General features: G+C 42.1%; 8 protein-coding genes and 2 non-coding genes across 13 annotated transcripts; 1 reads left to right on the forward strand and 9 right to left on the reverse strand.

Annotated features, from left to right (window-relative positions):
- Nucleotides 1-1,024: 1,024 nt before the first annotated feature.
- tktb (transketolase b) lies at nt 1,025-8,520 on the reverse strand. The gene is made up of 14 exons (XM_085393557.1): nt 8,271-8,520; nt 6,265-6,382; nt 6,063-6,176; nt 5,831-5,928; nt 5,326-5,517; nt 5,054-5,181; nt 4,776-4,972; nt 3,335-3,499; nt 2,894-3,050; nt 2,682-2,812; nt 2,515-2,598; nt 2,318-2,414; nt 2,059-2,178; nt 1,025-1,833 (listed from the first exon to the last, which is right to left on the reverse strand). Exons 1-14 carry the CDS (start codon nt 8,375-8,377, stop codon nt 1,661-1,663), a joined length of 1,881 nt encoding a protein of 626 aa, XP_085249683.1. The 5' UTR covers nt 8,378-8,520; the 3' UTR covers nt 1,025-1,660.
- Nucleotides 8,521-9,193: 673 nt separating this feature from the next.
- On the reverse strand, nt 9,194-13,986 carry lrrc23 (leucine rich repeat containing 23). The gene is made up of 8 exons (XM_085392896.1): nt 13,489-13,986; nt 11,769-11,878; nt 11,559-11,679; nt 11,321-11,462; nt 10,900-11,030; nt 10,632-10,768; nt 9,498-9,702; nt 9,194-9,418 (listed from the first exon to the last, which is right to left on the reverse strand). The coding sequence occupies exons 1-8, from the start codon at nt 13,567-13,569 to the stop codon at nt 9,386-9,388; spliced, it is 960 nt and encodes a 319-aa protein (XP_085249022.1). The 5' UTR covers nt 13,570-13,986; the 3' UTR covers nt 9,194-9,385.
- A 136-nt stretch (nt 13,987-14,122) lies between these two features.
- On the reverse strand, nt 14,123-25,196 carry rbm10 (RNA binding motif protein 10). Of its 2 annotated transcripts, none has more exons than XM_085392891.1 (23): nt 25,061-25,196; nt 24,501-24,554; nt 23,878-24,424; nt 23,627-23,785; nt 23,474-23,543; nt 22,006-22,079; nt 21,035-21,121; nt 20,851-20,911; nt 20,599-20,757; nt 18,805-18,965; nt 18,527-18,624; nt 17,820-17,907; nt 17,531-17,735; nt 17,302-17,411; nt 17,143-17,224; nt 16,894-16,985; nt 16,590-16,781; nt 16,227-16,418; nt 16,052-16,108; nt 15,781-15,972; nt 15,258-15,305; nt 15,122-15,177; nt 14,123-14,881 (listed from the first exon to the last, which is right to left on the reverse strand). In XM_085392891.1, exons 2-23 carry the CDS (start codon nt 24,515-24,517, stop codon nt 14,791-14,793), a joined length of 2,838 nt encoding a protein of 945 aa, XP_085249017.1. In that variant the 5' UTR covers nt 24,518-24,554; nt 25,061-25,196; the 3' UTR covers nt 14,123-14,790. The 2 variants fall into 2 exon arrangements, with proteins under 2 accessions (XP_085249017.1, XP_085249018.1); XM_085392892.1 differs by having other exon boundaries at nt 23,878-24,421; nt 25,061-25,195.
- Nucleotides 25,197-25,383: 187 nt separating this feature from the next.
- Nucleotides 25,384-28,859, reverse strand: LOC146644532 (rho-related GTP-binding protein RhoA-C-like). The gene is made up of 5 exons (XM_085392898.1): nt 28,788-28,859; nt 28,087-28,242; nt 27,526-27,646; nt 27,310-27,440; nt 25,384-27,212 (listed from the first exon to the last, which is right to left on the reverse strand). The coding sequence occupies exons 1-5, from the start codon at nt 28,857-28,859 to the stop codon at nt 27,039-27,041; spliced, it is 654 nt and encodes a 217-aa protein (XP_085249024.1). The 3' UTR covers nt 25,384-27,038.
- Nucleotides 28,860-30,372: 1,513 nt separating this feature from the next.
- On the reverse strand, nt 30,373-34,416 carry usp21 (ubiquitin specific peptidase 21). The gene is made up of 11 exons (XM_085392895.1): nt 34,261-34,416; nt 33,761-33,817; nt 33,550-33,667; nt 33,341-33,455; nt 33,052-33,171; nt 32,897-32,961; nt 32,627-32,814; nt 31,902-31,980; nt 31,694-31,801; nt 31,056-31,170; nt 30,373-30,905 (listed from the first exon to the last, which is right to left on the reverse strand). Exons 1-11 carry the CDS (start codon nt 34,414-34,416, stop codon nt 30,812-30,814), a joined length of 1,215 nt encoding a protein of 404 aa, XP_085249021.1. The 3' UTR covers nt 30,373-30,811.
- A 1,189-nt stretch (nt 34,417-35,605) lies between these two features.
- Nucleotides 35,606-40,818, reverse strand: arhgef3l (Rho guanine nucleotide exchange factor (GEF) 3, like). 2 transcript variants are annotated; one of them, XM_085392894.1, is made up of 13 exons: nt 40,455-40,818; nt 40,076-40,124; nt 39,895-39,942; nt 39,304-39,357; nt 39,058-39,165; nt 38,805-38,963; nt 38,327-38,389; nt 38,150-38,246; nt 37,637-37,713; nt 37,215-37,472; nt 36,377-36,547; nt 36,015-36,207; nt 35,606-35,853 (listed from the first exon to the last, which is right to left on the reverse strand). In XM_085392894.1, the coding sequence occupies exons 1-13, from the start codon at nt 40,490-40,492 to the stop codon at nt 35,606-35,608; spliced, it is 1,563 nt and encodes a 520-aa protein (XP_085249020.1). In that variant the 5' UTR covers nt 40,493-40,818. The 2 variants fall into 2 exon arrangements, with proteins under 2 accessions (XP_085249020.1, XP_085249019.1); XM_085392893.1 differs by having other exon boundaries at nt 39,895-39,945; nt 40,455-40,817.
- Nucleotides 40,819-41,165: 347 nt separating this feature from the next.
- Nucleotides 41,166-57,148, reverse strand: uba1 (ubiquitin-like modifier activating enzyme 1). Of its 2 annotated transcripts, none has more exons than XM_085392889.1 (26): nt 56,937-57,148; nt 53,716-53,832; nt 53,578-53,636; nt 53,304-53,472; nt 50,236-50,370; nt 50,046-50,152; nt 49,871-49,961; nt 49,609-49,741; nt 49,404-49,501; nt 49,092-49,238; nt 48,742-48,918; nt 48,418-48,525; nt 48,248-48,328; nt 47,400-47,552; nt 46,651-46,816; nt 46,356-46,552; nt 45,894-45,958; nt 45,295-45,490; nt 44,337-44,411; nt 44,064-44,253; nt 43,834-43,919; nt 43,378-43,470; nt 42,933-43,124; nt 42,527-42,628; nt 42,329-42,429; nt 41,166-42,240 (listed from the first exon to the last, which is right to left on the reverse strand). In XM_085392889.1, exons 2-26 carry the CDS (start codon nt 53,830-53,832, stop codon nt 42,105-42,107), a joined length of 3,174 nt encoding a protein of 1,057 aa, XP_085249015.1. In that variant the 5' UTR covers nt 56,937-57,148; the 3' UTR covers nt 41,166-42,104. The 2 variants fall into 2 exon arrangements, with proteins under 2 accessions (XP_085249015.1, XP_085249016.1); XM_085392890.1 differs by lacking the exon at nt 56,937-57,148 and adding an exon at nt 55,320-55,537.
- On the reverse strand, nt 42,721-42,842 carry LOC146644536 (small nucleolar RNA U6-53/MBII-28). The gene has a single exon (XR_014909202.1). It is a non-coding gene; the product is annotated as a small nucleolar RNA U6-53/MBII-28 (small nucleolar RNA).
- Nucleotides 57,149-57,589: 441 nt separating the features above from the next.
- On the reverse strand, nt 57,590-105,370 carry camkvl (CaM kinase-like vesicle-associated, like). Its single transcript, XM_085394113.1, has 11 exons — nt 105,158-105,370; nt 74,147-74,253; nt 72,992-73,123; nt 72,668-72,742; nt 70,643-70,781; nt 68,379-68,499; nt 66,725-66,800; nt 62,192-62,328; nt 61,858-61,936; nt 61,693-61,780; nt 57,590-60,154 (listed from the first exon to the last, which is right to left on the reverse strand). Exons 2-11 carry the CDS (start codon nt 74,239-74,241, stop codon nt 58,676-58,678), a joined length of 2,421 nt encoding a protein of 806 aa, XP_085250239.1. The 5' UTR covers nt 74,242-74,253; nt 105,158-105,370; the 3' UTR covers nt 57,590-58,675.
- Nucleotides 105,371-115,662: 10,292 nt separating this feature from the next.
- LOC146644538 (Nuclear RNase P) lies at nt 115,663-115,954 on the forward strand. Its single transcript, XR_014909194.1, has one exon.
- Nucleotides 115,955-120,117: the final 4,163 nt, after the last annotated feature.

Below are 120,117 nucleotides of genomic sequence, written 5' to 3' on the forward strand. Positions count from 1 at the left end.
GCAGAGGCGTCACGGTGTCATTATTTTACACGTGGTTGTTTTTCCTGTGTAATAATGTTCAACATTGCTATCGATATATATATATTTTTAATGCCTCTCTGTGCAAAATGGGTTCAAAAACAAACAGCTGTGGGATCCTGTTTGTCCGTGATGTAAACAGCCCAGCGATGCTCCCGACGAAGGAAAGACCAACCCTGCAGGGAGACCTACCTCCGCACCTGTGCAGGTGAAGCCAAAGGGCAGATTTGCTTCACCAGATTTTCTAGTCTTTGGCTTAGAATGAAGTTGGTTTGGAAACATATTCAGCGATGCTTCATCTCCTGCTTTGCGTTTGTGTGGGAGCCCCAGGCTAGCCCCATTCCGCCCCCCGCCCAGGAGGCCGCACACTTTGGGAAGGTCTTGTTTAGGGGAAATGAAAATGACACATGATATGCCAGATGTGTTCAGTTGGATTTAGGTGAGGCGAGTGTGGAGGCTTAGAGTATGAAGGAACCCAGGACCCACTGCACCAATGTAACAATAGGTTTAAGGATTTCATCTTGATAAGTAAAGGCAGTCAGGGTGCGGTTGCCGAGCCTGTAGGTGTGTGTGTGGAAATGCCTTCCTGGAAAACTACACCACAGAACTGGTCAAGCTTAAAATGATGTTACATGAACTTTGTCTCCTGGATTCTGCTCCATACTCTGTGGTAGAAAACACAGCAAACCTTCTAGCAATACCACATGTTGATGTGGCCTCCTGCAGGGGTCCAGATATCACTTCATGTGAGCCCTTCAGAATCCACTTCTGTAATTTATAGACTAACTTAAGTTTATTTAAAATGAAGCCATTCATATTTTCACCTTCACACTGAATAAATTATCATTTGATCCTTTATAAGTTCATTACTACACCAATTCATTTTTCAGGAAGAGTGTGTGTGTGTGTGTGTAACCAGTGGAAACTTTCATTGTTGACATTTACTTTGCGACTGCTGGTCCACACTTTGGCCTCGGCTTATATAAATAAGCACAGACAAACAGCATTGGGAGAATTATTTTTAATTCACACTACAGCAGTAATAGCATCTCTGTGACCTTAAGCGCTGGAAATGTTGTGCGACACCCATGTGGTCAGGAGACAGTGGGATGTTTAAAAACAGAATAGCCAAGCACTGAAGGCAGTTACTGAACACAATTACAAAAGTAATCTAGTAAATGATAATATGACGAGCAGTAACAGCGCTACCAGCTGAGAGGGAGGACAATAGGAATGCTTGCCAGGAATGTGTAAGCATTGATGGTCGGTGCCACAGATGTTGAAGCTCATCACTAGGACACATCGCTGTATGATGGGCTTTTCATCTATCAGCATAACACTTTAAGTACAGTATTCAGTGATGCTTTTAACTGTGCACCTTACAAGACTCTGAAAACATGTATAACAGCAAACGGCAGAACCCATCTGGAGGCAAGGATACTAAGAGGTGCACATAGGGGAGTACCATCAGCACTATAGGCTATGACCGCACTGCACTCATCTCCCTTCATCTCTGATATTAATACAGGGTTAGCACAACTCAAGTAGGAACTGAAAGTTAGGTTTTCCATGGTTGTGCCTGGCAGCTGCAAGTTTGTTGTGATTTAAAACAAAAACGAGAAGGGAAAATGAAGTGCAGTTCTTAGTTTGCGAAGGTCTGAGTCACAGCTTCGGCAATATACTTAGCACTGATGCCAAAGATGTCCAGAAGCTCTTGAGGCTTTCCACTGCGGGGAACACCAGCCACTGCCAGACGTGTCACAACAATACCAGGCTCACTTCCCACTGCTGACAGCACCGCTTCACCGAGACCACCTGGACAAAGGAGGACCGTCAAAAGGAATGAATGCATAAAAGTGATGTTGGCATTTCTTTTAAATTACAACACAGCAAATCATGATATGATGCTCCTTTATTCAAGTTGTGTTTTGTTTGTTAAAACCAAACCCATCTAACGTCTAGGAGCCATAATTGTTGCCTCCATAAGAAAATTCCTGCCCTTTCACAAACATGCTTTCTGTATGCACAGACTCAACCTACCCTCCTTGTAGTGGTCCTCCACAGTGATGATCTGTCCCCTTGTTGCTCGGGCACTGGCCAGAATAGTAGCAGCATCCAGGGGCTTGATGGTGAATGGGTCAATCACACGGATGTTCTTTCCTATAAGAATGCATAAGGAAATTTACAGGTTTATAGAGGCTATAGTGGTTCACTGGCCAGTTGAGGAGTCCCTGCATTAAGCCCTGTGTGTCCTCATAACAATACCAGCACGTGTCCACTAGAGGGCAGTGTGGGTTACCTTTAGCAGCCAGCGTATCAGCAGCAGCAAGGGCCTCGTGCAGAGTAACACCAGCTCCAATGACAGTCACCTGGTCATCATCAGACTGGCGAACCACCTGACCACAGAGATAGATGTATAAACATTTTTGGGGTGGGCATTCTGGTGTGAAGACTGACTGCATTAGATTTATAACGAAAAGAGATTAAAAAAGTTACCTTGGCTACACCCACTTCAAACTTCTCATCTGGGGAATAGATGACTGCAGTGGCTGGTCTACTTGTACGAATGAAACATATACCCTGAAAATGGAAAGTGCATTACAATATATTGAGTGCTCTCCAACAGGATGAAGACATCAAGCTACCACAAGGTGGCCACCAACCTTTGTGTTGGATGACAGTTCAACAGCTCTCTCTGTGGACACTGCGTCACTGGGGTAAAACACAGTGCATGTTGGGATGGCGCGGAACATGGCCAAGTCCTCAAGCGCCATCTGGGACGGACCGTCCTCACCTGAAGCCAGAATAAAATGAGTGGATGACAGACACTCACACCTGCACTGCTCACTAGAAATCCAGCAGATGAAAAGCTTACCGATGGAGACTCCGCAGTGAGACCCTACCAGGTTGACATTCGTCTGAGAGATGGCTCCCATACGAATCTGGTCGTAGGCCCTGGAGAAAAATGCTGCAAATGTGCTGGCAAATGCAACAGTGCGGTCACGGCTGGCACAGCCAATAGCCACTCCTACCTGCAGTAGTAAGGAGACATCAGCAACACTGTTTAGTTTAAAATGACAGTGGATGTGGTTAGTAAGGGTCTAAGCGCAAAGTCAGCTGGGCACAAATGAGAAGCAGCAGAGAGGACAGATTATCATGTGTGAATGTACAGTAACAGATTAGACCAAGTTGGAGCAGATTATAGTACTGAAGAGCAAACCAGGTACTAGTCTCTCATAACTGTGACAGGGTTCCAGGATCAATAGGTTGACTAATAGTTAGCATAAATCAGCCTGAGCACTGAAGGATCGTTTACCATATTCTGTTCAGCAATGAAACACTCGATGTAGCGATCAGGGAAGGCTTTCTTGAAGGTCTCTGAGAAAGTAGAGTTTTTGGTGTCTCCGTCGAGTGCCACCACTCTCTGGCTTGCCTGGCCCAGTTTTTTCAGTGCCACACCATATGCCTGCCTTGTTGCCATCTAACAGAAAATACAATGGGTTAAGCAACAAACAGCCTTGATTGCTATGCTTAGCTATATCCACTTTAACACATACATGTGAAAAAGAACCTTTACCAACATGATGAGCAGCACAATATTCTGCACAGTCACAATAATTCACACACATCAGTTTTGAAATCATGTTCATTTCAGACAGCGTCAGCCCCGCAGTTAGCAAAAGCTGCAAAAAGCAAACTACATCCGATGTTTCACAGGTTCATGTGTGGAAAGTCTGAGATTTACTTCCAGCTGAAGAAAGTTGTACTGCTGTAAAAACTGCTGCACCCTCTTTATATCATAGGAACAAAAACGTGAACGGTTTTCACAATCATTCAAAGACAAAATCATAATGACAGTTAAAATGTGCTTAATCTTCCAGCTCTGACAGGTATGGGGATATAAAACAGTGCAATAGAAAATAACACACTGGGATTCAGTCATGGAAGATTTTAAGCCCTGTACACACCGCCTGTACAAATACTGCATGTGTGCTTCAAAGGTATTTGAAGAGGTTAACATTGCACAATACTGCACATGATGCCATTACTAGATAACTGCAGAGTGGGGGTCATGTTAGCAGTGCTAGTAGCACCCGTCTTCTCGTATTCCAGGTTATTGTGGATATGCACGCTTTAGTTAAGCCATAATAATTTGACGCAGCCCAAATTCACCAGTTTCTTTCGAGGTTAAAATAGTGCCAAACTGTTCTAATTTCACAATTCTGGTTTACAACAGCTCAGTAACTCTCAGTCCCAAGGATTAAGCAAATTCTACATTAAATTGTGAAAAATTTGTTTAACCTTTTAGTTTCTGGTGTCCACTAACCAGGATGGCAAACTTTAAACTAGTTTTCTAATCAACTACATCCCTAGATAAGAAAAATTTGCTAGTGAATACTGATGTCCGTGTCTCCGCTGTATCTACAGGTAAACACTGCAAAGTTTCTCGATATCTTTAACCTAGCAGGAGTCTGCATGTGGCTGAGCAGACAAAAAGCAAAGGAAAGTGGATATTTATATTTAATTTATTATATAAAGACCCTTAAGTGTGGACAAGTGTTCCAGGTGGTGTTTTTGTGCCATATTAGTAATGAAACAAAGCCACCACTCGTGCTAAATAAGATTCATGCTGACAACTGTATCGGTAAACTTTAAACTGCTGACCACTCAGTGTTGAGTGACTTTGGACCCATTACTCCAAAAGATCCAATACTCAAAAACTAAAACTAGACACAAACAAGCAACTCTGAAGGTACCTTGTCTCCCTTCTTGTATTCTGGAGGTGAAGGCAGTGAGATGGGGCTAAGGTCAGCTGGCGCTGTGTCCTCATTGGGCAGATCAGGGCAGAGAGTTTTGTTGGGCACCTGGATCTGTGACTGCAGATCTTTCAGGATTTCATCCACCCGGTCCTTGGGGATCGGCTTTCCATGCCAGTTCTCCAAATCCTCAATACCTACAGTTAAGTGGCAAATAAGTCATGTTTAAAATTCAGAGAACAGTTCTAACTAGATACAAAAAAGTTATTCACACCAACCTTTGAGGCCTCTGCCCTTGAATGTCTTGGCAACAATGCAGGTCGGTTTGCCTTTGACCTGCTGAGCCTGCCAGAAAGCTTTGCACAGCTCCTCCACATCATGTCCATCCACAACATACGTGTTCCACCTGCACACATAGAATGTTATTAACATCTGAACATGTCTGTAGACCATCAAAAAGCAGATCGATACAGGGAAAGACAAATAATAAGGTCAAGTTTGGACAGTTTGTTTCTACAGGTTATGAGCTGAGATAAATGCACGTGCTGACCCAAAGGCTTCACAACGTTTGCGGTAGATCTCCATGTCGTGCTTCAGAGGCGCTGGCTCACTCTGACCAAGCCGATTAACATCCAGGATAGCCACCAGGTTGTCCAGCTGGTAGTGGGAACCAAAGGCCATGGCCTCCCAAACTGAGCCCTCTGAGCACTCGCCATCTCCCAGCATGCAGTACACACGATAACTACAACACAGTCAGTTAATAACAGACATGAGAATTTCCATAATATCTACTTAGAGAATTTTTCTGTTGCTGCAGTGCAACAGATTATAACAACAACAACAACAGTAACAGGATTTCACCACTGAAGAAGCTTCCTAGTTAGAGTAAATAAGACTACTTTTAAGTGGTCTTGAGCAAATGTGAGTATAAAGCATCCACTTTAGATTAACACCACACACTGACAACTGGGCAAAAATATTTCAGGTAACCCTGTGCAAGTTTTAAAGAAATGTTTGGTAGTCTTATGATTTGACACTGATACAAACACACTGACCTGGATTTGTCAAGGTATTTGCCGGTATAGGCCATCCCACATGCAGCCCCAAGACCCTGTCCCAGAGATCCAGTAGCTACATCAACAAAAGCCAATTTCTGTGTTTGAAAAGAAGAATTGGAAAGAAGGGAAGTTGTACACGATACAGAGAGTGGCTTGCACACAATTTTGTCTTTTTCTTCCAAAAAAATAAAAATAATGAACAGAATGGGTCTCAAGATTCCCGACTCACTGGTGTGGGGTGTCCCTCCAAGTCAGAATCAATCTTACGCAGGTTAACCAGCTCAGACTCTTTCACAAAACCTGCCTCTGCCCAGGCAGCGTACAGGACAGGTGCAGCATGACCCTGGCAATAAGAAGGAGAGTGTTAACAGATCTCAGGTTTGCTGACCAAATACAGAGCAATTAATCTCAATTAAAGGATATGCACCTACCTTTGAGAGAACAAAGCGGTCGTTACACTGATTGCGAGGATCATCCGCTTTGTAGCGCATGGCGTGGAAAAAGAGCACGGACATGAGCTCAGCTGCACTGCAACATGATGTGGGATGACTGGAGAGAGAGAACAACAGAAAGGCTACTGTGACAGTATAAATGCCGACGGGTTAGAAAGAAAAGAAACTCCACCCAAAGTGCATAAACATGCATGTGTTGCTGCACTTAAAAAAAAAAAAAAAGAACAAAAAAAAAAACAAAACAAAACAAAAACAAACGCTCAGTTTTAGTTTTACAAGACACAGCAAACATTTAATATGCCAAACGATGATGCTCTTTAGCACAAGTCATATATTGTTAATTGTTATTTATTTTAGACCATCACTGCCTCAGGAAGGCAGCCAGGTTACCACACTTCAGAGGAAAAAAAAATCTTGTGAAACTGTTAGTTGCTACACAGTCTCGAGTACTGTAACCATTTAGAAATTCCACATTGCCCAACACATCTCAGCTTCCCTATGCAGGTTAAATCGCATATCAACCATGCTTGGAACAAATTATCCAATCTGAACAAACATCAGCATAAACCTTTTAAAATAACTCAATGCTCCGTTTACCACGTGTTCTTCTGTTGAGAGACAACCTGCTGAGAAATGAAGGACAGTCAGAAAAACCACAAGGAAAAGAAAGAGGCACAAGTGTAACTTTGACTGTTGAGGAACAATGCTCCTCAAGAAGTCCTTTGTTTAAAAGGGATATAATCTTTATAAAGCCCTCATAGTACAGTTAGAATAAGCTCCTGCATTTCCTTGTCAAGAAACAAGAGGAAACAGGTTAGTCAACTGTACATTAAGGCTGCATTTGAGATTATGAAAAAGAAATAAAAATTGCACAATGCACACCAACTGGCTGAGGGATAATTGTAAGAATCAAGCACAAACTAAAGCATCTGGCCAGGTGGCTGACATATACTATAAATAAAGCTGAGGGTTTTTACTGCCTCTTTGATTCCAACATCCACTTTTCTGTCTCAGATGTGATGTTATGAAGCAGGATATGCGACTCTAAGCTTTAGTCTGCGTCACACAAGTCTAAACAAAGTGTTGTGTTGTATGCGAAATGTAGTAGGTGACTTGACTTGATTAGCGCCAACTCACAAACTACGGTTTCAGTTTTGGATATTGTAGCCCTTGTATAGATCCATTTGCTCTCCAAAGTGAATATTAACCGAGCAAAGGGCGCTCACACTAATCCCTATAAAGCTACACCCTCGTCAACTCCTACTTCCCGCTTGGACTCGAATCAACCTATTGAGTTACTTCCCGACAGCGACACGGAAGATATCAGCGATAGCTCAAAAAGAAAATTCTGGCATTCTGGGAACGCCAATATTTATGATGAAGTATTACCACAAACCCCTTCCCAATAGCCATTTCCCAGACTTACCATACTTAACGCAGATATCCTCAAGCTGGCGATTTAACAGACTAGGAGCCAGCAGCAAAACTCAGCCTCAACGCAACCAAGAGATCCATCCTTTCCTATCATGTAATTTCTGTTAGCTAGTAAACGCCTGTTGATGTTAATAACCACTTGACTTGAAGTGTTATACGCATGTATGCTAGGCTAGAGTGCCTAAGAGTCTAGCCACCAGTAAATAAGGCCGTCATTTACTTTGTAGAGAAAAAAACCAAACAAACACTGTTAGCATGTGGTAGCCTTAGCAATAGCTGTGGGCTCGGCTACCCTCAAGTCACAGCATAACTTATTAAAACGTTTCGCAGAGCAGTCGCACAACATCAGGTAGCAAACCTGCTGCTAGCGGCTTGCCGTGGCTCGGTAACCGCGTGAATTTAATCTGCAGCACGTGCACCCAGGCCCAGAGGTAGTGCACGCCTTCGCCCCAGTAACCTTATAGCACATACTATATATATGTGTGTGTTTTTAATTGTATACAGGATTTATTTAATATTCCAGCTAATGTTTGCAACTCTGAACAACTTACCCTGAGTTAGAGGCGCATGTTGCCTTGATGGAGTTGATCCTGAGCTTGTTAGCGACGTCCTTCAGTCCTTGCAGAGTCTTTTCATCGGGTTTGTGGTAGCTAGTCATGGTTTACGGACGTATGGTCGCCTGCTTCAGGTAGTAGTCGTGGTTAATTCAGTGCGACGGCTGCTTCCCCGGTGTCGTCGTGTCAACGCTGGGCCACTGAGCTGCTAGCTGCCCGGTGTTAAGTGCAGGAGAGGAGGGGGAGACGTCGCACAGGACGGGTTTTGTTTCCTCAAACAGCCACGCCCACCAAATCAAACCATTGGAGGGAGAGTGGTGGTTCAAGCCGCCCTCGTCAGTCCCTCTCAGCGTGTTCAAGATACAAATGTTGCTTCATGCCGATCTCGTTTCATTAAAATCAGTAAATTTCCAAAATAACAGTAACAAAAGCGTGGACCCCTATTCTACTACCCTTATGGAAAATACAGGTATCCACAAGTGGAGCTGCACTGCACTGATGTGCGAACAACTACCGCTTTCTTAACTTACTATAATATGAATGTTTTCTTCAAGTGGGACGTTAACGTCCTGGTTATATTTATGCAATGATGATGGTGTGTTTAAATGCCAGTCAAACAAACGCAGGATCTGATTCCGAAATCTGCTGATTAGCCACACAGGCCCATAATGTCACTGTCCCCTTAAAACTGTAGCTGGATGGCTGCCAACAAGGAAGCCGACGGCAGATTTTGCTCTCTCATCCTTACTCAGGGAAACACATGGAGTCTGTCTGTCTAACACCACCGTCTATGAACAATACAGGGTACTAAGGCACAAGGTACTAGCCAGAGTCACTTCAGCTTGCATCAGTTGTCATTTTTGCATTTAGACACATCAGAAATAAACATTTTCTAAAACTTTATTGTTAAATAGCTCAGCTGTAACAATGAGTGTATGGAAATGAAAAACACTTTTTGTGCAAAGTCATGGATGATTGAGCTACTCTATCAAACATAGAGTACTTCATACAGAGGTGTATGTGGTCATTCATCAACAGACAACAGGTCTGCCATTTAAAAAGAAAAAATGAAGTCAGTCCAACACTTCCCCATTCTGGCAAAATTACACATCTTATTGTGCATACATTTCCTCTTCTTGAAGTTCCTGAAATTACACAATGTCACTAAATCAAAAGGGTAAAAAATAAAACCAAAAATAAAAAAATATTTTGTTTTTTTGTTACCCTGATTCTTTCCCAGGCTTCAGCTCTCTCCTCAGGGAAGACAGGATTTTTGTCGAGTCTTTCCAGCTGTGGCACTACTATCAGCACATTTATCCGGTATTCGGAATTTTCCGCGACTGGGTTCCCAGAGAGAACCAACACGCGAAGGCTTTGTGACAGAAAGCCGATGTATCGTAGATCAGTCTCATCTATGATTGCATTGCCTCTAAGGGAGAAAGAAGACAAATTATGGGATTAATACCATGTTTTGTTTTTTACTGACTGGATTATTGGAAGCGTTATTATGACTGATCTTTATTGTTACATCACATTGCAGTCATGTGAAAAATAAAGTTATCCATAGGACTTTCTGCAGGGCTGTGAAAAACTAAGTACAACATAACTGCTTCCATTGGAATTAAGAAGGTAAGTAGCAGCCAAGAGCTACTACTCAAATTGCACTTGATTCACTGAGTTGATTAATTTGTGACAAAAAAGAATGATCAAGTACAGCTTAATTGGAAGAGTTGGCAAGAAAAAGTCTGTTCCTTCTAAAAAACAAAACAAAACTTGGCAACACAGCTTAGATTTGCAAAGCTGCATTGAACAAACCGGAAGACTTGTGAAACAATGTCCTTTGGAAAGACATGACAAAAGTGAAAATGTTTGCCTGTAATGCACAGCACTATTTGTGGTGAAAACCAAACATAACTTATTAGGACAAACACCTCGGGTCAACTGTCAATCATGGTGGTGGAGAATGATGATTTGGGCCTGTTTTGTAGCCATAGGACCTGGGCACCTTGCAATCATTGAGTGAAACACAAACTTTTTAGGACAACAGTCCCAAGCACAGCAGCAAATCTACAACAGAATGTCTGGAAAAGAAAATGTTTTGCCACAGTGTTGCAATGTCCCAGTCAAAGTCAAGACTTCAGTCTCAGTGAAATGTTTTGACAGAACCTTAAGAGAGATGTTCATAAACAAATGCCCCCAAACCCCAACGAACTGAAGCAATGTTGTAAAGAACCAAAATTCCTCCACAATGTAAGAGACTGATTAAGTCATACACAATTACTTCAAGTTACATCTAGTTAATTATGGTGTCTACTTAGTCTCTCACAGGACTGAAGTTTTCCATGTGACTGCATGCACCTGGCATTGAGGTACTGAAGACACTTCATGCTGGGACTGAGGCCGTCGAGCGACTCTAGCTGATTGTCTCGAAGGTGAAGTGTGGTGAGGCGCTCTAACTTCTCCAAACCCTCAAGACGTTTGATAGCATTTTGGGCCTAGACAGAAAGCAAGACTAGTCACAAGCAACCAGGTACCTGGTTTATTACATGGGGATTAGTGTAGTGGTGAAGGATTAACTTAATCAATCATGTCTGTGTTAATAACCAAACCAAGACACTTTGTGTACCAGATACAATTGCTGGAGATGTGGAAGGTTGATGCCATCAGTGGTTTCCAAGTGATTTCCCCTCAACTCTAGAGTTACCAGATTTGCAAAACTGCCGTACTGGAAACCATTAAGCCTCTGAATATGGTTACCTGCAAACAAGGTTTGTTGGCATCTTTAGTTAAGTCAAATATTGCTTTTAACAGTGATAACATGTGGAATAGTAAATTCCCATCTTTTTGCAGGAACAACTATTTATATCAAATAACAGTGACAATATCTTTCGCTTAACGTATTTTATTATACTTGCAAGAACTTCTGCGGCTTGGATAAGGGACCCAACTATTAACGGTTTCTTACTTGACTGACTTTGCCGTAGAGATCGCCAGATTAGCTGAATAAATTCATTCCACTTTACCTGACGTAAAACCAATAAACCAACCTGTAAGATTGAGGCTTTCCAAGGCAGGCCCAACTAGGCCATCTACATCAGTTAGCTGATTCATTGCTATACTCAGCCACTGCAGGTAGGTCAGTTGAGCAAACGGTTGCTCTTTGAAGCACATCACAGAATTATTGTCGACCTACAAAAGACGAATTACATTCAATAAACGTAATTAAAGAGATTCTTACTGCCACAAAGATGTCCTTAACTAAATGCATAAGGAATTTCTTCTTGCCTTGAGCCAAAGAAGCTGGGTCAGAGATGACAAAGGAGAAAGATCAGTAAGGTGGTTGTTGGATAAATCCAGAAAACGTATGTGAATATAACTGTTGATTGCAGCTATATCCTCCAGTCCTCTAAGGGTGAAGAAAACTGGTTTGAATCAGAAGAAACTTGTTCAAGTTAACAGAACAGTTTTGCTCTGCGGGCATCTTTCTCTAATTACCTTTTCTGAAGGTTCAGCTTGACAAATGCGTGTGCTAATCCATTTCCTGTTCGGCAAAGCAATGACAGCCCTTCACTTATGATTTCTTGAGTTAAATGTTGAACTTCAACCTGTACAAAAATGAGATATAAATGAAAGGCTAGTGGCTTCAACACAGAAACGACAAACGCACTACAACTTTATTTTATTCAAAACACAAAATGAATGACAGCTTAAATTGCACAATGATAAACCAATGACAGCAAGTTATCATGTAAGGTGAAGGTCAGGCTAGCCACTTTGTTCGGTACACCTGTTCAACTGCTCATTAGGGTAAGTATCTAATCAGCCAATCAAATGGCACCAACTCAATGTATTTAGGCATACATACAGAGTTAAGACAACCCAGTCAGTGGCTGAAACGACCCAGTGAAACTGAAACTGGGCAAAGGATTGGGGAAGAAAACTGACATTGAATGTGGCACGGTTCTTGGTGCCAGGCAGGCTGGTTTGAGTATTTTAGAAACTGCTGATCTACCAGGATTTTCCCACACAAATATTTCTAGGGTTTACAGAGAGTAGTCCAAAAAAGAGAAAATATCCAGTGAGCAAAAATTTCTTGTTGATCTCAGAGGTCAGAGAAGAATGGCCAGACTGCTTTGAGTTGGCAACGGTAACCCAAATAATCCCACATGACAACCAAAATATACAAAAGAGCATTTTTGAATGCATCACATGTTGAACCTTGAAGAGGATGGGCAACAGCAGCAGAAGACCACACTGAGCTCCACTCCTGTCACCTGCGAGTAAGAAACTGAATCTGAATTTAGATTCACAAAATTGGACAACAAAATATTGGAAAATGTTGAGTCTTGATTTCTGCAACAGCATTGAATGACAGGGTCAGAAACTGGTGTAACCAACATGAAAGCATGGATTCAGTCTCTCCTATCAACAGTCGTTGCTGACAATGGCTCTTTATGTACTCATCTTCTACTGGGTAGATGGCGTGCAATGTCACAAAGCTCATATAATTTGAGAGTGGTCCCTTGAAGATGAATCCAATAAAGCACCTTGGCGTGTATAATCATGGATGTGCAGCTGACAAATTTGCAACTGTGTGATGCTGTCACGTCAATATATCAACCAAAATCTGTGAGGAATGTTTCCGTGTTGAACCTATGCCACATAGAATTAACATTCAAAAGTCTTCTCTTACCCAAGATATATCTGGATAGTAATGGACCAACAAATTACTAGCCACTGATTTGACCGTTTTGCCAAGACAGTTTCCCGGACAAGCCTACCGTCAGAAAAAAAATAAAGATCTTCATTGATAAATGTTTTTATTCTAAGACTAGGCTTAATCCATGTTAGTAAAACCGCCAGCAGAGCAGGGCCACTCCCCAGGCTCAAACTGTCACTAATTAGTCAACAACTAGAATTTAAGCATGGAAGAGCTTCAAAACCACTTGTAGGAGCACTTTACAATAAGCTGCCTCTTTTGGAAACTAGTGACCTATTACTAATATGCCCAGAAAATACCCTGTGGAGGGGGTTGAATGGTGCACACACGAGTAAACAGACAAGCTCCAACTTTATCAAAGACATTACCTTGAGTCTGTTTGGGTAATCAGGGCGAGGCACGTGATTCATACCAAATTAACAGCAGAGATATCCGCTAACATGTACGAGTCAGCTGTAAATATGCTCGGCACATGCCCCCCATTTACTTTCATACCTTCTCATCTTCGGCTTCTTTAAGGTGTTCTTCTCCTCCTTCAACATCCGATAATACTGGGTCTTCGTCAAAGTCAGACATCCCGATTAGTAAGCCTTATAATTTGACTAGTTACAGACCAGCTGAAGAGCGGATTAGAGAACTGCAACAGGATTTCCAACCAGCTAACTTGCTTATTTTGTGACTGCTGCCCGACCAAGCTAGCTATCTGTTTACAGGGTTTAGCCTTGTACATTTATGTTAGAACTGCCAACACATGCAGACACTGTGAATGACATACTATGAATGTTACCTCCCAACGTAATATGAAGGAAAGACAGCTAAGTTTATTGGTTATTACAGGTAATCCAAGTGTTTTTTCTCCGATGGCTCTCAGCAAACCGACGACTGGATTTGTTGCTGATCACCATAGAAACCATTCCGCAGTAACCGGAGCACAATTAATTTAAGGAACACAAACGTAGTTTGCAACAGCGATACAGTTTCACCATTTCAGTGTTGCTTGACAAACCCGATGCCAACAGTCACATTACATTCCTCTTTTTGTGCGGATAAACAGCTTTGGAAATTTCAATGCAAAATGTTGCCATATTAGCTACAGTTTACTGACTAGCCCACACAATACACGAGTCAATATTGGTGAAAATGTATTATTTTGAATTCATTTACATGAGCTTGATGAAACACGGTCACATTACTGAACAAATACAGAAATAAAAAATACTTCTCTGAAAAGTTAGCGAATGTGAATCTACACCTGCTATATGATAAACTGAGACACTTTAACCCTATACACTAGTGTTAGCATGATCCTGTCCAATTCATGAGGCCACGAGTTTGTTAGCTTTCACTGTTGTATAAAAATGCTCTTTTTAAAATGTACACAGTTCAAGCCCAGATTAGTCATTCACTGAATGACAAGGCATATAGCATTAATTTAAAAAAAAAATCTATGGTGCATAGACAGTAATATTAAAAATCCCAATTTGCTGACATAAAGACCGCAAATGTTTTCCCGTCCACAAAACTTGTTTATCACACACACAGGCTCTGAAGGCAAGTGAGAACTCAAAACTGCATCATTCAGGAAGCAAGCAAAAAGGTGCAATCTGTGCAATATCCTGACATCTACTGCTACAGGATCAGTTCATAAGATTATTACCACTGAGCACTGCCATTGTTGAGGTAACTAATGTCAAATCAAAATAAGTTTTTTAAATATATTTATCTATATGATGTTAATGGTGAAGTGTTGCGTGCTGGGCTTCGTCTTTGTCCTTTGTGGGTCAGGAAGATTAATGGTCACTCCACTTGCATATTGCGCAACAGCAGTCCTCTTTTCACACCTCCCTGTAGCATTCTTGCACCGAGACTAGTGCCTGTGACCCCATCACTACAGGAAGAAAACAAAAAGTGTAAGGGGACACACAAGTACAAATAAGTTGTGTCACATACATCATAGTTAAGTTATACAGTTGCACCAACATCACCGCCACACAAAGCTGTAACTAGAATAAAACTAAAGCAAAAAAGGAACCAGTCCATGGCAGTGTCAATAGCAAGCTGTAACCCTGAATAAGTTGCAAAAAAAACATACAGCGTCTAGTTAGTGGCATCACTGCTGCTTCCTTACATGGGGTTAAACTTCCTCTTCTTAAGTTCAGGACCGTCAAGTCCACCTGCTAGTCTCTGCAAAAAGACAAGATAAAATTATTTTAAAAGAAACACGAATTTCAACATTATTCTGCAGATGTGGAGGACTGACCAACCTCTTTGCTTGCAGCTTCCTGCTGGGCTCGTCTCTGCTCCAGGTTTTGCTGAGGGCACAAAGAAGTGAAATTCAAGTCACAGCTGCAACAGGAATGCCAAACTGGATTTTACACTCGTATTGCGCACAAAGGTCTTATATGCAACGTTCAGTTTACACACCCTGTAAAACTGAATCTGAATGGACGGCTGTTAACAAGTAGATTAAGGTGACCTTGCTTCACTGGACCGATTAAAATAAATAAGATCTTCATTTATAGGCTCTGCTTTCAGGCTTTAGAAGCCAGAAACCAAATTCAACTTGCTTTAGTGCATAATAAGCACATGTATGCACCTGCATCTGCCCACTTTCAAATTCTCCAATTTCACAATTGTGCCTTTAATCACCAATAACAGCAGCTGGTGGTGTGCCTCAGTACTTGTGCACACGAGTGCAGAATGTATGGTGTTGCTCCTCAACAGAGCACTGATGCTACTTATCATTTGTAGAGTTTTTATGATGAAGTAAAACTTGATTTAAACCACCTTATGTAGTTCAGAAAGCTGCTGGTGCCTGATGAGGGCCTCCTTGCTTGGGAACTGCCTCCTACACAGCAGACAGGCCAGTTTAACCCAGTCTGTCAATCTTCCTTCCTTTTCATCCTTCTCGCCTCCTTCTTCTTCACTGTCAGTTTCTCCACTGTAGGCTGGGACCAGACCCTGCTGCCGAGGAGGCGACTGGGAACAATAAAAAGAAGAAAATAAAGAAAATGTACACCTCTAACACCTACAAAATCTCTCTCTCCCACTTCCTTACTTCTGCACTTTGGCGGATCTGATCCAAAAAAATCGGAGGCCGTTCAGACAGTGCCCCCTGGAAGACAGAAAAACATTGATTCAGTGATCTGTTCATATCTGCGTCTATGATTCAGAGACAGCCACTATCACAACCTCGTGCCCTGAGGGTTCAGACATTTACAGATAAAACACACCTTTTTCTCTAGAACAGCATAGCCTGCATCAGCACTCGCAGACTCTCTGTGATCATCTAGGCGACTGTGTCCAGGTGCCCGAGTATAACCAGGAGGTGCTGCTGAGCCGGTGGCAGGGGATGAAGACACAGAACGCATGTTCTCCTTTTGTCTGTTGAGACTTTTAGCCCAACGCTCCATGTCTTTGGCAATCTATTATAACAAACCTCAAGAAACTCAGTTAAAAATTACTTAACTACATATTTTAAGTGTCAAACTGAATGGGTGGCAAATTATGAAATCTAACTTCAATTAGCCATTAGCAGATATATTTGTTAAACCAGAAATGATAATGTCCAAAAGCTGACTTCTGTGTATCAGCACCTGTTGAGCTGTTTTATTCTTGGGTTTGTCTTTTTTCTCCTTGCTGCCAGAGGTAGCAAACAGTGATTCTGAAGGAGCTGCACCATCACTTGGAGGAGCACCTTCTGTGTTTGACTGACTGGCAGCAGGAATGTACGTATGTTTCTCTCCATCCCAGTACATGTACTGCTGAGTGTGAGAGTTGTAGTAGTACTGCAAAGACAAAGGGAAATGCAAAAACAGATTGAAATACCAAGGGGCATAAGCGAAACACACACACACACAAATGTCCTACAAAACATATAGATTGCTTTGGGCTGTTTACCTGTGAATTAGGGTCATAGTAGAGACCTGTAAATGGGTCATAATAGTAGCCAGAGCTTTCGTCATAGTGGTAAGTGGAGACATCTGGCACAGCTGTAGTATGAGACACATGGTATTTGCATCAGGGTCAGATTTTCAATATTTTTTCCTGAATGAAAGGTAAGCTTGCCAGTAGTCAGCAGCAATTATTTGCAATTATTAGCGAAGATGTAAATTCCCCAGAGGGAACACTAAATACATGAAGCCTTACGATACTGCTGGAGCTCATGTTCAGTGCCTGGGATTGCAGGCTGGCTGGGTGCAGCTGGTTGTGGTTTTCCCACTATTTCAACCTGTGAAGTGACAGAGATTTTAAAAACAGGAAAAACACAAGGAACAAATGGAAGAAGGAAAAGGCATCAAGTTCTACCTGTGTCCCCGGTGTGGTGGCAGCTGTGGTGATGAGAGGAGTCTGTGTATGAATGAGCGGCTGCTGCACAACCACTGATGCAGGTTTGGCTGCCTCAGATGAAATGACAGCTGCACATGGGCAAACAAGTGCAAATAAGTGGCTTCAGAGGAAGCTTAATGTAATTGTATGCAACTACATGATATACAGATATGTGTGTGTTATAAACTTATTGGCATGTCATACAAACCTGGGGCTGCTCCTCCTGCGTAGGCTCCATTCAGGGAAGCTACTCCACTTGTCAAAGCAGTAACCCTGTTATCTGCTTGGGGCTTGAAAGTTGTGCCATCTTGCCCTGCATACTCAAGCCCTTCCTGACTGTATGTCACTGCTGCCCCCTGCTGATACACACTTGTATCAACACTCTGGCCTCCACCTGGTCCATTTTGAGAGGTCTGAGAATTTAAAAGAATAAATACAGTGATCATGCAATCCGTATTAAGGATGTGGTATATATGCTGTAATACGTCAAACTTTACCTGAGTGACAGCCCACTGTGCAGCAGCTATAGCGGTGCTGGCCACTGTAGCAGCACTCACTCTGCTACCATCCGTTACAAACACATCCCTAACATAGACAAGAGACAGAGTGAGGGCTCTAATCAAAAAGCTTTTGGAGGGTTGTTACATTGAATAGCTTAATTTCAACCATCATTGCTCTTCTAATACATTCACAAAATGCTTTACAATTTTAATAATCACATGATCAACCTGCATTTCTTTGTAATGTGATCAGTCCATTTACTAGTCTAATTTCACACTCCAGTAAAATGCCTGACTCTTACATAGTACCTTGCTCTAGCACACAAAGCACGTTATACACCATGTCGTCGAAGGCCTCGAGGAAACGGTTGTTGTGATTTGGTGCTATATAAATAAATCAATTTAATTCATTCACCCATTCATGCAAACACCTTTTTCTAAGCTTTCTATCTTTCTAACCTTTACACACATTCACACCTCAACTGATGTATCAGGAGAGCAACTTAAAGTTCAGTATTTAACTAAGGATATTTTGGCATGCAGACTTGAGCAGCCAGGACCAACCCACCTATCTTCCGACTGGTAGCTGACCTGCTCTACCTGCTGAGCTACAGCCACCCACATCCACTGTGCAATTATAATATAGTAAAGCGTGGAGTCCCCGTATGTTCTTTGCAATTAAGTTTGGGTGTGTGAGCATTTACCGTTTGGAGCCTTTGGCAAATTCAACTACAATGACCTTCCCATCAATAGATAGAGGTGGCTGGAGAGCCTGCAAAATCTGGAGCAACTGAGATGCCTCCTGTTAAACACACACAGACCACTGGGTGGGTGAACGCATATTTAAGACAAAGCTCATTAAAAAAATAAAATAAGTAAGCTAAAACTAAAAAGGTTTTGCTTAGTTTACTTCAGATACAAGTCAGTAAAACAAAAACAACCCTGGCTTATGTGTGTATGTGTGTGTGAGCTTGTGTCTCACCACTATGGTAGATAGTTGTAGAAAGGCAAAGCCCCTGTTGAGGTGTGTGTGTTTGTCCTTGATTAGACGAACGTTGGAAGGGGAGAGGGTAGCAAACGGAGCCAAAGCAGACAAAATAGCTTCTACTGATGTATGTGGGCCAAGGTTCCTTAGTATCAAAGCTGTTGAGAGAGTGGATGAGGTATATTTAAGATGCATTATCGTTTAAATAAATAACAAATACTGGCAGCTGTCAGTGCTACCCCTTAGCTCCCAAGTAGATGCACATATGGTATAAATTTGAAACCTCCTACTTGAGTTACTGCATTCACCCTAACCCTCTGACTTTGAGGTTAAGGTCAGTGAAATTCAAACTAGTCGAGAGATTTTTAGTAGATGCAGCTATGGCATGAATTTCAAATCCATCACCTTGTTCGTGACTCATCGCATTTACAAACTTGGGTGTCCACACAACCCACCCAACCACATCTCAGGGTGACAAAAAGACAAAAACAGTCTTTTACAGCTAAAAATGAAACAATTTGTGACCCAAGTACACTGATGCACACAAAGCCTACAAGCTTTAGCTAAGTAAAGTGGCAAAAAAGAAATCATTAAAAACAATTTTTAGACATAAGGTTATCCCCCAAGTCTCTTAAAAGAAAATATTGCTATGATGAGGAACACGAGTATTTCCATTTATATGTTTCACAACAAACCTTCTTGGTCACTGTGGGTGTACCACAGGGTTCTATTTTAGGTCCTAATTATTTGCTTCCACTTGGTGACGTTTTATGACTTCATATCCCCTCTCACTGCTATACTGATGACAAAGATTTCCCAGGAGATCTCCTGACCCCTCTTAAACTGTTTCAGTGATGCCAGTTGTTGGATGGCACAAAATCTTCTACTTTATTGCTCAGTCCTACAAACAACCTTAACCAAACACCATTTACAGTTCCTTGGGTCCTGTATCTTTTGTGTGTGTGTGTGTGTGTGTGTGTGTGTGTGTGTGTGTGTGTGTGTGTGTGTGTGTGTGTGTGTGTGTGTGTGTGTGTAGCTTGTTGTCAGAAAATTGGGGCTGCAACTTCAGTCTTTTCTCGTGGGTTTTAAAAAGTCCAGTCTTGCTTCCTATAAATGAGAATTGCTGTACAAGTGTCATACCTGGCAAAAAAAATAATAATGTCATTAATTTATTCTAGTAAGGCTCAAGTTCCTTCTCTCTGGAATTAATGGAAAGTTACTCTCTCACCTCCAACTGGTTCAGAATACAGCAGTCTGGCTTTTTACTGAGCAGATGGCATCACATCACCCAAAAGCTGGCTTCTCTCCATTGGCTCCCTGCACTTTTTAGAACTGATTTTAAAGTGTATTCATCATGTCAAAGCATGTGGCGGTCTGGCACCAAGCTATATAGCAGAAATTTTAACCACTGAGGAACTAGTTTGCAGCCTGAGAGTCCTTCAGGCAGTTGTAGGTGCTTTTGGCATTAAAACCCTTCACTTTTTGAAGAATTACTTGGGAAGACCAGGGTCAGAATTTGTGACCATCTATGAACCAGCTTTTATCTGATGTCATTTGTGATGACTTTATACAATTATATTTGTTGTGTTTTTAATATGAGGTTTTCAGTTTTTAAGTAAAGTCCACATATTTTCTTTAATGTTTTAAAGTTTTCCCTCCCAGTACTCCATTTTGGTCTGTCAAAGCAATTTGTAAGCCTTAAATTAAAAGACGCTTTATTAACAGAGATGATTATCATCATCACCAATATTAGCATTATTATTTTCATTGTTATTAGAGGAGATGACTTACTGTCATTAGCAACATCTGCCTGTTGTGGAGCTTGGCCCGGTGTGACAGGAGGACCAGAAGAGTGGTAAGGTGCTGGCAAGGGCAACAAACCTTGGGCTCCCTCCTTTTGAAGACCAACAGGCAAGTCCTTCTGTACCTGGGGCAACTTCAGCTCAGCCTCTGGCAAAATACAACATGTTAGTATTACTGTTCAATAAGCAAGACCTCATGTTATAAAGGAGAGAAGAGGTGAAACATTCAGTGAAACCTTACCCGATTTAGGAACGTTGCATTTAAAGCACTTCTCTCTCCTCTTGAAGTTTTGTACACCACACTGTTGAATTGTTATACAACCTTGTTAACAATCTTCATAAATTAGCCAAATGAATGACTGGCTTTATATTATATAACACGCATTCAAATTGTACATCGTGGTAATTCATAGCAAGCACCGGACCTTGTTGCAGAGCCAGTCCTCATTGGCACGCGGTTTGGGGTCGCTGAAGTGCATCGACACTCTCTGCCCTAGAATCGACAGCACTCCCTGAAGGAAAAAGAAAGAGAGGGGGGAATAACAAAGAATGATTATCAGTGATAATTAGGCCACACATGCCATAGAAAGGCCTCATCTCACAAGAGATGAGAGAGAGTGAAAGGGAAAAGAGAGAGGGAGAGGAATAGAGAGAAAGACTACAACTGAGGCTGAAAGGAAGAGGACACCAGAGAATTGACCTTCAGCTTTAGGAAATTCGGACGGACGGTGAGATGGTATATATGTAGTCTGTGAGTGCCCATTTTTAAAGGACACAATGTGCTTTGTTCAATTGTGTCATCCCTCCCCCCTTAAGGGGAAACCTTTCCAAAGTTGTCCACACAACCCATCCCATTGTCACCACCTTTGTCCCCCAAAGAGACAATAGCTCTGTCCTAAAGATGTAATCATGGCAGATGTGAAAAGCTCAAAAACAAGAAAATGAAGCAATATATTGGTTCTGATTCAACATACAACAGACCATGTGAGACATTATATTCACACTGTCATACTATCCCAAAGGTGGTACTGTGAACTCAGGAAAGAAAGCGAGACAAGTCACTGAATAAAAGAGGAGAATATGATGGACGAATGATGATCAGTTTGACTGGGAGGTCTCGTCTATGAGAACTATCAAGTTGCCCCTTGGTTGTCAGAATTATGCAACATGAATTGGTTTGAATTGTCTAATTGTAATTGTGGAAAGAAAAGAGGAATCTTCCTTCAAGCACTACCTACCTGAGGACCGATGTTATTTAATCATTCTTAATTTTTATTGTTATGCTAGAATGCATTTTAAGCACAGGATGGTATGACGTGACTGTATGAGATTAGCTTTTGTGTCTCACTGAATACATTTATATATGTGTATTTGTGTCTGTGTAGGAGAGAGTGACCTGGTTGGTCTCCATCCAGCGGGTGGCCTCCTGTATGAGATTAAACTCGACGAAGGCGAATCCTCGGCTCTGACCTGGACACCGCCCAGCGCCATGGCAACCGAACAACAACAACAACATAACAACAACAACGCAGTGAGGGGTTAGTGCTGCATATACAGAGGAGAGAGAGACCCTGTATCAGCACCAGTCAAAAAAAAAAAATCATTGCTTCCTCTCTCCTTTAAAAATACCACACATGATAGTCAGTTGGAGAGGCACTGTCAAATTCTCTGCATGGGCAGGAGGATGTAATGTCAAGTAACTCAGTAGAGTCAAGGTAAGAGGGAGGGATAGAGAGAGAGAGAGAGAGAGAGAGAGAGCTACCCACTCATCAGTTTGAAACTGAGCTCTTTGGTTTTTAATGATGAAGCACACAGGCAGCAAGAGAACACACACACGTGCACACCAATGTCTCTCCTACTCTGCGAGTCAGAGTCTGAACAATCTAGCTCTGTGATGGCAGGTCGCCTCTTAAATGCTCCATATCCTGTCCAGACATTGCAATAAATGATAATATAGATATGCAACTATTGAAATTACAAATTGATCAGCATTTAAACATTTATTACATGAGTACTTTTCCTAACACGCACACACACAGACAGACAGACCAAAAACAGTAAAACGGTGATGTATGAAAGAGAGCAGTGTGGGGGAATGTAAGTGTGCCGGTGTAAGATAAGCACACCTTACAGACAACCAGAGAGTTAGCAAAGTGGGAGGCCAGTGAGACAATGACCTTAATGGAAAAGAAAAATGACACAAAAAGAACCACAAGCTTTTCTGAGTGGTATGGTTGAAACATATGTAGCTGAGAAGTAGCAGCAACGCTTGCATCTAAAATAGCGACAATAGCAAAATCTGCTTCAGATGCTGATTCCTCTTTGACGCTGTTAGTTTGTGAACAACACCTACTCAGACACACCCCGCTTCAATAAGGCAGAAGTTAAAGGATAAAGACAATAAGGGCGCCAAGATGGAAAGGAAAAACAAAGTCATGAACTAAAAAACTACAACTTATGATGGTATGAATGCTTTCTTAAAAAAAAAAGAAAAGGAAAAAATAGTCAGGGCTGTGAAGCGTGCATTAATTTTCTTTTTCCTGTGTAAACGCTAGCAAGACTTCAGACATCTGTAGACCAAAGTATCAAAGCAGGAAGCTATGCAAAACTTCGACCTGTATGAGTTGATAAATATGATTGGGTATTTTGCAACAGTTATCTACCATACAGCAGAAGATAGCCACCAAGGATAGAGGAAAAGACACTTATTAATAAAAGAAAAGACAAAGCAGGTATGGAAAAGTCACCTGAAAAAGCAATGAAATGGAAGTGTTGGCAGTGCATGAGTTTGAGAAACAAAAGAAAGAAAAAAAGAGCATCATAAGAAACACAAAAGAAAAGAGGGGCAATGGACAACTTCTCACCTGAAGATTTATTCCTCATCAGGCGAACTTCTCTCGGCTGGATCCCCTGCTCTTGAAGTTGTGCACGAATCTATGGACAAAGGAGAATTCTAGCTTCAAACTTTTCACAAACAACCTGCGCATCAACTGGCCATTGTTGAGACAAATACGCACCTCGTTGGCAGTGGCACTGGGTGGCAACATACGAAGCATTATGATGTTGCTGGGCCGCTGATTATGGTCTAGCTCTGCACGGTAATCCTGGTCTCTCTGATCCAACTCTTTGTGGGACAGGTCTGGGCCAGCATGCTCCTCCATTCTCATTGGAAATGCCTACACACATCCGCCACAAATTAATAACCAAAACCAAACAACAATTAAATGTGTATTGTAGTAATTATAAAGATGGACTGATATTGACTTACCCTTCTCTTTCCTGCTCCAGGACGAGAAAACCTGTCATCCTCTCGCTGTCTGCCTGTACCGAATTCCACCTGTTCGGAATGGGAACCACCACGACCCCAGCTGCTTTCCCTGCTTCCTGAATGTGGGCCACTGTTCTCCGGAAAGCCTGTTCCACCTTTCCCCCGTCCCCTTTCCTGAAGGCCAGGCCGTAACTGCTCAAATTCCTGCCTGGATCCCTCCTCCTCTCGCTGGAGTATAGGATGGGCTAGATCAGGTTGTGAGGTGTGAGGGGACCACAGTAGCCCTTTCCCCTCACGCCCTACTTCTCCTCTACCATCTACTCTCTGATGAAACCCCGGATGCTCCTGCAGACAACCCGGTGAGAAGTCATGGATACCCAGTGACTGCTCATCACTGCCATACTGTCTATCACCCTCCACTCTGACATCAAATCCCGTGCCTGCCTCCTCATCCTCTTGGCCATAGCCACGATAGTCCATGTCCCGGAAATTGTGATCATTGTGAGTGCCACCATAGCGACCCAGGCGATCACCTCGCCCACCCCTGCTGACCACAAAAAACTGCGTGAGAGACTTGTGTGATAAAATGCGCGAAAAAGATGTGAAAATCACATTAAACTCACCTTCTCTCATAGTCCATGCTGATCCACTTACTCTGCCCCTAGTGAGTCGTTCTTCTGTTTACAGAAATGCAGCACACAAATCACACATCACTTCAGATGAAACACGTTATAGAGCCACGCTGAAATTGTACAACCTCGTGAGCAGGTACCTTAAAGTCATAGGCTGTGCAAAGTGTGAATAATTAATTAGATTGATTTTAATTTTTAAAACCTTGCACAATCCAATGACTTCTCCAACTTTGACATATCAAAATGACTTCTCTCAGTGCTACACAGACTACTAACTAAAAGCCACAAATAAACAAACAGCAAAATAACCCTGCACCATTAATAAAATAAATAAATAAATAAACTGAGTGCGCAACGCACAGGATCAACCCGCAATCCAAAAAGGAGTAATCAACAACAATGACGTGTGACGGTCAACTGCGTTAGCGGCCAAGCTAACTATGTTAGCTTGAGGTTGGTTAGCTAGTCCAAGAGGCTACATTCTCTCTAAACGACTGTCAGCAGCTAGAAATACAAGTGCAGTCTTGTGTGAAATTTGAGGGAAAACTCACCGGTAACTCATGTAACCTACAATTGTTCTGTAAATATCACGCTGAAGCCCAGGTAAATGGGGTGTTTTATTTTCAGGCAAGCAAGTGTAAAATGGCCACAGCGAGACATTTCAGAGAGGGAGGGACAAATCCCTTACTCTGGAATTTGATTGGTTGCTGGAAAGCGAATGCATTAACGTCGACGCTGATTGGACGAGACGAACGGGTCAGTCCTAAACTTGCAGCCCATGATTGATTTAAAAGGGGGTAAAAATGCACTGCGTTGTTACAAATGTATTTATATATTAGAGTTGATATGAACAAAAAACAAAACAATCAAACAATCAGATATATAGACATGTTATGTGCAATTTTATTTTAGGAAAAAAACAACAACAGGAAAGTAATTTAAAAAGACAGGGAAATGGTAAATATTAATAAATGAATAAATCAAAGAACACATAAATACCTTAAAACAGATAACCCTAATACCAGCTTTATGAAAAAAAAAAAAATCCAGAAATACCCATACATATCACAGTAAAGAAAAAAAACGAAAAAAAACAACAACAACAAACAAAAAACCCTCTAGCAACCCACCCTCAAAATACTCTGGCCCAGCCCCTTGACCTTGACTTTCTATTAATTAAATGAGACAGCGGTTACAATTCATCATTTAACTGACATAAGCTGACCATAACAACAGGATCGAGTAAAATGATTAAAATATATGAAGTAAATTAGGCATCAACAATAAAAAGTTATATAGTACAATAATGACAATATCAGTAAAGAGGGGAATGGGGAGAATGGAGTAAAAGGCAAACTCGAAGTACACAACATTACCATGTCCTTACAAGGCCTTGTAAGACATACAGTACATAACAGATAATATAGTGATAAGATAAGCCTACCATCTATCTGAAAGAATATTAAACTTATCAGCTACACCACTTATGATTTGACCCACTGATTAACACAATCAAAAAAGGTCCTAAAAACTCATGTGTTTAACCTGATTGTGCCTCTGGCTATATAGTATGATGTCTTCCAGTAAAGTGAAGGTTTCTATGTCACTCTGAGTAGCTGTTAATTTCATTACCCACCTGAGCCATGAAATGTGGCCACTGGGGGGGGAGGGTAACTTTGGCATGGAAAACAGGGGTTAAGGTCAGTGACACAGACGGCCTTTCCATGCATACAGTACGTAGACACATGTTAATACACAACCACACAAATATACACACATTCACTGCATGCAGAGCTGCACTGGAGAAAAACAAACTACCATACAAATGCATACACACACTCTAAAGTACAGGTAAGTAATTCTGTATGGGAAAATATCTCATACAATCTAACTTTAGGCATACCCCTGCATATCGCCTGAGTCAGAAAATGGGCCTGAAGTACCCAAGCCAGTGACAGGGAGAAAGCCTTCAAATGTGAGGTGTGGACTTTTACAAATGACAAATAATACCCTAAGTTATGAATCCCCACCCCTCAACAACCATCACTCTCAAGGCACTACATGTAGGCGATACTGTGTAAAATTTACTTAGAGATGGCCTAAATTCAAACCTAATCATGTCCTTTTCTGACTTCTCTTGTGTTCTCAGTGTCTTTGGCCTTCTATCGACCTTTTCTCTCCTAATTTCCATCATGGCACATTTGCTCCCCTGTTTTGAACTAGTCAACTTCAAATTATACCCATAACCTGCCCTGCAAACTTCTAGATTAGATTTCTTTTCTTTTGTATTTAAATTGATGCAAGAAAAGTGGCACACAACTTAAGAGTCCAAAAACCATGGTGTGTGTGGTCTTTTGAATCATTTCAGATCTGCTCCACTTTGCTAGGGGTAACTGGGTGATCGGAAATTGAGCATCTGCATAACTTTTCTTTCCCATTCCCCCACCCCAAATATCCCCCCCTGTCAAATTTCAGTGGAGCCTGTCCTCTCTATCTGTGCTTAAGGACAGCCCCCTCTGCTCCCAGTGCCTATAACAGTAGGCAGGTGGACTTCCTGTTACGCTTCTTGGCCTGCAGCGCAGCTCTAGTTGCCATCTCAAAGACTTCCCTCACACCATCTTTGGTTTTGGCAGAACACTCTTGGTAGCCGTAGGCACTGATGCGGTTTGCCATCTCTTTGCCATCTTCATATTTGACTGGTTCCTGGGGACACATGTCACAAAGAAAGTTTACATTTGAATATTATTTTATTGATTTAACTTGTTTGTTTAGCTGAATTTTCTGAAGCCACCACATTTACCTGTTTCATTTTGGCTAGCTCTCGTCTGGTGTGGTCATCATTGCGCAGATCTTTTTTATTTCCTACCAGGATGATGGGAACATTTGGACAAAAGTGCTTCACCTCAGGAGTCCACTTTTCTGGAATATTCTCTACAGTGAGGAGAATGAAAAAGCAATTAATTACATACATCAAGGGGTTCAATACTTACTAGTATGGATGGTGCTCAGATGGTACCTAAACTGTCAGGACTGTCCACAGAGAAGCACATGAGGATAACATCTGTGTCTGGGTAGGACAGGGGCCTCAGCCTGTCATAATCTTCCTGACCCGCTGTGTCCCAAAGTGCTAGCTCTACCTGAAAAGACAGAGAGTAACAGAGTTAAATGACTGGATAAATCTACGGAAGAAGAAAAGCAAAGGCAGAAATGACAATAATATAATTTGATTAGTTAGACAGACTAGATATGGTATAGCAGCAGCTAGTCTGATGACCACGATGCAACATAATAAAAATTCACTGGTTGTGTTGAAGCATCCTGAGACAAGATATTGAAGAATGAGTTGCCCCTGATGCACCCATTGAAGTGTGATAACGAATGTTAGATAAATATGTATGATTGAGTAAATGTCACTAGACTGGCAGAAATCACTTCAAATGCTCAAATTGAGTAGAAAGGTGCCAAGTACCGGTCCATTAGCAACTAATTAAAGAGGGCAACTGCTTTTATTTAAATGCCATACAAGCACCCACAGCATTACAATCAAAATTATTTGCAAACCATCATTCCCTCTCACCTGTTTCGCGTCCACTTCAATGTCTGCCACATAGTTTTCAAACACAGTGGGTACGTAGACCTCTGGGAACTGGTCCTTACTGAACACGATGAGGAGACAGGTTTTCCCACACGCACCATCACCGACGATCACCAACTTCTTTCTGATAGCAGCCATCTATGGAAGAGTTGAAAACATTGTTGCGCATCCTAAGACAATACTCCCCAGTTAAAAAGAAACACTTTGAGGTGCATTAATAAATAAGCAGTCTAAATAGGACTAAAATTTTCCGATGCTTCGCTTACAGTTTCCCTTTGCTGACATCTAGCACAAAAATACATCAGAAATCGCTAGTAACGCACAGAGGTCTCGTTAACCGTACAGTTTGGCAAATAGTTCCTAGCTTACGTTACTATGTACATTTAAAGCCGGAACCGATGGCAAACAGGCGGAGGTGCCACTGAGGTGTAGAAACAATTACTCAAACGTTTCCGTGCTACATTCCTATTCCTACTAAAAGCCCGACTACTCCAGTCTGGGGCCTGTCAAACCAGCCTTTGCTAGCAGGAAAGCTAGCGGTGTTTCCTATGAGTTTTATTATTGTCATTCAAAATCCTCCCTCTTAAATTATAACTACAGTATTCATCCCATCACAGCCATATTTATGCGCCTGAAACAAGAATCGGCTTAAAGTTTATACGTTATATGGAGAATTTGATTACCTTGGTGTTTCTCTGTACGCCTTTCTCCTCTTCCTGACCGACTGGAAAACTCCGCCCACCGCTAGTACACATGCGCACTATTACGTCATTCGCAAGTAAAAACCGGTGTGACGGGGAATAATACATAGGTGGCCGTTTGTTTATCTGTTTGTTAGCGAGATAACGCAAAAACAACCCAGCTGAATTTTATGAAAGTTGACGGGGAGGTGGCGCATGAGCAAAAGAAGGATCTGTTGAAATCTGGGGCAAATCCATATTACTTTCAGCAAAATTGGGTATTTTGTCTGAAGGACATTGCTCTCTCCGAACTGTGCGAATTCATTAATTAAGTTAAGGTACTGGACTACTAATTTGTATAGGAATGTCAACCTATGGTGACCATAATCACCATAGGTGAACAGTATGTTTATAGTTTGAATACACACAAAATGGGTGTGTATATATGAATGCATTTGTACATATGCACCATTCCAGTCTGGTTAGTCTCCCCAGCTGACTAACCATGCTCATCCTATTTGAACTTGGGTTTTAAATCCTATTTCTCCAGCAGCACTCAGTTTATTAATAAAAAAATGTATAAATCCCATTTACTACTGGTGTCCCCCAAGAATCTGTCCTGGGACCCCTTCATAAATTTAATATCAGCTTCCATTGTTATGCTGATTGTATGCAACTCTACCTGTCTAACAAACCTACCATTACTCTCCCACCCACAGCCTTCTGCATTTGACTCAAATCAAATGCAGCTTTTTTCAAACTGAACATTAATAAAACTGAGGTTCTCCTCATTGGCAACAAATCCATCATGTCTAAATGTAATTTTTTACCCTCCCTATTGACAACTCCTCAGTTTCTCCCTCCCTCTTGACTCAGGCATCCTCATACTTTCATCTTTGTAACATCAATCACCTTGGTCCATTTCTCACACCTAATAACACTGCGGTACTTGTTCACACCTTGGTTACGTCCCACATTAACTGCTGTAACGATTTTCTTTTTGTTTTTCCTTGCAAGTCTAGAACTCTGCTGCTCACACCATCACCAGAACTCCTTCCATTAATCACATCACACCTGCTCTTCAGCAGCTCCACTTAAAAATCGTACTGATTTCAAGATTCTTTACTTCTCTGAACTTTTGCACATCAGCAAAACAATTCACACTCTTCTTCTTCCCTCCTTCTTACTGTCCATTCCCCGCCATTTGACTACCATGGGGTCTAGAGGCCTCAGTACTCTGCTCACCACCTTTGGAATTCCATCCCACCAGACACGCTTCTTTAAAAGTGGCATATTCACTCTGATGGTCTTCTAATATGAATCCTCTGATCTCAACAATTTTGCATATTGTAGATTTTGTTTATTAGCTTGATGGGTATTTGTCAGTTTATTACTCTAGTTTTAACTCTTCTGTGTGAGATGACCTCGAGTGTTTTGACAGGCACCTGAAATAAAATGCGTAATTATTCACTGAACATTTTCATGATCGCTGCATAACTTTTTACATTTAACAAAAAGTAGATTGACATTTGAAAAAGGTTCATTTTATTTAGAGATTTCTGCAGGGCTTTTATTTATGTATTTTCACTTACAAAAATCCACAAACTGTAATTTCACCCAAGGGAACAAGTCTTTTGCATATATTTGTATGTCCCAACTCAAAAAATTTTTTGCACAATATCATAACAAGCATGAGTCGTGATTGTATTACATTAAGAGCTCTGCATCATTCTAAGCACGTCACTCGCTCATGCCTGAGAACTAGGGCACAGAGACTCTTAAGGCTATGGTCTGTCTGAGCTGTCTTAGTGAGACACTTGAAAAGCATCTCTACGGTTTTTAGGGGGAGGACCATGTCTTCAAGCCCTGTTAGACTGAGCATGGCTGCTCTCCTCCTCCTCAGTTCATTTGAGGGTAAGCTCATCGAGTATGAGAAGTTTGCCGATGTCAGAGCACAATACTGCTGTCTATTTGTTTCTATGGACACTGGAGGTAAAGTTGCTCTGATTGGCTGCTTGGCAGCCAGTCTATTTCCTGACGGTGGCGGTGCTGTTGCTGCGCTGGTAGAACAGCACATAGGCTTGATTGGTCTGAAGCTGGTTCTCTGTGAGTGGAGTCACACTGTCAATGGGCAGACGAAGGGAAAGTTTCAGGTTTATGCAAACATATCTTAATACAGAATAAGCAGGGTTTCTCAAATATATAGACCACCTTTGATGTACAGTTGTCAAAATATGTATATATTGTGTGTAAAACGAAATGATATCTCACCTGGAATCATTGTAGAAGCACCAGCCATTTTCATCTAAGCAGCAGGCTGTGTAATGTCCCATGTTTACTGTCCCAGCATGGTTACATATTGCATATAAATCATACAGAACTGAGCCTGTGGGGACAAACATAGATCCAGAATCATATAGTAACATAAATACAATGAGTTACTTAATCCAGGGTTCAGAACTGTATTGTGTCAGAATTCCAGATGTGCAGTTTATGGAATAATCTCTGTTGCAAGCGATTAAATTAGGATATGATTGCGTATATCCCAATATTCCTTTATTTTCTATTACAATGCATGGTTTGAGTCAGTGAATCATCATGTTAACCTCCCTATGCTTAAAACAACAGATTCATAGTTCACAGCTAAAAACCTTTTTTGCAGCTGATTTATGCCTTTTCTTCTAACTCTCTTTTTCCTCTCTCTCACCAGCCATTTGTCAAAATAAAATCATGTAAAGCAAGCTCTTAAAACGGTTTTGTAGTGCGCTCTACCCACTTGTGTCAAAAAGTTAAAAGCCCAGGTTTTCTTCCACATTTTATTGCTTCAACCTTTAGCTGCACTCCTTTTGTTGAAAATACAGCATAGAGGAACACAGCATGAATGGATCAGACAGGCTCGGTTCTCTTACCACAGTCGACAGGTCCGTATGGTCCAAGGTCCAGGTTGGTGAGTGGGAAGGACACATATATAGTGCTTTTACTGATGGACCACCTTGACGTCGTGAAACGGTTCAGATCTTATCGAGACTGTTAAGTATTATTAGCGTCACACATCTGTGCAGATAAAAATCACACGCCTAAAAGCATCACAAGTGGAAGAGTTGTTGCCAAGGATACGGATCACTATAACCTGGGGAAACCTCTGGATAGACAGCCGCTTGGTGCACTCTGTACGCCTGTTACACCTCTCGCACATCTGAAGAATGTATAAACACACATATACACACCTCAACACAACATACCTTACACATGCACACAGGGTCCGGCGTATATATCAAGTACAAATGAGCAATGTTGTTTAGTGAGCCACTAATAACTAAGATGCACTTAAGTTGGACACTCTTATGACAGAAAGAAATTCGAGAATTCTCATCATCTGCCTCACTGTTTATGAAATTAAATGTTTTTTTGTGCCAGATGATTGCATTTCTTTGAAATGTTTTCATATTGATGAGATCACTGTATTAGTCGTTTGGAGTCTAGCAGTTTACCCAACTCCCCGGTTTGATCCCGGGAGGGGACACAAATTCCTTTGGGCTTGTGACAGGAAGTGTAAAAACATCTGCCACATCTGGAGCTACCTGCTGTTATTACCCCCCATGTAAATAAGAGAGCAGCTGAAAGTAGCTTTACTGTTCAAGCCATTTGACTTCTTTCACACATCTATATGTTATGATCTTTATATGGAATAAAGACAAAAACGTAATGATATGTGTAGGTCATAAATGGATCAAAACTGTTAAATCATCTCCTTGCTTACAGTGTCTGTGTCGATATGTTTTAATCACACTATTGCTGATCCAGACAGTTGCTGAGATTCGACAATCATCGCTTTAACTTACTGGCGAATTCTCCTTGTCCAGTTTCTCCTCCTGAGAGAAGAGGTCCAGACACTCCCTGAGCGTGACCTCCCCAGTAGAACTCCTCTTGGGGATGGGCAGTGACAAATCGCAGAACACATCAAACGTGTTGGAGTAGTGAGAGCAGACTGAGCAATGCAGTGAGCTCCGCAGCTGGCCTGAGAACAGATCTGTAGGGACCAGAATGATCAGCGGTCTGCTTTAACGGGGATAAAAATAATGGATGAATTTGACTGGAGTGGCTCTCCTCACCAACAATTATGCTGTCATCTCTCTCCAAGTGCTTCTTCCACATGACAGCCGCCTCCTCAGATATTCTAAGGGAGGATAAGAAAAATGATCAGAACGTGCTCACATGCAGGTAATCACTGTTTTAAGGACAGATTTATTCATTTTAGCATACACACCGAAACCTAGCAAATTTTTGTTCGGGCTCCTTCCCGGCTCGTCTAACGTATGGTCTGCGATTTATTTCGGTATGCAGCTTGTCGAGTAGGAACCTGAGGAACTCCTGAGCATCCTGTTGACTGTGGTGAACGCAGAAAAATTAGCAACTAGTTCTTCACAAGAATCAAAAGTCTGTACAAGTGGAACAAGAGAAGGAGTTTAACAGTTTACACATAAGTGGTAAAAAAGTTGTTAACCTCGAGGAAAGGCGAAACAGAACCCCCCCACAAAACAAATCCATATCCTCACCTGTAACCATTGAAGTAAGGCACTGCTTCTGTGAATACATTGTAAAACTGTCTAGGATTTACAACTTTGTCTCCTTCATTTACATCCCAAAGGCCCGACAGCACCTTAGAGAAAGCTGGCATGGCAAGAAAAACAGAAACAAGAAGAAAACATGAAACTCTGACGCAGGAGAGACAGTCAAGACAGAACAGGAAGGAGAGGAAATGCACCTTCCATCAGTTTAGCTTCCTCTTTGGAGAACTTCTCGTGCTTGTAAGATCTGAGCAGGCAGTAGCCCCGCAGGCCACATGTGTGAGACAAACACTGGACAACTGCATTTAGAAAACACTGGGTCCAAAACAAAAGAAAAAAGGGAGAGTGATGTCAAATAATGTTCATTTCAGAGGCCCTTTAAGAGTTTCATCTGTGATCTTTACTTACGGTGTTTCCTACGTTTCTAAGGCCAGTCCTGCCTCTTCCTAAGGTGAGCTGCTCCTTCTGAAATGTAAAAAACAAAAGGAAGTCGATGAACACAGATCTGTCGGATCTGCGAGTACCATACAGAGCACTGTTCATTTATTTCAAAACACACAGCGTGTGTCCTACTACGTGACCTCTGGATGTGCTGTTACTCCATGTGACTGTCTGCCTTGACCCCGCCATGTCAGTGTGTGTTTAACTTTGGCAGGACAGATTTAGCTTTCTTATCTCATTAGCATAGCAGAAGAGACTAAAAGGAGGTCAGCCTCGAGAGTTCATCCTATTAGAGACCAACGAGGGCTGACAGGTGTTTAAACATGTGTGTTGATGTGTATTCTCCCTTAACAACTTCACACCTTTCTTTGTCTGTGCTTGTGTTTTTCTCAGGTAAAATTTCACTTTAAGAGCTTTTAAAAGTTTGAGGATATATTAACGCCATATTTTTCCTGTGTTGTCCACACCTCATTGTCAGCGACCAGAAGCAGGCCCATCAGCGATGTGTAGAGGACAGACTGGGAGATGTCGGTCGTCTCTCTCTGGAGGCCGTTCTGAGACACCAGGGTCCGACACAGAGCTTCACAAGAGCCCTCCCCACTGACACTGCTGGCTCCAGGCATCCTTTTATACTAGTAACCGGCTAAAGTCGCTAACAGAATGGGTCCTGAGATAGAAAGGTGGCCTTCCCAAAGAAATCCTAGCCAGATGGTTTGCGCCTGAGATGGGGAAAGCTGTTCTTCCTAATTTATTTGACATTCAGACTCAGAGGTGAGCAGGACGCGGTGGTCTCACACAGGCCTAATCTGTCTCACAAGACATGTAATCCAGCTCTTTGGTGAATGAAGTATGATGAAGAACTTTTTCCTTTTCAGAAAAATGACATTTACAGCTGAAGGGAATAAAAAAAGAACAAGTACTCTGTGAATGACCGTCTCTGACGCTAAACCCGTCTCATAAGTAGATGAAGCTGATCCATTACACAACTGTCTCGTTACTGCGGCAGGCACGAGAGCACAGAAAGTTTGCATCCACACATGAACATGTCACGTTTAAAACAAATTTTAAAAGCATTTTTGGAAATATCACTCGAGCTGGATTCAGCTCAACAGAACACATTAAAACACTCGGTTATGTAATCAATAACACACCAGTCACACACACGAGGCGTCTCCTGAGATCTAAGCAATGCCAAACGTTACTGACTTTTGGAGGTAACTCGTAAACACTTTATTTGCAAACAAAGTAACTTTGCAAATAAAGCCGGTCAAATGTAGCAGGACTAACAAACACACAGAGCGGTCCGGACTCACCTGATCACTCTATCTGTGGACAAACTGTCCCAACCAAACTGTTCCCATCATCTGCTGAGCTGTTAAAAATGCATAAGGGGCCGTCTACTGTTTCACTGTGTGCCTGTTGGCCAGAGCTGAAAGTCTACCTCTCCCCTGTCCTGTCACCGGTGTCAATGAGAGAAGGAGGGAGATGGAGAGTGCGAGAGGGAGGGGTGGAGGATAATCAGCTCTAATCCTTTCTCTGTAGATCTTGTTGGCTATACTTAGACCTGTCTTTGTGTACTTTCCCACGAGTGCCTCAACAATCTTTTACGTGTCAGTTTATTAATTATACAAACTCAAAAACAAATTTTTTTCTTTGGTCAATTCACATTCAGTACTGTTCTCACTTTATACAGCAATCACTGCAATTGCAGACAGGAAAAAATAATAAAAAGAACATTAATATCGCTGAAAATATCTAAACACATTCATCATTCGCAGACAGTCAATGTACACGTGCCGCTCAGTCTGACAGTCAGCGACTGGTGTGGTCTGCCATTTCTGTGTCCGAGCTGAGGCTGAGCTCGGCTATGTGATACAGGGCGGGATCGTGGTGAGGAGACAACTGTGACTGGCTGGTGTGGGCTGTCCTGTCGCGTGACTGGACGATGGCTTGGCGCAGACAGGTGATCCACTGCTGCTTGCTGAAGGAGTCGTTGGCCTGCAGGCTGTACGAGTGAGCTTTGGCGCGCCCTCTGCTGCTCACGCGGAAACAATTCTTCACTAGAAGATGGAAAGAAGAGAAGGGAGAAGGAAGGTGAGCGGAAAGTTTCACTTCAGCTAAAACAGAGCACAGGGGATGGCTTACTGACATTTGTTTGTGTCACAGAATTCACCAGCAAATACGAAACAAATAAAGTATGCAGATTATGCGATCATATTACCTTTATCGTTTCCCCCTGTGAAGGCTCCTCTGAAGGTGCCCCCTCCAGCAGCCTCGCCGTCTGGGATCTCCTCCAGATTGATCAAGGCATTGGGCAGAGGCTGCCGGTACACGTTAAACACCTGACCACCGTCCTTGTCCTCTCCTGGTCTCGTCAGCACCAACACCAGCTCAAATAGGAACACATGCAGCCGCTGACGGGGGACAAGTGATCAAGAGAAATGTGCTGACACAGTTTCTAAGGCAGAGAAGCCAACTTTCTAGCACTCAAATCTGAACAGCCAACATCTTCTGCCCTCCTTAAATGACTTTAGCCTCTTCATTTGGATTCTGAAAGTGTGAAGACCAGTAAACAACATCTACCTGGCCCTTATTGTTCTTGAGTTCTCCATGGCAGTAGATGAAGCGGGACTGCTGGATCTCTGGCACTCTCTGGCCCTCTTCGAGGTAGGACAGGCCCCGCCTGTAGAACTGACACTCTGCTTCCCCCGTCTTTTTATTCACCTCTGCCACGATGCTCTGGATCAACTCCAACTGAACAGAACCAAGACTTTTTAATATGTCATCAACACAGGGCCCTTTTCCTCCTGTTGCTTCTTGTAGGGCTAAAATTCTGGGCTGGAGCCAAGAGAGTATGACTATGAATATTTAGAACATATTTAAATGAGTGGTTTGGTGTGATAATTTGTTTAGTCAACAGTATCCTCTTTCAAACACCATCAAAGGAAACTTTAAAGAGACTGCAGGCATCTTAAATGCAGCACTAACTGCGGAGTCATGTTTTTATTTGCTTTTGCAAACTGTAAATGTAAAAGTGATGAGCCAGATTAGTGAATATACTGGTAAGAATTAATAACTGGCCTTGTTGCCATCTGGAGGCACTGTTGTGCAACGCAGGAAAGGAAATACTGTATTTTAACGTACTTGAAGACTGATGGATAGAAATGTGTGAATATTAATAATTTGGATTTACAGCATCTGATGCAACAAAAGAGAGGATGCTTTGCTAGACTGTAAAAATAAAACTAATCAGTGTTATAATTATAGGCTTTATATTTAAAAGCAACACCTTGCAACCATCTTGATAACGTGCCAGTGTGGAGTTCAGTATTTTGCAGCTGCTGCAGACCTGGCACTGATTAAACTGTGAATTCTCTCACATGCTTGCAGATGTAAATGATTGTGTAGGAGCCCGACTCACAGCATCTGGCAGCGTGTCTTCATCTGGGTGGTCTGGCGGAGTGCACTTCTGTATCTCTTTCAACAGCAGAGGGTACTTGACCAAACGGCTCCGAGGGAGATCCAGGAAGTTCCACAGGTCCAGTTTCCTGCTGAACGAGGACTCCTGACACAGACGCAGAAAGTGCTCCACTCTTTTCTCGTGCTTTTTCTGGTCCAGCAAAGCTTTGGCTCCCACCTGGTTACAGCAATATGTAACATACGCCTCCAGGCAAGGAAACTGCAGAGAGAAGCATGGGAAGAGTGCGCAGCAGTGAGATAAGAAGGTGAAGTCAGCGGGAAAAGAAAGATGGAAACATGCATAAAGACAGAAGTTAGATTACGTTAAGATTAAGAAGGAAAATCAGAGAGAAGCTGAAGGCTGACTTTTCTTCTCTCACTCACCCAGTGCATTAAAGTTGGCCCCACCTCTCCAACCGTTTTCTCTGATCCTCTCAGTCGCTCGAGACGAGTCAGCAGATCTGATATGAATTAAAAGAAAACAGGATACTCCAAGTTGTGCTGACCTTATTTCACTACAGCTCAAAAACAAGTAGTGTGCATAAAAATACGGCACTTCTAAAAAAACTAATTAAAAAAATACAACTTCCCATTTTATGAAGTTTGTTTTCAGGGCTGGGCAGTGTAGAAGCTTTTATTTCTTTTTTAATGAGCCTTTAATTCAAATTATACCTAGATAACATTTAGTACATGGTATGAGCTGTAAAACTACTTTACCTGCTCCTGTTTACTTGTAACTATTTCAGATTGTGATGTAATTACACTGAACTGCAACAACCTATACTTTATCAAGACTTCACCTCATTGCCTGAATTTCATATTCAGGAAATGAGCTGGTGTGTTGATGCATAAGTGGAGCTCGAGATAGCAGCACAAGCTGCACAAAAACAAAGTTACCTTGATGGAGGGGGATGAGTGAGTCCAGAGTACCGAAGATCTGTCCAAGCTCACTCTCTGTCATTATGTCCAACTTCAACATGGGCTCATAGTACACCTGGGAACAGACCCGGGCAGTTAGCACATAAAAGCCTGCATGTGAGTGGATTAAATGTGTTGTTCAGGTTGAGCAGCTACCTTCTTAACCAAACTGAGGTCCTCTATGAGCTGTCTCTCTCCTTGGGTTAGCTCGTATATGACCTGCAGGGCATTTAAAATAGTTAACGAATGCGCACGTTATTGCCAGTGTGATAACAAAGATATCGGCGCGCGCGCACACACACACACACACACACACACACACACGCACACGCACACACGCACACACGCACGCACACACACACACACTGTGTTGAGTTGCATAAGAAGTCAGTTAAATAGACAACACGAGCTCTCACAGCTGATTGTTCAATAAAGGAAGTTGAGCCTTCAGTGCCAGCTCACATCCTCTTTCATAATACCCATGAAGAGCAGCTTCACAGAAATGAAGAGTAGGTACAAGTTACTCCGCCTACACAGCAACCACAGCCACACAACTTGACCCATATACAGGCCCCCAAACACATTCTGCTATAGTAACAAGGTATTTTAATAACGAGGTTTTTGTTTAGCGCACCTCTTGCCGTTTGATTTCCTTTGCAGTCAGATCGTGACTTTCCACAGTGTCACTCCAACACTGGCTGTTGCGGCGACGTGGAAACGAGGAGGCCTTTGTCCGTGAACGCAGGGGGGCTGTGGGCAAAGGTCGAGCTTCTGTACGAAAACTGATAGACCGCTGAGAACAGAGAGGAGCAGCTGACTGTTATACAAAACCCCAAAACTCATTCACTGGTCACTTTGTATGACTGGACTGCGAGTGTGTTTGTTACCGAAATAGACTGGCCGATGCGCTTCAGAGCAGGGGTCTTCACAGGGTTTAAGACGCCTGTCAGGCTATTGGACTTTGCCACAGGTTTAACCCTCTTATTGCTGGGCTCCTGAAGTGAACCAAAAAAACATTTTTAAGATCTGCACAAAATAGTCCACAAGCTGTGGTTCATTCATTCAAACCTAACTGTGCACAAGAGGATTTTAAAACAACTGAACACAAATCTGGCATCTGCAGAACACCTCACCTCCGATTCCTTCAGGTCGGACGTCATTTCACACTCATCCTCTCCCTCCTCGTCCTGAAACATGTTAAAAAGTTAAAAATCAACTCGAGGTACACGCGAGTTCAGGAAAGTGGAAAGACAGATAGTGAGAGGCGAGATGTTGCATGGTGCAGATCTCTCATTTCCTGTGTGTCTTTCAAAGAGGAAGAAGGTTGAAAGTGTGCCTCTATAGTGAAATTGCAAGATGTCTGCCTATTTCTTTTTGCCACACTAACCACATCAGCTGTGTCTTAATTGCAAGCAACACTTTAATAGCATCAATAAAAAGCCTCGGATTATATGGATGATGTAATGTACAGCTGGCAAAAAAAAAAGAATATCTGAAAGGTGAAAATAAACCGAGATAAGCTGGAATTTAAGAAAATGAGACAAACTCCATTTATAGACTTGCAAAAACTTCCATGGCTGCAAACACAGCGCTCACATCTCCCGTCAGTTCTGCACTCAGCATTGTGGTCACAAAGGTAAGGTTGACTAACTTCCGTTCGTTACAGAGAAACAGAGAAATGAACATGAAGCAGCAGCATCGATGCGTCTCAGTCTCTTACTCACCTCTGAGATTCTGATCACAGGTTCAGGGGCCGGGTCTTGTTTTCTCTTCTTCTAAAGACAGCAGTGTATGAAAGTGAGTTTCTTGGACTAGTTTTTAGGACAATAATTAATTTTTTTTAAACGTTAGTTTTTAATGCAGGAAAAAGATGGTGCAAGAACCAAAGCCGATGTGGCAGCTTACCCCTGCATGATCACAGAGGACTGAGTGTCCCTCTGCTGGCACACCGGACCTGAAAAGAAGAAAAGCTCTTACTGGGCACAAATTAAACATTCATACAGGGAACGTATCTTATTGTGTGATACATTCAAAATAACACTTAAGTAGACAGTGTACATTCAAATGACTTGTTTATGTGCCGTGCTCTAGCAAAGTGCATTAAAATGAGTTTTTGTTCCACATGTCGTACAAATATGTAAGTTTTGTAATCATGCTGGTGACAAACACAGAAAATTCACACTTAGAACACGAAGTACGATTAATCAACAGGAATATTTTTCAGCACCAATTTGTAACAGAGCAGCCCAAGGTGGAAGCATAATAAATGCAAAAGGTACCGTACCAGGAAGTCCTTTTTTCACCAGTCTCCTCCACTTCCATCGTTTCTCTCTTCAGTGCATCTTTACCAAATCATGACACATTCTCAAAATCACAAATGGTCAAATAATCCAAATTTACACCCGTCTTCTTTGTTTGGGTCCTTTACAGCGAGTTGTTTGCAGGAAGCGTGTTGAGAGTTCAGTGTACTCCTTCCTCCTCACTTTCTTCCTCATCTCACAGTCGACCACATCCTTTAGAGTTGCACACATTCATGTATCCGCTCTCGTCAGGGAGGAGCGTTCAAAGCCTTACACAAAACGTATCAAACGTGTATTTAAACTAAGAGCACTTCACACACTAAAGTACCTAACGACATACTTGCTCCTGTGTGGCACAGATTAGCTACAGCCATTTGCCTTTTAAAAAAAATAAACAAAAAAATTATCCTTTGCCTACATTTATAAATTCAAAACGCCATCACAGATGATTTACTTTAACGCCGGAGTAAAAGGGGAAGAAAAAAGAAATCTGATTACTCTCGTCACTGTCATTTGGTATCTTGGTATTCAGGCAGCATTTCCCGGATGTGTTTAATAATGAAACTTCTCATTAACACGAAACAGGTCAGACAGGAAAAACAAACCTCTGACACTTTAACATTGCTGAATGACACTGACACGGTCGGTGTGTGTGTGTGTGTGAGACACAAAAATAACCACACAGTCTTCTTCAGTATGTTTTTACATCTTTATTCACTATCACACTAAGTGCTCCCGTTTCAAGATACATCTCGTTGCCCTGTTCTTACAGTTAAGTCATTTGGAGTTAACAAAGTAGAAAGACAGTTTAGGATCTACCACGTGTGTGCGCCAAAACTCTGTCCAACCACCCAAAAAATAAAATGGAAAATAACAAAACACATAAAATATAATGAGAAAGAGAAAACCAATGTCATGTGCACGAACCCCTCCCAAAGCCACAGAGTGGGTTTAATGAGGGTGTAGGGGTACCTCACACTGGCAGGGGTATTCAGGTGGTGTGAGATAGTCAGATATCCAGTCAGGAAAGGCTTGGGCTTATTGGTGTCTCCTGGGCTGACCTTTTACATATTAATTAGGTGCATATGTTAAGAAAAAACAAAACAAAAGAAACTAATGTGGGACTGTGTCTATGAGACAGAGGTTGGAAGAGGGAGAGAGCAAGTATAGTGGAGGGAAGAAGGTGGATTAGATTAAAAATCAAACAAAAACCTCCATTACTGCTGAAGGCCAATAAGAGTGATGGTTTTTAGGGACACTGGTTGGGATATGGAGTACCAAGAGACCACTAAGGCTTATCAATTCACTCAAGAGGTTGGTGCTTTTGAGAAACCATCAGGATGTCCAGTGTACATGCTCCCTTCCTCCAGTGACACCCCTGTTCCCACAGCCAAGAACCAACTGGATTCTTAACATATACAGTTATTCTTAATTCAGCTTACTGGGGCTATGTACACTCAGGCACAGGTTTACACAAACCACAGGCCTAAAAAAATACTGATTGATCCAATACAGCTGACCTGGATCAACCCACGCACCCCCAAATCCCCATTTTAGCTCCTCACTCAGAACACCCCCATCCCCATCTCCCCCCTGTAACTCCCACCCTCCTGCGGGTGGGCTCAGTGCGGAGCTCAGCGGATGGTGTATCTGACATAGGGCACTTCCACGTCTTCGTCTGAAAGGTCGTTACAGCATAGCTCAAACACCAGGGCTTTCACGTGTTTGCCCAGCTTCTTTTTGGACACCTTCGTCACAATCTCCGTCATACTGCAGGACACAGAAAGAAAACCAGTGAATACAAACTTTAAAATTCCAGCATGCAAATGAGGAAGCAGGTGTATGCACGTGCACTCACGGTAGGTCCAGTCTCTCTTTAAGTTTGGCAGCAGGCATGAAAAACGAATACAACATGGACACTCCCTGAGAAAGCATGGTGATCTCCAACTTATGCTCATTCTAATACAGAACAGAAACAGATCGTGGTTAATTGTATGCCAAGAACATGTCAGTGTGGAGAAAAGCAACCAAAAACCAAACCATGAGCTCAACATACTTTAAAGTAATCCAGAAACTGTCGGAGTGTCATTTCTTCCCCATTGGGCTGCAGTCCTGTGACCTCAAAGCGATCCCACAGCGTCCAGTCGATTTCATAGTACTGCGAAAAAATGTATTTTAAGTATATACATATTAATTATAAGAGATCTTAATTATAAGCTCAATAAGAAAACCAGTTATTACATTAAAATTTCTCCTCAGCACACACTGATGCCATCAGTGTGAGAAGACAAGTTGAACTCACTTACACCCAGGCAGTGCAAAATGCATCTGACTAGTGCATCAGTATTAGCATGGCTTAATCATCACAGGAGTTTATTATACTGGAGTCAAACATTTCTCTACAGCGCAGACATCGTGCGCATCTTTTTAAAATCTCAGCAAATGGTAACGTATTTGCTTACCTTGTGTTTTGGAGCAGCAATGGGTTCAGAGAAGGCAAAGAAAGGCAGGGCCAAGTTCATGAAGCCATTTTTGTAGGACTCCAGCTTCTTGTGTCCTTTGATAATCTTGAAGAGCTCCAAGCACACTAGGCCGACAACTGCTGCTGTGGTAGTGGCGATAGCAGGGATGATCTTACCAGCTATCAGTTTGCTCTGTTTGGTGATTAAAAGGACAGTGATGAAGGGAAAAAACCAAACAAACAAACAACAACAAAAACACCCCCCAAACTTTATAGTGCACATAGAGAAAAAGCAAAATGTAAATTTCTGAGGTTGAGTTTAAGTTGTTTGTTTTCACAGAGTGCACTCTCAAATGTTTTTCCATTACTATTACAAAACGAATACTATTAGCAGGCACATTTCCCAATTAACACCAGTGTGAGAGCAGCTGGGTCTGTTTTCTTACCTTGTGCCTGTCTGTGGGGGGGATGTCATAGTTCTCTGCTCTCAGGTTGGAGGCTGCCACAATGAAGTCCATGTGAAAGTTGGTGTCATCATCCTGTTAACATATAGGCCACAGCCATTACAAACCAGAAGTACCAGTAGTGTTGATTCAAGTTATATTAATAGGTTGAAATTCTAGCGTGAGAGTTACAATGTTCTGGCAGTGCACCACTTAAAGGCATCTAAGCAGAGTTAGCCTTGAAAGCTATGGAAACAATACTTTCTTACTCTCATTATTATTAACAGACTAGGTTTCCAATTGGCCTCACTGCAAAGCCAGATGCTGTGTTTTATTGAATCTTTCAGATAAAAAGAACAAAGTCCTCAATGCCACTGACTAGCTTTGCTACCGGCAACTGTAATAAATTAAACAAATGTTATTTATCTTCATTAAAGCTGACAAAAGGAGACGCCTTACCTTTTCAAAGTCAATGGAGGTGAGTTTGAACTGGAAGGACTCTGGTGAAGGCAACATGGCTTTCAGCTCTTCCAGTTTGGTATCATCTGCATAATCACAAGATCAATGGTTGCATTACTGTCAAAGCATCCACAATGACACATGACTCCGTACAAGATTCACAAACAACTCTTAGCTGATGTAACATCCCCCCAAAATATGCTTTATTACACAACCACATGTGAACATACCAATAGAGGAATTGTTATTTTGCAGTTCCTGATCAGAGACGTGGATTTTAACTCCTGAACGTGGGGTGAAAGGGGGCACCTTGACATCCTGCAAGATCTTGATCACACCTGCACGATCGGTGCTGCCTTGCAGGCCGTATGTTTGAGCGAACAGGTTGGCTGCTGCCACAACATAGTCCATATGCAGCTCCTGAAAACAACATTCATTAGTTTGAGCCTGGCTGGACTAGACTCCGGTAATATTAAGCTTATAAATGACAGCGGCACACTTACATTGGTAGTGCTGAATTCTAATGGGTGAGGACATCGCTTTGGGCCAGACCAGAAGGGAGCACCGGAACTAGTGAGCTAAAAGACAGATGATAAATGTATAAGTGCTATAATGGAAACCTTTCATGTCCATTTTGTAATTTCTGTGTCAATTGCATATTTATTAAACAGGAAACCGTGGATAAATGACAGGAAAGGGGGTGAGAAACTACAGATGCAAACTAGGGTTTTGTGGTTCAGCGTCAGTACTGCTGACTGAGCCACTAGGCAGCCTTTCGTGCAATAGATACGCAGCAACTCAAACTGCCGTTTGACTCAGCTGAAGTTTAACAATGTAATTTCTGCTGTTTCTAATGTATGCCCACCATCTATAAATGGCTTTTCAGGGGAAATGAGATGTACAAACTGGCATGAATAAGTACACAGGAAGCCCCAAACTGTCTTTACACAAGAGTGTAAAGTAGTTTACTTTTATATAAAAGTCTCTTAATCATGACAATGTTTTTGTGACTTACTAAAATAATTTATCTGCCATCAAACGATTTTAGAAATGTTCAAAACCAATATCACGGTCCGAGTATGGTTTACCATGTTTGTGACAACTTTCATGCTATAAGCTAAAATCAGATTATCAGCTGCTATGCTACTCTGTGCTAACACGTGCTGTAACACACAGCAGCACCTCTCACTAAATTTGGTGTCACTGAGCCGACCTGCACAGAGCTCAAAAACAGAAGACAAGACATAACGTGTGGCCATTGCAGAAGTTACATCTTCATATAATCTGTTGAATAAGTTAATATTCCAATACTGTATGAAAAATGACAACACTTTTCTTGTTGCTGAAATGAATACCACCAATGCAACTATAGCTGCAAACAGTTGATAAGACGCGTAAAACCAAGATCAGACAATAACGGTTAGAAACTGATATTCATCTCGTAGCACCTTCACTTTGTACCTGATCTGGTGGGAAGTTGTGCAGTAGCTGGCGGATGTTGTTGCTGTATTGACACTGCCAGTGGTTGCGAGCCCAAGCTACGCAGTCAGCCCAGTTTTGGGGGCAATCTGTGACAAGACTCTTATAAAGAGCCTCCAGCACCTCCGCAGGCTGAGCTCCTGGAAGCTTCAGAGTACGCTCCATGAACTTAGGATCTCTGCAAGAACGGAAATTATAAACCTCATTGACTAGTTTCGACGATGTGAAGAGCTGTCATCTTTTTTTAAACCATTTACTCTGCAGGCTGATTTTATGAATTATTTCGAGCATGAGGTTTGGGTTAGATTTTACAAGAAGACAGCTCAATGGCGCCACGAGAACCAAGAGGGGGCTGTGACATTTACAAGATTGATTCTTAGTTGAAAGGCAAGTTATACAAGTTTATAAGTACTGAATTACCAACAATCCACAAACACTTATGAGACTTAATGAGGAAATTTGTCCACTAATGAAAAGTCATTTTATCAGTGAAGAATTTCTACGATGAAAGGAGCCCAGCATATAGGCAAGTAAAATGCTGACAGGTGATTGCATTAGAATGACAAGGAAAAGCGACATACGTGAGGTACTGCATGGCATTTTCTGGGGGTTGTTTGAATAGTCCCTCAAACTCATCGCGGGCCCACTGCACAGAAAGAACCACAAGGACAGCAGTTCAATAATAGAAGTACGAAATATTTGGTAAACCTACAATAGTTCCATTCACACTGTGACACACTAACCACACACAGTGCTATTAAAAAAACAAAACCCTATATGAAGATATCAAGCATATGAAGAAACAGGTAATGCAATAAAATTCTCTGAAGCATATAGTGCTGAAGTGATTAACTCCTCTATTACATGTGTGCATTGTGTAGTTGGTACACCAGGTGGAGTCTTTTAAAGTAAAGATTAACACAAAGGTTTCTGTATGGCTGTTCTCAATACTACTTTGTGGGCCACGCTGACTCCAAGCGTCAGATTTGATCCTGCCTGGCCAGTCTCACACTCTGAGACTCTCCGGCTCTGCATATACTAACCTGCAACGTGTGTTCAATGGCATTTGGGAAGTTTTTGAGGGTGCAGATGGGGATGGACTTCTCAGGTGGATCTTGACTGGAGCTGTAGGACTCGGTGAGGAAAGGGATCACAACCTGGACATTGCCTTTGGTACCCAGAGTGCCTGATTCCAGTAAGGGTTTACGATAGTACACACACCTCCGATCCATATACATCCCTGAACATTAGAGGAAAACGCACGTTTTTTTTTTTTTTACTGAATCCATTTCCCCCTAGTTATTAAGCAGTTATTCTTAATGTCTCATCATCTCTTACGTGCATCAACGTTGTCCAGTGCATTGGCAACTCCATCAAGGCTTTCAAAGAAGTCGTCATCGTAGATCCTTTCTGTGTCAGGGCCCACTCTGTTCTGGTGACCTGTGATCTTGATTGCCGGGTTCATCAGTTTCACTGCAGCAGCAGCCGTGTCACTCTTCATTTTCTGTTAACACACACACACACACACACACACACACACACTAAACAGTCAACTCACTAATAACATTATCATAGGTGACCAAAAGAACAAAGATCAGAGGAGACATTCTGTACAGAGGTCACTGCTGTCCACATTAATGCTTTCTTTTCCAGGGACACAACAAAATGTGCACTCCTTTAAAAATATTGGTGTCCAACAGCTTACGTCATGTGAGGGTTCCTCCCATCAGTTTCTTTTGGGCATCAGATAACCTCAGATTAACTGATAGTGCATACTAGCATTTAGTAGTCTAGTGATACTACAGGTACAAAGCTGCTCTCAAGTCTCAGTTTGTTAGGAGCTGGTAAATTTGCTTTGACTTTTTAAACTTTAAGAAAACACACACGCGTGCGTACACGCGTACGTGCGTACGCGCGTACACACACACACACACACACACACACACAGAAGTTTAAATTGCCTCTATCAACATACAAAACATAATCTATAAGTGCACTTCGGTGTTACAGGAAAGCCATAAAGAGTGCTGTGCGGAAACATCGATCAATAGAGTTCATCAAACAAGTCGAGTTAAGATGATACAGACCGTAACGTCCCAAGGTCTGAAGAGGAACTGCCTGTTGAGGTTGGATTTCTCTATGGTGTCCATGTCAGTCACAATGACCTCTCCCTCCCCAGCAGCCAGTCCAATCATGGCAAAGTTTTTCAGCAGCTCACAACCAATGGCACCAGCCCCAACCTGGAAGGATTAGAAATTTGTGAATAAAGCTATAATGGGTCGTCATACAGTTGAGCCTTCCATTTACACGTGTCACTCACTGTCAGAGAAATGCTTATGGTTAGTGGGTAAAGCTGACAGTCTTTTTGCCGGATTCCCACCAGAAAGGTTAAACCCAACAGCTCTGACATGCACTGGGACATGGTGGGTGGCACTCAATTAACATGGCAGTGTCGATACACTATTGTGCCAATTATGAGACAAAGAACTAACAGCTGATATATTTTGGCTTAGATGCAGCTGCCACCATCTCACTCACGATCTCAAATAGTAAATAACTGCCCATGAATATCCCAAGAACTGACAGCGTTCTTTGTCACTGTGCAATTAAATCAAATTATAAATAAACAAAAACAAAAAAACCTCAACCGAGCATTCAAACAAGAATGAACTTTCTGTTGGACAATTTTAGGCACAAGAGCAAAAAGATAAACACTACCACTAAAGATCTCATAAGATCCATTTCCCCTAGCATCCTGAGAACAGCACCAAGAAATATTCTTCATCAGACTTTAGCTCATAGTATTTTATAGTGGCATAAAGGTATTTCTAAGTTTTTGTCTTTTGCACAACATTTTTCTGGCAACCTTATTTTTTAAAACTTCCTAGTAACAGGAAATTGAAGAAGGCAACAGAACTTTTACACTGACACTCACCAAGAAGTAACGCTGTTTGGCAAGCAAATCCTGCATTTTGGTGCCAAACACTGCAATCTGTCCATCATATCGACAGTTTTTCTTGGAGAAAAAGACATAACAAATTTAGCACCATCATTTATTGCAACTACATTCAGTACTTGCATTTTGAATATGCTTTGAACACCTACAGGGGCACACTCTTCCTCTGTGAGCATGAATCCCTCCTCTTCAGCCAAGCACTCCAGGGCATCAAAGTACAGCCATTGCATTATGGGCATGAATTTTCCTGTGCATGCCTAAAACATCAAACAGCACATGAAATACAGGAAACCCTTCTCCAAAACACGTCTAATCATACTCAATGTAAAATGACTCTTCATAAGCATTGATAAGAACGGGCTTATCAGTGCCTGTTGATTAAAATAGATTTTTCTTTAATATAACGAACAACTACACTTAATATTGTAGGGACAAAGCTTTCATCTTCAATTTGCATACAGCTTTCCACTGACCTTCATCACTTCCTGTGCAGCCAGCCCTCCAAAGAAGGCATTGACAGGGGCCAGGTCACCAGCAGCAACATATGACATCTTTTTGATAAGAGATTCATTCAGCTGTTCCACTTTGGCCGACCCAGTCTGAGCAGAGTTCACGTCTTTGGCCAATGCCAATAGCTCTTCACCATCCGCCTGGAATGCACACAGTTCACGGTAAATTACAAAATATTAACTATAAACAGACTTTATTTTTGCTGTGTTGTGCTGCACTTTTTTTATGCGGAACTATTTTATTTTAGCACAAGCATTTAATCAAAGTGATTCCCCCTTTCCAAGAAGATCCCACCATCATGAGTGATATGTACCTGGCTCCAAGGTGCTGGAAGATGGCCATGTTTTTTCTGGAAGGCATGGATAGCCTGGAAGCCTAGGTGCATGTGTCCTGGAAACTCCATCTTGGCAAAGTCTGTCATCAGGAACTCAGGCTGGGCCAGCGATGAGGAGAGAGATTTCTGAACAGGGAAAGAAACGCAAGGTAGTGAAGCTGGGCTTTTCCACTGGTGACAGCAATGCCAGATGGTAAGGTTATATTGGTATTACCATGAGAATTCACACTACACCATCTGTGGAAATGAGATCATGCTAGTAATGCCATGTGCAAAACGGCAGCTACTTACAAAACTGATCTTCTTGGGCATTTTAACCTGGGAAACTATTCCTCCTCTTATGTAATCTGTGAAGCCACTCGTGTCACAGATGCTGAAGGTGTATGGACCTAGTAAAATACAGGACATTGCATGAACTTGTAAACTCATAACAGAGTGACCAAAATGTATTCAATGGTGGAACAAAAAAAAAAAAAAAAAAGGAGTGTGTTCTTACCAAGAACTTTAATTTCGACCGGCTTGCAACCATTGAGCTCAGTCATACCCTGAATCTCAGTAAACGTAACATAATCTCCACTCTCGAAGCCATGACGAGCTTCATCCAGACATGTCACGACCCCTGCACTGTCCTGGGGAAACCAAAATGTGCAACTTTTCAGGCACTGCTGCCATGAAGCTTTAATTTACTCCTAAAAAGCAGGTAGTAGTTAAAAAGAAAAATCAGCATTGTCAGGGGGGATAAAAGAACCAAGACTAACCTTTGTGATCATGGAAATCATAGCACTTAATGGCTGCTCTCCATTGGTGTCATACACAATCATCTCTTCTCCAAAGTCACAGAAAAGTTGACTACAAAAGAGAAATTAGAGCACAAAAACATTAGATGCTGACGGATGCACTGCATGTGAACACTAAACAGAGTCTTAATCTTACCCAAACAGACCACGAGTGTCTGCAACAATCAGCTTGATTCCCTTGCTGTGGCAGAACTCTCCTAGAGTCTGCTGCTCATCCAGAGTTGAGTTAGTTAGCACTACCACCTAGATTTCAAAATAAGACAAAATTAAAAACTCTTTCCGAAATGGTAAAATGACTAGGGAGTTTTCTTATGCTAAATTTATACCTGGAACTTGGTCAAGTAGTCTTCAGTCAGTGGTCCAGTGTAACCAGTCACAGGAACATAGCTGTTCAGTTCAGCCAGGCGGGCCTGACTCACTTCTGCCCTGTTCTTGCCCAGGTCCTCCTCCCGAAGGTAAAACTAGCCATACAGAAATACTGATGCTGTCATTAAGCAATAACTGCCAATACTATAGCCAAACATGACATTAAGGAATATTCTAGTGAATAACATTGACTCAGTGTGAACTTTACTTCATTTGTGTGTTTAGCCATATTCTTCTGTGGGTCCGCCTTTTCTTTTGAAAGGACTTCAGAATGTGTCAACGAGGATAAAAACAACAGACTACCACTTAAACGGCTTGACTGACCACAGTGTACTCCCTGCATTCTCACGCTTAAGTCCATAACATTAAAATGGTTATCAAGAGCAGATGAGTTTTATTTGTAGTTATGCTGTTATATTTATGAAAGCTAAGCAGTGATTAGATGAAAAGAGAAGAAATCCCACCCAACTCAGTTTGGAAGTGGACTAACATTATATTGTTAAGTGGTCTTGGCTGGTTCATTTGCCCTAAACCAGTTTGGACTGTCAGCCCAGAGAAAACCAAGCAAAGAAACCCAAGTTTAAGGTAAAATGAAATATAGACTAAATGTAAAATTTGGTCTCAAAACTTCAAAGCATTATTTGAGCTCCTGAAGCACATCAACAATAAGTGCTTTCTTAAACTACAGGTTAACCATTTCTTTTTCCATATTTCTGTTATTAGGACCGAATCACATAATTGAAAACACAAATGTACAATGCAAATGCAATACACTTAAGCTGCCCTGTAAATAAATTAGGGGTGTGTCTTATAATAGAAGCCACAATACCAGTGTATCTTTTTAAATGAAAAAATGTCATATCCCAACATCATTCGTATAAAATGACTATGTTCCCAAGCGAGTCTTAAAATCTGTGTCTAACCACGATGACACTTCTGTAGCAACAACACCAGAAAACTGCCTCAAGTTAACACCCAAGGAATCTGTTCATACATGTTTGCAGTTTGATGAGACATAACAGGATTTCACAGACAAATAAACGCAATCTACTCTGCTGAAATTATGTCCTTTAACAGACTCGCTGTACTACGATTATGAAACTGGGAAGAGGCCACCCACTGGTAAATCTGGGTCAGCTCATGGGTGGGGGTGGCTTTAGTACCCTTTCTGGATGTTAGCAATACACAACAACACATAACTCAATAGATAAAGCCACAGTGCACTTTGGAATCGTGCTCAGACAACAGGCGAGTCCACAAACTGCAATTCCCTTGTGTACCGTATTTTCGCAACTATAAGGCGCACATAAAAGCCTTAGATTTTCTTTAAAAAGTGCGGCGCGCCCTATAGTGCAGTGCGCCCTGTGTGTTGTAAGGAGGACGTAGTAGAGAACACCATGAGAACGCTAAAGGGTGAAGTGTGGGCGTTGATCGTATATACCGGGACAATCGCACATACCTGTATAAAAAGGACAGGTATGTGCATTATGTGGAACATCGTTGTTTTAACAACCCTGAAAATGGCAAAGAGACACGCTTATGAAGCAGTTTAAACTGAAGGCCATCAGCTACGCGGAGGAACATGGAAATCGAGCAGCCGCGAGAGAATTTAAGATTAATGAATCGATGGTTCGCAAGTGGAGGAAGCTAGAAAACAAGCTCCGACAGGTCAAGAAGACGCAGCTGAGTTTCCGCAGACATAAGGCGAGGTGGCCCGAGTTGGAGGAAAGACTCGAGCGGTGGATCATCGAGCAAAGAACGAGCGGGAGAAGCCTTTCGACTTCACCATTCAACTAAAAGCAGTTTCGCTAGCAGAAGAAATGAAAATTGAACATTTCCGAGGAGGTCCGTCTTGGTGCTTTCGTTTTATGAAACGGTGCCATTTTTCCATCCGGACCAGGACTACAGTAGCGCAGCAACTTCCAGCGGATTATAAGGAAAAGCTGGCCATCTTCCGCTCCTACTGCAGCAAACACATTGGCGACAAAAACATCCAGCCCAGCCACATCACAAACATGGACGAGGTGCCGCTCACTTTCGACATCCCGGTGAGTCACACTGTGGAGAAGCAGGGGACCAGCACGGTAGCGATACGCACAATGGGGCACGAAAAGTCTTCTTTTACTGTTGTGCTTGGCTGCCATGCTAATGGACAGAAACTGCCGCCTATGGTGATTTTTAAGAGAAAGACTTTGCCTAAAGAGAAGTTTCCAGCAGGAATCATCATTAAGGCAAATGAGAAGGGCTGGATGGATGAGGAAATGATGAAAGAGTGGCTGAGGGAGGTGTATGTAAGGAGACCAGGTGGTTTTTTCCACGCATCACCATCGCTGTTGATCTGTGACTCTATGCGTGCCCATCTCACAGCCAATGTGAAAAAGCTAGTGAAACAAATGAACTGTGAGCTTGCTGTCATTCAGGAGGCCTGACAAAGGAACTCCAACCGCTGGACATCGGTGTGAACCGGCCATTCAAAGTAAGGCTGCGAGCGGCGTGGGAGCAATGGATGACCGATGGAGACCACAGTTTCACCAAGAGTGGAAGGCAGCGCCGGGCGAGTTACGCCACAATTTGCGAATGGATTGTAGATGCTTGGGCTAACATGTCTGCTGGCACTGTTGTTCGAGCTTTCGCAAAAGCCGGCATCATTTCCGAGGAGCCGGACGGCACGGAAAGTGACTCTGACAGTGAAGAAAGTGAACCTGGGATGTTTGATGGAGATTTAGCGCAGCTGTTCAGACACAGAGGATGAGGACTTCGATGGGTTTGATTGATGACAATTACCGGTAATAAAAAATGTGAGTACCAAACTCAGTTTTGCTCCCGCTTTATTTTTAAACACGCATACTTGTATGCGCCCTATAATCAGGTGCGCCTTATGTGTGTGTTAAATGCAGTAATGGCACACATAACTGAGACTGGGCCTTTTAGTACAGTGCGTCTTATGGTCGTGAAAATACGGTAACTTAATCGGGAAAAATAAACTACTGCAAAAATTTTTAATTTAAATATCTGTGCTTTCACACACCTGGGAAGAGAGGTCTCTCCATTCTGCAACTCCTTCGTCATGTATAGTGACACTTCTAACTCCTCCCAGGATCACGTTCTTGGCAATCTCAACTCCAAGGCCTCTCATACCAGAGATGAGGACATTGGAGTTCTGCATGCGCTTCATAGCTTCATGGCCCAGCACGTAACTAAATAATGACATAAAGAACCATTGGCATCATTATGCATTGGTAGATGTCAAGCCCAATAACCATCAAGTCCAACATCACAAAAAGGAAAAAAAAGAAGCTTACAGCTGTCTTGAGTACAGGCCTTCATCGATCTCAGCATCATTGCCATTCTTAGCCATGCCCTGGGAAAACAACACGAAGTGCAATCAGTTTACCTTACAAGTTCTACTCACTCTATAGAGTAGATGTGTTTGCACTCACGTTGGCAGGTGTGTGGGACAGATCAGTTCTGACAGAGTTAGAGGAGGAGCAGTGGGATCCCGTCTTCGTCTCTGTTCCTGACAAGCGACGCTTCTTGGACAGCGGCGAGCTGGACATCTGTGCATTAACCACCATCATAAATTAAGTTGTCATTCAAGCACATGAATGTTACCAGTTAACAACTGCCCTATAACATTTTGGTAGTTTGCAATAAATCTAGAATAAAAGAAAGACATTTTACATCATTAAGAAAAAAAAGAAAGACAGCACACTGTCAACAAGCCTGGGTTTCCTGAAGGTTCTCAGAAGCCAACTGATTCCAATTCATATAAACTTCAGTAATTTTATAATTCGTTGCTATGGTTCCATTATAATAAATACCTAAACTAAAGGCTAACCAGTCCCCCTCATTTTGAAGAGAGGATTTTTAGCCTAGAGAGCAGCTGGGCTGGCTTCAGGCCAAACACAAATCTGCTAGAAAACGAACTGAGGCTGGGAAGAGACATGAATAGCATTACGGTTCTTTCATACACACAGAAAGCACAGGTTTGTTTAGATACTTCTATTGTTTTTTCCTGGTATTTATCGACACCCAACATGTTTCAAGGAAAAGAGCTGAATCATTAAAAGTTCACTGCGGTAAACTGAGCAATACCACACAATGGCTGGCAGGTGCGGACACAAGGACCACACTGTGCTGCAACTAAGTTGTAGATGGCGACGTTACAAGAAAGCTCTAAACGGCAACATTTAATAGCAATGCATTTACTTATGTATTTAGATTTCTGATTAACGCAGTAGTCGCGATAAACCTCTGCACTCGGAGGGCCGCAGCGTTTTTCAAATACAATCTGGGTGCACAAAAAAAAAAAAAAAAAAAAAAAAAAAAAAAAAAAGGTCGGGCACAATTTCCGCATCCAATGCGGCGCCAACTTCCGTGCATTTCCCAAGGCACACGTATCAGTTTATAACCCTCTCTACGACTTTAAATTATGACGAGGCCTGGGCAAATTTTCATACGACTGCAACCAGCCTAAAATAGCCTTCATATCACCGTTAACTGAACGGTCGCGCTTGTCAAAACCGAAAATGAAGGCGTCCGGCATGATACAGCAAAGCCGCCCGGCTGTTACTGTAGTTTGCCAATCCTACTAGAAAACGTTAGCGGGTAGCAGTCGATTTAAAGATCTCAACGTGTGGAAAAATATTAATTAACTGTCAGACAACAGCACCAATAGAAAACTAAGTAGGTTCCGAGCAACTAATCGGTTAAGTGATTTGGCAAGTGGACAGAGTCTAAACATTAATAACTTAGAGGGAAGAAAACACCAGCTTGTCAGCTTATCCATTAGCAGCTCGGCCTAGGCCCGCATTACCCTCAGTGCGGAACACAATTTTACAAGCTAGCAGCTGTGGCTACACTCCAACCGACCTCGCACTGGAGAGCAGCGGATTTGACAGTAGTCTACCACAGCTCCTATGTGGATATGGGTAAATGTCTAGGCATCTAACAAACAGACAATTTAACTTTGTCACTTAACATAAACACCGCGAATACAAGCCAAGCCACTACACTCGTGCTCCATTGATTTCCTTTTCCTTACCAATAATCCTTCTCGGTCCCTTCCCAATGCGAACCCGCTCCTCTCCTGCTGTGTGTAGCTGTCAGTAAAAACGCTGATTGTATATTCGACGATTTGTACAGAGAAAAGAAACGCGATGCGGGATTGGGGTGGTCTGCACTATATTGTCGAGTCACTATGTCGTTGTGCCGATAGTCTCTCCTATGTAATTGCGCTGCTGGCTTTGCGACTGCAGACAGGAACAAAACCAAAATGGCAGATGGGGAGAAAGGGGCGGAGGAGCTGTGACGCAGGGGCTGAAATATTCAACAGGAAAGGGTGGCTGCAAGCACGCTGCTCATCCAGGTCCTCGGCTCATTGGCTCTTCAAGCCCAAGCTAAAGCGCGTTGATCCCGCCCTCGCTACGAGAGGATGCATGCCAAATATCTTACTGTACAATGAACAGTAGGATCTCCAATAATCTAATGAAAAAACCCAACACTTAATGAGAAAAATAATTGCGGGTATGTCTGAGACCATTGCATGAAAGGATTCTCCCTTAACGGAGCTGAATGTAACTCATCAGTAACAACACCTTTGTTTCAGAGGCAGATTAGCAAGGACCAGTCATCTTCATGTGAACTCCATAAACAAAGCTGAACACCAAACTTGCAACAATGCACCATCAGAAAGAACACATTTCACAGTTAAACGCCATTAGATATACTCTCACTGGAGCACAATTTGCTACATTCCACTTAACACACCGATTGTTTTGACCATTTTATGAATTCAGCAATTATCACTACTCAAGTCGGATAGTGTACGATCCTTATTAGCTAGTGATGCTGAGCGTCTGGGCGTTTTAGTCACACTGAGGTTAGGGGTGAGCATTCCTTGCAGAAGAGTATTGGGGGAGGGGGTGCCTAGTAAATGACAAAGGCCCTGAAAAAAAAAAAAAAAAAAAAAGAGTGGGCCGCATATACTCGGGTACACATGTCGAGGTGATCCCCTATTTTCATCTTCCAACTAGAAAATGTTTTGAACTGAAGCATACGAATATCAATGATGTCCGAATAATAGGCTGCCTAACTTGACAAGCTAAACACAGACTAGCCAGTGTTAGGTTACTGTGATAACGCCGATAAACGTGCTATCGAAACGGGAACCCTACATATACAAACGGATATACGAGGAAAAAAAATAGTGCCAGCATGTACGCTCGTGATGCCAGTTAGCTCGTGTCTGTCTTTCAACGTAGTATCCATCAAATGTTTGAAGCAACTAGCCTTCTAGATACCATTAACGTTATTTATCGCCTAACATTAATTAAAACAGCAACCCCGTGCACATAAAAATGTACAAATGCTAATTTGCCGTTAACAGTTACGTGTCAGTGTCTTGTTAGCTACCATTAGCGGAGCAAGGAGCTTAAATGGTTCGCTCAGCCGCCTGCAACTAATATTAACGACTATCGATAACGCACATCAAAAGACTGCGTAGTTGTTAGCTTGTGTGCGGCTAGCTTTCGAGCTATCTAGCCACCCAGCGACTTTTTCCCCGTCTTGTGCCGCTATGTTAGCTAACTAGCTAACATTAGCAAACTAGCTGCGGCTAACATAACCAGGACGAGAGCTTACACAAGTGTGCAGAACTTACCACATCCGATATTTACTCGGCCTGATCTGGAGTATTAAAAATCGCCTTCTGCTTAAGCAAAGAAAAACAACAACCAAGGTGACAATTCAACACCGCCACTGACTGCAAAGTGAAAAGTGTGTCACGGTGGCGGGCTCTGTGTGAGTTTTTTCCGCTGGACGGCTGCCTGTCCGGCTGTTCCCAAACCGTTTCCCCTCACTCTATTTCAGTTGAAAGCAAAGCAAAGCAGCAACATGTGCACGTTACAGGCACAACCATCATTCTGGGTCTTGGGGTTAATTGAAAATGAATATGATTGGTTTGTGTCTGCTCTGTCTTTTAATTAATCGTTAACGCTCACACATCCCATCTAGAAGATAAAGCGTACTGAATATTACACTGCTTTGTGGTTTAGTTGTTTATTTAGAAACAAGACTACTTTTTCCACCCCCGTACCCTTACAAGCATGGACTAAACCGAAGTTCACGCAGTGCCTTATGGGACTTGTAGGCACATAGGATAACATAATAGAACGCCTGTCAGAAATGTGCCTTTTGGATAAATGTTGATTAAGCACGTAAAAAACAAAACAAAACTCGGCTGTAATTCTAAAATGTTTTTTTTGAAGAGTGATCAAATGATTTTAAACAACTCAATATATATGCATGTATTTACTGACTTACTTTTATTGAAAGACTTGCAAACAGTGCACATTTTACATAGGGACAGAATAGTGGAGATCTAGACTTGTTCAGGAGAAAAGCACAGAATCTGGTATTACATACACCCAATAGCAGAACAAAAGTCAGAACAGTTTTATGATGAAAAGGATAAAATAGGCAGGACTGTCCAGTTAACGGTACCAAATGAATGTGCTGACAAAACTGGAGCAAATGAAAACAAACTATCTGGAAATGTTTGGGGAAAAAAGGAGAGAAAATGTAAGTGTTACTGTGTTATTGCAAAGCCTTTATACAGTATATTTCCCCCAGCTCTCCGGCAGATGTGGAACAACTCATAAGTCTAAGTGACAGTTTAAGTTTAAATATACCGTTTAATAAAACAAATTATAATTTCCTGCAACCAGGGGAATGGCTTTATCAGATCAGTTTCACATATTTCTGTACAACTTTGTGACACCAACCATCACAACAGAATAACTAGCCACATAAATACATAGTAACTGAAAAAAAATCATGGGACAATCTGCTTTGAGCAAAAAGGAAAAAAAGTAAATGTCACTTTGGATATGAGGAAGTTCACACCATGGAAGAAAAATATGACTTAGGAACCTAGTTTGATTCTGTTTATTTACAGTTTTTAGGGGACAATACTTTATTTAGAGCTTTTCTTTCACTGTTAGTTGAGGATTTTGCCATTCTTATTTGTGCAGCTTCATAATTTGCAAATTTGTTGAGTGCTTGGATTTCCATATGAGGTGGTTGTGTGGTAAACATTTAGGCACACAATCTGGATTTAGCATAACCAACTTTTAAGATCTTGATCTGTGAAGCTGTCGTACAGAGATATATTGTACTCTAATCCCTCTAGACTCCAGTGACGAAAGTGTTTGGAATGTCAGAGGGGGGTAGGATCATCTGGTATATGCAGCCAAACCAAACAACAGTGTAATAACTTCTCTTTTTGAGCACAATTAGGCAGTCCTTCTGGGTGAGACAGTCATTAAATCCTTAAGTTTAACTATGAATACAGTGTTCCAGGTATTTTTCCCTTTGTGTATTGCATCATGCACACCTGCCTCATAGTCCCCTGCCTATCCCAGGTCTTGGTGACTGGCTGGAATGAGCAGGAGCCGCCTGTCCATCTCTGTCTTCCTGCTCTCCCAGCGCCTGGGGTGAGGCTTCTGTGGGTGGAGATGGTGGGGGATAGGCAGGAGGAGGAATGCTAATGTGAGGAAGAGATGGCAGCACAGGTCTGGGAGAGGTAGGAAGTGGTGGTGGGGTGCCGGTGGTTGCAGATGTGGACCGCTGTGAGGGGCGTGCACGAGAGGTGGCGGGAGAAGCGTGTGTGCTCCGAGCTCGAGGTTGATCAGCAGGACAGTCACTGATTTGCTCTAGGAGCGATGGCATGTCTCCCTCGATCTTCTCCAGCACAGCAGCCATTTGCTTTTCTATCTGCTCGATCACACTGTCCATTTGCCAATCGCTTGAAGTCCCCCCACTGTGCTGTAGCCCAGTTCCATACCTCCCTACACCACCTCCACTCGTATACAGGGAACTGTATGGACTCCCATAGCTCCCAGCCATCCCCATAGCCCCAACCTCTGGATTGTATGGTGTGGCATGACGGCCCAAGCTAGCAGAGCTTCCAACTGCATAGCAAGCCTGTCCCGGTGTAGCACCTGCTCTTGGTATACTAAACTCAGCGCTGTATCTATCTGTTCTTCTGGCATTCCTGTCCTGCCTATCTACTGGACTCTCATTGCCCCTGAGCCTAACTTCTAGTCCTCCATCCACCCCTGTACCTGGCCCCACTGCTGGAGTAACTGGCGCCACCACAGACTTCTCAGCCACCGCTTCAGGTACTTGTGTCTGACACCAACTTCCGTCAGTCTCATCCTTTTGCTCGCTTTGTGTGACTGGTCTCTTCAGCGGTGAGGCTGATGCAGCAGCGGATGCTGTGTGTGAAGGTGCATGAAGTGTTGCAGCCATTTTACGTTTGCTGCTGGGGTCGGGGGAGGACGATATGTGTTTTTTGTCAAGATTAATGCCCGAAGTGCTGTCTAATAGCTTTGAGGCCTCAGGGCTCACCGCAGGCGTCTGTTTGAATTCTGGGACAGCTTTATTTTGGCCCAAATTTGCAGCCATTTTCCTGGTTCCGTCACCTGCACCTTTCTTTGCACCAACCTTGTCAGGCTGTTCCTGGGTACAGTTGGGGACTGCATTTGGTTGACAGAAAAGGTCCTCTACACCTGATGGCGAAGTTCCTACAGATGGGCCTATATGCATCTTTACCTCCTCTTGTTTTTCTCCAGCCTTAACTGTCTCTTTACTCTGGTCCATCCCAGAGGGCATACTCTCAATAGTAACTTCTAAAGACACACTACTTGATGTTACCCCACCATCACTCATCCCTTTCTCTCCCTCATCACTTGTTCCCTGCGAAGCACCCCCTTCACCATCCCCTGCCTCCTCACTGCCCTGAACCTCAGCAGAGCTATCAATCAATGCTTCTGAATTCTTCAGGCGTTGCATGAAGGTGGTGACACGGATTGCTTTCTGCGAAACAGACAGAAGTAGAAGAAAAACAAGAGAAGGATGGTTAGGATGTAAAGAATTAGATTTGCAGTACATTTCATTTTCGTTAAAATATACTTCCTCTTCCCCCCCTGCTAATAAAAAAATACTTTGATAACATAGTCATGGAAAAGCTTAAAAAATAAGCTTCAAGTACAAGCATTTGAGAAAAAAGCCTGTCAACACACCATGATTTTTGCAACTTCGTACTAAGAGCTGAGATATGATTTGTGTGACATGAAGGAAGATTAGTGCCGGTTGTTTACTTCCAGAAGGCTATAAATGGCTATGACATATTGTGCCCTGGTTTAAATCAATCTCAAGTCTCACCCTCCCCAAGAAACTCCTTGAGTGCTTGCTGACTGGAAAAAGTAATCAAGCAAATGTGTATAAATCCCCTTCTTATAAATGTTACACCGATCTGATTCCTTCTGCTCTACAAACACTGAAGGAGTCAGGGGGGAACGTGTGAGCTTAATAACTGCTAATAAACCAGGGAAACGAATTCCCTTGAATTCTCTGGAAGTGAAAAGCCACTAGGACACAAAAATGCTACTGAGAACAATATCTCTTAACTGAGATTTCTTTGTATTGCTTCAAAAATGATTTAAATGTAACAACAGTATGGGACAATGGGCCAGGATTCACGTAAGAGGAATGCCAGAGGGCCTTACAGTATAAATCACGGCAGTTCATAAGTTCACAGTGGCTAAGAACCCTTATGTCCTTTCCATTTGACCCTCTCCTTATCTACACTAATTTAAATACTACAAACGTAGTGAAGAAAAAAAAACCTTGCTTCTCTGCTGCTTATCTCACATTTATAGATCTGGATTCATAAACCAGTGCAGATGAGGAGAAGGAAAGGAGTAGAGCAGGCCACTTTGAACATCTGGGTGTAATCCAATGACAAAAGTGGGGCAGAGTGGATGGATCTCTTCTGGGACAGGCAGAGTGACAGTGGGCAGGAACAGAGCTTGGGAAGAGTTTCAACGGCCCCTGACATGATCAATACATCTCAAAGCTGGCTTGGGTTTAACATTTAATATAACCTTTTTTCCAAACTGATTTTTATAGAGATAGCTTCTGATAAAAACCTCTTTTTAATTTAAAAGCATATTTGGCTATCAGAGAGACGTGTTATCGAGTCATTCTGGACTAAATGTGAGCTTCTCCCCATGCTCTGCCCTTCCACTGTCCTTCAGAATGAAAAACAATACCTTTAATTCCTGGGAACCACATGGAGAAAGAGAGAAGAGGATTGTTGCTGTTACTTAAGCTGTTAGGTTAGCATTGCCACCATTTTCCTTCTTTGTCTTCACCAGTCTCATCCCTGGATCGCCTTATCAGTTCCACCATGTCATTCACAGACTTTAAACATACCTCTGCTGAGTTGTGTTAGGAGCTAAAAGCACATTAACACCCTGGTCTTCACCTGGTTTCTCCTCCAATATGCCTCTGCTGCTATTATTTCCAACTTCATTTAATCTCACATTTACAGAGCAGGAGTGAATACATACCCGCCATTTGGCCTTTGCAAAGTTCTTTTCAAACTGGGCACACACGCCATCCTTCAGGTTCTTTTCTGATGCACCGTTCCCTGCAATCCTGAGACACAACATACAAGTAAATGTAGCTGTGTGCCAAGATTCCTGTTGCTATTGTCAGCATGTACACATGATTACCACTCATGGAAAAGCGCATCTTGCGCTGTGATTCTCAACATCTGGTCCACTTCCATCAGGCGACAGACAAGCTCCTTAGCTAAAAGAGCAATGAAAAGGCAAACGAGGCATCTTAAGAAATCATATATGCAGTCTTTAAAAAGTGAAAACGTTAAAACATTCTGTGCTGTTTTCAGTTTTGCTCTGCAAAATATTTCATGACCATGGCAATTTTGATAAAAAAGTGCCACAAAATGTTTTACCTACTGATGCTCTAAATGAAGTTTACTGATAAACTGTCGTATTAAGAAAGAAAGTGAAGTATCCACTGCCACCATGTGGTGGAGTTGTATACCTGCAGGTGAAATGTCATCCCAGTAAGGAGAATCAAACTCAAAATCCCCAGCAACAATCCGGCAGAAAATGATGCGATTATGCAGATCGGTGTTTTCTTCCTCGGTTTCATCGTAAAAGGGAGGGTTACCCGACAAGCTGCAAAAAAACAAAAAACCAACCAAAAAAAACACAGAAAGAGACAGAAGAAGCGTAACTATCCCATGGACAGACCTTATATATATATATATATATATATATATATATATATATATATATATATATATATATATATATATATTAGGGGTGCAACGATACACAAAATTCATGGTTCGGTTCGGTTCGATACTTTGTCACGGTTCGATATTTTTTCGATACAAAAAAAAATGTTCATGCCTTTTTAATTTGTCATTTATTAAAATTATAAATATATATTTTAACACAAAAGTACAGTTTTTAAATTTAACCCTAACCCTTGTGCGTGTTGTTTTTTAGCTCGTCATATTGCAGCCACAGAAATTCTTTTGTCCATGAAACCATAAAGCTGCACTTTCTTTTTGCCTTATAGTCTGATTTGTCATAACTTCTCCGTTTTGTGGTAAGCTTTTCTTTGGCTGTCACTTCTTCACCCTGACCTGTCTTATTTGGCTCAGCAGAACTAAAATATATATCTGTCTGTGAAGGTTCTCAGTCATCCAGGTCATCGTAGTGAAATATATATCCTGCCGCACTCACATAAGCTCAGCGATTCTCTGCGCGATCAGCCTCTCACATGTTTAAGCTGCGGGAGATTTCACTTGTCATGTTTGCATAGTAAGCTAACGATTAATAAGACGATGTCAGAGGAATTGGTGCACAAATTATCATCACTCACAGATCAGTGCTGTCGCTCTCTATACACAGTTCGCGCGATTGCAAAGTGAAAGCAAAAAAACAAGCGCAAATTCAAACACGATTTCAATATGTCACATATTGGCAGTGGCTCACCCAATGACATAATTACCCAGCTACATTTCTGAAAGAATGCAAAAGCATTGACATATATTTTTCCTTCCTACAATAGCCCGACAGGCAGGGCAGAGATAGCCCCGGTGTTCCAGATCTACTGGCGTTTAGATCAACTGGCGTTGGTCGAACAGATGTGTGGCAGTCTTGCGTTTCAGGAGCTGCTACCGACAAACCAGCAAAAAAACGCCAAATGTGTCACCTGTGACATTTGTGAGGTTGTCTCAAACACACTCCGTCAGTCTTGATGCTGTTGAACAACAAAATGCTTAAAAATGTGGCGAGTTTACCTGGTGATATCCTCATGCGCGACGCGATCGCGAAAACAGCAAACAAGTAACACCACGCCGATGTTGTTCACAGGACACAAAGAGTAAACGATCGGGAGACTCTTGTCGTCGTCATCGTTCCCCTCGCACGGTTTATTTCTCCGGTTTCAGCGTTTTTGCTTCACAACTACAGCGAGCAGTTTACTTTGTGCACTAACATGGAGTCGAGTCAACCAGCGCCACCTCTGGCCAAGTGCCACAGCCTACAGCCAGATCAGCCTGTGACACACATCTGCAGCACGTTTGAATTCGTGTCATGCACATTTGTACCTTTCAATTGTGTCTGTTTGTGCGTCATGCAAACAAACCTTTGGAAAGAATGAAATGATATCATATATTTATTATCAGCCTACATTTGTACAAAATTCCAAATTATATACACAAAGTCATAGAAATCACCACTCCAATTGGTCATCATGATTTTGATATTCTCTTTTTCCATAACAATGAAATACGCCTTGGACAAATATGACACATCAATATTTCATTAGTGTTGTCACATCACATCCTGTAAGCATCGTCTGTCTGTGTCTTTTCCCTGGAAATTAATATTTCCAGCCAATATAGGCAATCCATCAACATGGCTGGAGTTATATACAGTCTGTATAAGTGTGGTTAATCTAATGAACATTTGTAAGGAGACGGCAGTTACTGTGAATTCACAGCAGTTACACAGTGATTAGTAATAAACAGCCAGTGAGAGTGAGTGGATATGACTGTTCCCACCACTAACACATGACCATAGGCCACTACTAGATTAACTTGTGACACATCTGCACCTGCTGCTATGATCACAGTGAGTAGAGGCTGAGTGGCTGCACTTACCCCTGGTACATCCAAATCTGCCCACAAACATGTTGAAAGATGCAATGCCAGCAATGTGGATTGTCAACACTAAAAACAATCAGTAAGCAAAGACAACAGGGATCACTTTTTTCTGTTTATTTAGCACCCACAACATTTGTAGTCGCCTTCTGCACAAGGGAAGTCCACACACACCGTGTGGTACCACTTTCCACAGAAGGTGCAATCTGCAAGATTGAATGAGATTGTCAGAGTCATTGTCTGGCTGTTTATTACTAATCACTGTGTAACTGCTGTACATTCACAGTAACTGCCATCTCCTTACAAATGTTTATTAGATTGACCACACTTATGCAGACTGTATATCACAACCAACTCTAACATGTTTGTTTGCAGAGGGCAGACACAGACAGACTACGCTAACGACATGTGATGTTACAACACTGGTGAAATATTAGTGTGTTCACGACATTTTTCGTATGGGCAAAAGTATTGATATCAGGATGGTGATTCTTATGTGTATGTCATTTGGAATTTTGTACAAATGTAGGCTGATAATAAATACATGATATCATTTCATTCTTTTCAAAGGTTTGTTTGCATGACGCACAAACAGACACAATTGAAAGGTACAAATGTGCATGACACGAATTCAAACGTGGTGCAGATGTGTGTCACAGGTTGATCTGGCTGTAGGCTGTGGCACTTGGCCAGAGGTGGCGCTGGTTGACTCGACTCCATGTTAGTGCACAAAGTAAACAGCACGCTGTAGTTGTGAAGCAAAAACGCTGAATTCGGAGGAATAAACCGTGCGAGGGGAACGATGACGACGACAAGAGTCTCCCGATCGTTTATTCTTTGTGTCCTGTGAACAACAACGGCGTGGTGTTACTTGTTTGCTGTTTTCGCGATCGCGTCGCGCATGAGGATATCACCAGGTGAACTCGCCACATTTTTAAACATTTTGTTGTTCAACAGCATCAAGACTGACGGAGTGTGTTTGAGACAACCTCACAAGTGTCACAGGTGACACATTTGGCGTTTTTTTGCTGGTTTGTCGGTAGCAGCTCCTGAAACGCAAGTCTGCCACACATCTGTTCGACCAACGCCAGTTGATCTAAACGCCAGTAGATCTGGAACACCGGGACGTCGGGCTAGCGATATTGCGAGCCCTGTATCTGATTGAGGAATCACTCATCTTTGGAAAAGAGAGTTTATTACAGAGAAATGTCTCTTTCCAAAATAAAAGCTATACTATCCGCTTCTTCTGGGCTATATTCTCAGCAGCATATTAAACATATCAGGTCTCCATAAGGAGAATCCTGTGCTAACAGCTGTCTAAATGACTCGGCTAAAGTTTGTAGCATGCGTGCTTGTTGTTTTTGTCTTTGCACTAGGATGATGTCGGTGTAAATGTGCAGTCATATTCGTTGTGTTCCCACTAGTGCTTTCAGGTTAATCTCGTTGAAATAACCTTAACGCCACAACACGGCAAATCTCCGTTAACGAGCTACCCTATACAGAGGGGCTAGACGGCCAACACGTTAACGAGCTAACTGCGCTAACACACTAGCTCCCACCCATGTAATTGAGCATTGCATGGCACATCCAACATACTGTTTTACTTTAGTCCATGACTCGCTTACCTTCAGGGTCATACGTCACATGAAAACCAAAATAATTCCAAACGCCAGATCTGAATGAGGGTGGGGGAGGTCCACTTCTGTCTTGCTAGCTTGCCCTGCGCTCTTCCTTCTGACGATGCTGTCTGTGTTGAGTGCTCAGTGAATCTGCGTTCGACTACTCCGCCTAGGCTGCACTCTCGAGCCTAGGCGGAGTAGTCAAATGCAGATTCACTGAGCGCTCAACACAGACAGCATCGTCAGAAGGAAAGTTGATAAAATAAATTACAAATTTTGTATTGTTCTTTTTTTTTTCTCCCCTTTGGTTTTCTTTCTTTCTCTCCCCCTCTTTCTTTCATTCTTTCCCCCTGTCCTATCCCACAGTCATGTCTGTCCCGTTTGCAACTGAAAATAAAATAAATTCATAATTATAATAAAGGTCAATCAAATGGACCAATATGATGATCCACTTAAAATAAATCCTCTTGGCATCTTTCTTGGCCTCAAGACAACAATTCTGATGGCTATAGATCCAAACGGGACACAAAAAAAAAAAAAAAAAAAAAAAATTGAAAAAAATTGTATTGTTCGATACATATGCGTACCGAACCAAAAGCACTGTATCGAACGGTTCAATATCGATACGAATATCGTTGCACCCCTAATATATATATATATATATATATATATATATATATATATATATATATATATATATATATATCAAACAAAGTAATCCTGTTAAAGCCTAGTGAGTGTTACATCACAGTGTTTGTAACTAGCAGTGAGACTCACAGTATGAACATGATGACACCCACAGCCCAGCAGTCCACAGGACGGCCATATCGGTGACGAGCCACCACTTCAGGAGCTGAGAAACAGCAATGAATGAAGCAGATACAGAATGTGTGTAAGAGGCAGAGAAATGTCCGAGGATTTTATTTACAAGCCTTCACACCATATTTATGCCTCTAAGCTGCACGGGCAACTTACCTCCGAAGGCTATCTCCAGTTTTAATTCCCTCTTTTTATTTGTTTGCATCATTTCCCCACCAGGGCCACTATTCGCTTCCCTTATTTATTAGTGTAATTACTCAGTTCAGCATCATGAATAACTGTCCTGGCATTTCGGTGAGAGAATCAGGCCAAGGCCCAGTCGTGTACTTCAAGTTGCCCTCACATTAATCTCAGTGACACAGAGAGGAGAGACAGCGCACATGAAATGAGATGAATAGAAGAGTTTGATTGTTTGCAGTTCTGCTTATGTTTTCTGTCAGTGTACTGGCTGGTTGTTGGGGTTGAACTCTGAATGCTCAGTAGCACAAGTCCTCAGTCACCTGGGGGTGGGCGTCCAGGTACACACCGGCTCACTCCTTGGCGGCCGCTTATCGGGGCCTGGAGCCTGGGGCTCGCTCGGGCCCCTTCGGGGGTGGGGTGCCCCCGGCCTCTCGGCCTGGGGCTCGGTCACTCAGGCACAGCTGGCGGCCGGCGGAGCTCACGGGCGCGTCACTGCAACTCCCCCTGGCTTCTGCTCCGCGGCTGCTGAGTGAGCCCTCATCTGGGACTCTCCTCAGCTCTTACTGGAACAGTGGCGCGGCTGCCCCTCTGTTGGTCTTCCATGGTTTCTTGTGTTCTGGGGGCCTCTGGATGTCTGGAGTTTTGATCTCCTCCATACCTGCTTCACACCCTGGAGGACGGGGCTGTGGCCCCCCCACACTCCCTAGCAGATCGTTACATGGAGAAACCTTTGGAATACAAGCGCGCTGATCCACACAGGTATGCACACGGGTGTTCACTGCTCGTAGACCCAAATTACACCTTTCTTGGCCGCTACTTCGAAGCACATCTGTCCTGCGTGCTGCACAACAACATTGAATATTTAGTATTTACTGCTGTTTACACTTAGCTAGATTAATGCGATGGTGTTGTGTTTAGTATGTTGCTTTGTTTCTTTTTTTTTTTGTCTTTTTTTGTTTGTTTTCTATTCTTCTCTCAACAGGTGATCCAGGAGATTTTTATTTTTTTTCTCCCCCCCTTTCTCACTGTCCCTCTCCCCTTCTGTTTTTCCTTTCCTTCCTCTTTCTTTCTCCCTTTCCTATCTCTCACTCATGTCTGTCCCGTCTGTAACATCTGAAAATAAAATATAATAAATAATAAAAACAAAGATCGACCAAATGGACCAATACGGCAATGCCACGATGATCCATTTGGCAAAGTAAATCCATTGGGTATCCTTGTTGGTCTTCAGACAACAATTCTGATGGCTAAAGAACCAAATGGGACAGGCGAGAAAAAAAAAAAAAAAACAAGTCCTCAGTCACATTTACACAACAGAAGAAAACAAAGATGGGAAAAAAGAAAACAGGATAATAGATGGAGAAAAACTGAAAAGAAAATTTGGTTCCAAAACAAAGCCACACACTGTAAAGTGATGTCTGGAGTTACTTACCCAGGTATTCCGGTGTTCCACACGGCTCCGTGATTGGTCCGTTCTCAAATCTGGACAGGTAGAAATCTCGCAAAACTACTTTGTTATGGTTGTTTTCTGTGTAGTACATCAGGTTTTCCAGCTACAGAGAATGAGAAACGAAATAGCATTCCTACACAATTTCACACGTACTAAATGACACCATGGAGTCAAAGAAACGGGCCACTGGTTTAAATATCTGATGGTGGGTATTTTAACAGATCAGGACCAAGTGAATGTCCATCAAATTTGCCAAAACAACTCTTGTACAAATCCAAAGAACTGTCAGTCTTTATGCTCTGTACTATTGGACTTAACAGGAACAATAACTTACAATGAACGATGGTAAATGTACATTTATGTACTTTTTGCACAAAGAGGTCATAAATTTAGTGAGTCTCATGAAAACTATTGGCTTACACATTTCTGCGAAAATGGATCTCCAAATAATTTAACAGCTGCATAAACTCCAGTATATTCAAGTTCAAAGAGGTGAGACTACAAAACTTCATGCGTGCAAGAAACTATGACTGCAGGTAACTCTTGTATGTAATCAGCAGCTCAGGAAACAAATCTCTCCTGTCGAAAATGAGTACTGGAGCAAAACTAGTTTGCCAGTGAAGATAGATGCCTTTAGGAGCAGTGTGTTTGTGTAGACCAAAGAAAGCTTTTCAGGAGAAAAATCTATTCAGATGGGAGGGATGTGAAACATCCAGTGCATGCAAGAGAGCCCTCAAACATCTCACAACTAAAAGACCTTCAGACAAAACAGTGGTGAAAATTCTTAACAATCCAAAAGGTGATGATTTTAATCGACTTAACTTCTATTTTGTAGGAACTGTAGCATTAAATGTTATCCTGATATGTCGAAAACAGTTCCAGTAAGGTAATAATAACACACAAGGGGTTAATAAGTCCTTGATATCATATAGCTCAAGGCCATTTACTTAAAAGTCATTAGTGGGCTAATCGAGGCAAAACTGACAGCCTTCCAGTGCAAATCATCAGTACAAGAGTAATCATCATTTGATGTCACTTATAGAGGTGTGTAGACCTTTGATTGCAAAGAGACAAATAACTGTGTGTGATCTAAATAGCTGTGATGGGGCATGTGGCTGTGAGGGATCTGTCTCAGAGGCAGCATGCATATAGAAGACAAAAGTGGTCCTAGTACTGAGCCACGAGGGACACTAATTCAAATGGTCTGCACAGGATCAAGTATTAGCTTTGGCCACAGAGAAGATTTTGTTAAATAAGTAAGAATGAAAACAATGTAAAGACGATCCCTTAATCCCAATCTAGGTTTCAAGATGGTCCAGCAAAATAAAGTAGTTGACTCTGCCAAATGTAGCTAACAGCACTAGCAGTGAGCAGTCATCACAAAGATATTCACTAAGATGAAAAGACTTTCTCTAGAACCTTAGATAAAAGAAAAGTTCACAGCAACGCTGCTCTATTCACCTGAATGTTTGTGTTATGATCACAATAGAGGGATTAGGCCAGATTAAGAGGCAATTTAGTTTTTTTCACATCAGGCATGCTTAAGTCAGAACAATAACACTGATAAGTCAACCTGTTAGCAAGACAAGCAAAATTAAGATGTAATGAACCAGCAGATTTAGCAATGTAGCTGGAATATGTGCAACAAATTATCATGTTGTTTCTGGACCACGACAAAGCCAAACCCAAACACACTAACACAAGTATTGGTTTCCCTGTAAGAAGTCATTTCTAGTCCTGCATTTATTTCAATTTCACTTTTATTCGATTTTGATTTGGTTTGATTGGTTTATAATCTGATTCCTGCCCCTAGGTTTAAGCAAAATAAAATTTCATCTTTTACCAGTAGAGGGAGTCTGAAGCCCACGAGATGTTGTAGCTCATTCCTAATGGTTTGATGATGTCCGCTAAAGATATGAATCTCTCTGCATGCGTGTCTGTCACTAGAGATTGTTTCAAGCCATAAAGACAGTGTTTACTCCCGTGGTAACAATGTTATCAAACGTTCAGTCATTACCGGGATGGCAGAAGTATGCTTTTATGTGTCTCCAAAGATTTTGTGCTGACTAAATACTTAATATTGCTTTCTGGAGTGTGACGGCGCTCACTCGACAAAGTTAGTTAGTCACTAATCTATTTTTATCTTTTTATGGTAGTGGCACTCACTACACACACACACACACACACACACACACACACACACACACACACACGCCATAAGACACAGAAAGGCAGTCAGCATGTACCTTCAGGTTCCTGTGAACTATGTTGAGGGAGTGTAAGTATGCCACAGCCTCCAGGACTTGTCTGATGACATTGGAAGCGTCTCTCTCTGTGTAGTTCCCTTGGTCCAGAATCCAGTCAAAAACATCTCCTCCTGTGGCACTGCGTGCAGTCGCACACACACACACACACACACACACACACACACACACACACACACACACACACACACACACACACACATGCACACACACACACACATGCACACACACACACACAAGTACACGTATTACTAAAAATCCCATGACATGTAAAAGGCTATTTTGAAACACTGTAAACCACTTTCAGTCTTTTTGCAGCACAGTTTCCTTTTATTTACGAAGGATAAACAACCTTCTCTGCTAGGCTGGAGCCAGCACTGCTGAGCAATTAAGAACGATACTATTAGTCATTACCAGTGTTGGTCAAGTTACTTGAAAAAAGTAATCAGTAACTAATTACTGATTACTTTCCCAAAAAAGTAATCCCATTACTTTACTGATTACTTATTTTCAAAAGTAATTAATTACTTAGTTACTTAGTTACTTTTTAAAAACACGATTTACAACCTGAATAGGTGATAAAGCGATAGATCTTTCAGCCCAATTCTACTTTTTCTACATAATCCATCATACAAAATGTAATCAAATGGAAAAGTCTCTTTTTTTTAACTTGTTTTATTAGTTTTAATCTTTTAACTTTATGCATCAAGCAAACATTTAATTATATGCAACATTCTCTGACTTGAATAAATTAGTTTAACATTTAAACCTATTTTCTGCACATTCCAGCACATAAAATAAAATAGTTTTTGTGTTTACACTCAGTCTTTCAAATAGATGCAAGTAAAACACAGCAGAAAATAAATAAAGTGAAAGACTCAGCGGTCCTTTTGCTTTATTTTCACCTGTAAAGCAGGACTGTGGTAGGCGGAGGTTTACCCTGGTGCAGGTGTGCCGCGGTCAGTTGAAGAATCCGCGAGTTTCTCTGTGAGTTTCCCATTACGTCGTAGCTACTCGGTGCTTGCTTGGAAGTTTAGGGGTTTTTTTCGCTGTAAAAAGAAGTTTTCTTCCCACGCACGATGGACGCTAATGTTTTTGTCACTTTTTTTGGAATCAAACTCAAAGTAAGGTCAGTACTTCCACGCTTTAAACGCTGCACGCTCATACTCTCTCCCACAATCGATATGTGAACCACTGTTGATCTGCACACAGCTGTTGTCACAAACGGCGCACTCGCTTACGTCACTGTCATGAGACATTCTCGCAAAAAATCACGGTTTTAGTAACGCAGTAACGCAGCGTTCCTACGGGAAAGTAACGGTAATCTAATTACCGTTTTTGCAATAGTAATCCCTTACTTTACTCGTTACTTGGAAAAAGTAATCAGATTACAGTAACAGGTTACTTGTAACGCGTTACTGCCCATCTCTGGTCATTACTCTAACATACTTAGTTACATTTTGAGATGAACGATGACAATGATTATCATGTAATGCTTCCAGCAGGAGGTCTGGTGCCTGGGCTAATGTGTGAGCTACACATAAATAGCCCGATGTACACACAAATGACTGCAAGTGCAGTTTGTCTTTCTCTGTTTCAGTAACACGGCATAAATAATGTGTCCACTCTGCTCCAGTCATTATTATTGCTGTCAAATAAAGCTGCAAATATCAAAATGCGCAAGTCACAAGTGATGTGGATTAGGTGAGTTCTAGTGTATCGATCCCAAGCTCTCCACAGAGACTCTCTTGTAGCAGAGCAGTGCTTCAGGAGCACTGAGTAATGTTGAGTGTTACTAAGAGCAAATATCTCATCAAATCTAACACCTTCCCCTGTGTCTGAGGGCAACAACAGAGCACACAGTAATAAGAGGATAGACTCAACTCCTACCCTCGAGCTGCTGGATTTGTGTTACGGCACATGCACAAAAACGACACTCAAACAGATACTGACAATGATGTTAACGCGAGAAAGACAATCGGTGGAAAAGTTCAAAGAAATGCTCACAGCTCCTGGATGATGAAATATTCCTTCCGAGTCTCAAACGTATCTATCAGCTGAAGGATGTTTGGATGGTTTACCCTGGAAGAGGCAAAAGAAGTCACAGGCTGTAGGACGCTACGTGCAAACGTAAGGTGCTAAGGAGTCTGTCAGGTGACTAAATAAAGCAAAAAGCACAATTCACATCTCAGCTTACAATATCAACAAGAATTATTGCACAATTCATTTCACTTGAAAATTAGTATATCCAAACATTCTCTCCTTCTCCTCCTCTCCGCCTTTCTCCATTGCTCAATCATACATCCATCTGTTCACAAACTGATTGCGTACAGTTTCAGAATCATGATTTCGTTCTTGGCAGCCTTGCGGACTTTCCTGCCATCTTTCTTGAGGAATTTCTTGCAGACAAACACCTTGTCTGTTTGTCTGTCCTTTGCCAGGCACAGCTCGCAGAACTCCTTCCTACGCGATAAGAAAAAGAAATGGACAGAAAGACAGACAGACTGAGAACAGCAGAAAGAGTAAATGCTGGAAGAAGGATGAAAGTTTCTGATATTTTTTGTATGAGAGCGCGGTCCAGGAGAGACAGAATAATATTCAAATTAGGGGCACAAAGAGTACACTGGCTGCTTTGGTGAAACTCAGTGAAATAATTTAATTAGGAGGTGAAGCTTTGGATAGAAGGGTTGAAATGGGTCTTACAGCTCCCATCAGCTGGGCGGCATTAGGTTTTGAGCCTTTGGGGCATTCAGTACTTCACCCAAATGGATTCAGGGAAGCTTCGTGATGGAAAATTAAACTGCAATGTTTCACAATGAGAATGAAAAAGAAAAAGCGATAAACACAATTTTAAGAAGCACATGTACAGGCCTACAGCAAAAGCTTTGCACTTAATTCTGACTTAATGTGTTTTTAAGTTTGTGTGTGTGTACATGCACGCGTGTGTGTGTTATATAAAAGATGAGCAGAAATCTCTGAGGCCAGATGCTGATGTTGCCATATGGCCTTTTACACTGATTGGTATTTGTGTGTATGGTTTGCATGCCTGCCTGTGTGTGTGTGTGAGTTCGTGTTTCTCGAAGGGGTGCGCAGAAGAAAATGGTTCGTTTTCAGCCAGTTGAGCAGCAAACTGATTTTCAGAGGTTTTACGCAATATGTCTAAATATTTTTTGAATAAATAATAGATCCAGTGAATAAACAATAGCCTTCGAACAATGTGTTTCCTGAACTTTTACAATCAAAAATATTGAGACAATTGGCTAAAACGGACAAATTTGTCACATTTGTCTGTTACACACCAGCATCGCGCTGTTACCTTCTGTCATTCCTGCAGTGAAACCTTCTAATATGCCAAACCAAAGCTGTAGTGAGAACTGTCCAGTTCAGAAAATAACTCATGAGGTGAATGAAAACCTTGTGCCTGTGAAATGTTTACAATGGAGAGGAGGGAAAAGAAATCCGTGCATAAAGCTTTATAGCACTCACGCTCGCAGGACTTGTCCGAACTCATACTTGTCTGTGACATCAGATATGGTGTCATACGTTCGCCCATCTCGCAGGGCAAGGCACCCAAATGGCATGACGGCATTCACCTAAAAAGAAACAAAAATGAAAAACGAAGAGAAAGGTCTTTGAGTCACTTCACTATTGGGGTCAAATAAATTATTCTGAAGATGCCTTCAGGTGACAGACAGATAAAAGGAAACGGAGAGGCAAAAACCAGCGTATTAAAGAGGAACAGAGTTACTGATGAAACACTGTGAAAGCTTCCCAGTTGTTGAAGTCAGAAGAGACTGAAGGAGCGTCATTACTATTAGTCTTTAAAATATACAGTACGATGGAGCGCCACAGATACAACCGTGTCAGTTTCAGAACAAATGTGAATGCCGATGCTTCTGGCAGCCTGGTTTATGCCAGCCTTGTCAACAGACCCTAAGCTACCCACTAAGCTTCTCTTTACTCTGCTAAAGTCTGCAGATTCAGTGCAACGTCTGTCAAGTTCAAGTTAAACTTTATTTCTAAAGGGCAGTGTCCCTGCATCCCTGAAGCAGCTGGTTTCTTCACCAATCGCTGGACTGACACCGCTAGATTTTAATGACATAATTTCTTTTGTTCACAGTCTGTCAGTCTTGATATGACACAGAATGACTTTTAATGCTTCCCTTTTATCTCATCGTAACTCCTGCTGCTAGCCTCGCATATACTGTATATAATACTGCACTGGTCTTTTCACCTGATAGTAACTCATACTGTTAACACTGCACATACTGTATGTAATACTGTATATTTGTATATAAAATCTTCTTCTCATGTCTACCTTAAAATAGCTTGTGACCCCACAGGAGGTTCCAAACGCCCAGGTAGAATATGAAGGATCTAGATAGTGAATCAGCAATCGATATACCATCTCACCACAGTCCTCAGGCAATCCTCACCCACACCTGTTAAGCACACCATCTACTGTAGGAGACAGATTCCCTGGAAACTTCACTCATGCATCCTCAAGGTCCTTCTCCTCCATCACGTACTGTTACCTGAGCCTTAATATCGAACCTATTCCCATTCGTCGTATAATTTCTATTGTTTCTATCTCCGAGTCTCTTCAATTGAGTTAGGAAATGACGCAGTAGGGAGGGAATGGGACATTTGAGAAGGAGCTTTGATTAATGTGAGTAATTGCATTGAGAGAGCCAGTAATGTAAAGATGACTTCATTGTTTATTGTGTAACAGCGAGAGAGAGAGAGAGAGAGGAATAGCCAGATATATATAACAGGAGAGAAGACAATCCTTAGCAGAAATGGCATTTTGTGGGTGCTAATTTAGGATTAAGGAATAAATATCAGTGACATAAAATCCTCTCTCTTCTCTTTGTGTGCATGACATCACCAGTGTAGATGATAGGGCCAGAGGTGGGTCTGTCCTGTGATGGAGGAGGGGCAGGAAAGTACTGTGTAATCCCAGTGCTGGCCGTAATCTTTAATCTGTACCCCTAATCCAGAGTGCTGGGATACAATGTGTGTATGTGCAGGCGTATAAAAGTGTGTGCCTGAGCAAGTATAAAGGCTGATGCGGGTAAGTCGCAAGTACAGATAGAGGTTTGAGCAGGAGGGTGCGTGCCTGTGTGTACGTATGCATCCATATGTCCATCCTTGTGTGAGTGTAATGCCCCGGTGAGATGGGAGGTATTTAGTGGTGAAAATGCACAGTACTGCCAGAAGATTATGTAAGCGCAACAACAATCCCATGACAAGGTCCAGGACGGTGAAGGTGAAGCTGGCATGAATGGAGCACATCCATCCCTCTGGGAACAAAGTGTACCCGCTGAAATAAAGTAAAGGCTGCCAAGCCCCAAGTATTATTCTTCAGAAGGGTCAGGAAATGGGTTTGCCAAGAACTTTGAGATGCTACGTTTTCAGCCCATCCCTTTCTTGCTCTGTCCCCATCTGCAGACACTATACACACTATTAAAATAAATCTGTTTCTGCCTTTACACTGGCATTAACGTTTTTAAAAACTTTTCCTCCAGTTTGTTTAACAGTTGGTGTCGGTTTAGTTGAAACTTAAAATGAAGCACTTCACTTCTTTGTGTGAAGTACAAATTCCCAGAGGGTTTGAAATGTGGATGGCCTTAAAAAGAACACTAAATAACTGTCTGTGCTTTCCATTTGGAGGGATGTAATCAGTCCAGGGTACTTTCTTTCAGTTACAGTGTATCCCACCTTTTCTCTCCTTGTGCCAACAGAGAATGTTTCTCAGACTGCCATAAAAACACCATACCTGCAGAATACTGAGTCAGTGCGAGCCTCGAAGTTGACGAGGAGTAGGAGGAGATATATGGAGGATATGAGGAGAATGGAGATGAGAGGGAAGGACTGGAAAAGATGGAAGACGAGGGAAAAGGTGAGAAATAATGGGAACAGAAAAGCAAAGTGAAAAGTGCACTGTGACTAAGTGGAAAGGTGGATAGAGAAAATAGTGTACATGAGAACAGAACAAAGTGTGAAACACAGAACTGCAGAGGCAGACTGAGAGTACCTATCAACCTCACAGCTTCACAGCTATCTGTGTGCAAATGCTTGCACAGGTGAGTGTGTTTCTTTGCGAGTGTAAGTGTGGGCACATGTGGCTGTATGTGTGTATATGTTAACAGGCTTTGTCAGACTCACTGTGTTTGGTAAGGGTATGAAAGGATGTCCCCGGAGTCAGAAAGCACTTGAAGGCATGACAGGGCAACCTCTCTGTAAGAAACATTTACAGCCACCAGCCTGAATATGTGCCACAGATTTGCAGGTAGCACGATATCAGGGATAAAATGAAAGCATTGAAGTGCAGTGCAACATTCCAGCCTTTCTAAGATAAGAGATAAGATAAGATAAGATAGAACTTTATTAATCCCTCGGGTGGGTTCCTCTGGGAAATTCGACTTCCAAAAAGCACAGCAACGACCGAAGTTACAGTTACAGAACTGTTATATATATATATATATACACACACACACACACACACACACACACACACACACACACACACACACACACACACACACACACACATATATAAATACAGAGACAAATATAAATAAAATATACGAAGGGGATAAATAGAATAAATAGGAATAAAAAATAAAAATACAAGTGAATTGCACATTTCAAGTATTGAGTCTATTGCACTGTTGACTATTTACAAAAAGTATTGCACAAGGTATTGTACAGTGAGGTGAAGAGGCACTACAGCTTAGTTGTTCCCCCCTCCTTTGTCCTCCTGTTTCCCCTCCCTCTCCCCTCCAGAGAGGAGTTAAACAGTCTGATGGCGTGTGGGACAAAGGAGTTTTTAAGTCTGTTAGTTCTTGTCTTTGGGAGAAGCAACCTGTCACTGAACAGACTCTTCTGGTTGTTAATGGCCGTGTGCAGAGGATGCCCAGCATTGTTCATAATGTCCATCAGTTTCTTTAATGTCCTTTTCTCTGCCACTGTCACCAGAGTGTCCAGCTTCATGCCGACCACAGAGCTAGCCTTCCTGATCAGTTTCTCCAGCCTGGATGAGTCCTTCTTTGCTGTGCTGCTCCCCCAGCACACCACAGCATAGAAAAGTACTCCAGCAACCACCGACTGGTAAAACATCCTCAGGAGCTTCCTGCAGATGTTAAAAGACCTCAGCCTCCTGAGGAAGTACAGTCGGCTTTGGGCTTTTTTATACAGGTGCTCTGTGTTGCATGACCAGTCCAGTTTATTGTCCACCCACAGCCCGAGGTACTTGTACTTGTTGACCACCTCCACCTCCTCCCCCTCTATCTGAACCGGCAGTGGACCTTCTCTGGACCTCCCAAAGTCCACAACCAGTTCCTTAGTCTTTGAGGTGTTGAGTTGCAGGTGGTTTGTGTGACTCCATGCGACAAAGTTCCTCACCAGACTTCTGTACTCCTCTTCCTGATCATCCCAGATACACCCCATGATGGCCGTGTCATCTGCAAACTTCTGAATGTGGCATAATTCAGAGTTGTAGCAGAAGTCAGAGGTGTACAGGGTGAGGAGAAGAGGGGACAGCACAGTTCCCTGTGGTGCTCCTGTGCTGCTGACCACTGTGTCAGACGTGATGTCCTTCAGCCTGACGTACTGTGGTCTGTCAGTGAGGTAGTCGGAGATCCAAGCCACCAGGCAGGGGTCCACCTCCATCCTGTTCAGTTTTTCCTGAAGCATACAGGGCCGGATGGTATTAAAGGCACTGGAAAAGTCAAGAAACAGGATCCTGACCGTGCCTTTTCCCCCATCCAGGTGTGAGTGGGCTCTGTGTAGGAGGTACAGGATGGCATCCTCCACTCCGACACCCGCCTTGTATGCAAACTGTAGTGGGTCCTGGGCATGTTGTACCTGTGGTCGGAGGAGGTTGAGGAAGAGCCGCTCTAGAGTCTTCATAAGATGTGACGTCAGTGCCACCGGTCGGAAGCGATGCCGTCACTGATCTCTCAGTGGCAGGTTCGCCTTTGAATCAGCAGGTCTGACTGCTGTGTGATGTGGGAGTCTCAGCATCACAAGAAATGTTTCCTTTTAACATTTCCAGATTTTTTCAGTCATGCCTTTTTTTTTTGTTGCTAATGGTCAATCTGTGATTCAAACTCGCTATGTGGAGGCCAGTGTTGGTCAAGTTACTTGAAAAAAGTAATCAGTAACTAATTACTGATTACTTCCCCCCAAAAGTAATCCCATTACTTTACTGATTACTTATTTTCAAAAGTAATTAATTACTTAGTTACTTAGTTACTTTTTAAAACACAATTTACAACCTGAAGAGGTGATAAAGCGATAGATCTTTCAGCCCAATTCTACTTTTTCTGCATAATCCATCATACAAAATGTAATCAAATGGAAAAGTCTCTTTTTTTTTAACTTGTTTTATTAGTTTTAATCTTTTAACTTTATGCATCAAGCAAACATTTAATTATATGCAACATTCTCTGACTTGAATAAATTAGTTGAACATTTAAACCTATTTTCTGCACATTCCAGCACATAAAATAAATTTTTTTGTTTTTCAATTCAATTCAATTCAATTTTATTTATATAGCGCCAAATCACAACATAAGTTGCCTCAAGGCGCATCATAGATACAGAGAAAAACCCAACAATCATATGACCCCCTATGAGCAAGCACTTTAGCAACAGTGGGAAGGAAAAACTCCCTTTTAACAGGAAGAAACCTCCAGCAGAACCAGGCTCAGGGAGGGGCGGGGCCATCTGCTGTGATTGGTTGGGTGAGAGAAGGAAGACAGGATAAAAGAAATGCTGTGGAAGAGAGACAGAGGTTAATAACAGATATTAACCTCTGTTTTTACACTCAGTCTTTCAAATAGATGCAAGTAAAACACAGCAGAAAATAAATAAAGTCAAAGACTCAGCGGTCCTGTTGCTCTATTTTCACCTGTAAAGCAGGAGTTGGGCAGGCGGAGGTTTACCCTGGTGCAGGTGTGCCGCAGTGGTCAGTGGAAGAATCCGCGAGTTTCTCTGTGAGTTTCCCATCACGTCGTTGCGCACTCTGAGCTTGTTTAGGGGTTTTGTTGGTGTAAAAAGAAGTTTTCTTCCCACGCACAGCGGACACTAATGTTTTTGTCACTTTTTATGGAATCAAACTCAAAGTAAGGTCAGTACTTCCACGCTTTAAACGCTGCATGCTCATACTCTCTCCGCACTGATATATGATCCATTGTTGATCTGCACACAGCTGTTGTCACGAACGTCGCACTCGCTTACGTCACTGTCATGAGACATTCTCGCAATAAATCACGGTTTTAGTAACGCAGTAACGCAGCGTTCCTACGGGAAAGTAACGGTAATCTAATTACCGTTTTGCAATAGTAATCCCTTACTTTACTCGTTACTTGAAAAAAGTAATCGGATTACAGTAACGCGTTACTGCCCATCTCTGGTGGAGACATGACTGAGCACCTACAGGTGGGAAAATGTATTTTTATATTTTTCATTTTAATAAGAAGGGAGTAACTAATGTATGATTTCAGTACTTACAAAATAAGTCAGTGTTTCTGAGGGATGAGGAACTAACTGTCCCTTCATACTGCCTCTAATTAGACCACAAAACGTAACAAGCGCAGAGCTCAGGAGACTCAATTCAGCTCACACTGTCAAACGTGGTCAAAATAAGCACTGAGTCTCCTATAATTAAACAAAACTGTAACACAAATGGGAATAACATGATTTACATGGATCTTAACTCACTTCAGCTGAACTTTTGAAATTTTAAATAAGAGTCCATCGACATTACTTAATAATGTAGAATTCAGGAAACGCTGGCAGGGAACAAAAAAGGCAGCCTTGTAACAACTGCAGAGTTTGCTGCGTACTTTCCTTATATTCTTATAAAATGCACACCCATTAACACACACAGGCACACGCACACTTCGGTGTGAAGCCGCACCGAGCTATCCGAGACATCACACTTCATCTTCGGCACCCCTAAATCAAATTGCCGGTGCACAGCTCTGCGTTTGTGGGTGTCTGTGTGGCTGTTCACAAGTGCTGTGTTTAGGCTAAAATGGAACAGAACAGCTTTTTATCGGCTCATACAGGAAGTGTTTCAGAGGTTCTTGGCGTCAAGGTTATGATTCTGCTATTTAACGCCACTCATGTCTTTAGCCATTCTGTCCCACTTGGCACAGGCTCAGTCGGCCTCTCTGGAGAAAAAGCAAACGGTCTCTTTCTTATCGGCAAATCGACGCTGTCTCAGGGCTAAACACAAACAGAATAACAGACACGAAGAAACGCAGTAGGCATGCGCTGTGTGTGACAAGGCGCTATGTCTACTTTCCCTTTGGATGTGCTGCCAGTTTTAGAAAGCTGAGAATAATTGCAAATGGATGTTATGTAAATATTTCACCCACTGCTGTGTGAAGCTGCTTTTTGTGTTGTCAGTCAAGTGCTTAGTTGTGTCAGTGTGTCCTTGTCACTGTCAGACTGATGCTGCTTGCAAATCGACAACATTGTCATTATCTTCATCACCACAATGCAAATCCTGATATCCACACAATTCGATTAAGTCATGCTGCACTGCCTTTGTTAAGAGGTGACTGGAGATGCACAGTATAATAAGATAAACGGCACCAAAGTGTACGTGTCTGCATGTGTGCGTGTTTGTGAAGGAAAATATTAACAAGTATGTCGATGTTTGCCTCCGGAGAAGAATGAGAGCAGCAGATTTGCTTGAACGAAACATGACAGGCCTCGCATGTCAGGTTGCATATGCCTCCATACGCAGAGACAGTATATTTTTCAGAGCTTCGCTACAACTGTCCTTGGCAGAGCAGCATGCTGAATATATCGGCCCCTCGTTAGTGTTAGACATGCACTCTGCCTACCTCACAGCATCAACACAGGCGCCCAGGAATAGCATGTTTTCACTTTAACCATTTCATCTGTGTGAATGTGTGTGTGAATGGGTGGATGACTGGATATGTAAAGCGCTTTGGGGTCCTTAGGGACTAGTAAAGCGCTATATAAATACAGGCCATTTACCATCTCTTTCCCTGCCTCTCCAGCTTTCTTCTCTCAGTCTTTCACTTGTCCTGAAAGCTTTTGTGTCATTATTGTTTCCAAATCCTTGACTTAGTCAACCTGTAAAGGTGATCATTTCAAACCCAGGCTGAGAAATGGAGGAGCCGGGATAGGGAGAGGCGACATCGGAGGTTAATACTGATACAGCAGCCACTGATATGCAGGAAGAATTTGGAGAAAGAAAAGAAATCTATCCTGTTGTGACCCCCCCCCCCCTCCCTTTTTCACAAGGGGTCACCGCTGAAGGTAGCTCCACATGTTTGATTTGACAGATTTTTGCACCAGGTGCCCCCAAAAGGATTCATGTCTCCCTCAGGACCAAACTGGGATCTTTTGCTTTGTAGATGAACGTGTGACCACAACACCACGGAGCAAACTGGTGTGTGTGAGAGTAAGACGATTAAATATATTTAAAATGTACAAACAAACCTATTATGTGACAGGAGGTCATTTTCTGAGTCCCTAAAAGGCCTTGAGAGGGTTATTAAGCAAATCATTACCTCCGTGTTTCATACTTTTAATACGATTAAAAATAATAACCATATCTTTGTTTTTTTCTGCCCTCGCCTTGATATTCATGTGCTTGTTTTTGTGTGTGCAAATCAGCATGTGCCTCTTCATCCATGTATAACGAGACATGACAGCTGCAGCCTGTTCCTTATTGATCAGTCAGGAGCTCCTGTTATTTACTTGACTTAACACAGAGAAAAGAAAACAAGGCTGAAATTGACTTTTCATCATGGAACGCTTGGGGGTTTAAAAATCCTTCACATCAAGTCCACAACATTATGTAAGAATTGCATCAGGTGCAATTAGGAAATAAGCCCTTTCATATTGCCATTTATGTCATTTTGGTCCACAAAGCACATCCCCAGTAAGAATATAATGCCATTAAGCAGAAATTAGTCCACCAATTCCTACTAGGCTCATTGCCTGAGTAGACGAGTGTGTGCCCCATATTGAGCAGAGCACACAGCAGAGGTTGGTCCCAGACCTTATCAGGATGCTGCCACATGAAAGTGGGACAAATAAAAGAGTTGTGAGGACATGACAGCGTACACAGGAGAGAAGGATGAGAGGTATGAGAAAGAGAAGCAGATGAAGGGCCAATTATCAGCGCTTGATAAAAACAAATGTAGTACATTTACTTGTAGCACACAAGCATGAACAACAGACGGTGAATGGAGTATCATCTGAAATATACACACACACACACACTCACATACACATTTGGACAGTAAACTTATAATATGAAGAGTTATGTGTGTCTAAATGTCACATAATGGCTGTTATGCATGGATATGATTCCTGTGTCGCATCAACATCTATTACATTTGTTTCTTCCACTGCGCTCCCAGTAAGGGGTCTTCTTCGAGCTTGTTATAAGCACTAATTCCTTCATTTCTCATAGAGTGGCTCTCATCTAAGGCCTGTCTATGTGTGTGTGCGTGTGTGTATCGATGCCTGTGTGTGAGGGAGAGAGACAGTTAATGTGTTTGTGAGACTGCGAGGCATGGCAGAAACAGGCTTAATAAGGAAACACACTGATGAAAATTCATCACATCGGCCCAGAGAGACGGAGACAGGAACCTCTTTCCAAATGCAGACATAGGAAATTTAGCCAAATTCATCTTGCTGCACACGGTCGCTTTTACTGCTATTTCTGTAAAGACATTTGCTGACATAATGCATGTGTTGGGCTCTTGCCCTTAAGTTTTACTATCACACTCAAACCTAAACCTGATTCTAACCTGACACTTGAAATGTGAACAGATGAGAACCGGCCGAAATGTTCCTTCTTTCCTAAATATCTTCACTCTGATAGTGTTAAAGTACAATCCAAATAAAACGCGTGCACACACACACACACACACACACACACACACACACACACACACACACACACACACACACACACACGCATATATATCTATACATATATGTGTGTTTCTAAACGTTTTACGACTCTGTCAGTAATAGTAATACTGTCAGCTTCAACCCCCACCCCACTGTCTGCCCTCTGTTTTCTGTCCCCTCATTAAGAGAGTGGATGAGTGCATCTGTGCAGGTCTTGCACAGTAAGTGCATCCTCAGGGAGAGGGGCCACAGAGTACCTTTTGACAAAAGTGTGTCTGTGTGTTTGCCTGTAGCTTACGCAGAATGATGCAATACCTGGCTGACAGGCTTGTTCTTTCTGACACCAGAGCAGCCTGAGGCAGGACCTGCAGGCACACACACACACACACACACACACACACACACACACACACACACACACACACACACACACACACACACACACACACACACACTCTGCCTATACAACTGTCAGACCGAATGATGGTTAGTGATAGCTTTTTCCAAGTGTGTTTGTGTAAGTAACTTTCTGACAAAAACTGACTTCATCCATGAGTCGGACACATACTGTGGCATACAAAATCACACACAGACGAGGAGCGAGCACTTCCTCCAGAGCGGAATGGAAAATCACAACAGAGCTCCACATGACAGTAAGTGAGAGCGAGACAGAGTAAAAGGGAGGTGAGTAGAGGATCATAAGCAAGTGAAAAAGTAGACTTCATGAATATATTATGCAAATCTATTGCATAAAACATGTTGGTGCATTTACACGTTTATAGTTTCTTCTCTCTCATAAAAGAGGAACTGTAAAAAATACATTTATACGAACAAAAGCCTGAGCCCCCACCTCCCCCGTTCGCTCGCCCTCTATTCATTCACTCCAAATTGTGGTTTTATTCATGTTGTGTTGCCTTGTCTGTTTTAATGCCTTCCTCTTTATATAAATACAAGTATTACGGTGCAAAAACGTTGCTAATCTTGTTAAAGAAAACCCGAAGGCCTGATGGTAACGGGAAAATTGGGAGCTGGAGTTAATAAAATCACTGCTGTTCAGAAATACGGTAAACAAAGTTTAAAGGTAACGTGTCTAGATTTGAGCTGAATGCATAAACGCTGCCGTGACGTGTTTTCTATGGATTTTAACATTATAACATTTACATTATGTGCATGAGTCAGTTTTTCTGAACTGCAAATGTCTGTAAAAGATCTCATGGACATCGATAGCTGTTGAAACATTTCAGTGTAGATCAAGTCGGAGGACCAGCTGACAGACCAACTGTTAGTTTAGCTGGCAAACAACTTGGTGGTGCATCTTGTACTTTGCTTGACATTTGGTTACCCTAATCGATTGCTCAGCTGTTTGCTGTGACCAAGGTCAAAACAAATGCTACATTCAAAAAATCCTACGTGTTTAATCTTTGGATACTGTTTCGCAAAGATGCAGATATGACAAATTCATCTGTGGTTTTCAATATTAAAGCAAGGTGGGCAACTCCAGACCTCCAGGGCCGGTGTCCTGCAGGTTTTAGATGTGTCCTTGATCCAACACAGCTGATTCAAATGGCTAAATGACCTCCTCACCATGTCTTGTAGTTCTCCAGAGGCCTGGTAATGAACTAATCATGTGATTCAGGTGTGCTGACCCAGGGTAAATGGTAAATGGCTTGTATTTAGCGCTTTACTAGTCCCCATGGACCCCAAAGCGCTTTACACATCCAGTCATCCACACATTCACACACTGGTGATGGCAGCTACATTGTAGCCACCCTGGGGCGCACTGACAGAGGCGAGGCTGCCGGGCACTGGCACCACCGGGCCCTCTGACCACCACCAGTAGGCAACGGGTGAAGTGTCTTGCCCAAGGACACAACAACCAAGACTGTCGGAGCCGGGGCTCGAACCGGCAACCTTCCGATTACAAGACGAACGCCCGACTCTTGAGCCACAATCGGCCTCAAGATCTAAAACCTGCAGGACACCGGCCCTCGAGGCCTGGAGTTGCCCACCCCTGTATTAAAGGGTTCACCTAAGGTTTTGTGTCATTGATAAGGATGTCGAGTATAAGTTATATGTGAACCTTAAACTGTGTGTTGTAATAGGTGTACATTATAGTACCATTTTATCCATCCATCCATCTTTTTCTGCTAAAGCAGAATTACCTCCACCAGCCATTCCAGGGAAACACTGAGGTGAGGTGTTCCCAAGCAAACTGAAAGAATTAACCTCTCCAGTGTCTACTGGTTCTGCCATGAACCTCCTGCCCATGGGAACGACTCACATATCAGGCATCCAGGAGGCATCCTAGTCATATGCCTGAGCCACCTCAATGTAGATCTGTTTCTTGGCTGCTTAAACCGGCGTATATTTAACCGGTATTATAATGGACTGAAATTCTTGACTTTCCCAAATAATCAGTAACTATCTGACTCATCACCAGAAGTGAAATGCAATAGCCTTCTTTCCAGGGGCAGGTGTTGGTTGTATGAAATCAAGTCAAATGTTTAATTATTTTTCTGAGAATTCTGGCCTTGTTTTCCCACTAATCTCGTATTTCTTTCCCAGGAAGTCGAGATGTCTAAAAATGCTCACCCATGTGGGGATTAGTGCTTGGAAACTGCCAGCCTTACACTATAATGAACACAGGGAAAAGGACCTTTCAGACAACACTGATTTGTAATTGTAATTCTGTCAGCCTGACATTAACACAAGAGCATTACAAGCAATGTTTAGAAGCTGTGGGCTCCATTTGTCTGCTCTTATTTTGTCAGTAAATTTTCTGATTCTACAATAGGACATCTGCACAAATGAAAAACATCAACCATTACCAAGCATTTTATCATCAGTTTATTACATTTGTGCACTCACTAAAACACATCGACACAAAAACCAAATCAGAGTCAGAGTCTCTGTTGAGACCAAGTGGCTTGTTGAACTTCACTTCTGTGTTTTCCAGCATTAATCAGAGCTTACAATGTAACAATAAAAGTGTGTGACACATTCTTCAAGTGTGTTATTAATTGGAGCTACTATACAACGCTTCCTCTTGATTGTGCTGTGTCTGTATCTTTGTCAGAGCAATAACCTCAGAACAGCAATTACAGAAATGAAAAATCAACAACAAGCCAAAATGTTTTATTAAGGGTTTCAGTAATGGATGCCAGTGTGGAATCACACGCTTAATGTTCACGCTTCCCTGCTAGGAAACATTTGCAAAATGCTCCAGTGCCAAACACAGAACCAAGAATTAAACGTCGCCTGTCAGCTCCTCACCCCGTCACACCGTGTCGACATGAAATGCTCGATCAAGCCAAAAGGACAGAGAGAGGATATGTTTCATGAGTTTGGGATCATGAAGGGATGCCGTAATACTCATAGGAAGACATGCAGGAAGCTTACGTGACGATCTTTTAGGCAGTGTGCAAGTGTGTACTGTACATGTGTGTTTGTGACTGGGTCACCAGGGAGGAGCAACAACCTCTGTCAAGTGGTTTTCCTCTAAAAAATACACAATGTGTCAAAACGCAGCTCCCTCTAGGGCCATGAGCTGATGCAACTTTTATCAACCAACGTGAATTCTCTGCGTGTGTTTGGGGCACTTTTGGTTACACTTAAACCACTTTCAGATGCTCAAGAGATGCTTATGTGGAGAGAGAGCTGTCATACACACACACACACACACACACACACACACACACACACACACACACACACACACACACACACACACACACACACACAAATCCCTCTTCAGTCTTTGACAACACATACAGAACCACAAATGTACCTACCCAAACACCACCTACACGCACTCAGACACACAAAAGAAACACACATGCACACTTTCCCAGCATCCATCGGTGTATGTGTCAGTGCGGACGTTAATGTTTTTGTGGGTATCTCCATTGATCACGACTGCATTAATTCATTCCTTTTGTGACCAAACATGGCCTTTGGACGCACCGCACAGAGTGCCTCTCCAAAAACCTGGACTTCAAATGAGAGGCTCAATCCACACCTCGCTTTGCAGGCACACACGCGCACATACACACCCACACACAATGCACACATACAGTAAACAAACTAAGACACAGTAAAAGAGACACGTAAAGATGTGCACAAAATCGAATGAAAAAACAAACATTTCTTGCTGGTTTTCCCAACCCGGCTGTTCTGCTAATTTTCATCAAAGCAACTGACTCCTTTTGCTCACTCCCCTCGCTTTCTCCTCCTCTGTTTACATCACGTGTTGCATGTCTACTGACTATGATGCCAGATAGTGATAGATTGAAGTAAATGTGCCTGTACGACCAAGAACAGAAGGTCACTTTGCTGCTGTGCATCAAAATAGCCCATGTGTCTCATACAGTTATCCAAAGATTCTTCTTGACTGTTTTGAGCCAAACCTCGATCAATAAAAACTTCAGCAGGGAATATGAAATACAGCCTGTCGTGAGCTGTAACTCCTGGATCGACTGCAAGATGTTTTTAAAAAAAGGTTCCAAGCAGCGCTCTATTATGGTGACTTCATTTCATCAGTTATTAGACAGGAACAAAACATCTTGTGGCTGTAGATGGGCGCTTACTTTCATTACAGTAGCCTTTTATTTATTTATTTTTGCTAAATAATACAGTTGATGGTATGTTAAGCCTCACATTTCTGAATATTCCAGTGCATGTTAACCTGAAACAATCTGTTCAGCTTTTCCTCTCAGCCAAATTTGGCTTCTCATTATCTTCCCATGGGTTGTCTGTGAGTTTTCAGATTCTTAGTTTGTGCGAGGTGGCCGTAACATTTCTCCACTTCTGCAGTAATCTGCATCCCGAAGGCTTATCCCTCACACAAGCACGCATAGCTACATAATTCAATTCTAAACAAGGGGCATTTATAATTAAAAGGACAAAGGATGCAGCTGTTACATTTAAAATTTATTTATTATTTTTTGCAAATGGAAATGGTGGTAGCCGATTTGTGATGTGATGATATGAAAATATTATATCAGAAATGGGTTTAAGCAGAAAGAGAACCAAACACCATACCTTTGCTATAATAGAGGCACCTATTATGTACCATCTGAATGCAAATGCACAACCACTTGCACGCGTGCATGTCTGTGTGTGACTTGGACAAGCACAAGACTTGCGGTTGCTTGGTCTCAAGGTTTAAGTGGGTGAGACAGGGGTTAAGCGATGAGATAAAAAAAGATAATCAAGATGGGAAAAAAAGAGAAATAAGAGGCAGCAAGGGAGAGGATGATGAGGATGATATATGGCTGCTAGCATGATCCAGTTTGGGCATATATTCAGGACAGATACGTAACTGCACACAGATGGCTCCTCCCCACACACACAGACACAGGTCAGAGAACCAGCACTTTTGTACTTGTATTGCACTCATAGTTAGACCACATCAGCCATATATATATATATATATATATATATATATATATATATATATATATATATATATATACACACACACACACATAGTAAAAAAGTTCTACAGAATTTGTCTGTAAATTTATTACATTCATTTTATTTTGTATTGTGTTGCTGCCTGGCACATTTTTTCTTCTGTTACTGCATATCTTCCCAAGTCATGTAAGGATATAATAGACTGAAATAGATTTTTTAAAAAGCAGTGTCTCTCAGACTGGCAGACCTTTATTGTACCTTTTAAGCTTCAACTTGTTCATAGGATTCACAGTAAGTGATGACTGGTAGAATTAGCTTGAGGCTAATGCAGGCTCATGTACATTCTTAGCTTTGTGCATCTGTATGAAATATTAACCACATCCTCTAATGGGATTTCATTTGAAAATCTGGATATACATTGTATTCAACATAATGTCTGACTTGTACGCTTGTCACCACAATCAGGAGCAGATGACGATGAATGGGAAAGAAAAGATAGAGAGGGAAATGGGAGGCGGGCTATTGTGGTCAGAATGACAGCGATCCACTTGAGATGCCTCCAAATTAATTTTGGAAAATTTTGAGAAGTGATTGTACTCTGGTATTGGATAAGAGCCTTTACTGAAATTATTCACAAACTTTAATTTCTTATTTTCAAGACAGAAAAAGCACACAAAACAATGAGGCCTGAATTGATGAGACAAACAGACACAACTGGTGTAAAATAGACTAATTCTGCAGACCTGTCACAAGGCCGTCTTTTGTGGTTAGATTTACAGTGTAGATGAAGGCTGAGGATTCAGGTGACCCTGAATCCTCACTTAGTTATGCTGCAATAGGTGTAGACTGGTGGGGGACTCCCATGATGCACTGAGTGTTGTGATATTTTGATACCATGGTAGCATTTACAGGATATTGTTTTATACAGGAAAACTGTTACTCAATAAGGCCCATCTACTAGTTGTTTTTCTCTTTCTCTCTGACCCAAGAATTGATGTGTAAGACTCACAAGCTGGTACCCCAAGGTCGAAAACACCACAGAGACGAGACCACTTCCTTACTCCCATCCTCCCTTTTTCTTTATCTCCTGGAAAAGGCTCGTTAAAGGCCAGGTGGTTTGTTTCAGAATTCACTAATGAAAGAACTCTGTATTCTATGTCTAGGAGTGTATTTTGCTGGGATGATCATAAATTGTAGCTGAACTGATAAACTACACACAGGATACTTCTTTGCTCACAAGGCAGGAAGACGTTTCCTTATTTGGTCTGTACCGGTTTGAACTGAGAACTTGCTGACACACGAACCTTTTTTTCCTCTATATAAGCTGTTATGTACTAAATAAACCTTTGAGTCGATTGGGAAGGCAACCTAAAGCAGTCTCTGTTTTCTTGTTCTCCCAAGCTGCTCCCGAGCTCGTACTAACACGCTGAATGGCATACCTGAGTGTTACTTTAAATAATTAGGAATCTTAGAAGGAAAGGACAGAACTCTGCTTATCGCTCGTGCCTTGGAGGGAAAACCGGGATGGACATTTTTTCCTTCACTGAGTATTTCTTCTTCAGTCACCTTCCTCACTCACTATATGTTAGTACACCTCTCTGCATTGAGTCATACTTGTTATTAACCTCTGTCTCTCTTCCACAGCACATCTTCTATCCCGTCTTCCTTCTCTCACCCCAACCAATCACAGCAGATGGCCCCTCCCTGAGCCTGGTTCTGTTCTGTTCTTCTTCCAAAGGGAGGTGAGTACCCTACTGGCCAACACCAGTAGGGTAAAGTGTCTTGCCCAAGGACACATCGACCAGGACAGAGAGCCCGGGGATTGAACCAGCAACCTTCCGGTTACAGATGCGCTTCCCAACACCCCTGAGCCACGGTCGCCCCAATTGAACTGAGGCAAGAGAGGGTTATTTGTCCACATATGACACAACTCCATGGACTATTAATGACAGCTCAAGCCTTCCAACAGCAGCACAAACCACACTCTGTCTAATGACAAATGGCAGCCAGCTATTAAAGGACGAAACCATTATTTACTCACAGGTGAGTTTACCAAATTCAAACATTGCACCATCTATATACAACAAGCACTCTCTTAAATAAACATATATATTTTACTACTATTTATTAACAATTACATATTTTTTTTCTTAACCTTACACCAAAAACACCAAAAACCCATGTACAGACGTTCCCCACACTCTCTTAACTCATGGCCTCTCTGCAACCTTGAAAAGGTTTAATTTGGTCAAACAGCCTGGACAGGACACCAAAAAGACAGGTGAGTAATCACATCTCAGCAAGAAACTTCTTTACACATAAATATTCCCCAGAGAGACAACAGCAGACTGTATTTGCTCCTGGTAACGATTCTTTTCTCCTCACAGGGAACCGCCACACTTCTTAATGAGGAGCAGCTGTGCAGGTCCTGGAACAAAAGGCTACCTGCTAATGATTAAAATACTCAATACATATCCAATAAATAATTGAACTTCTTGTGTGCAAATGGTTGTAGGTGTGCAAATCTATGCTTAAAGTGCGGTGCCAATTAAAGTTCTAGTTAAAGTGCATTCAACAAAGTGCAAAGGTGCTCATAACGTGCTGTACAAGTTACCAGAGTAAAAATGGTACCGGTGTGGAGACCAAATGAAGCTGGCTGCTGGTTTCCTGTAGCAGTGACGTACGCAGCCAATCCTGTTTAAAAGGATTCTTTTGAACTAGGGAATTAATAATTCAAGTTTAGCCAAACATATTGCAACTCATTTCCAGCCGTAGAACTGAATTAACTCAACCAGATGCACTATTCGCTTTATCCATGTAAGCATACGTTATGAATAAATGAAGCAGGAAGCTGGTATAGATGCCAAACAGAAGAATGTATTGACCACAAGGTGCTAAATCCTTTTAAGGCCCATATATTCAAATGCATTCCTGGAATAGTCAGAAAAGATGTTATAAAGTACCTGAAGGAGATGTTTGTTGAAATGAGGGAGGAAGAAGCAAAGAGGGTTAATTGAGTGCAAAAGGAAGCGAGAAGGAAACAACTCTAGTGGGAAAAAAGAATAAACATTCGTGCTACACTAGCATTCGGGGGATAAAACACGATTGTGATAAAGATGACAAGAAAAAGGAAGAATGAAGGATGGAGGCAAACATGGAAGATGACAGATGTGAAAAGTGTGAGGGAGTCAAAGTGAGAACTCTTCCGTGAGAAAGTCAGGAATGTGCGTATGTGTGCAAGGAGGAGAAAAGAAAAACACTTTTGTGAAATATTCAGTGCGATAAAAGACTTATAGAAGCAAAATCCCCTCCCCCGAGAGAGAGAAAGGAGAGGAAGAAAGGGGAGGAGGAGCAGAGAAGAGGAGGAGAAGGGAGCAGTGATTGAAGTTTTGGATAAGAGTCATAAGGCTGGAGACCATTTCAACAGAGGTCTCGGCTGTGAAGCTTTGTGTAGGACTGTCAGGGCCTTCTCTATTTTTAAACAGTGAGTGGGTCCTGCTCACACCTTATAGCATCAGTATACCTGTCGAGCTTACTGGAGGTAACTTCATGTAGAAATTTGCTGCTAGATGATAGTTTTTGTGGAGAAAAGAAAACAACTTCCAGTTAAATAATCATGAGCTCTTTGTGTTTTCACTGGCACTATTTTCTCAGGGAGACAAAAGTGCAAATACAACCGCAGTTCACACACTGAGGTTCCCTGTCTCAACATACAGCTTTAGGAAACTGGGAATTATATATGTGTTTGGTCGAATATGTCAGAGGAATTGCTTTTCGGATCAGGTTTATTGGCAAGTCTCTGTGATTGCAGCAGCCATGGCTGAAAGCTGTGTAGTGTCAGTCCATCCATCTCTCAGAATGTAAGTGTCCTTCTCATGGATTCTTTAGGAATACCTTAAAGCATTTTGGACACAAATATTGACATGAACAGAATGATTTTTGGTGTTCAAAGGTCAAGGTCACTGCCATCCTTTTTTTGTGAAGATATTATATATGATTATAAAATATTATAAAAGCAACATGTCTTGTTTTGGGATTTGAGTAAGATACACTTGCAATGTACACTATATGGACAAAAACACACATACAGGAGCTGCTTAGCCATGAGAAACCAAGCTACCAAGCTCTCTGTGCACAGTCTTTGTGCTGATGTTAATGCCAGAGGAGGTTTGTAGCACTGCAGCTGGCAACCCCGCTCTACAACCTTACACAAACTGCCACTTGCTGAGCTGCTGTGGTTCCTAAACATTTCCAATTCTACCGCTTACAGATCACGAAATATCTAAAAGACATTTCACAAACTGACTGGCTGCAAAAGTGGGATCGTATTACAATACCATACTCAAACTCTGTGAGCTTTTCAGAGCAAGTCATTCTATAACAAAAATGTTTGTAAAAGCAGCCTGCGTGGCTCGGTGTTTAATTTCATACACATGTGGCAACGGGACTGAAAACAGCTGAATTCAAAGAATAATCTAACTCCTGGCATGGTAGAGTCAATAAATTGGTCTGTTGCCTTGTTCTGGACAAAAAAAAATGAATGTAATTGTCATCAGCCTGAGCTGTAACTTATGTTGTTTCAGAACAATAATAATTTCATGATCCATCTAAACGAAGTGCTTTAAGTTGCCAAAACTGAGCTTTGAAAGCGTCATACTTCGTTTGCCAGCTGTAGCGCAGCCAGAAACATTGTGGTGGCATAAAGACTTAGGTACTGTATTATTTTGCTGAAATTGGCAACGATTACCATTACATTAATTCACTCTTACAGGCAGCAGTACAAACAAACTGAAAATAAAATCATAACACCTCGTGAAGGCCACGGTGACAGCCTGGCACTCGCCAGCAAGCAAAACAGTTGGACCACAGAATGAAAATAGCCTACCTGTGATGACGACACTGCTAGTATTTGAATCATTTTACTACGATCCAGTTTTGTGAGTTGTCTTTCAGTGAGGGCTTTCGCTAGTACTGTGATAGCACCTTTATTCAGCTGATAGTTTGAGAAGAGGCTCAGTTTGGCATGTAAGGTGTCATGGCTTTAAAACTAGATGCTGTGTTGGGGGACAAATCTCCTTTAAAGTATACACATGATGGAAATCAAGCCATCAAGTCAAAGAGTATTCCTTCCCTCTTTACATATCCTTTTGTTTAAAGCTAACAGAAACAACGACATCTCTGGCTAACAGTGGTTATTATGGGAGCTAAAAGTTAAAGTGGAATTTGACAGGTGGGTGAATCCTATATTCTGCTCTAGGGAGGTACTGCATGGGAATAAGACACATAATAATAGCCTAACATGAATGTGCTATTTCCGTTTATTGAATAGCACTTGCTGCCCTGACCCCTGAATACTCTGGATCTCTTCCTCCTCGCCTGTACTTTCTTGCTTATAGCTAGAAAATGAACTTATACCAGACTGACTTCTTTTCCTGGGAAATACACCAAGTCTGTCTTTAGCTGGCACTCATGCATTGCCATATTTTACCACTTAAAACAAATACCCTTGATCCTCCTCATCAGAGCTAACTATATATATAAGCACCATGACTGCACCTTTATTGACATCTGCAACACAAACGTGTGACATGGATGAGAAGGAAAAAAGAACAAGTGCTGACTGAACCATCTCCTTGGCTCTAACTGGAAAGACCGTCAGGCTGCTTCAGGATCAAGTTCGATTGTTCCATCAAGTTCTACCTTTTTCTGAGAAAAGGATAACAAATAAGCTGTTGTATAAGAAGGCCCAGGAAGGGTCTTCAGCCAGTGTTAGTTTCTCACATTGCATTTGAACAGAAACTTTAATTCTGTTAATTAAAGAAATTTGTTGGAGGAGGTATTTAACAACTATAGAAACTCAGCATTAAGGAAGCAAGCAGTGACTACACGGTGGGTCTTTTTCCCCATCAGACCTGCTGCCCCAAAATTAAACAGACTTTCCATGAATGTAGAGTGAATTCATTTACTCTACAATCATGGACACACCTAGAACAAAAGAATCACATTCACATACCCACAGCTTAAACACACACACACACACACACACACACACACACACACACACACACACACACACACACACACACACACACACACACACACACACAGGCTCTATAAATACAGTGAGGAGGTAATGTTCATCTTGTAAAGTAGGCGGATTAACTGGAACCAGGTCAGAGCAAAGGCAGAGTATGCTCTAGCTTTTCTCCAATTTAGCTGCTTTCTCACCATTTTTCTTGCTATTGCTGTGTTTTTGATGAGCCAGACTGCAATAGTTATCTCCTGCTCCCCCGCAGCTACTTGTTTCTTCGCTCAGTGCCATGTCTCTTTAAAGGCAAGCAAGAGACCACTTGTCAATATTTGTGAGGGTTTTCAATTTTGTGAATGGATTATGCAGCATGCATACTGACATGTTCAATTATTCAGCCATTAGACTATATACACTTTTCTCTTTTTTTCCTTTTTACATAACAAGAGCACTAACAGTGCTTTCTCTCTGGATAAGGACAGAGTGGAGATAAATAGCTGGAAGCAGGATGTTGCCAATGTATCATTAATATAAACGACATTTTCTTTGATGAGCTCGGTTGTGTATCATTGGCACAAACAAAGCACCAATGTGCTCTATTTCACACTAACCTTTAAACTGGATTTTCCAACATAATAATTACAAAAACAACAATTCTATAAGTATTTTTCCATCCTGTCTAGGATAGAAAAATACTTCCAAGCTTGGATTGTAAATCATGTAGATGCACCTGCTTAAAGCGAGTGAATATGTGAAGTGAGTAGAAGATTTTAAGGCCAGGCATATCTGTTACCATCAATACCTTTCAAAATCTGAGTGTCTCTTACTGAAGGCTAGATGCATTAAAGTAATCACCGGGGAGCCTCTGTAATGGAGCAGAGTGAGAGAGCATAGCAGGAGCACAGACAACAAAGAGGGGAAGCCAAGAAAAAGTAAAAGCCAAAGGGTAAGGAAAGGAAGGAGATATGGTTGGGTGACAAGAGGATGAGGAGAAGGCTTGATTTTCATCCCATGAGTCATTCAGAATATAAAGAATGAACTTCACTGAGGAAATCTGCCTCTGTTTCTAACCACCTCAGTATTAAACTCATCCATCCTAAGAGAGGGCAATATAGAGAAAAGAGAGGAGGGAGGAGGAGCGAGATACTGGGAGAATCTGCGTCTGCCGAGCAGTCATCTTTCACCTGTAGCTAGCAGAGACTTTGGCTTGCATAATGCAATGTGAGGATAAACCCTCTTTTATGGCCAGCTGAGCCAATAAATCTGGATCAGTTCTGAACTCCCCCCACCATCCCACCGTGCCCGTAGTTGTCTGTCGGCTGCTGAACGATCCAAAAGCGATTCCTAATTTCTTTATTTGTAATTCTTCTTGAAGCTGCCTTGAAACTAAACACTATACATTACATGCATCCATGCATTCGGCCACAGTGCAGAAAGTGGAGACACTCAGTGTGTCCCCTCTGGTGTAATGAAATCAGCACTTCAAATTTACCTTATTTTCCCAGTATGCTTAATTGCCTGCATCTGTCTCCCTCTACGCCAACCGTTCCCTCTGGTTCAAAGTCCCTAACATAATTGTTTTCAATTAAAATGTGCTGTGCTGCAGCTGTCCTTAGCCTGCTCGAGCTATAGTGCTATTCAGGGGGACAGTTACCAGGATGTGAGGGGTAGTAGCACTGGCAGCCATCATTACGATCAGATGGGGAGCAACAGTTGAAGGCCTGATGATGCAGTGGCTTGTTGGATCCATCGTTACGACAGCTTGGGGTGTTACATAAGGGGTGATGCAGACAGGGCTGGTGAAGGAAGAACAAGTGATGAATCCCAAATAGGGCAAGCAATAAATGAGTGTTCCTTATGATGACGAGGAAGTAGTAAATGACACTTATGGGCAAGTTTGATGGTACTTCTGGATTTTCTTTATAGTCTCATCTTTACAGCGGTGAAGGACTACAGTCGGTGAGGTGGGGAACTTTCTGTTTTCCATTTGCACCCTTTGTGTCATTTTCTGATCTGTGCCTGTTTGCTGGCCCAGATTCTAGCCCAGTTTTGACTCTTTTTTTGCTGAACTCAAAGAAAATGTTGGGCCCCGGTTTTAGCTCTGTTCAGTCTTCACTAGCACGAGTAAAACCCCGACGAACAGGTGAGTGGGCTCAGATAAGGCAAAATTGGGCCACATGATGTGTGTTAGAGATTGCTGCTTGGCCTCCAGAGGGCTATTTGGTGGAGGGAAAACGACACGAGTTTCATTGTCTCCCCACTTCGTCCCACAAGGTCGGTGCAGTTCTTCTCACAGCAGTGTAATGACATAGATAAATATGAAGAAGTGGAGAAAATATGAGACAGAGGAAAGTGAGAGCAGGCCTGAGGTTGAAGAGAAAGATGATCGAAGAGAAGCTGAGAAAGGAAATATTAGGAAAAGCGAAAAGAAAAAAAATGAGGGGAAGAGGAGATGGAAAAATGACAGATGAAGACGCAGAGGACAATATACACAGGATCTTGTAATGAAAGCCGCTCTAATGAAGTACTCTCTCTGTCTGTCTCCATTCTGTCTGTATTACCCTTCGCTCTAATCTATCTTTTTCTTTCCATGTCCCCCTTTTCCCCTGTCGCTTCAAATCCCTCTCTCTCTTTTCCCTCCAACACTGGAGAGCACCGGGGACTGGATAACTCATTACTAATTCATAGTTTCTCTCCATATATTACAAGGCCTTGAATACTGGTTAATTAAGTATCCCACAACAAAGTGAAGAAAAACCATCTTTTATCTGTATGATTAAGCTGCCTGCAAACATCCAGCCTTGAGAGGGTCTCTTGCTTGTCTTTTCAAGTTGGTATATTTTAGTGCAAAAGTCAGATATCTTTGAGAAAGGTCAGCAAACATGCTGTGTTTTCTTACTGAGGGTAATTCTTAGCGAACTTTTGAAACACTGAGAAGAAAGCAGTGTAGATGTGTTGCTATCGCCTTGGGTAAAATGAATAGACTTTATTAAAATGAAATGAAGTCATATATAAGCCATAAAACAACACCATGCATAAAACACCAGAGTAATGAGAAAGCATATTTACAGTGTTATTGTGTAACATTTCAGGAAGTATACACTTTCTCTGTTTGACCCTCTCTATACGTAAACCTTGGACTTAATTTCATCAGCGCAACACGGCTCATCTTACATTGCAGTAAATTGGTCACATTTACGAGAGCTTATCCATCTCATTCTGTCCTGATGAGTCAGTGAGGATTTTGCAGGGTTACGCTGGCACAGGTTGACAGAAGGTATCAGACGCATTGGTAGAATTTTATTGATTCTTTTAGTCAGAGTTTTAAATGTTGTGTTTTCTCTGTTTTTCTGATGTTTTTTACCACTGCAGAGAGGAAAACACATCTATGTGTGTGTGTAGGTGCGTCTGTTTATGTGGGGAACACAGCTGTTCCTTCCTTGGAGTTTTGGATTGGTAAAATGTGGTGAAACTCTTTTATTATCTCTGAATCTACATTTTAGATATTTCCAGAGGAATTTGGCTCAGATTTGGCGAACACGTTGCTGGGCCAAGGATTTGGTTTTGGCATAAATATTTTGGCTGCAGTTTATCCACTTTTTTTTTTCCCCAGGGTTTGATTTACAAATGCGCAGCATGACAATCTATACAGCAGGCACTTTAGTTTTTATTTTCTACAGTTAAGTAAGATCAAGCAGACTACTGAAAACTATTCAATGTGTTTCTTAGCTCCACTGGGAGTGAGGATGAAGGACAGCATTAAAAATGAGAATATCAGAGGGACAGCTCAGGTTGAGACAAAGTTTGAGAGGCAAGGCTGAGATGGTTTGGACATACACAGAGGGATAGAAGATACTGGACAGAGGATATTGAGTAATGCACTCGCAGGCAGGAAGGAAAAAGGGATACAACAGAAGAAAATGCAGAGAGTTGGTGTAACAGAAGAGGATGCCGGGGCGAGATGGAGGCATATGAGCCGCTCTGGTGAGCCCTAAAGGGAGCGGCCGAAAGAAGAGAAAGGAGAGAAAGTGCCTCAGCTTCTTCCATTTGCAGGTTAGCAGTTTGTTTGCTTGTTTCTTTTAGAATGACATCTCCCGGTTCTGCTGTTTATAACTGCCCCCTTTTATTGGCTAGGAAGGAATCAGATTTCAAGAAAAATATCTCATTGCCATTCAGTGTGACGGACAGCAAGTTTGGGTGAAGCTGCTTCTCACTTCCCACTTCAAGCACTTCCCTTTCCAACCTGCAGCAGCCATATCGATTGACAGTCATAGATTACATATAAGATACAGACGTAACATCCATAAACTGTGTCACACAGGCTGAGATAGTCTAGCTGATAATTAAAGTTCTACAACTGTGGTTTGTTTTCCCCCTTGCTGAGGTTCATTTGTGCAGATATGAACACAGTAAGCACACTAGGATGTGGCCTGAAACAACTGCAAATAAACTCCAGAATTACTAAGTTTATGGTGTGAATGTGATCTGACCTCGATCCAAACTAACTGCACGGTGTATGCTGCAAGTCTGAGATAAAGAACATCCCATAGCCACGTATGCTTTGTATTCTGGGATGTCTACTATAGATGTGCAAAGGTGTGCACAGGCTGGCAACTAGCTGTAAAGTAAACTTCATTCTTCATTTTCTCCAGTAGTCCACAGCAGCTTTTTCCTGCATTTATGTTTGCTGCTCCCACCCAGACACATCTGTCCAATGAGCGGACTCAACATTCTCACATGGTTCGTAGTGGCAAACCCTTCTCCCTCTCTATGTGAAAAGAAACCAAATCACTGGGAAAAGCTATAAGTTTACAAACTTTAACTGATTTGGTCCAGAGTAAACAACCTATAGATGTGAAAACGCTTTAAGAAAATGCTAGAATCTCCCTCACAGACACTGGAGTCCAAATAAAAGCTTTCTTTATCTCATAGCAGACCATATTATTTATGAGATAATTCCTTTAAATAAAAATCCTCCATTAGGTTCCAGCAGCACAAACACAGCTGACAGGTCCAGTTCAGTGGCGGTGACAGCTCAGCTACAGCTGCCAGTGTCAGCACACCTGTCAATCAAAACCAAATTTTAAGTACTGCACAGGATAGGTTATAGAAAATATTAACAACAGAGAGTTGTTATTAAAGGGGAAATTAACTATAGAGATGAGTCTATTTTTTGCACCTGGCTGTAAAAATGCTGCATGGACATGCAGAAGTTTGGCATTACAACGACGTGGGTCATTGGAGTCACTCGAGTGGCCATTAAAATAACTGATTTTGGCACTTCTACAATGGCTTTATTTGTCAGCCTTGAGCTTACCACTTGTTAACAACAGGTTGGAATATTAATATTAAGTCTTTAATAATAATGGATTGGATTTATATAGCGCTTTTCAAGGCACCCAAAGCGCTTTACAATACCACTATTCATTCACTCTCACATTCATACACTGGTGGAAGCAAGCTACAGTTGTAGCCTTTCTCCGTTAAGGACAAATATTCTGAGAAATGTTCAGCCATCCAATCCAGTTGACAGCAGCAGATCTCAGGTTGTAGATGACATCTGTGATTTTAGTATAGACAGTGCCCTATTATATCATATAATACTGTATATACTTTAGTACAGCATATACTACATACCTTTTTATGAACTGAACTTAAATTCAGATGAAATTTGTGGTCTGGTCTATTTGAGCATCAGTTTATTAATTGTCATGCACAATAACTAGAATATTAATCTCACAAGGGGAACTGCATCTGATGAAACATCAGGCATTTCATTTGGATCGCCTGCGTTAGCTGTACATTAACGAATGAATAGAATATGCAGTCACCGTGCAACCCAGTATCACGGCAAAAGAAACACCGGTCCACCATGTCCATTTCACACTTTGCCTCTCCAAAACATGGAGAAGATGTATTTCCAGCAAGGAGAGATAATATTTGTAAAGCCATGAAGCTGGTAGTGAGCTAAAAACATATTAAGTACAGTCCATGGTAATTGTGAGAAATGAATAAGCTAGTCGGCTAATATGTCCATATATGTAAATGTGTTAATAATGTCTGTTTAAACATTTTCCTGTGATTATTTTCATGTTGGCTTGAAATAAAGCGTCTCTTCTGCACGTGTGTACATTTCATGTTTGGGAGAGGCAAAGTGTGAAATGGACATGGTGGACTGGTGTGTCTATTAAATGCTTTGCTGTGATATCAGGTTGCACCATGGCATCAGACATTGGGCATTCTGAAGCTGCAGTGTTGGCTTAAGTTACCATATCTGGATAAAAAGGTGAGGTGCTAGGTTATTAGTTGAACCTGGCAAGCTTGGTTAGCAAACCACATCTATAGCATGGGCACATTGCACGGGCTAATTAGCATGAAGTAAACTAGATAACTGAAGAAAATTGTGCATAGGTTGTATTACACAGAAGTTCATGTTATATGCATATGTCAGCTAATCCCATTGAAACTGTTCTAAAAGGCGACAAATGCAGAAGAGAGGTCCAGCTTGGTGACCTGTTTGGGGCTAAAGTAAGCTAGGCTACTGGATACAACTGCTACTACCACTACTGATACCATGTTTCTGTATTATATTACACAGACCACTTTTTTAGTAGTTTTTTTTTGCTGCTGCATATTTTATTAAATTGAAAATATTTAGCAAATTGACATCTTTTTCTTTGTTTTTACATATTTTGTGCCGTGTTCAGCCAAGTGCAACAAAACTTGTTCCTTGCACAGAGTCTGTCTCTCTCTCCCTAGAACTCTGTGTGTCTGCAAACCCGTCAATCAAGGCAGCCTGCCCTCGAACTTCACGCTGACCAGTAAAACTCCAGGATAAGTTATAAAATTTTCAGAGGTAACTTTCCATAATGGCCAAAAGCTTTTTTCTGGTTCATTTTCCAGTCCTGTATTCTGCTGCATTAGCCATATATTATAATATGTACTTTTGACACGTTATCATATGTTAGTAATGCTATATATATAACTAGACAGACAGACATTTAGAGTTCAGCAAGGGACAGAAGGCTCAGCTGCAGACTCAGAGAGCAGATGACATGGGAGTATGAGAGAGCAGGATGGCAGAAGATGAGCAAGGATGGCAGGACATTAGAAACCTCTGGCACCAAACTCAGTAAAGGAGAAAAAACACAAGCATATGCTGTGTGTGCAGTTTACCCTGAAGCTCATGCTTATGTAACATAGGTAGCATGTGTGCAGGAAAAAAAACAAGTTTTTGATTTGACTATTTGCTGTCAAACTTTTTTCTATCTATTCAACTTTCCGGTAGCCCGGTGTTTGCCACAGACACTGCCAAATTCTTCATGACAACAAGTCCCGGGGGGCACGTAAGGATCATTACTGCCTACCAAATATAGTGACAGAGAGCGAACACGAAGGGTCCTTAAAGTCATGTTGATGGATCTCCTGCAACCACCATATATAATCTGTGAGGGCTGCCATGATGGAAAAGCTCTGTGGTCATGGACATGGCCGTTACAGATTGCACCAAAGTCTGCGACTCTGTTCTGAGCAGCAGACTCAGAGGGAAACATTCAGAATCAACCAGAATCAGAGGGTGTTTACAGCATCCACAGTTATCAGCTACTATTATGGCATACCATTACTTTACAATGGGACATTGATGCCCACAATACACCAGCATCTACCTATTAGGTCAGCTATTGATGAAATCATAAATCTGTAAAATTGCCTGCAGGGGCAGATAAAACCGGATATGCGGCGCTCTCTCCCCAACATTCTCCACCCTTATTAATAAACAACATTTACTTTTTCTATATTTAAGGATTTTCCTTTTTAGTTGCACATTTCCTTTAACCTTTCGCTTCATAAAGAAATACTTGGGCTGATGTGTCGGTATTTCAAGCAATCCTTTCTTCTGGTTTAAGGTAAAGCAGAGGAAGCGAAACATACAGTATGTGTTGTGTAACACTGTTTATAACCCACCAGCAAAGTGCACCAATTTTAAACAATCAGTTTCTCATTGAATAAATGCTAAAATATTTCAAAAACAACATAAAAATACTCGCTTTCATATATTCTGAAGATAAAAAAGAAGCTCACAGCCAAACAAACGTGATCAAATTATAAAAAGGCTCAGTGGAGGTAAAGCAGGTCAGCACTCAGATTTAAACTGTGTCCCCGACAGTTACGTGCCACATAAACTGCACATGACTAAATGTTATATCTCAGTTTTTATGTTACAGTAAGCTGATTTATACGCAACTCGTCGTCCTTGGTTCTGCAAACATTTCTGACTGCATGTCACAGGTCCGCCGGATGAAAAGCTTCAAAATGAAACCTGACTTTTAAAAGGCAGCGTTCGCTGTTGTCTGGATGCAGGGCACAACCTGAGCCGCAGCTTCCATTATCAAAAAAGCAGGTTGGTGACTGACAAAAAACAACAACGAAAAAAAGTAAATGCACACAGATACACCTGATTACACACATCCCGTGTATCAGTGAAACCACCTTTGTTTGGTTGGGAACGTGAAGTGTTGGCTTGTCAGCTTTTTGGCTTGTCCAGCTAAATCCGAGCACGGCTGCCTTTTCACGATGAACAATACAATGACAAAACTCACAAGCGATGTGAAAGCCTTTTGTGCTTTAGGCTGGAGCTTTTCTCTACAAACTCTAAACGAGGTCTCAGGAGATGCATTAAAAAATTTACAGGTTTAAGGGACAGTGGCCACAAATGAAAGAGCAGTGGGTGGTGAAATGAAGGCTTGGAAGGATGAATGAATAAAGAAATAACTATAACTATATATATAACTATACCGACAGTGCATATTGTGAAGCTGACAGCTCAGCATGCAGGTGTGAACTGTGTGAGATGTGATGCTTGAAACGTTATTTTTTGCCTTGTTACATAAAATCAAAGCGCGCTAAATCTAGAGAGTAAAAGAAACTGTGTTGGGAAATACACAGCAGCCCTTACAAGTCAAATGAGATGAATATGTAAACATCCACATTTTTTTCCTTGGCCACTGTGTTTGCTTTCTCAGCTCAGCAACCTCTTTTACTCTGTCTCTCTCTAGGGTGCAGTAGTGTAGCAGCATATACATGGATTTCTCTCATGTTTTCTCCACTCTGCCAGCCCACTTTATCAGACTGCAGGAGCTCACATTAATGAAGTTAATGAGGCCAGCAGGGGGTGGCCTCATAAAAAATAAAATTAAATATGATGTACTATCCATTGTGTCTTTAATAAACTCTTTATCGGTTTCAATATATTTGAATAAAATTATTCAAACAGTACATTTGCATTTGCTGTCCCTTTTATGAAAAAGTGGTGCTCTGTGAAGGCTGTGACTGGCCACTACATTAAATGATTTCTGCAGTCACTCTCAAAGCATTTGAGCATAATCACTTATTTGAAAAGCCCACTTTAAACGTAATCAGCCGCCTTGATTCAGCATAAAACTCATAATGCTGACTTAGTAAGTGTAGAAATGCATGGTTAGAAAAAGAAAAAACCTGGTAAACCTAGAGCTGGATACGGTTTAGCAGAGAGAGAGAGAGAAAGGATGTGAGGATGAATATGTGAAGGTTTTAGGTTGTTTTTCTTCTAAGGGGGTCTCTTAATTTTACTCAAAACTAATACAGCTGCTGTGCTGGGAGCGTGAAAAGGATGAGCTGCACTTGTAAAACACCTCTCTGACGAAGAGCTTTGAACGCTCTCACTTTTCCTTAAGCGTATTTTCCAGACTTTTGTTGTAGAACTGTTTAAGGTTCAGTAGCATGAGGACGAAAACTTAATGCAGCAAGTTACAAACGTCCAACACCGTCGTTTGTTATTACTCTTTAAAAAAGTCGTTGTTACTTGTTAGATGTAATCTGTTCCTTCTGTTTTCATTATGGGACGAGAAGAAGCCAGTAACGCTGTATGAGTCCTGCTGGTTGCCACTTTGGAGATTATCGCTGCAGCTGCTTTACGCACGCTGGCTGCACCGCGCACGTCGGCAGTAACCGAAGAAGCAGCGCGCCAGGAGAAAAGGAAAGAAAGCGTCTCTTTTATCTAATCTTTTATTTAATTACTGCTTCCTAGCAGCCACGCAGGATACAATACGGAGACATGAAATTAATTCGCGTTTGTCATTTGAAGTTTGAAGCCTTACCTTGAGTTGTCGCGGCTCGGAAGAAGTGCGGGTGCGCGTGTTTGAAGCCCCCTGTCCAAAATGGAAAGTATCGTCCTACTTGTTACTTGGGAATAAATTAATGGTTGAATAACACTTAAAATGGCTTTTAAACCGACAGAGTCAGCGAGGTGAACTGCAGCTCCTGCTCTGGCACGACTGTCTGAGAATTAGTTTGCTTGCTTCTGACTGCCGCCCTCCCTCCCACTCGCTCGCTCGCTCACTCACTGTCTCCCACCCATGAGAAATAAATAATCTTCCATCTCTCTCTCTCTCTCTCTCCCTCTCTCTATGAGCACAGCAGGTGGGCATCTTTGAATAATGTGAGATCATTTTTAAAGGCTGCTCGAGGCCCAACTGTGTGTCCCGCACTCCTCTCCAAACACTGCGTGCTTTCACGGTTAAACAAAACTGTGCTGATCATAAGATTTTTCTCCGGCTGTCCGATGTGTGCAGGCAGCGGATTGGGAGTGGCCGGGATTAAAACCGTGGGATTATATCTAACATTCATTTCATCTCACGCACTGGAAGTACGCTGGTGGACAATGACATCAGCCTTTGGCAGACTCAAACAAACAGACAGATTCACGTGGGTAGGGATGGAGAGAAAGACAAGGGAAAGGAGAAAAACAGAACAATGGATGAGAAAACTAGGGAAAGAAAGCCTTTCACCTCTCAGATTGAGCCAAGAATATGAATCTTTATAGAAAATCAATCAAAGCAACGGGGCGTGCGGGGCACAGAGGGTCACCAGGGTGAGATATTCCTGGGGTGAGTGTATTCCTCTGGCTAGTGTGCATGTGTGTGTGAGTGAGTAGTGGATGCATACACAGAGCCAAGTCCGTGTATGTGTGCCTGCATACTGACAGATGGCTACTGTAATGACGCAGGAACTAAATACTGGGTTTCTATGCGTCTGTGAGGTCGCCTGCCTGCTCGTATATGTGTGTTTGTGCATGTGTGTGTTTGAGGGGGAAAAAGAAAAAAAAGAACTGCATGTGTGTGTGCATGTGTGTGTCTGTGTGTGTGTGTGCCTGTGTGTGTGTGTGCATGTGTGTGTGTGTGCATGTGTGTGAAGGAGAAAGAGTTAGCAAGTTGAGCTTGATGCAGAGGCAACAGATATCTCCTTTTTTGTTCCTGCAGCCTTCACACACACACACACACACACACACACACACACACACACACACACACACACACACACACACACACACACACACACACACACACACCTATGCAGTGTGTGGCATTATGCTTTTGGTTTTTTTGTCCAGGTGTTTGCAGTCTTTTCTTTCACAAGAGACCTTGAGTCTACTGCCGCTTCCATTTGCTGTGGATACAGACATACAAAGGAGTGTATAGGTGTGTTTGTGTAACACACACGTACACACAGAGAGATACAGTCAAATCTCAAGGAACAGGAGAAATGTAAGCATACAGTCACATCAGTGAGGATCATGCCAAGAGCTGCACAAACTGCAAAACAGTGGTGGGAATTTTGTGATTCTCGGTTTCTTCACTGCCTCAGGGGCAGCTTGCAGTCATTGACTCAACTATGAGTTCTACATCAAATCAAACAGTGCTTGAAGACAATGTGAGGACAACTGGCTTAAAATTGAAGTTGAATTGGACCTTACAAAAAGAAAAATGGTGGGAGTAATAGAATGACCGTAGTCATGATAGCGATGCAGTGAAGGAATTTAAAGCAGGAGGTAGAAGCTACTTTCAGCCGCTCTCTTATGCACAAGGGGTGGCTACAGGAAGCCAGCCAGGTGATGTCAACGACTGATTATTATTTCCTCAAAATACAGAGCTGTGCAACATATTTGAGCCACCTCTCGTTTCTTTACAGTTTGCTTTGTGTATTTTTTAAAGTGGCCTTGAGCAACAGTTCTCCTGGTTTTCTGTAGCTGGATCTTCAGTTCAGAATCAGAATCAGAATCAGAAACTTTATTGTCATTGTCATGAGAACAACGAAATTAAGAATGGTCCCCGATCATTGCATCATCCCTAGCAATATCAAAATATAAATAAAACAATAAAATTCAATAAATAAAATAGATAGAATACTTAAAATACTAATAAGATATAACAGTAAAACATTCACATACATTCCCACACACATGCTTCAGACCGTGCATAGATTAACACAAGAGTGGCGTGATGGACATTTTTTTGTAGTATTCAGATGTGTTATTGCAGTTGGATAACAGCTGTGTTTGAGTCTATTAGTCCTTGCTCTGATTGCCCTGTACCGTCTGCCTGAGGGCAACAGTTCGAACAGGGAGTGGCCAGGATGTGAGGTGTCTTTTATGATGTTTTGGGCCTTTTTAAAACAGTGGGCGTTGTGTAGAACTTCCAGTGTGGGGAGAGGGCAGCCAGTGATCTTTTGGGCGGTGTTAATGATCCCTTGGAGTGCTTTCCTCTGAGCCCCTGTGCAGCTAGTGTACCAGATGCATATGCAGTAAGTTAGAACACTCTCAATGGTGGCTCTGTAGAAGGACACCAGCAGTCTCTGTGTGATGTTATTCCTCCTGAGAATTCTCAGGAAGTACAGTCTCTGTTGGGCCTTTTTCAGCAGCTCGGAGGTGTTCACACTCCAGGAAAGGTTCTCCTCTATATTGACTCCCAGGAAGCGGAAGCTTGCCACCCTTTCTACACAGTCCCCATTTATGAATAGTGGTTGGATCTCTGCCTTTTTCCTTCTGAAGTCTATTATGAGTTCTTTGGTTTTTGAAGTGTTGAGGAGGAGGTTATTGGCCTTACACCATGACGTCAGCTGCTCCACCTCGTCTCTGTACGTAGACTCGTCTCCCTTGGAAATGAGCCCCACCACTGTGGTGTCATCTGCAAATTTCACAAAGATGTTGCTGTGGTGGTGAGGAGTGCAGTCGTGTGTGTAGAGAGAGTAGAGCAGTGGACTGAGCACACAGCCCTGGGGTGAGCCAGTGCTGAGACTCAGGGCTGAGGATGTGTGATGGCCAACTCTGACTCTCTGTCTACGGCCCGAGAGGAAGCTGTTGATCCACATGCAGGTGCTGTATGGAAGCCCCAGGTCTTGTAGCTTGGCCACCAGTTTGTGTGGAAGGATGGTGTTAAAAGCTGAGCAGTAATCCACGAAGAGCATCCGCACATAGCTACCATGCTCTTCCAGGTGAGTTAATGCAGCAGGAGTGCTGTGGCTACAGCGTCTTCCGTGGACCGGTTTGCTCTGTAGGCAAACTGGTGTGGATCCAGGCTGCGGGGCAGGGCTGCTGTGATGTGTCTGCGGACCAGCTTCTCAAAGCATTTCATTACCACTGGGGTGAGTGCCACCGGTCTGTAGTCATTCAGGCCGGTGATGTGGGGCTTCTTAGGCAAGGGGACTATGGTGGAGGACTTCAGGCAGAGTGGGACAGTCGCCTGTGCGAGGGATTTGTTGAAGATCCTGGTGAAGATCCCAGCCAGCTGTCCTGCACAATCCCTCAATATTCGACCTGGCACACCATCAGGACCCGCCGCCTTCCTCGGGTTAACAGCCTGCAGCATGCGCCTCACCTCGTGCTCTTCCAGGGTGAGGGTGGTGCTGCTATGGGTGGCGTGTTGCTGCTGTGGCTCCAATACCTCCGGTACCCTGGTCTCAAAGCGGGCAAAGAAGATATTCAGCTCCTCTGCCAGCTCCAGGTCACCGTCCGCAGCTCCGAGATTGATCTTATAGTTGGTTAGGTGCTGGATGCCTTGCCACACCTGCCGGCTGGTATTACTCTTCAAATGGTCCTCGATCCTCCTCCTATAGTCCCCCTTTGCCTCTCTGATGCCTCTCTTCAGGTTGGATCGGGCTGTGGTGTAGTAATCCCTGTTGCCAGACCTGAACGCAATGTTCCTCTCCTTCAGCAGCTGCCTGACCTCCCGGGTCATCCAGGGCTTTTGGTTGGGATAAGCCCGGATCCGTTTGACTGCTGTAACAGTGTCTATGCAGTGTTTTATATAGCAGAGGACACCGTCTGTGAACATTTCCAAGTCCTGATGTTCAAAGATATCCCAGTTAGTCCTGTCAAAACAGTCCTGCAGCTGCTGAGAGGCACCCTCTGGCCATATGGTAATATTCTTTGTGATGGTAAGAGCAGTTTTCTTGAGGGGGGCATTGATCCATGCACTGTTACTGAAGCCTCATCAAATGGTGAAAGGGTCGCTTTTGAACCATTCTTAAGGAAGGAAAACAGGCAGAAAAGGTTGGGGTTATGCCAAATTACACAAGAACTGGGCTGAAACAGAGGGGCGATATCTCTTATGGAGTGATGAATCCATCCATCCAAATGTCTAATTTCTGGTTCAAATCACCGAGGTCAGGAGAGCTACAACAGTGAGTGTCTACAGCCGTCAGTAAAAGATGATGGAGGCTCTGTGATGGGCCATGCATTTCTGTTGGTTTTGGTTTAAGGAAAAGTACTGTCACATTTTGACCTATTGGAAAGCACCTGAGTGCCAAATGCTTCATTTGTCAGCACGGCATCCTCAAACACACTGCCACTGCAGGGAAATCCTCCCTGGATAGAAAAACACAGAAGACTTATCAGTCACCATCACAGGTACGAGCTCTGGGGACTGGCCTCCTCAGAGCCATGACCTCAACATCACTGGAGCAGTGTGGGATCATCTTGACAGACAACAGAACAAAAGGCAGCCAACATCCAAAGAAGAGCTTTGAATATCCTTCAAGAAGCCTGGAGAACGTTTTCTGAAGACTACTTCAAGAAATTACAAGAAAGTTTGTCTAAGAGAATTCAGTCTGTGTTTAAGAATAAAGGAGGTCATGTCAGATATTGCCTTTCAAATTTCAAATATCCTTTTTTGCTCTTTATACTGGATTTCCATGTATGTTTGCATATGTTTCAATAAAGTTATTGTTGCTAAAGGGGACACTGTAGCCTATGATGCCAACTTTCATATTATGTTTGTTCAATAGAACAAAATTACAGCTTGATATTTTGTTGAATAAATGAGTGACCTTGTGGTTTTTTTCAAGTATACCATCTATTAAGTAGGCTTCTTGCTGAGATATATGAATAAGTGAACATTTTCCACAAGTTCAAATAATATATACGATCAGAAAATAAGCAGGTCTGCTCAAAAAGATGCTGTTCAATGATACTGCTGTGCATTCTAATAAATATAGTATGGTTAAGAGGGCACAGGAGTAGGGTTTGTACTTGTTGGTACAGATGTGTGATGTGACCACTATGCTTTATTGCGAACCATCATTTTGAGTCATAGGATTTGTAATAATAAGCACTGACCTTCACCTCGATAAGTGCATCAACACTGAGCCAAACCCCCACTTTAAAGATCTGCCACTTTTGGACAAAAACATGTTTGAAAAGGGAGCTGAGCCAAATTGTGCAATCAAAGCAAACAATAAAACATACTTCCTTATATTTAGATTAAAATGCATCATAGCTCTGAGGACTCACAGTAAACACTCCTTTGCCAAACGTGCCATTCGGAGTCAGCAGGCTTCAAGGCCAGCAGCCATGGAGAAGGAGAGTCAGTGCTCTGGCCTTCCTTCACTCACTCTGTCACATTCTGCTTCCCCTTTGTTCCTCCACTCCTCACGCTTTAGCTGCACTCCAATCGTTTTTCAATGTGAATCTTTGCATGTGTGTGAGTTTGGAGGCTTAACAGCTGATATAAACTTCACAGGCTTGAATGAAAGGTTGAAAAATGTGCATTTAGCATCTTAGTAATTATTAGCCTTACCTGAGCACACATCCATATGTGTGCGCACATCTGACAGCTTTATGAGCCAAGCTCGGCATTCTCTTAGTTGTCTCAGTACTATAATTTCATGTTTCTAGCTGTTGTGTTCACACACAGAGTAATGGTTTGGTACATGGATTTACATGCAAACATTCTCCTTACAGGCTTAATTTAGAATTAAATCCCTAACAGCCTGCAATCTAGCCTTTCAGATTTGGCACCAAGTAATATAATGCTATTAGGGGCTGTGACCAGCTACTGCTTGCACTCCTTTACCATGTTGGTGCTCAAACATGTGTGAGAAACAAACAAACCAACGCACACACACACACACACACACACACACACACACACACACACACACACACACACACACACACACACACACACACCATGTGCCTTACTGGATTGTCTCCCACTTCCTTTTGTCGGAAGCTTACCCTCCCCTTCTCCCTCTGCCATTCTGCTCACCCTCCATCCTTTCATCTCGCCGGCCCTCTCTCCGCTCGTTCTCATCTTCATCAGCATTGTTCACTTGGTCACTCTCCTTTATATTTTCCATTTCTCGCTGTTATAGATTCTACATTGTCTACTCACCCCACCCTCCCCCTTCAGTTTATTTGTTAACGCATCTTTTTTTCCCACTTCTTTTCTTTTTGTGGCCCTCCTCTGGCTCTCTATGTTGGGCTGATGGCCAGTGTAGACCAGAGACAGGTTGCAATTACTTTACTCCTACTCTGACAGCTGTAGTGAAGCAAGGAAGGGAGATAAAGGGACTAAACAAAAAGATAAACAGAATAATTAGGGCTAAACTTAACACCCTGATCCATTTATTTTGCCCACTAACGAACGATTCTGAATCAGGAGCATTTCTGTCATCTCTACAGTCCTGTTCACAATAATGCAGAATCCAATTAAGCGTGCTGCTCCTCCCCAAAGTTATCCGTCTTTTTCATCCACTGACTTGCTGCACAATCAGACATCAAGAGAATTATAATACAGTAATGGAGAATGATTTCTTCCACATGCCCAGTGTAGCATACAAGAATTGGCCTTAATTGGTGTAGCTATATTTGAGTTGTGATGTAGGGCGGGCATTGCCTCCTTGACTTGAGCACTGTGTTGGGACAAATTTGCATATCTTTAAAAATCAATAATATGAGACAAGAAAAGAAAAAGGAAAACAAAGCATGATTTTTTCACTGAACGTGTCTCTGGGATCTGACCTGGGCCATGCTGCAGTTTTCAAATGTTTTCCTCAAAGTAGCAGCTTAAACAGAAGGAGAGCTCATTAGTTAAAGGTTGTAACAGGTATGAATGGGTATTGTTTGAAGATCGTCAGCTAGATTCATCTGTGTGAATGATTTTGTTAATTACCAGAACGAGTGAGGAGGAGAAAGTTTCATTGTTGGCTGGAAGCTGGGCTCCAGATGCTATTTTTGTCCCGGGTGATCGATGATATTTCTCTGGGGGTCAAAACTTACTGTGACAGGTGCCACCAATTAGGTGGAGCCGGCAACCTTTATCGCCCTTCTTTTTTCAGTAAATAGGCAGGTTTTCACACACGTGTACAGTAAGTGAGTCATCTTGCACCCACACATTTATGGTGTGAATTACTTAAATTCATACATGCGCGTACAGTTGTGGTCAGACGTTTACACCCACTCATCATGAGCATGAATGTCTTGGTCATTTGGGGCCGTTAGTTTCTTTAATCTGTTCTTTTTTGACTGTACAGCATTTATCTTTAATTACTTTCAAAAAGAACACTTGGGTGCACAATCTTGAATTCATTTAGGATTTCCAATCCACAGAGGCTATAATAACATATATACATACGGGCTCAAATACATACATGCAGTCACGTAATTATTTTAGTGGTGGTGCTGAAGGATTTACAGTGCCTTTGAACTTGAAAATAATTAAAGCCTATTTAATTATCATTAGTGATACTGAGTGATGCAAATTGCGAGTTTCTCTTTGCAGCATAAAAAGGATTTGCATGACAGCACTCGTTGGACTGACCAAACAATCGTATATTAAGTATAAGTTTTTTTTTTAGATGCATCTCTACTTTGACAAGATCTGAAAGATGAGCGGTTGGTTAGGATGTTCAGTAACACCTCAGTGTTTGCCATGATATGGAAATTGCTGGAACACCAGTGTCAATGTCCACAGTGAGGTGAGTTTTACATTGTCACAGATTGAGACGGTGTTGACCAAGAAAGAAGCTTCAGCTCAACTCAAACTCAACTGAAATTTTGAGCTGCCCACGTGGACGAGACAAATGCCTCTGGAGATGGTTTTATGGTCAAATGGGCCAAAGAAAGCCCACAGCTGGATGGTTTGACATGATTGGGAGTCCCAACAGGAAATTTATGTCAAACATACATCAAAACTGCTTTTGCAACGGATAAAGCAGGGTAACATTAGGCTTTTCCCCAAAAATATCAGACAGACTATGACAGAAGCTTGTTGATGGTTACCAAAAATATTAGTGGGATGCATAAACTCAATATACTGTTTTAAGGTTGTGTATATCCTTTTGACCTCGTGTGGAAGAGAGAAAATCCAAACTAAATTCAAACTTGAGCACACAAGTAATATTCTTTTAGTCATTAAAGATGTATTGTGTACAATCATTCCAGAAAAATCAATCATTAAAAGCCCCAAATTACCACGACTTTCATGCCCATGATGAGTGCATGCAAACTGTTGACCGCAACTGTACATAGAGTAGATTTGCACGTTTTTACGAAAATATTTATTTAGATTATGATGAAAATTACAGCAGTGACATTACAAGATTAAAAAAAAAGAAAAAGAAAATAATTGGTACTCATGTGGAATCAGATCTAAATATAAGAATCCCTGCCCATACATGACTTCACCCATCCAGCCACCTATCTATCCATCCAGTCATCAGACCAGTGCTAATCCAGTTCTCGATGGTAAGGAGCAAGAGCCTTCCCCAGCTGTCACTCGACAAGAGATGTAGTACAGCTTACAATACAATCATTTATATGAACTATATGACAAAAAAATTGAACTCCAAATGAAATGATGGCAGCCTGGGTAAATATTAAAATGAAAAGAAAGCAAAATAAATCCTGAGATGGCTGCCAGTCACTCACAATCAGGGAGGTGGGGTGGAGGTAAAAATAAGGAGTGAGGACGTGAGCTACTGTACATGTTACTGGTAAGCCCTCTGCCTCAACTAGGTTGATTATTTTAAGCACCGTGAGATTGATTTTGAGCCCCTGTGGGAGCCTTGTGGGTCTGTGTGAGTGAAAGTGAAGGTGCACACAGACAAAAAGGGAAGGTGGAATAAAAGTTAGGACAGGGAAGATCACAAAGGAGAGTAGAGGAGAAGTGGAGAAGAGCTGTCTAGAGGTGTTCTCCAGATTCCCGAGGTTCTTAATAAGTGTCTTCAAGGACACCAGAGATGATTTGGGTCAAAGTAGTTTCTCTTCTTCCTTCCAAAAATGGCCCTAGTACTAAAAATCTCTCTGTTACCCAACTTAAAATAGGCTGATTGTAGGGAGCAAAAGCCTCAGATGACAGAACATATTGAGCTGTTCGATATTCTCAGAAAACACAAATCGTTCTAAAATCAGCGTTATGGCACCTTTCTATGGCCCCAGAAAACAGATTATTACATGTTGTCCTTGGTGATGCTGTATTTTCTGATTTCATTCATTGGAAATCTGGACTGTCCCCCCCCCATCAAGATGTACATCCACTCTTTATTTGTGGCTGTCTCACTGTGTGAAGAGGACCTTGCCTTGACCATTTATTATATGACTGAGGAAGCAGGATGTTCACTGCCGCCTACGGAGCTTTCTCTGTGCACGTGTTTAGGAAAGCTATGCCGTTTAACAGCGACTCAGCCTCATTTCCTTCGTACGAAAACACAATAAATACCTTTTCTGTGGGCTCAGAACCAAATTTCCCTGCATGCCATCTGTGATCTGGCCATATTCATTTTACACCTGTTCCTCTGAGCATTGAGTTAATTATATCTCCTTGGGGTCTGGGAGCTTCATAAAACATTTCTGCTTGTGTGAATTATACTCTTCACCTTACAGCTGCCTGTGGGCGAGAGTTAAACAAGCTGATAAAATCACAAGATGCAGGAACACACGAGTTCCTCACAGCTGAGAAGACAAGTCTGATACTGTGCTTGCCTGCCATCTAGTGTTTGGATACAAGCACAACTTTATATACACGTCTGGGTTTGGCTGCTCGTCTTCTATTGTAGCCGATTTCAGCGATGTAGTCGTAATGGAGCAAACATCAGTCTTTGATGTAGATCTTCTGAAAGCATGGGCTGAAATGTTATTTGTTAAATTCCTTATCTTGACAAAGGTTTCCTATAAAGTCACTAACAACACGAAAAGCAACCAACAGGTTGTACTCACACATTAGCTGAAGTTTTCCTGCTTATATTTTTTTTCCTCTGCGCTATAAAATACATTTTAAAAAGTCTTCTTGATCGAAATAACAATAATCGCAGTGAACGGCGTGTACTGAACGGCCCAGAATGCAACGGGGCGTTCAGTTCCTTCTTTTATTTAAATTAATTAAAATAAAATTAAAAACAATCTAAACACATTTGTGAATTATGTTTCCCTCTGGGATAGCTCAAATTCTAACCCTCCCAAAATACTCGTTAAAGCAACAAACCGTGATAAGGATTCCACGCGTCTTTTTGACCCTAGTTATACCTGGTGTGCAGCGCGTGCTAATCCGTGGGAGGAAGCTCATTGAAGAGGTCACGTGCCGAGTGCTTGTCACTCCACCAATCACCTTGGGGAAGGTCTGAGAGAAGAGCCAATCGTTGCCCTTGCAGGGCATCACCTGAATCCGGGTGAGCGAGTGAACAGAAAGCATGGGTCAATGAGAGCAGGTGTAGCAGGAGAAGCCGGTTGGCAGGTGGATGCATCTCTCTGATGACTTGGAAGCGCTCGCGGCTGGCGATTGAGTGCGATGAATGAGTTGGGGCAGATCTCCACAACCCAATTCAGACTACTCTCCCCCCACGTTTTGCACAAATATTAAACCATCAAGGATCATGTGACTGGAGGGTCATTTATGTCCTCTTGATGACAGTAGACTTTTCTGGACTGTGGCACACGCATAAGACAACATTGTGAATGCAAATCATAAATCTGCATCTCACATGAAATGCTTGCCTCATGTATGTTAATGATGAATGTTAATGTTTCTTAATACGCTTGTTTGGTCTTGCATTGGCCTATATTCACATGCAGTTTGTGCATATGACATTGGTGAGACACAAGAAGTGCCAAGAACCTGTTTTTTTATGACATACTGCTTTACATGTGCAAGTTATCATACAAAAATAATGCCTTTTCAGTGGAACACTTGAGGTGCACAGTGCACAACGCTGAAAAATACTGGCATTGTAATTTAGGTGTCTTTACTATGGAAGCCCGTTTCCGCCACTAAAAAAAAAAAAAAAAGGATCCATAACTCAAAATTTCGAGTTATTTTCTCGAAATTTCGAGTTATTATCTCGAAATTTCGACATATTAACTCAAAATTTTGAGAAAAGCAACTCGAAATTTCGAGTTAGCGCTGCCAATCAGTAATCTACGTGAATGACGTCATTTCCATGTTACCCGGAAGCTGAAGCCCTCAGCTACAAATGCTACAGCTAAGCTACCGGTATTACATCCAGTCGTGAATGCACAGATTGCTGAGTGTTTTCAGCCTGGCTTCACAAATGATGAAATCCCTGTGTTATTAGCTGAATCACATGGTGTTACTATCAGCAAACATACTTTAATTTGTTGGGATCCGTTTTTGAGTGCGCGGTCCTGCGCCATATGCTTCCGGGTAACAAGAAAGCGACCTCATTCACGTATATTTTTGATTGGCAGAGCTAACTCGAAATTTTGAGAAAAGTAACTCGAAATTTCGAGTTATATTTCTCGAAATTTCGAGATAATAACTCGAAATTTCGAGAAAATAACTCGAAATTTCGAGTTATGGATACTAGCTTTTTTTTTTTTTTTAGTGGCGGAAACGGGCTTCCATACTTTACGGATGATGCACCTGTATGTAAAGTGTTTACTGTGGATCTTTATTTAATACTGCTTTTTTGTTTAACATGTAACCACTTAACTAAACTTTCAGAAAACAACTCCGTGATCATATTGTGTCCTACTGTCCTTGGTGCACAGCTTCAGTTTGGCCCCCAAACAAAACCAGTTCATGTTTCTGCCCCACTTTTTAGCCTTATTGGAACACGAAGTGTTGCCCGCACGATCTTGAAACACAGAGCCACAGAGTTTAACCTCAAACATCATCTGATGATGCCACAGTGATAACACATTCACAGAGTGGGTTGAACAGGAGGCAAATGAAATGATGTCTATTGAGTTGGCCTACTCCAAGATGAGTTCTGGATCCTTCTATCTGTGTGACTGACTACAGCAGTTAAGCACAGAACAGCAAACCAGCCCAGCAGCATCTGCTAAATCTCAAAACATCTTTAAGATTCCCATTGTAACCTACAGGTTAACCTGTAAGTATCAAATATTTTAAATTGTTTAACATGCATACTTTCTGATTTTTCTGCGTGCTACTTGAAAGTGTGCAAACCTGTTTTGTTTCTAAATGAAATAGTAGCTTTGTGTGCCAGTTCCATATACTATGGAAGGATTATTGCAAGTAGTCAAAAAATGTAAATATTTATGTAATTAATATTGCTACTTAAGTAAGTTAACCCTGATCTTCACTAATCAGAATATGTACCGTGTAGTATTAAACTGACACAGTAATGTCTGGAGAGAGATATGAATCAGTTTGATTGTTCTCTTCTCTCATACCTCATACAAATAATAATCCGCTGGTCTCAAAAAAGCGTGATGTGTGTCGGCACAGATAATTGGTGAACTGTCCACGACCCAGTTTGCTGTAATTATCTGATGGCTGCAGTATATAACTGTGACCGTCATGTTAAATGTAGAGCGAAAACAGAGTGACAACATCAGGGACCAGGTCGCAAGAATAAAGAAGTTTTAATGTCAGACTGCATGGTGAGTATAAGATGAATAATTTAATAAAAGCGTAGTTAATGTATTTCAGGGTGGATTTTATATGGTTTATCATCAGAAAAATGGAAGCTTAATCTAATCAAAGTTAGAAATACATTTACTGTTGAGAGATTTAACCTGTAAGAAAAAGAAGCTGCATTTGGGGGTTTCTCAGATTTTTAGAATTATACACAAAATTGCATATTTTTCATTTAGACATCACGTCTGACACTGTGGTCAGCAGCACAGGAGCACCACAGGGAACTGTGCTGTCCCCTCTTCTCCTCACCCTGTACACCTCTGACTTCTGCTACAACTCTGAATTATGCCACATTCAGAAGTTTGCAGATGACACGGCCATCATGGGGTGTATCTGGGATGATCAGGAAGAGGAGTACAGAAGTCTGGTGAGGAACTTTGTCGCATGGAGTCACACAAACCACCTGCAACTCAACACCTCAAAGACTAAGGAACTGGTTGTGGACTTCGGGAGGTCCAGAGAAGGTCCACTGCCGGTTCAGATAGAGGGGGAGGAGGTGGAGGTGGTCAACAAGTACAAGTACCTCGGGCTGTGGGTGGACAATAAACTGGACTGGTCATGCAACACAGAGCACCTGTATAAAAAAGCCCAAAGCCGACTGTACTTCCTCAGGAGGCTGAGGTCTTTTAACATCTGCAGGAAGCTCCTGAGGATGTTTTACCAGTCGGTGGTTGCTGGAGTACTTTTCTATGCTGTGGTGTGCTGGGGGAGCAGCACAGCAAAGAAGGACTCATCCAGGCTGGAGAAACTGATCAGGAGGGCTAGCTCTGTGGTCGGCATGAAGCTGGACACTCTGGTGACAGTGGCAGAGAAAAGGACATTAAAGAAACTGATGGACATTATGAACAATGCTGGGCATCCTCTGCACACGGCCATTAACAACCAGAAGAGTCTGTTCAGTGACAGGTTGCTTCTCCCCAAGACAAGAACTAACAGACTTAAAAACTCCTTTGTCCCACACGCCATCAGACTGTTTAACTCCTCTCTGGAGGGGAGAGGGAGGGGAAACAGGAGGACAAAGGAGGGGGGAACAACTAAGCTGTAGTGCCTCTTCACCTCACTGTACAATACCTTGTGCAATACTTTTTGTAAATAGTCAACAGTGCAATAGACTCAATACTTGAAATGTGCAATTCACTTGTATTTTTATTTTTTATTCCTATTTATTCTATTTATCCCCTTTGTATATTTTATTTATATTTGTCTCTGTATTTATATATATGTGTGTGTGTGTGTGTGTGTGTGTGTGTGTGTGTGTGTGTGTGTGTGTGTGTGTGTATATATATATATATAACAGTTCTGTAACTGTAACTTCGGTCGGTGCTGTGCTTTTTGGAAGTCGAATTTCCCAGAGGAACCCACCCGAGGGATTAATAAAGTTCTATCTTATCTTATCTTATTTAAATTTTATATCTCGGTTATTGTGTAAAGTTGAGTCTTGAATAAAATTAATGAAGTTTGAATTTTTAAATTTATACATGTGCAGTTCTTTAAAATGCCTGCAGATTTAAAGGCCTCTCCTACATGTGTTGGCTGAACGTGTTTATTTACAACATTTAGTGAGGAAAAATCTGAGGGCATATGGCCACCTCTGTTAAGAACAGATGGGAATTATGGGAGCATTAATGGCTTAGCTAAAGAGGCTATACCCTTTTTACCTTACTTGTAGGACACGGGCTGACCCAGCATCAGCCAGGCCAAACCAATATGAGCAGTTACACTTACAGCAGAATTCATAAGTAAAATGAGATTATTTCTGATTTTGTCTCCATTTGATTCTATTCGGAACTTTTATACTTTTCTTTAATTGTTTTTAACATAAAGACAGAGGAATCTGTTTCTCTAGTTCCACATTTTATAAACGATTTGTTTGCTCAAACATCATCATCATTAAGTACAACGAGTGAGCGTTCACTCTGCTAAATGAGGAGCTTACAATGTGTTTTACTGACACAAGTTTGAATGCACTTTTAAACGGAGACTGAGTTTGAGGAATATTCTTTGACTCTTTCGCGTCTCACGACCTAAAACGTGTGGAATCAGTCACATGGATCAGTTTTGCCCAGCCATACACGTTTGAGGGTCGGGGCTGGAGTTGCATA

This window comes from Rhamphochromis longiceps, linkage group LG20 (genome assembly GCF_057381845.1).
Source record: "Rhamphochromis longiceps isolate RC_006_pf linkage group LG20, R_longiceps_female_GT1.1, whole genome shotgun sequence".
NCBI lineage: Eukaryota > Metazoa > Chordata > Actinopteri > Cichliformes > Cichlidae > Rhamphochromis > Rhamphochromis longiceps.

Bases quoted from the DNA above. Each gene is read 5' to 3' on its own strand.
- tktb (XM_085393557.1), bottom strand. From the start codon at position 8,377: ATGACTAGCTACCACAAACCCGATGAAAAGACTCTGCAAGGACTGAAG. The intron at 5,182-5,325 runs GTCAGCACGTGC...CTATGTGTGCAG, and splicing joins AAACGTTGTGAAGCCTTTGG to GTGGAACACGTATGTTGTGG. The intron at 2,415-2,514 runs GTAACTTTTTTA...CTCTGTGGTCAG, and splicing joins TTGAAGTGGGTGTAGCCAAG to GTGGTTCGCCAGTCTGATGA.
- lrrc23 (XM_085392896.1), bottom strand. From the start codon at position 13,569: ATGTCTGACTTTGACGAAGACCCAGTATTATCGGATGTTGAAGGAGGA. The intron at 11,879-13,488 runs GTATGAAAGTAA...ATTTTTGTACAG, and splicing joins AAGAAGCCGAAGATGAGAAG to GTTGAAGTTCAACATTTAAC. The intron at 11,463-11,558 runs GCAAGAAGAAAT...CGTCTTTTGTAG, and splicing joins CCCAGCTTCTTTGGCTCAAG to GTCGACAATAATTCTGTGAT.
- rbm10 (XM_085392891.1), bottom strand. The intron at 20,912-21,034 runs GTCCGGTGCTTG...ACAATTCAACAG, and splicing joins AGGACTGGCTCTGCAACAAG to TGTGGTGTACAAAACTTCAA. The intron at 16,782-16,893 runs GTAAACAGCCCA...TTGTCTTTGCAG, and splicing joins ACTATGACCCTAATTCACAG to TACTACTACAACTCTCACAC.
- LOC146644532 (XM_085392898.1), bottom strand. From the start codon at position 28,859: ATGTGTACTAGCGGTGGGCGGAGTTTTCCAGTCGGTCAGGAAGAGGAG. The intron at 27,441-27,525 runs GTACCATCTGAG...TCCTCACTGTAG, and splicing joins GGACAGTCCTGACAGTTTAG to AGAATATTCCAGAAAAGTGG. The intron at 27,213-27,309 runs GTAAATGTGGTG...ATGTGTCCCCAG, and splicing joins AGCTAGCCAAAATGAAACAG to GAACCAGTCAAATATGAAGA.
- usp21 (XM_085392895.1), bottom strand. From the start codon at position 34,416: ATGCCTGGAGCCAGCAGTGTCAGTGGGGAGGGCTCTTGTGAAGCTCTG. The intron at 33,668-33,760 runs GTAAGTAAAGAT...TTTTGGACCCAG, and splicing joins TTAGAAACGTAGGAAACACC to TGTTTTCTAAATGCAGTTGT. The intron at 31,981-32,626 runs GTAAGTTAAAGC...TACATTCTTCAG, and splicing joins TGGACAAGGAGAATTCGCCA to ATGTGCGAGAGGTGTAACAG.
- arhgef3l (XM_085392893.1), bottom strand. From the start codon at position 40,492: ATGGAAGTGGAGGAGACTGGTGAAAAAAGGACTTCCTG. The intron at 39,946-40,075 runs GTAAGCTGCCAC...TGCTGTCTTTAG, and splicing joins TCCTCTGTGATCATGCAGGG to AAGAAGAGAAAACAAGACCC. The intron at 37,473-37,636 runs GTGAGTGAGAGA...TTCTCTCTGCAG, and splicing joins GGCCAACTTTAATGCACTGG to TTTCCTTGCCTGGAGGCGTA.
- uba1 (XM_085392889.1), bottom strand. From the start codon at position 53,832: ATGTCCAGCTCGCCGCTGTCCAAGAAGCGTCGCTTGTCAGGAACAGAG. The intron at 48,919-49,091 runs GTACATATCACT...TGTGCATTCCAG, and splicing joins TTCCAGCACCTTGGAGCCAG to GCGGATGGTGAAGAGCTATT. The intron at 43,471-43,833 runs GTAAGGCGTCTC...ATATGTTAACAG, and splicing joins CCTCCATTGACTTTGAAAAG to GATGATGACACCAACTTTCA.
- camkvl (XM_085394113.1), bottom strand. From the start codon at position 74,241: ATGCCATTTGGGTGCCTTGCCCTGCGAGATGGGCGAACGTATGACACC. The intron at 72,743-72,991 runs GTACGCAATCAG...TGCCTCTTCCAG, and splicing joins GAAATCATGATTCTGAAACT to GGTAAACCATCCAAACATCC. The intron at 61,937-62,191 runs GTATACAACTCC...TTGCTCTTTTAG, and splicing joins GGATGACATTTCACCTGCAG to CTAAGGAGCTTGTCTGTCGC.